Raw genomic sequence first — 144,179 nt, 5'->3', positions numbered from 1 at the left:
TAATAGCAATTTAGTAAAAGGTAATAAGTATTGGATGAATGAGAACAGTAAGCAAAGAACTGTAAAATATGTCTTCCTGTACACCATTATTGGGATAAGCATCAGCAAACAGTCCATTTATCACAAGAGGAAGCAGAGATCCAATATTGAAACAAAGGGACAGTTCTTTTGTAATGAGTGGTATTTGAAATGATCCAGGAATCAGAAACATGGAATTCAAGTTTCCTGTTTTATCACCCTCTTTGTGCCAATTTGGAGAATTCACTTTCCCTATCTCTAAAATAATATTTTCAATTCCTACTTATAAGATTATTGGATAGATGCCCTGGTATTACAGAAAAACAACTCAACTATTGATTCTATATGGACATAGAATATTATTTTTATTATAGGAATTTCTTCATAATTCCTCTCCCCTGACCTCCATGGATCAGGCAGAGGTAACATGATGCAGTGAGACTATTCTAGTGAAGAACCACGGGTAAGCCTTCCAGTCCTTGCTCCTCTCCTTCCTGACTAGATATTCTAAAATAGTGCCTCCACCTCTCTTTGCTTCATTTTCCTACTGGAAGAAAGAGCTATGTTCACATGGTCTAGAGATATTTAAAATAATCAAATTTAAAAAATAGTTGCACAAGACTTTGCAAAGCAAAACATTTCTGTCTATGACAGGCAAATTTGTGTCTTGAAAAATGTGTGATAGAAAGGCTGTATCTCATGCTAGGATGTTCAGCTTACTATAGGAAGAAATTAGACTACCAACTAGTCTACCCACCACCTATCTGAATAAACAGAAATGGGGCTGGGCATGTAGCTCAGTAGTAGAGTGCTTGCCTAGCAATCCCAAGGCCTTGGGTTTAATACCCAGCATAGGGAAAAAAGACGAAGTTATTTTGAATAAATAAAAATAAATAAATCTTATACCTTATTGTTCAGAAAAAATATTTATTGCACCCTACAAATAGAACCTCTATTTTCTAATATAAAGAAATAAAACAAAAACTTTTGCTATGCATAAATACATTCACTTGTTTTTATACATCAGACATTTCTGTTCAGTTATGTTTATTATAAAACAAATACATTTTCGCTATGTATCTGATAATGATATCACTGACTACCTCTTCATAGCAACTATTGGTTTCCAGGCTTCATCTCCTTTCTATTAAAACCAAAAACTCTTTATTTCTAAATGTTTCAATATAGTTGCTGTTTTTCCTGTTTATGCAATCAAGATTTTATTTAGAAATTAATACTACATTGTTGCCCAAAATGTTCTTCGGCCAATTAAGGAAACTAGTATAAGTTTCTTGCAAAGTTTCTAATGAATTTATACGTGAATTATTATTGTTTATTTTTTTATTGGCTTGGATGTTTTTAAATTATGTCTTACTATAGGATAAATTTCTTAATGTTTTGGAGATTTCTACTGGAGCTCAAAATAAAGGTTTTAAAACACTAATAAATGATGAGAATTGACTTTTTCATGTTAGCTAAACAGTGTTATATTGTGTCTCTTTTGTATTCATTTCTCTTCCCAGGAATAGTTTTATGCATTATTCAGATTTAATATTATGATATACAAAGTGGTTCCAAACAAGACAGCTGATTCTTATTTAAAAACAATGAGATTCAAAATACAACTTCACATTAACACAGTGTGTGAAACATCACTCTATTATGTGATTACTTCCCATGCTATGATTCTGGTTAACATCTGAAAGGAATAGTCAAATCATTACCAGATACTGTTTCAAAAGAGCTTGCCTTTGCCACATTTGGGACAAAACTAATGTTGGAAACTTCCTTTCTCCTTCCATTATGACACTCTCCACTATCACCCTGTACTATGGCTATTTGTTCACATTCTCCTCCAACACTGATCATCAACTCCTTAGGGCAGGGTACACACACAATCCATCTTTATAATCTTTTTAATTTTTTTTAAAAAAAATTGTTTTAATTAGTTATATTTCATAGTAGAATGTATTTTGACACATTGTACACAAATGGAGCACAATTTCTCATTCCTCTGGCTGTACATGGTGCAGAGTCACACTAGTAGTGTAATCATAATGTACAAAGGGTAGTAATGTCTGTCTCATTCTACTGTCCTTCCCATCCCACAGACCCCTCCCACTAGTCACTCCCCTCTGCACAATCCAAAGTTCCTTCACTCTTCCCTACCCACCCCCACTACTCTGGATCAGCATCCACTTATTAGAGAAAACATTCAACCTTTGTTTTGGGGGGATTGGCTTATTCTACTTAGGATGATATTCTCTAGTTCCATCCATTTACCTGCAAATGCCATAATTTCATTCTTTTTTAAGGCTGAGTAATATTCTAGTGTGTGTATGTGTGTGTGTGTGTGTGTGTATACACACATATATATATATCATATTTTCTTCATCCATTCATCTGTTGAAGGGCACCCAAGTTGGTTCCATAGCTAGGCTATTGTGAATCGAGCTTCTGTTAACATTGAGGTGGCTGCGTCACTATAGTATGCTGATTTTAAGTCCTTTTGGTATAAACCAAGGAGTGGGATAGCTAGGTCAAATGGTGGTTCTATTCCAAGTTTTCTGAGGAATCTCCATACTGTTTTCCATAGTCGTTGCACCAATTTGCAGTCTTCACAGCAAGATATAAGTGTACATTTTTCCCCACATCCTCACCAACAATTATTATTGCTTATGTTCTTGATAATTTCCATTTTGACTAGAGTGAGATGAAACCTTAGTTTTGACTTGCATTTCTCTAATTGCTAGACATGATGAACATTTTATCATATATTTGTTGATCCTTTGTATTTCTTTTTCTGAGAAGTATCTATTTAGTTCCTTAGCCCATTTATTGATTGGGTTATGTTTTTTGGTGTTAAGTTTTTTGAGTTCTTTATATATTGTGGAGATTGGTGTTCTATCTGAGGTGAAGGTGGCAAAGATTTCCTCCCATTCTGTAGGTTCTCTCCTCACATTCTTGGTTGTCCATCTCTATAAGCTTAAAAGCTTGTGGATTTGAGTTTACATGACAATGACATCTTCTATAATTTTATAACTTTTTCCTTTGTATTATTAGTCTCCAATGGGGACTGGAAAAATACCCCAAACAGAATTACCTTCACCAGTCATAAAGGTTTACATGGTCTTCCTCCTTCTGAAGACCCAGGACATACTTATTAGCCCTATCCCCATACTGGCACAACTACATAAACCCTTGCTAGAAAGAACCAACCAATCCCAAAGGTGAGTAGCTAGCCTAACCAGATATACTGATTTTCCAGGTGCAAGCCTTGTCAACATGCATTCTCCTAGAATCCTGTTTAGCTTAGTGAATCCCTTTTACCCTCAAAGGGGTCATTCTTTTGATAATAAACTACACAATCTGAATCAAGTGTTATGCTTTAGCAATGTCCTCTTATTTTCTACTTGGAGGAGACCTTGAGGGTTAGTTCTGAAAAAAAAAAAACAATCATTGGCAAAACCATCATTACATAGGGAGTTAAGACAGCATGACAAGAAGTAGAGTGGGACATTTCTTGTTGCTTCTGAATTTTTACATGGGACCTAGAATTGAATAAAGAGATAGAACACTTCATGTTTTAACCAGAAGTGCTATGTTGAGGGTCATAAAACTGTGTCAAACCTCCAAATGTGCTCCAATATCCCCATGTCATTAATCCAGGCCCTCCGAATTTCCCTAACCCTTGCCCCACTGCCCCATTTGCCCTATAAAACTTAGTGGACAGGAGACAAGCACTGTGGGAGTCCTGAGTTACTGCCTGGCAGGTGGTATAGAAACCTGAGTGGAATGTACATTCCCCCCCCCAAGAATGAGGAGAGAGCACTTCAGAGAATCATTCAGAGAGGTGAGAGTTAAGAAGACAACATGATTTCATTTCCAAAGGATGTCTGCTCATGCAGACAGCTTAGAGATCCTCCCCTATGCCTAAATAACCAGGGGAAGTACACTGGCAAGAGGGCAGGATAAATATGAGAAGGAAATGAAGGAGGCCTGAACCCCTTCCTCCTCAGTTGGCAAGAGTTAGTTTTCTTTCAGGGTCTGTGGACACAAGAGAGAGAAGTTGAGCTTGGACTATCCTGCCAGCACCAGACAAAAGAAGGCAGACGTCAGGGAAAGTAGCCTGGCCTAGAGTGGGCAAGGATTGACTTCTAGCATCATATGTTCATGCCATACATATCAAATGGCATCTCTGGGATTCACTAATTCATATCAATGGGCTAATTTAACAATGTCTGACCTATTGACTGAACCTGGCTGTTTTAATCAAAAAACAGGTAGAACTTTACCGTTTGCTTTCCTAACCAGTTTCTGAGGTCATGCTTTCTCTCCTCCAAATCCATCCCTTAGGCTTGAAATAATTCCCAGCAAGAGGAGGCACTCAACCAAGGGACTTCTCTGCCAGGTAAGCTGACTCCCACATAAGGATTTTTTCTACCTCCCTTCCATATCACTCTGTCTTTTTACCACCCCACATAGTCATACTCTCAAAGAAATTTTTTAGGGAGCCAAAATATCTTTAGAAAATTGCAGCATGCACTTGATGTGAAGGGTATCATGCTTTCCCAAAGACAGGTTGTTTTGATATCCTGGAATACATATGGGTTTTCAGAGAAAGCAGACCTGAATTCAGCTGTAAAAATTTAGTTTCATTACTTCTCTCCACCTCAGCTACCTTATCTATAAAATATGGTAATTTGATCCCACCTCTTAGAGTGTTACATTGACTCTAAGTGATATATGGGAGACAAGCTAGCATATAATAGTGTTTTTGATAAATGCTTTGTATATAAATTTGTAGTTCATTATTAAACTGAAACTGAGAAGCAGTTTCTAAACAGCATTTTAATCATATAATAATCATATAATGATACTTAATATCATTCAAATTTGAAGTGTCTTGTTTCAATAGGTCTTGTTTCAACAGCTTGGCCCTTTTCATGATAATTTTCAACTGTTTACCCTTTTGATTTTGACTAGCAATTGATAGATTCTTATTTGGTCTCTAAAATCACCTGAGGAAACAATGAAAATATTTGTTTGCACATATTTCAAAACATAATCAAGGTTCTGATAATCTTCTAGGCTGGCAACCCAGAGAGAACATAAGGAAAAAAGGTAATGGATAAGGCATTGTCTCCCTGATTGATCACATTTTCAACAAAACAGCAAAATTCAGCACTGTTTAGCAGCTTAAAATTTTTTAACAGTGTATATTATAATGGAAACAAGAAACTATTTCCAGAGACCTCTTTTTTTTCCTTTGTTGAAACAATCTGCATGTCTAAGAGCTACACAGAAATCACATTCAGGCAAGCAACAGTCAAGGATGCAGTAAGAAGTCAACCAAGATCCTTACTGCAGTGACAGATAAGAGTGAGGAAAAAAAGATCCCCCCACCCCTTGCACTCCCCATTCCAGAGAGTAGTCCAGTTATAAATTTGACAGATGGAATTGTTGATTTGAGAATCTGAGTGAACTCTGATGACCCCCTATTCTAGCCCCTCATTACATATGGAAATTTCTCCTGTAGCATACCCAAACCATGCCTCCCCATATGAAGGGACTATGTTGACTTCCTCCCAGGTAACTCATTCCATTCTGCCAAGGCTCTGAAATTCAGGACAAGCCCACTGGAAATTTTCCATCAATAGAGCAACTTCACAAAGTCTGAATAAGAAGCTACTTGAGGTCACACAGGGAAGAAGTAGGGTTCTAGAACTGCACTATGCCCTAATTAAGGTGCCTATTACTGTTGGTAGCGATTCTACCACATGCAGATGATGGGCCCTCCAAATAAGCCCATTTTCATCAGATAAGTATGTTAAGGATCAAGGACAGTTAGGACTTCCATCAGTTCTAAGGACTCTAAGAAATGGTTCAACCTGGTGGCTGAGCCTGATTTTCAAAGTAAAAGAGCATTCCCTACCCTCTTTCTTTTACCTTTCTTTGTCTAGTCAATACCTAATTGCTCAATCCTAGACCAACAGTGCATACGAAACCTGAGGCAAGGCAAACCTCCTCCCACATTTTTGCATCACCAGTGATGAAAGGAAGTTCCATCTGGGTGTCTACATGTACTCAACAAAGGACAAAGTGGAAAACTTGTGTATAGCACCGGTTTTGTTGCCTGTTGACTTAATGCTAAGAAGATTAGTGACTTTATTATTGTCAGTGTACATCAACATATATATGATGACATAGCTACATCATTTGGTGGTTGAGACTCAAGACTTATGAAAATGAAGAGTGGAATTCCTAACCATGTTTTCATTAAATTGGGTAAACATTGTCTGCAAGAAGCTCTCTATAATTTTCTAAGTATATTTGTGTTTTCTCATTGCTGGTATCATATGGACAGTTTCATATGAGTCAGTTTTACAATGCTGAATTCCAGATGCTTTGGGAAAAAAAGTCTGCCTTACAGACTTACCTAAACAGATCTAGTCACAATACTTGGCACATAAAATCTACTCAATAAATGTATTAAAGTTTAATTGAATGCAATCACATTTTTTTAAATCTACCATCAAACATACCCTGAGGTTGCTTTTTTAATTACTTCTCATTCATTCTAATAACTTTTCTACTATGTTTCACCACAATAACTTGAATCCACTTTAATGTTCTTTTGCATATCTGAAGGCTCTTGTCCCTCAGATCTTGTCATCTTAAATCATCATAAAGAGAATACACCTTAAAGACCCTGAATAGTTCCTTTTTTTTTAAAACCCATAGTTTGGAAAAGAGCCTTCTCTTAAAAGATGAAAAGTTTGCAGAGTATAAAATTATTAGCAAAATCTTCTTTCAGTCCAACTATACACTTCTAATAGGGTACCTCTGTTCTTATATGATTCTACCTGCCATGGTTGATAGTAATATTAAGCACTGAACTCTAACTGGGCTAATCAAAATAATTCCCCTAGAACTTTTGGTTCTAGTACAATTTTTTTTAATTCAAAACCTAGATGTGAACATATGTGTTCCATATGACCAAGTCTCCAGCCACAACAATGACTTGATCTGAAAGAATGAAAATATACAAAGCAACAGAATATGGAAATGCTAACAAAGAGAATCTTGAGGGTATTCAAATCTTTAGCTTCTATCCTATCTAAAAATCCAACTCAAACCCTGACATTTCTGTGGTTTATTTCATTCATTGAACAAATTTAGTAGGCACCTACTATATGCAAGTCACTTTGTTAGGCATTAGAAATGTGACTGTGATCAATTTGGTATGACCCTAACTTTCATAGTGCTTGTGAGCCATTAAATCCACTTCCCCTCCTACTATTATTACTTCTTTGCTGAAGTTAGTTTGAATTATTTCCAAGAGAATTCTAACTTTCATTACAAGTTAAACTTCTGTGTGCTCCTATATGAAATTAATTACCATTATAATTTTTATGATAAAATTTGCTTCCCAAACAACTAAATTACCAACAAATTTTGGATCTTGATTTATGTCTAAAATTACTTACAATTTTCCTGAAGAAAACTAGAACACTAATTTCTGACTTGCTCAACACCTAAGCAATCTCAAAACTTGCTTTTATTATTTTTTAATTCCATGTTTAGGGATACTATAATGCAACATAAAGTTTTGCTTCAAGTAATATTATTCTATTTCCCTACACTAACTATTCTGGAAACAAATTGTAGAGTTCTACCTCTTTTTCCCTACCTGGGTTCTTTTAAGACAAAACATGGAACTTTCTATGCCTGTATTAGATCACATCTTAAAAGCTCTCCCAGTGCTAATATTTGAAGATGGTAATAATGATGATGATATCTATTTTTAATGTACCATAGTACATTAAAAGTAAAATGGGTTCATCTCCTACAATCTGACATTTCCAGATATGAAGAGGTCATTCTCCTGTTTAATGGTTCACGGGAACCCAATTGCCTACAAGATAAAGTTTCAAACCTTCACCTTGGCATGAAGTTCTTTTGTCCATTCTCTACACACCACTCATTCTTGTAATACTAACCCTTCACAACCGGGAGAGTGATGGTCATTTCTTCCTTCCACTTGCAAGAGCATCCCTCCATTCTTGAAAACCTAGAGAACCTTCTAAAAACAAAAATGTTTCTCCTGTGAAAGCTTCTGTAATCCTTCACACTGATACACCAGGAAGAATTAGTCCATCCTATTCTACCATGATTGGATTTTGTTTGTGAAACTAATGGAGCTTATTTGCCATATTATGTTTCTTCCCTACTAGGCTGGGACTCCTCCAAGACCAGAACTGTGTTTCATTAATCTTCTCATTACCGGTTTCTAACTCAATGTCATATACATTGTTACCCACTTAAGAAAAGGGAAAAACCTGGGGAATTCTCTGTGTGACTTCAGATAAGATTGAATCTGGATAACTTATATGATCTGGATGAGAGCAGGAGGCAAACTAAAATTCAACGAATCAGATACAAAACTGTCTCTAAAGGCCCAGAGGGAAATAGCGCATCATCCTGTCTGACCTGGAACTACAACCTTGAGACCCGGAAAGACTCTCATGGTCCTCAAAGAGGTAGCATCTTACAGGGGTTGAAAACACACCTCTGCTTTAGATAATTCAAGTCAATCACAGCTTTTTGACAGAATAACCCTATGATCTTGGGTAAGATATTTATCGTCTCTATGACTTTGTTCCCTCATTTATATAATTTGATTGTAATATTAGTTCCCATTATAGGGTGTTAGGTGAAGACTAATGAAACAGAGTATACATAGCATTTAGGTATTACTAGACACTTGGGGAATATTTGATAGATGTGAACTATCATCATTGGCACCAGCCATCACCCTTATCATCAACATTATCATAATCTTCACCTAAGACAGCCTTTCCTTTACAAATGAATAAGTTTTAAAGCAGCTTTTCTCAGCATTGGTGCTAACATATTGCAGTCACTATCAACATACAGTAAGTTATTTTTAATGATACATATTTGCTAATATCTGACAACTTTTTATATACACAAAATATTTTCATATGGTTCAACTAGTTTTCAGATAATTCTTTTAAAAATACAAATTAGACTACATTAAATATTAAAACTATCCTAATATCACTGCCTCATTCTTAGATTTCTTTCTTATGCCAGTGATTCTTCACGCTGGGACCCACACATCAGTATTGGTAAAGTTTCCCAGGTAATTCCAGTGTGGAGATTTCTTATTCTTAACTATGTTTAAGAAAACCCCTGCTTTCTCACATGGGAGAGAAAGGAGGACAGTCAAATAGTGTCCAGGAGTCATTACTGGTTTAGGCCAGTGCTTTTCAACACTGAGAACCTTTTAAAATCACCTGGAGAGGATTTACACACATGAACTCCAGACACCAGCCCAGGATGTGTAAATCATACTAATGAGGAGATATTGTTTGTCAACCAGCTCATTTCTAAAACAAGCAAAATTCTTTTTCTCTTTTATCACTGATGTTAAGGTGAGATACTATTGTGTTGATTTTACTGTTTATATATTTCATGTTTTCTGTGCATTTAAAATGTTTTATCCTATGTCTTTGAATATATTGAAGACAATTGAACAGAAGTAATTCAAAAGAGTTGCAAAGATAACATTGCAGATACTAACAAGATTTTTTTCTTCTATATATAAATAAGAACTTATTATTAAGGAACAATATAATATCAAGACCTATCTCATAAATATTCAGTGTCAATGACCTCTAAGAGGAGGCAGAGGAGGAAATAGAACCCTGTCATATTCACAAGTATTTATATAATTTTTATATTCACAACTATTTATATAATTTTATATATATATATATAAATTAAAATTCTAATTTACCCATAACCCATTTCAGCATCTAATTAAACAAAATTATTGCTTCTAAGTCCTACATAAATCTCATATATTTTGCTGCTTCACATTAATTCCAAAATTTGGTGTTTATTTTGTGGTTCATTTGTTTAAATTGATTTTCATTAAGAAAAATGTGTAAATAATTTTAAAAGTTTTCCAGAAGTCAAAATTTATCTTAATCAATTCTTACACCTCATGAGGGCTAACCAAGCCTTCATGACCTCTTCAAATCCGAGCTGGTATCTGATATGACAACTGTGCAAACCACCATGAGGACTAGGATCTTAAAACAGATGGCTTTTTCTTTTCTTGTTATAAGACAATACTTTCCTGCATGTTTTTTATAGGACTAGATTGCCTCCTCATCTACAGAATGAAAAAAAATAGTTGCAAACTATTCATTCAACAAGGAATTAATATCCAGAATATATAAGAAATTCAAAAAACTTAACACCCCGAAAACAAATAATTCAATTTTAAAGTGAGCTAAAGGTCTAAATAGACATTTCTCAAAAGAAGACATACAAATGACCACCAGATATATAAAAAAAAATGTTCAACACCATTATTCATCAGGGAAATGCAAATCAAAACCAGAATGAGATATTATCTCATGCCAGTTAGAATGGCTGTTCCCAAAATGAAAAAAAAAATCAAATCAAACGCTTGCAAGAGGTAGAGAAAGGGGAACTATTGTACACTGTTCGTGGGAATTTAAATCAGTATAGCTGTTGTAGAAAACACTATGGAGATTTCTTTAAAAACTTAAAAGTAGGGGGCTGGAATTGTGGCTCAGTGGTAGAGCACTCACTTAACATGTGAGAGACACTAAGTTCAATCCTCAGCACCACACACAAAAAAATAAAATAATTAAAATAATGGTATTGTGTCCATCTACAAATTTTAAAATTCTTTTTTAAAACTTGTTTATTAATTTTTCTATATATGACAGAAGAATGCATAACAATTCATACTACTCATATAGAGCACAATATTTCATATCTGGTTATATGCAAAGTATATTCACACCAATTCGTGTCTTCATAAATGTACTTTGATGTCCATCATATTCCACAAAAAAACTCAAAGTAGAACTATCATAAGATCCAACAATCCTACTGCTAGGTAGGACTGAAGGAAATCAAATCATTATACCCAAGAGGCAGCTGCCCTCCCATTTTTATTTACAGCAAAATTCACAATAGCCAAGATATGGAATCAATTAAGAAGTCCATAAATAGATGAATGGACAAAGAAAATGTGGTGTGTACACACACACACACACACACACATTCATTCAGCATAAAAAAGAGTGATATTCTGTTGTTTGCAGCAACAAGGATGGAATGGAAGGTCATTATGTTAAGCAAAATAAGCCAGAAACAGAAAGACAAATACCACGTTTTCACTCATTTGTAGAAACCACAAAGTGAATCTCACAGAAGACTGTAATGGAACAGTGGTCACTAGAGACTGGGGAAGACAGGTTCAGGATGACAGAAAAAAATTAGAAAAATAAAAGAACCAAAACACAGAAAGGAAGAATTAGCACTGGTTTTTTTATAGCACAGTAGATTAATGATTGGTTCTGATCTATCATTTATTTCAAAATAACCAAAAGAGTAGAAATAATAACATTTGAAAAGAAGGAAATGCTTAATACCCTGATTTGATTATTATACATTGAGTACATGTATCAGCTTACAATTGTTTTCAAATAAATAACTTTAAATAAACTAAATAAAACATATATTAATTTAATATTTAATAATTTAAAATAAATGAAATAATAAAATTTTAATTAATTATCCCCTAATGGAAGATCAGAGAAAGGAAAGAGTTAAGGGTGAGGGAAGCAATAGATTCTGGCCAACAGTACTCCTAGATGGCAGCAAATTAATTTTCTTCATCACTCTCATCCCACATCAATAAGAGTACTGTTGGTAGCTTTATTATTGTTCCAATAGACATTTAATTTTAACTTTGTGATAAATAAAACACTTACTTGTAACTTATTATCTATTAAAGGATGCTTAGTAGTTATTTGAATGAGACATTTATTTTCAAGTGTTTTAAACTCTGATTTTAATAATTTTACCAAGGGGCTGGAGATGTGGCTCAAGCGGTAGCGCACTCGCCTGGCATGTGTGTGGCCCGGGTTCGATCCTCAGCACCACATACCAACAAAGATGTTGTGTCTGCCAAGAACTAAAAAATAAATATTAAAAATTCTCTCTCTCTCTCTCTCTCTCTCTCTCTCTCTCTCTCTCTCTCTCTCTTTTTAAAAAAAAATAATAATAATAATTTTACCAAAGGTGGTCTCTAGTTTGTTGTTGTTATTGGTGGTGGTGGTGGTGAGTGTTTTTGCAGAAAAAGGAACACACAGCCAGAGTAATTCTCCACACCTCTGGAGTTGGCTGAGTATATTCATTCTATTTATTTATCCATACTAAAAGGTGACCTGTCCTAATACTTTTCCCTGACTTGACAGTTAGGAATCATCAGGAACGTGATCAGAAAACTTCAGAGGTATAGGAGCTAGAATTGAAATGATGATGTTAAGAAATCCAAAAATAAAGTTAATGTTTTAGCTCTTTAATTTTAATGCAACTTGTACTCACTGCTTCATGATTAAAATGTTCCTTTGACCTAAAATTGACTTTCCCCCTCTTTCAGCAAAGAAATCAATGACCAGAGTTTTATTTGCTGTCTGCCCAAATTATCCATTTTCATCATTCCACTGATGACCTTCTAGAATAGTAACACATTCATTATATAGGAAGCTTAACTTCCTATTATGAACTATAGATGAAATATTATGGATATATAAGTCAATAAATAAAATAAATATTTTTACAACCAGAGAAATAAAAAGTTCTGCTCCATTTGTGTATAATGAATCAAAATTCATTCTGCTATCATGTGTAACTAATTAGGACAATTTTTTAAAAATAATAATAAATATAAAAATAACAATATTTTAAAAGATGAAGCAGAGGACAGAGCATTATTTTCTAACTACTATAAAATAAACACAACTCACTCTCACCAGACAATACTAAAAGTTATAAAAACCTTTTGACATTTGCCTTGTATTCTCTAAATTTGCCAAATTCGTTTACCTTTCCCTGTTTTACTACTTCTGATTGCATTTTCCTGGTCCCTCAATTGCTCCTTGGATCTCCACCCATATAGGCACTCACATCCACCTCTGGTTTTCAACTGCACTTTTTATATCTAGTTTTTTCAACCCAGCTCCTTTCATCAATTACCCTGTTGGGACTCACTGCTTAGACTCAGGGATATGACTTTTATCTGTTCTGGATCCCTGAGTATTCCCATAGGTAAAAGTGTGTTCCCTCAGCCCTGAGTATGCACAAGTTGAACTGTTCTACCTCACTCACTCAACAAAGTGGGGATGGGAGGACAGATGATTATCTAAGCTTGTAAGGAGCCATAATTGCAAAGATCAAGATGACATAAGAAAAAAAAAGAAATAAGAACTTAGGAAAGGAAAAAATGAATTAACACATGCTATTTAATACTGATCCATAATGACAGATCTAATTTTTACTCCAAATTAAAGGACATAAATAATTTGAATAAGTTGCATAGGCCCATGAATATTTTTAATCTTTTTAACATCCTCTGAACCTGTACATTTGAAAAAAACTATTATGTTAACACATCTAATTTCCTTATTTGCTAATTTCTCATATCTTGTCCAACCCAAATTGTTCTGCTTCCGAAAGTCCTACAACTCTTTGCTCAATCTTACTTGTTTTATTCACATCACAGTATTTGTGCTTTTAACTACAAAAAAAAATTCATCATGTAAGCAGAATGTAAAATGAGTACTCATGATACTGCAAGATCCTATCCTAAAAGGCAAAATATGACCATTGTGATGTTCTCATGTGCTCCCAGGTGTGCACCAGCTCTGTGTGTCTCCCAATATGTTCCCAATATTTTTGTAGTAAAATGCATTAAGCCAGCCAATGTCCACTAACTATTGATGTATTGCTTGAAACATTTTATAATTATAATCAATGCTGGACCAATCATCTTGTTTCACATGAAGACTAGGAATGGTACCTGGATCATGAGGTTAGCACAAGTTTTGAAAATGTCAAATAGTTTTCCAAAGAGTCTTTATTAACATATTCTGTCAATTATTAAGAGAAATTCTCTACATACTTTTCTTTCCTGTGCATGTCTGCATGTGGCTTTTTCTTTAAATTGGTAGAAATTTTGAGCCAGTACAATTTCCTAGTGACTTAAAACTTTATGAAGTAGCAATCTTTTATGTTTCAACCTTTTGCTTTCAACTTTTCATTCTTTTATGCTTCTGGCATGTCTCTTATAAACACACTGCAGCTGGATGCTTTTATGTGATCCGAAATATTTTCTTTGCAACTGGAAAATTTAATCAATGTACAAGTGCTATTATTTCCTCCGTTCCAATCTTTATTCTTCTAATTTATGAAAATATTTTAACAAGTTCTGTATTGGTGCCCTCCTTCATTTTTTTCTCCTAGATCACTTTTGCCAGATGTTTTGCTTATTTCTTAAACTTTTCAAAAGACCGACTTTATTCTTTGTAGATCATCTCTGTTGTGTCTGTTCTCTATTTCATTGATTTTTTGCTCTTGTTGCTGTTCTTTCCTTCATCCTTCTCTCTTTGGATTAAAGTTGCTGTTCTTTATTTAATATCCTATTATATACTAGTTTACTAATTTCAACTTTTCTTTTTATTTATGTAAACATTTAAAACTAAAAATTGTTCTCAAAACATTACTATGTTTGCATTCCATGAGTTTATCTGAACTATTATTATCTTTCATTCCTTAGTAACTATTAATATCAATTTTAACTTGTTTTTGCTATATGAATAATTATTAAATTCATCATTTTCATTTCCAAATATTAAGAGAATTTTTTAAACATCCTTTTGTTTTTAAGCTCTGCTCTGTGGCTAGAGGTTTTAGTTAAAACAATAACTTTGAAATGTGATAGAAATTTGCTTTTCTATCCAGTATGTAATTAATTTTTATAAATGTCCTATTTATAAAAGCTTGACAAGAATGTGTATTCTCTAATATTATAGAGTTATATTATATGTTTGTTAAATCAAATTTTTATATGTCTTTCCTAATCCTGTAAAACATTTATTTTTTCCTCTCCATAATGGGGAGAGTAGATTGAATCTCTCCTTATGATGAGTGGGTTTGGTTTATCAGTTCATATGTTTTGAAGCAATTTTCTTTGTTGCACACATATTTAAAATTGTTATATCTTCTTGATGAAACCAAACTTTTCTTATTTGGTTGTGACCTTCTGAATATATTAAATATTTGACTTGAAATCCTTTTTTTTCTAATTCTCGCCTAATTATACCAGGTTTCTTTCATCAGTCATTGCCTGATAAACCACGACTCTTTCAACTTCAACCTCTGTGTGTCCTAATTCTTTAAATGTGTCTCTCATAAACAGCATTTATCTGAATGGCTTATCTAATTTTCAGTGTCTATTGTTCAACCAATGAGTTATCTTTGTTTATCTTTATTACAATTATTGACATATGATTTTTATATTTTTTGTTTATCTCACTTGTCCCTTTTTACTTGCTTTTTTGAGTTTTTGTTTTACTTTTTTTTCTTTAAAGCACTTTTTTACAAATATCAATTTGGAATTTACATACCATATTTTTATTTTGCTAGGGATTAACCTTAACATTTTACCATGCTGGCTTAAGTTAACCAGTCTAATTTTAAACTACCCATGAATGATAAAAGGCTTTTAAAACACATTAGCATTGATCATCTCCTTCCTAGACTTATAGGCTACTGTTACCCAGTATTCCAGATTTCTCCTTCCAATTCTATTATCAGACACTGCTGTCATAATTTTATTCAGATAATGTTAGGTGGGGTTTTTTGTTGTTTGTTTGCCTTGGATTTTTTAATTTTTTTCTTTTATTTCTGTCATTTTTTCTGCTTTTTTTGAAACCATTCTAATGGTAAGTGAAATAAATCAGGTATAGAAAGACAAATATCTCATGTTTGCTTGTTTGTTTTGTTTTTGCTTTTTGCTGTTCTGAGGATGGAACTCAGGGCCTCATGCATGCTAAGCATTCATTCTACCACTGAGCTACCCCCACAACACCCACATGCTTTTTAACTTATATACGGAAGCTAAAAACTTGATCTCACAGAAGTAGAGAATAGAATATTGGTTGCCAGAGCATGAGAAGGATGTCAAAAAAGGAAAGATAGAGAATGGCTAATATGTACAGGGGTTTAGTTACATAGGAAAAATAACTTATAATATTTTATGGCTTAGTAGGATAACTATGCAGAAATAATTAATTGTATATTCAAAATAGCTACTAGGATTATTAATATTTCCAAACAAAAAAATAATAAATTACTGAGGTTATGGATATGTCAATTACCCTGATTTGATCATTAAACACTGTATACATGATTGAAATGTTACAATGTGCTTCATAAATATGTATAATTTTGTCAATAAAAAATAAAAATATATAAACAATTTTTTTAAGGATACATGAGAATGAGTTTCTTGGCAATAGGTTCCTTCTGTTTTTTGTAATCTGGAAATGTCTTTTGTTAGAATATATTTTACATCATTTACATCATTTTTAATAATAAAAATGTTTCCTCATTTTAATTGCTTTCACCAGGGTTTTTATTTAGGGTAATTTTTCCTTAATACTTGCCAGAGACAGAAAAACTATTCATGAAAACCCTTAAGTATTTGTTTGTTTGTTTGTTTAAGGACCTCAAGAAGTAAGATAGAAAATACAGACTTTTTACAATAACTATCATCTTCCACGTGACATAAAAAATGATCCACAATTTGTAGAGCTTGTGTTTTGAATTAGAAACATTTGTACAGCTCTAGCCCAATTAGATGCCCTGTTTCCCAGGTGGCCACTGGCACAGAAAACTGAGTTGGAAAAGGAAAATTATCCTCACAGCCTTGAATCAGAGCCCAGGTAACTGGCCCCAGATGAACACTGAAGCCAGAGCCTTGGCTTCCTCAGCAGCACATGCTGACCAGCTGTGCCAACTAGCAAAGCTGACTGCCACTAGCAGGTATTTCCTGAAGGAAATAGGCTGATCTGTATCCCAATTTTAACTATAATAAAGATGCAAATGCAGAAGAAAACTTGCTGACAAAGGCAGATCGAAGGACGAAAGCAGGAAAACACCATTTCCTTCACCAATGTAATAAATGACCCAGAAAATAATTGTCATTGGATGTCAAAACAAGTGGTCAAAGGTTCAGAGATAACAAGATACATCTCATATAACATCTCACAGATTATATATTAAATGCAAAGACAAAATTTCATTTCTTAATAGATAAATTAACAGAGTAATTTCACATTCAAAACCTTAATCAAATGTGGAAATTTGGCATTACCAATAGTGAGACAACCTGATTGTTCATTGTCTCAGTGTGATGCAATAAAAAAATACCAACATCATCTATGTGGTATCTTGCCAAAAATGCTCAGCTTGATTCTACTCAGGAGAAAACAATCTAAAAACTTCCAAATGTAGGACATTCTACAAGACAATATGTCTATGCTCTTTAAAAAAATAAAAAGTCAATGTCATTAAAAACCAAAGGGAAAAAAACAGCAAAATATTTCAGCTTGAAAGAAAGAGACTGGGATAATATAACCAAATGTAATGTAAAAACTTTGATATTACTTTTAAAAATAGTTGTAAAATCTATGTAGAAACATTACAATAGATGATGTTTTTGAATTAATATATCTTAAAGTGTGAGGAAAACATTCTAATTATATAGAAAAATATCTTCATCCTTAGGATTTAGGAGCTGAAGTAGTTAAAAGTGAAGTGCCTTAATGTTTGCAACTTTGAATAACAGAGAGAGGAAAAGAAAAAAGCAAAGAAGGAAGGAAGGAAAGAAATGTGATGAAATGCTAACAACTGAATGAAAGATATACAGTAATCCCCCCTTTATCCTAAACCTCAGGGATACATTCCAAGACTACCAGTGGATGCATAAAATCATGAATACTATAAATTCCATATAATCTGTCTTTCTTATACATTATATACCTATGGTAAAGTTTAATTTACTAATTAGTCACAGTAAGATACTAACAATAATGAAGTACAACAATAATAACAATATACTGCAATAAGATGGCCAACATCACTACTCTTTTGCTTCAGGGCCATTATTAAGAAAAGGAAGGATTACTTGAACATAAACATTGTAATATCATGACAGTCAATCTGACAACTAGTAAATCTGATAACCAAGACTACTATTAAGTGACTAATGGTGCATTACATATACAGTATGGATACACTGGACAAAGGAATGATACACATCCTTAGTAGGATGGAGCAGAATGATACAATTTCATCACACTAGTGATAACAACACACAGTTGACAACTTATGTATAGTTTACTTCTAGAATTTTCTATTTAGTATTTTCAGACTACAGTTAACCAAGGGTAACTTAAAAACCATAGGTAGCAAAAGCATGGATAAAAGACTACTGTATAAATGACCATTTTCTTTAGTCTCAAAATGTTTCCAAATAAGAAGTTGGGGGAAATAACATACAAGACAACATATTTTCTTTCCTTACTTCACTAAACAAAAAATTCTAATCCTGAAATGTACCCTAAGAGATTTAGATTGATTACATTTCATAGTAAAGGCTAATAAAAACTGAAACAAATTTCTAAACAAGTTGTGGCATCTCCTGTGGAGAGACTGTATAACCTAGACTAGGTATGCTTGTCTAGGATGATTTGATATCACAGTCACTCAAGGAAAATGTCTAGTTGATAGCGAACCTCTCAACGACCCTTCCTGCTTAGGAATCTCTGATCATTAGCAAACTTCCAGGATACTCATTATCTTGCAGTTAGTTAAGAATCATGCGGGAAAATAATATACTATTAATCATCTGTAAAATTATTTAGTTTCAAAATGTGGGGCAGCACAATGATACAGTAGGCCCCCAGTAACTAAGTAGTGCTTCTCAAAGAAATTTAAAATAGAAGCCAATTGTAAAAATAATGGGTCAGGGAAATAAAATTTTCCCAAAACCTAAAATCAATTTCTTGACATTCTGGATTATTGAGCTAATTTATGCTAAAGACATTCTCAGCTGAGATTGTGCATTTAGTGTGCACATTGTTCTCTCTTGGAAGAACTAGAGAATTATGAGGTTGATTACAGGATTAATTTTACCCTAAGTACTGGCAATATGTTAGGAATCATAGGAGCTATCAAGGCAAATACATGTTTTGAAGGCATACAATATTGCTGAAGAGTGAGGTGGTTACAAGGGAAATTATGAAACACAATGTGAATTTAAATGAATGTTGATTTTAATTTTATAAATTCTCATTTACACTGAATACAAACATTAAATAAGTCATTCCTAAAACTACCCAAAGTAGCTGCTGTGATTACAATAACTAGTGATTTAAACAAACTACAAAAAAAGTACCATTAAGTTTCACAGCTTGAAAATATGAAACTTTAAAAAAAAAACTTCTTGCCTAAATATTGAATCATTTATACAATGAAGAAAATGCAATTATTTTACTGAGTGATAAATTTATCTGTGATACTTCTTAAATGACCTATGGAGATATTTACTCATGGCTCAAAAGAAGAGCAAATACTTAAATCACCTAAAGAACTTTTGATTTTGTTTTTAAAAATCTCCAGGTTGCAGATTTGTCTTGTTAATTAGCACATTTATCACCAGGAGTTTCTTCCTTTTGTTTACACTAGTTATCCTATGATATGGTTTGTTTTTAAAAAATATTTTGTTAGTTATAGATGGACACAATATCTTTATTTTGGTTATTTAGTTTTTTTGTGTGGTGGCTGAGGATTGATCCCGGTAGTGCTCTACCACTGAGCCACAACCCCAGCCCTTCATGATATGTTTAATATTATTTTTATTGTTTAAACTGAGCAGGTCAAATGATGTACTGATAAAAAAAATGATCATACTAATCAACCCTAAGTTATTGAAATTTGCTTTAAAAGGATTTGTCTTAGATTCTGTTTTCTCGATTTCCTATCTTTCTTGCAATGGAAAGACTAGAAGACCTGGACAGATCTTTAAACCACATTATGGTTTAGATATTAAGTTCCCTCAAAAGCTCAGTGGGAAACAATGAAAGAACATTCAGAGGTAAAATGATTGTGTTATGAGATCCTTAGTAAATTAATACCCTGATGGGGTTAATTGAGTGGTACCTGAAGGTGGATAGGTTGTGACTGGAGGAGGAAAGCATCAGAGGCGTGGTTTGGGGATGTTATATTTTGTATCTGGAGAGGAGAGTCTCCCTCTGCTTCCTAATCATCATGTGAGTAGCTTTCCTCCACCACATTCTGCCACCATGATATTCTGTCTCACCTGGAGTCCTGAGGAATGGAACCGGTTGTCTTTGGACTGAGACCTCTGAAACCATGAGCCCCTATTAAAATTGTTCTTGTCAAGTCTTTTAATCACAACATTGAAAAAGCTAAAACAGACCAATATGGCCCTGAGAAGCCTTCACAGTTTTCACAAACACACTGTCTCAACTAGCAATCCAGAAAGCTTCCCCAAACACTGTCATTTGCAGGAAAAAAAAAAGAAAGAATTGAGAATTACATTTGAGGTTCATGTATTTGGTTGTTCCCTTTTATTTAATTCTTAATCTTTTCAATATTTTTTATTTTCCTCTGTGGACCATTATTGCAAAAGTTTCTGAAAAAGCCATCAAATTTATGGACTGTAAAATTGGACATATGGATATTCACAGGAAATTTATAGTTTTCAAGTGAATTGCTGACCAAAAAGTAATTACAGTAAAATTTATTTGTAATTTATGTCCCAGATGTTACAATTTGGTTATTTAGAAAGCCTTGGTATAAAAAACATGAATAAAGAGAATAAAAAGAAAATTACTACTTTATTGCTTATAAAAATGAGTTCACAAGAGTAATTACTCAGTTTTAATAAAAAAATGTTTGGTTTTGTTTGTTTTAATAATTTTTAAGTAAACAGTATAGTCACAAAGTTCAAAAATTAAAAAAATATATATGAACATCTCCCTCCCAATCAGGTCTTCATCCATCTGGCCCCCCACCCCTTCCACAACTTCAAATAGGGCAACTGACATTGTTATGTCTGTGTATCTTTCCAAAGAATATTTCTACATTTAAAAAATCAAGTACCAATAAGTATGTGTTTACCTTCTTCCATTCTGAACAAACGGAAATATTCTACACATGTAGTTTGGAATTTTTTTCACTTAATGCCTTGAAATACACATTGAACATCTTGTAAATCCCTGGCATCCTTTCAGAAAACTACAAGGAAATAACACATATATTCTACTTCTAATTTTCATTACAATAACCTCCTAGAAATTCTCATAAACTAATCTATCATTAAATTGACTGTATTGCTCCAAATAACAATGTTATAATTGGGAAATGGATCTCTAACCAAAAAAGCACCCAAAAAAGTTATAATTAAGACTCAAATATATTAAATCAAGGGAGAAAAATAACCTTTAAATTAATGTAAATAGGTATTAGTTCCTAAATATCATAGATTATAAATATAATGCAATTTTTCAAATGATTATATAAGCCCCAATGTATGCAAACAGCTACATATGTTTCTTGGGTAAGTTTATCTTCCTAAATACATATTCACCACAAACATATTTGATCATATTTTTCTTGTCTTCTTAAAATTTGTAAGCACTTTTTTTGGAGGCATGATTTTGATTCCCAGATTCTCCTTTGTACAAAGTCACATGTTTTTTTCTCTAGAAAAATATTTCTATAATATTCAGAAGAATTCAAAATCATTTTAGTGATATCATTCTTTCCAAAAATAGTCATTGAGGCATATTATTAAATCTTTTCAATGAAGAGTGGGAGGAGGAAATTTATGGTTCCTACTGGTAGAAGAAATCTTTCTCTCAATTATTAAAAACTACCTAAGTCACTGTGCAGCACCTTAACCTGGGTAGAAATCATCAAATAAATGGACAAATATGGATGAGCCCTAAAGAAATGTCTGGCAAAAGGACCTGAACAGACACTTCTCAGAAGAGGATATACAATCAATCAACAAATATATGAAAAAATGTTCATCATCTCTGGCAATTAGAGAAATGCAAATCAAATGCAAATGCTACTCTAAGATACTATCTTACTCTAGTCAGAATGGCAGCTATTATGAAGACAAAGAACAATAAGTGTTGGTGAGAATGTGGGGGGAAAGGCATATTCATACATTGCTGGTGGGACTGCAAACTGGTACAGCCAATATGGAAAGCAGTATGGAGATTCCTTGGAAAACTTGGAATGGAACCACCATTTGACCCAGCTATCACTCTCCTCAGTATATACACAAAGGACTTAAAAACAGCATACTACAGGGACACGGCCACATCAATATTTATAGCAGCACAATTCACAATAGCTAAACTGTGGAGCCAACTTTGATGTCTTTCAGTAGATGAATGGTTTTAAAAAATGTGGCATATATACACAATGGAATACTACTGAGCAATAAAAGAGAATAAAATCATGGCATTTGCAGGTAAATAGATGCAGCTGGAGAAGATAATGCTAAGTGAAGTTAGCCAATCCCAAAAAATCAAATGGTGAATGTTTTCTCTGATATAAGGTGACTGACTCAGTGTAGGGAGAGGGAGCATGGGATGAATAAACCAGCTGGAGATAGGGCAGAGGGGTGATAGGGGAAGGGAGGGGACAGCAGGTTAGCAATGATGGTGGAATGTGATGGACATCCTTATCCAAAGTACATGTATGAAGACATGAATTTTTATGAACATACTTTATATAGAGAGATATGAAAAAAATGTGTTCTATATGTTTAATAAAATTGTGATGCATTCCTCAGTCATGTATTTAAAAAATAAAAGCAATTAAAAATGTCTGACAAAATGGAACCAGTGAAGTTTTACTTACCAGGAGTTGCCTCTTAGATATCACTCATAGCTACAAATTACTTATAGTTCTAAATTATTTTTTGTCATTTCTGCTGAAAATAATCCTAAAATACAATCTCTAATCTAAAGACATGAAAATACTCAAAAATACTCATTTTTATTTGATGATGTTAATGTAACATGAATTGATTTTAAGGCTGTGGTCACTACAGCAAAGATCTTAGAATATTTTTTGTTTCCTTTTCTATAGCCAATCTTCCGTTCTGCTCCTCTTATCCATTAGTTCTTAGATTCTGCTCCCTGCCAGCCCCAGTACCATCACACTGCCTCTGGCCCTCCACAGATCTGTACCCAAGACCACCCTGTCTCTAAAAGTTAGGAGCCTCCAAAATGGCCAGCCCATTCCCCAACACCCAAACATAATACCCTTTATCCTGGGAAAGCTCATGATTTGGTGGTTGGAGAATTTAAAGTAGTCAGGAATACAGGATACAGAGCAAGTGGATGAGCTGAAGAGGACAATGACAGTAAGATGACATTTGTATTACTTCTACAATTATATGCTACCATTGACTTTAAACATACTGATGATTTGGTTGCAAAGTTGAATTCCTGACACAAAAGTTAAATGGGTGCTGATGGCCACAGTGGTGACAGTAAGCTTAAATCCATAATACTTCATCTTCATTTGGATAATGGCATAAAGGAATTCTCTTCACTGCCAGCTCCAAGGAGTGGCCTTGAGTGTGGTTCCCAGAGATTTAGACATGGGTCTGAATCAGCCCTCTCAAAGAATTTTTCTAATACCATTTATATGTCTGTGAATTTGGTAAACTATTCAAGGTGAATTTTATTGTTTGCAACTGAAACCTCTCACCAACAAACTCTACCTCATAGACTATAGTGAGGCTCAAATGAGATTCTGTCAGTCATCAACTAATGTAGTTCGATAATATGATAAACATTAAAGCCTGTACTCGTAAGAGAGGATAATATTTCATTGTAGTAAGCACAGCTGACTGTAAACTCATTCCACTTTCACTGAATGGCCTCTTTTAACATCGCTCTATACAATTTGTGGCCATTTGGGAATAGTGAACAGTAACTAGATATATATTACATTATTGATTTTGCTATGAAGATCCTGACCCCCTCCCTGAAAAAAAAACCCTAATCAAAGTAATTTTCATCATGGATTTATTAATACTCAGCAATTCTGGCAGTGTTTTCTGTCTTTGAATCTCAGAGATACATGACTATGAGGATCTTAAACACAGGCACCATGTGCCATTCATTATTGTAACAACATTAAGCTTGACATATAGTAGATATTCAATAAATGTTCACTCAAATAAACTAAATTATAATCAGAAGAGCAGTAACCTGAACATTGTATTGATTTCATCACTGTTAGTAGAGAAATCTTGTGTATGTGTGAAGAAGCTTACACTCATCCATAGGTGTTTCATTTCATTTCCCCAGGGAATAATGCATTTTTAAAGTTCCAAATTGATTAATAATCTAATTCTATATAAGAATCATGGATACAAAAAAACATCATACTGAAAAAAAAAAGTTTTGTATTAAGCTTTAAAAAGCACCAAAATTCATCCATTTTCCCCTATGTCTAATTATGCATGTATAATATGTGCAGCAGCTGAAGAAGAAACTTTTGATGTGTGGACCACTATCCTTTGCTTCTACCTGGACAGACTATTGTTATGGTTTGGGTGTGAGGTATCTGCCAAAAACTCATGTATGAGACAATGCAAGAAGACTCACTGGAGAAATGATTGGGTTATAAGAATCTTAACCAAATCAGTGAATTAATCCCCTGATAAGGATTAACTGAGTGGTAACTGAAGTGGCAGGGTATGGCTGAAGGAGTTGGGAATTAGAGAATGGCTTTGGGGTATGTATCTGGAAAGTGAAGTCTCTCCCTCTGCTTCTGGATCATGTGATGTGAGCTGCTTCTTTCTGCCACACACTCCACCATGTGCAGCCTCATCTTGAGCCCTGAAAAATGGAGCCAAATTTCTATGGACTGAGACCTCTGAAACTCTGAGTCCTCAAATAAACTTTTCCTCTTCTACTGTTGTTTTGGTCAGATCCTTCAGTCATAGCAGTGAAAAAGCTGACTAAAACAACCATAAAGACAGCAGAAATGCCCTGTCATCCTTACTAAGGAACCAAGTTTATTTCTCCTCAGTTGTTGCATTCTGACTCAAGAATTATGGCACAGTGGCAAGGCTAAGGAAGTGTGGGGCAAGGGAAGGATGCTGACTCATCTGTGAAAAGACCAGCCCTTACATAATAATTCTCATTCCAAGGGCCTTTCCCTGCAAATTCTACAGAACATTTGAATGAAATTCTAATGAGATGATCCTGTGTGATGTGAACCATGAAATCACCGAGTCATTGAGCGGAGATATATATATATATATATATATATATATATATATATATATATGAATGAATGACTGTCTCTTCCTTGATCCCCTTAATAGTCATGGGAAGTTATCCAAAAGCAATGAACTGTCCTACACAGATTCCTGTTAAAGGCTTTACTTTAAAGATTATTTGATCTGATTATGAAGCAGAAGAAAGCCTAACTTTATTTCAAACATTTACCTTTGCCATTTTTTACAAGTAGAATTCAATTCCTAGCATGCATCTAGTTAGTATGTGTGCACATTTGCTATCTCTAACATTTCAAATAACATGAGGCTTCTGGTATTTACTTCCATAAGGCAGCCAACAGGATTTAGACAGTTTTGAGTAAACTCAAAGAATAGACTACTTTACAAATAAGGCCAGATTAAAGATTATGATTTTCCCACTAAAATAATAAAAGCTAAAAGTAGGTTTAACTGAAAATGAAATAATGTAAGTGATAATGTAGAGATTTCCCAATGTGACAATATGAACCTAGTGTCTTTTCCTTTAAACTCAATATTCTTGGGTATATAGAAATATACATAATTTTAGCATAGCTGAGAAATGAAAAAAAAGTTTCTGGTGAGAAATCCCTTCTTAATAAGCTGTCCATTTCCTATTCTATTAAAAATGCAGATTATTTGGACTTCTCAAACTTCTTATTAAACCAGAACCAGTCCTGGTTGGCCAGTGGGGGGGGGCGGGGGGAGTCACAATCATTGAACATTTACGCTACAATGCAAACTCCTGCATTTCCTTTATTCCAGACTTTATTCCAGAATGATTTGGGTTTTGTCTAGTTGGTTGGTTAGTTGGTTGGTTTTTTGGTTTTGTATTGGCTTGGTTTTTGTATATCAAAATTAGAACATTTTATAATTTAATTTTACTTTTAGTAAGTCAATAACCAGATGCTTCAACTATCACCCTTACTAGCAAAATTGTACCAAGTTTCAAACTCTCTCTCCCCATCAATCATGACTAATCAATGGCTTCAATGGGCCCTTGACTGATGAAGCTCATCTGCACCATAGGAGCAAGGGGTTACTGGCAATCTGAGTTCTCACTCCTGTAACAGTAAGGCTACCTTCATTAATTTGGAGACTTTTCCAAATATAGAAAAAATGCAAAATATAATAGGTAAGCACAAATATAACAAATGTCCAATACATAGTGATAGGGTTGGACTCTCTGTCTCATTGTTCAGAGAGATTAATTGAGGTAACTAAGAGCACAACCAGGATATGGCAGGCTTTCCATGACATGTTTTTTTCTTGTTGAATGTCAAAGGATCCCAAATTAATACTGCTAAAGAAAATATCCACACATTAGATAACCAATGGACAAATTCTAATACCTAAAGGTTAAACCACTTACATATTCAATACCTATGTTCTATTTATTCACAGTGGCACATGCCTGTGATCCTAGTGGCTTAAGAGGCTAAGCCATGAGGATCACTAGTTCAAACCCAGCCTCAACAAATTAGCAAAGTCCTAAGCAATTTAGCAACAAGACCCTGTCTCAAAAATATAAAAAAGGGGGCTTGGAATCTGACTCAGTGGTTAAGTGTCATGTGTTCAAACCCTGTTACAAAAAACAAACAAACAAAAACTCTGCTCTAACCTGAAGACAAAAAATAAAGTATCAATTTCTTGAAGTCATCACATGACATCATTATGTATTACATATCACTACAGCTCAGCATCTACAAAAGATTCAAAACAAGGAATTGGATGGAAGAAAGGATCCATATATAGCCAAGAAACTATAGTCATTGAATAGTTCAGATATCCTGTAGCATACTTGATAATTATATACAACTAGGACTTCAGTATTCATGTGTGCAGGAATTTTATGTGCTTTATTTCAAACATAGATTGCAACTGGAAAGGAATTCTGTGTTAATGCTGTTCCTGTGGGCATTGGCTATGATTCTTCCTTGGCAGAGAAGAAAAAAGTCAAGTCTCTCTCCCAGTTGTCACTTTCCTATACTCGTCCCAGTTTGCAGGTCTGTTCTTGCAGAACCATTTTTTAAACTGACAACAGCGACAAAGCATATCAATGATGAATATGCCAGGAAGAAGATTTCCATACTACTGAGGCTTTGTAGATGCCCTGACATATGCAGGACAGGCATCTTTTATACTGAATCTTGGAGGTGGAACAGTCCTAAGAACAATGGGATTCAGCTACTTTCTATTAGGTAAATTAGGCTGAGAAATGTAATAGTAGATTTGGGGTCTCTTAAATACGGCTACTATTGTTCTCCAAATAACTTAAATGAAAACTCTTTTTACCTACCTAGAATACAAAATACAAATTAATTTAAATAAGTATTAATGTAACTAGTAAAAGATAATTTTGGTTATGTAGTAATTAGGGAGCACAATGATTTTAAAGGACTTTCATGCTGAGAATCTAAATGCAGACCATGGGTATCTGCCAATGTCTTGGCTTGGCACAGAATCACGAGCCACCACACAGCTTTGTAGATTCAAACAGCAATCTTTATTCCCGAACTCACACCGGCCTCTACACACGTTCTCGGGAAATCCCAGTTCTCCTCCGCCCAATTCACCTACTCCACGAGGCTTTTTTCCAATCTCCTTTGAATCTCACGAGAACTCAACGGGAACAAGCAGCAGGAACACCCTAATCCCGGCAGCAATAATCTTCAACCTCCAACTTCCCTAAAACCCCTATTGTCTTAAACCGGGAACACCTTAAAACCAAATTATCTTAAACCCGGATGCTTCCTAAAACCTGGATCCACCCTGGTCATTGAGCAGGGTCACCTTTCTCAAACACACATGCAAGGTCACAGCAAATTTCCAAGGCAAGTCCATTTAACATGGGGTACGCTGGCAAGGAAATATCGATGCGTCATTCCTACTTGGCAATGGCCCTCAGCATCTCCCCCCTTCTGATTAATTAAACAACAAGTAATGTGGCTTAAGGACCGTGCCTGGTAGGTTGTCCAATTCAACATATGGTTCTTACCCGTCATGGGAGAACTGACATTTAGGCGTCAGCTTCCTGTCTTAGGTTGAATCCACTGCAATCAGATCAACCCGTTACTGACTACCGGTCCAGCATTCAGCCATGCTTGTGGATAGGCCTATGCACCAGTGGGGGGGTGAGGTTCTTGCCTCACCTCTGTTGGCCCCCAAATTTAGCCTTGGTGCCAGTGGGGGGGTGAGGTTCTTTGCCTCACCTCTGTTGGCCCCAAAATTTTAGACCATCACTAGTAGAAGGGAGGAGGATACAGAAATGCCACAACACCAAGCCAATTGACGGCTCCTTTGGAAAAATTGCGTCACTGGTGACACCATCAGCAAAGATATGCCAGCAGTACCACAATTCGCTGCACCAGACGATATTTCACAATGCATGCAACTGATATAGTCCAGGCAAGTTCTGCAAGCAGTTCAAAGCGGAGGAGTCTATCAATATGTCCATTTCTTCCCAAAGTAAATCGAGTCCTTGATTGAGCATAACTTGTTGAGTTATATTCATTGATGCATCAGTTTATGCAGTTTACTGTGATAGCTATCATAGAAGCTGTAGTTTGGTTTTATCTCAGTCTTTACTGGCACTGGGATGGAGATGGGAATTCTGGCAAAGATGCTAAAGAGACATTATCCTGAACAGAATTATTAAATATAATGAAAAGGAGAGGTGAAAGTAAACAAACAGATCTGTTAACCACCTTTAAAAACAATCCTTAACAGCTGTTTACCTAATTAAAATTAAACCATTTAAATCACGTGAATAAAAAAAATTCAGATCCATTTTTTCATGAGCGCTCCTCATATAATAAATATGGACATACACACATACAGACATACAACACAAAACAGTGCACACATAACATACAACACATAAGACAATAAAGGCCTTGCAGTTTTACCTAGGTGAAATCTCCATTGCAATGTTTAAAAACTCTAGTCAAAAAATAAAACACAGTCAAAAAATAAAACTGATCAGAAAAATATTAACCTAGGTTTGTATGAGCTCAAAAAATAAAATAGAACTTTACGATGTGGGAAAAATGCAATAATAAAATAGATATTGAAAAAAAGCACCGTGGTTAATCACTGTCGCAGATGTAAGAATAGTCAAGCTGGAGCTCTGGATATCAGCTGTTATGGATTTGAGTTAAATCATCTTCTTTTTCTGTAGAAATTGCTTTAGTTAATCTCTCTGGAATCCAAATCGGCTGCTGTTCTCCCTGTGGAAACACACAAACGGAACCCCGACTCCAGACAATAACTGGATCAGGGCCTTTCCATTGTCCTGTTAGAATATCTTTCCAAAGTACCTTAGGCTTATGTACATTTTTTGGGTACATATGTCTTTCCGAAGCACTAAGTCCTGATGAATCCAAATTTAGAAAGTTTAGAGTAAAAAGGGTTATTTTAAGTTTATCTTTGGGGGATATATACCCCTTCCCAATTCCCTCTTTTTGCTTTAATAGGTATGTTTTAATAGTTTGATGAGCTCTTTCAACTATGCCTTGTCCCTGTGGATTGTATGGGATTCCTGTTATATGAGTAATACCAAATGATGAGCAAAATTGTTTAAAAGAGGCAGAAGTACAACCAGGACCGTTATCAGTTTTTAACTGTTTAGGAACACCCACAGTGGCAAAATTTTGTAAGCAATAAGCTATAACATCTTTAGTTTTTTCTCCAGCATGAAGGGAGCCCATCAAAAATCCAGAAGAAGTATCAACTGTAACATGTAAATATTTTAATTTTCCAAATTCTGGCAAGTGTGTGACGCCCATCTGCCAAATATGGTTAGGTATCAGTCCTCTAGGATTGACTCCAAGATTAACTTGTGGTAAAAAGGTCACACAATTTTGACATTGTTTTGTTATATGCCTGGCTTGTTCCTTAGTTATTTTAAAACGCTTTTGTAAAGTATTAGCATTAACATGAAACCTTTTATGAAAATTTGTAGCTTCTTCTAATGTAGAGAAAATATGTACGTCATGTGTAGTTTTATCTGCTAAATCATTGCCCAAACTAAGGGCTCCAGGCAATACTGTATGTGCCCTAATATGTCCTATAAAGAATGGATCTTATCTGTCCCAGATTAGACTTTGTATAGTGGAAAAAAAAAGAGAAAACAGTAGAGGAAGGGGAAATCCTACCAGCATCTTCAAGGGATATAATAGCATTAACTATATATTGACTATCAGAAAATAAATTAAATACAGAATCTTTGAACATCACAAAAGCTTGTAAAACTGCATTAAGCTCTACCTTTTGAGCTGATTGTTTGGGTACTAAAAATGTAAAAGTTTGATCAGGGGTAACTAAAGTTTGATCAGTGAATATATTTGGAGCATTCATGATAGGTGTTTTCCTTGTCATTTTAGGAAAAACTACAGGATGCTTAGACCAAAAGGACAACAAAGGATTCGATGGTAAATGATTATCAAATGAAACATTAGATTTACACATGATTATTACCCAAGTATTTAACTCATTAGCTAACTCATCAATTTGATCCACAGTATATGGAGTAATAATTTTATTGGGAGAAATTCCAAACACTCCCTTTGCTGCTCTTATTCCTTTGAGTATTAATTGTCCTACAGCCTCAGGATACCTAGTAAGAATAGTGTTAGGAGAATAAGATAAATGTATCCATAATAATGGACCTTCTTGCCAAAATACTCCTGTAGGAATATTTTTTGTTGGTAGTACAATAAATAATAAAGGCAAACTTATATCAATTCTATCTAGATGCATATTTTCCATATATGTTTCAATAATTTTTAATGCCTTTCTAGCTTTAGGAGTTAACATTCGGGGTGAATTTGGATCTGATGGACCTTTTAGAATATCAAATAAAGTTCCCAACTCTCCTGTTGGTATGCCTAGATAAGGCCTTATCCAATTTATGTCTCCCAATAACTTTTGAAAATCGTTGAGTGATTTGAGTTGATCTACTCGTATTTGAATTTTCGGTGGACGGACCATGGTTGAGGATAATAGAACTCCTAAATAATTAATTGGAAAATTTAATTGTACTTTATCTATTCCTATCTCTAGATTATAATTTTTTAATAAGTTCGTAAGTGTGGCATAACATTCCAGAAATATGTTTTTATCTTTATGTGCTAATAATACATCATCCATATAGTGAAATATTTTTAGTTCAGGATTTTGATTTCTAAGTGGCTGGATTGCTTTATTAACATATATTTGACACATAGTTGGACTGTTAGCCATTCCTTGAGGGAGTACTTTCCACTCATATCTCTCATCAGGACCTTCATGATTTAATGCAGGGATAGTAAATGCAAAACGTGGACTATCCTCAGGATGAATTGGAATCGAAAAAAACAATCTTTAATATCTATAGCTAAAACATGCCACGTTTTTGGTAAAGCAGACAATTGGGGAATCACTGATTGAGCAGGTCCCATAATAACCATCTCATTATTAATGGCTCTTAAATCTTGCAATGATCTCCATTTACCCGATTTCTTTTTGATGACAAAAATGGGAGTATTATGGGGAGATACGGAAGGTTGTAAATGTCCTTCCGCTAATTGTTGTTTGACCAGATCATGGGCTACTTGTATCTTTTCTTTAGTCAGGGGCCACTGAGGAACCCACACTGGTCTTTCTGATTTCCAAGTAATTTTGATTGTCTCAGTGGCCCTTTCTGAAAATCCGACCCACGTCTGTCTGTTCCTTGATCTAATTGAATTGGTGCTGCTATACCTTGTTCTTGTTTTCCTAATCTTTTTTCTTTCCTAACACCTTGTCTAGCCCTAGTAGTGGGCGCATTAGGATTGATGTTATTTCTTAACATCAAACCTAGTTGATCTAGGACATCTCGTCCCCATAAATTAATAGGAAGGTGATCCAAAACATATGGCTGTATAGTTCCTTCACATCCTTCAGGATCCTTCCAATCTAATACCATAGCACTTCTATGGGGATTAGTCGCCACTCCTAGGCCTCGAAGCGTTTGAGTGGCTTGTTGTAATGGCCAATGTTTTGGCCATTCTTGAAGAGATATGATGCTAAGGTCAGCACCTGTGTCCAGCAGCCCATTAAACTCATGACCCTGAATATTTAGTTTTAGCATCGGGCGAGAATCTAAATTTAAAGACAGCATAGCCCAATCTACACCTGTGGAGCCTAATCCCTTAGAACCTCTTTCTACAATACTACTAGAGAACTTATTATGTAGGCTGGGTATTATTAACAACTGTGCTATTCTATCTCCAGGTGAAATTACTGATATAACTCCTGGAGAACTAGCTATAATTTTTATTTCACCTACATAATCAGGATCAATTACCCCAGGACTTATCATAAGTCCTTTTAATGTAGATGTACTACGTCCCAATTATAAGCCTACTGTTCCTTGGGGAAGAGGTCCTTTTACTCCTGTAGGAATGATTTGAACTCCCATCTCTGGAGTTAATACTGCTCTGGCAGAGGCGCAGATGTCCAATCCTGCGCTCCCTCGGGTTTGTCTGATGAGGGATTTAATGGACAATGTGTCCTGGGCACCAACCTGATGGTGTTGCTGGGTTCCTCCACTGCCCCGTATATTTGTGGTTGTGGGCCCTGGAGCATTGGGCCCCCCAATCCGTTTTTTGGCAATGAAGCCTGATGCCTTTCTCCACGATATCGTGGGTAAATACCTGATCCTAGTCCGTTTTTTGATAACGGAGTACCTTCTATGGTGGTTTGAGAACGGCATTCATTAGCCCAATGTCTCCCTTTACGGCATCGTGGGCAAATACCCGGTATTCTATTCCTTTGATTTCTAGCTTTGTTAAAACCTCCTCTTATGGGGCAACTCCTTTTAAAATGTCCTGTTTGTTCACAATTATAGCATGTTTCTGGCCTGGCATCTAAAGCCTGTTGTACTGCAGCTGCCAAGACTTGCCCTTGTTCATTAATATCTCTACATAATTTAATATATGTATTTAAGTCTCCATGTCTCCATGGTCTAATAACCTCTCTGCAGCAACAATTTGCTTGGTCATAAGCCAGTTGTTTTATTAATGGCATTGCTTGATCTGTATCCCCAAAAATTTTGGCGGCTGTTTGAATAAGCCTATCTACAAAGTCAGCGTAAGGTTCATTAGGTCTCTGTATTACCTTAAATAGCTGACCTTGTAAATCTCCATGTCCTTGTAAAGTCTTCCATGCCCTAACTGCGTCTGCAGCAATTTGTGCATATATAGCAGGATCATATTCAATTTGTTGCCGTTGACCCTCATAAGGTCCTTTTCCTAAAAGCATATCTAGATTTCTTTGAGGGTAACCGGCTGCTGCATTTCGCCTAGCTGTCTCCGGGCAAAATTCCTCATTGCCAACTTTCCATAACAAATATTGTCCTCCATTTAGCACAGATTTACACATGCTAGCCCAATCTGCTGTCGTCATATCCAAGTTAGTAATGGATTCGATCATGCATACCGTGAAGGGAGCTTGGGGACCGTAGGTTGTTACAGCCTCCTTTAACTGCTTCACTGTTTTAAAAAATCTAAAGCACGGTGAATTCGCTGCCCTCCTACCTGCTCAAGTACGGGGCATGCTAATCTTTGAGGTCCTGTCTCAGGATCCCACTTATCAACTACGGGGTTTGAGGGCCACTCAGCTGTTTCCATCGGTGGGGCTGTTGGTTGAATTACGCCCTCTGGTAATAAAATGGAGTTAGTAACAGCCTCTTGTTGTGGCCTTTTTCCTAATAATCCCTTTTCCTTTAAATTTTCTTCCTCTCTCTGACTAGCTCGAGAGATCTTCTCTTTTGCTTGATCTAAAATGTCTTTCTCCATGGTCTGAATCTCTAACAATTTACTTAACACCTTTTCAGTTTCTTTTTTACTAATTTCTAATCTTCTATAAAGATAACGCAAAACAAAACCGCAACTGAATGAAACAAAAACTAAATAAAAAATCGTTGTATCAAATTTCTCTTCCTCAGGGCGGACAAACTTCAAACCTTGAGCCAACCATTTTTCCCAGTTTGTCTGAGAAATTTCTAGGGACAGGCAGCTTGAAACAAAAACGAAATAAATCAAAACAAGAACACATTGTTTTTTAAAATGGTCACCCATTCTCTCGCCTTCCCTCAGGGGCGAGCAATTTCACTTACCTCCAAGTTTCAGACGCTCCCCGTATGGACCACCAAATGCCAATGTCTTGGCTTGGCACAGAATCACGGGCCACCACACAGCTTTGTAGATTCAAACAGCAATCTTTATTCCCGAACTCACACTGGCCTCTACACACGTTCTCGGGAAATCCCAGTTCTCCTCCGCCCAATTCACCTACTCCACGAGGCTTTTTTCCAATCTCCTTTGAATCTCACGAGAACTCAATGGGAACAAGCAGCAGGAACACCCTAATCCCGGCAGCAATAATCTTCAACCTCCAACTTCCCTAAAACCCCTATTGTCTTAAACTGGGAACGCCTTAAAACCAAATTATCTTAAACCCGGATGCTTCCTAAAACCTGGATCCACCCTGGTCATTGAGCAGGGTCACCTTTCTCAAACACACATGCAAGGTCACAGCAAATTTCCAAGGCAAGTCCATTTAACATGGGGTATGCTGGCAAGGAAATATCAATGCGCCATTCCTACTTGGCAATGGCCCTCAGCAGGTATCTAAGTCAAATTCCCTCTTAATATCAGTATAAAGAAGATTGGTTCATATTATGCAGAGTAGCTGTTTTTGTTTGACTATACTGCTGTGCATTTTTGCTGTACAGTTATACTGAAATAAAACTGGATTCTAGAAATAATCATTCAGATGACTATCTATAACTATTCATTTCAAATCCCCTGAAAAAGTTATCAGCAAGTGCATCCAAATTTTTTTTTAAATGTAATCAAGCACTAAAATCCTTAAAAGGAAAACATTCCATTATCTGTGATTTAGCTGACTAGGGGTCACTTAGAAATTTTTAAATTAAAAAAAAAAACTAATAGAAAGTTTCATGTTAAATTTTAAAAAAATGAGCTGTTTGCATCAAGGCATTAAATTTGACCTCTTTATTCTGCTTACATGAAACCTAGTTGTAAATTAAGCTAGAATATTAAAATTACCAAGAATACCTGGACATTCTTCTATATTTTATTTTGAAAAATCTATTTCATTTGCAATTTTTCACTTGATCCTAGATTTTTATTTCATTATAGGCCATCCACTCAGAATAAAAATTGGAGATGATTTACTGAAAATATTATAGAAAGTGAGAGAGTAAAGTAAAATAGTAGATGAGAACAGAAAGTGCTCTCCATCCCACCAATAGTTAACTTGATCTAAATTTGATTTTTGTTATACTGAATGCCTAAACAAAGATCCAATTTTAAAAATCTTTAGAATCTGTGAGGAGAATTTATTTGCAATCCATACAGCCTTTCCCAGAGTCCTGAAATTTCTCGTCTTTTGCTCTTACGACCTTCTATTTATTCATTGGCAAAGAAATAAATCGTAAATGTCTTAAGGCTAAGGAAGTCCTTTTATTATCATTTATTTCCTTTGAATAAAAAATTAAAGCCTCACACATCACAAAAGAAGTCAAGAAAGCGACTTGGCTGGAGAAAGGGCATAGATTTTGTCCATTATCACTGAGTGATTAAAATGAAATAATATTGAGATCTAAGCCAAAAAAGCAAAGAATTCCCAACCACCAGTGATTTTCTACTTTCCTGCATGGCTTTTGATGTTCTTACATTTCACTTTTATGTTCTTATTTTTCTTTATGACCATTAAAAATATCAGTTAAACTCTAAAACTCTATTGGTTAACCACAGTCTAGGATCTGTGCCACTCAAAGATTTAATAAAAAGAAAATTTATTATTCAGAAAAGAAGATGCTGTTGGTTCTTATTTATTCTACAGAAATATGGTTGGCAAATTGCAAAGAGTTTATGATAAATGAAGAACAGATTATTGCACTACATGACATTGGAACATGTATAGCAGAACATACACCAAGGAGTTGATGGTAGTTCTCCCTGAGTGAAGAGACTTGTATTTTTACTCTTTTTATTAGTAAGAGTTTATAATTTTTCAACAAAAGCATATATTTTGTCAATAAAAGTGACACTTAATTTTTTAAACACAATTAAGATTTTGATCTACAATGGAATTGCAGAGGTTCCCACTTTTGTCATTCAGTCCTATGGTCTTGCAGGATGATCAGGATTTAGGAGAAAGTCTTCGCAAGAACAGAAAAATCAGGGGGATGTTAACACAGTGTCATGGTCAAACAGACTCATTTCAAATTGTAGCTCTCCATGTTTAGCCAACTCTGCTAAGCACTCTCAACTTTGGCCTCCCCTGCTATAAGATTGTACCAATGATACCTTCCTATAGAGTTCAAGGTTGTTATAAGAATAAAATGAAGAACTATGCCAAGGGGGCTGCACGATAATATGAGTTTTATACAAAACAAAAGAACCATTTAGTACTAATAACGATAATGAATACAATTACATGGCTAAAATTTATAGTCCTCACCGTGTCGGGGCCTAATCTTAGCATTTTCACAACTTACTCCTCAAATTTTAGCCACAAACCTAGGTGAGGAAGGTCATGCTGTTCTCCCTCTTTGTAGCTAAAGCAACTGCAGTACAGAGGGGCTTAAGTTCATGAGGTCCCCAAATTCATAACCACCACAATGAACAGTGTCTCACAAGATTTTCATGTTTGGGTAGTACATAATAATAATTGTATTTATTGATTTTGTTCATAGTAATCATTTTAGATATTGTGTATAGTGTTTTAGAAGCCTAGATAAATAGAAATCTCCTGGCTCTAAATTTTATGTTAATTGAAACATACTTCAAAGGCTATCCATGGAGGGCAATAAAAAGGAAGTTAATTGGAGAGTGTGACAGTGTAATTGATTCCCTAGGGTGAATGTTGGCTTTTCTTCCTGAAGCATTTGGGAGTGGGGTTTGTCCTCATTAAAGAAACAAGCATCTCAGGAGCTGTTCTACAGCCCCTCCCCTGGGCATAGCAAGAGACCAACACAGTTTTAGCCTTGGTCCCTTAAACTAATTTGTATTCTCGGTGTCCCAAAATGCTTCAACAACCTTAAAAGTAGTTCTTCTTTGAGCAGATGAAGTAGGAAAGTTGGAGAATAAAATTCTAGAAAAATCTGGTTTGCTTGAGGATAAATGATGGTATTCTGATTTCTTTAAAATTTTCACTTTCTTTTTTTTTAAGAATAAATGAACCATATAACATCCCAAATCATAACCTCTGGGTTTTGCCACTCAAATTCTTGTGAAATGTTAAAGGAAACAATTCTACCATGTTTAGGTGTGTATAACTGAGTACCTTTTCACTGTGAATTCAGGTAGATGGTTTATTTTTTCTTGGTCACATGAAGACTATGGATAGTCATCCTCCCTCTCCAAATGAGTGCACTCTGCTTTTCTCTGTAATGCAGAGCCTAATTTCAAGTATTCTAGAAGTAGATATAAGTTACTTTTTACAGCCTCAAGACATTCATATGCACCCAGGAAGCAGAATAATGATGATCACTTATGGAAAGAGATTCTTTTACAAATTGCAAAACTTTAATTCTTTAATTTACTCCTCTCTCTTGGAATCTGAATGATGATTGAATTCATAAGCTTACTTTCTCCTCTGGGCAAGTTTCTTACTGATTTATAAGGTGTAGAACTTTCATTCAGTTCTGTTCTTAGGATGTTATTAATCAAAATCTAGAAGGAGATGGTTTAGATTAAGCCTAGAACTCCTGGATCTCTTTATAGCTCTGCCATCCACAAGGTCACGAGCCTTGGAGGAGTTTACATTTCTGGGGATCAGTTTTATCAACTCTAAAATAAGAAGCTTGGAAGATGATTCCCATAAACCATTTCCAGTTCAAAAACTCCATGGTTTTTAAGAAATTGCTAGTTTCATGTATTTTAGTTCAAAAATGAGAAATCCTGACTGATCAAAGGCATGTAAACATCAAATTTTAACTTTTCAAAACACTAGTCAAATATTATCAGTAATGACTATTTTGTTTTTTCTTTTTCTTTTTTTTATTGGTTGTTCAAAACATTACAAAGCTCATGACATATCATCTTTCATACATTTGATTCAAGTGAGTTATGAACTCCATTTTTACCCCAAATACAAATTGCAGAATCACATCAGTTACATATTCACATTTTTACATAATGCCATATTAGTGACTGTTGTATTCTGCTGCCTTTCCTATCCTCTACAATCCCCCTTCCCCTCCCCTCCCATCTTCCCTCTCTACCTCATCTGTTGTTGTTCAGTTCTCTCCCTTGTTTCCCCCCCCCCTTTCCCCTCACAACCTCTTATATGTGATTGAGTATAACGTTGGGGGTTTCGTTCCACTTCCATGCAATTTCCCTTCTCTCTCTCTTTCCCTCCCACCACTCATCTCTATTTAATGTCAATCTTTTCCTCATGCTCTTCCTCCCTGCTCAGTTCTTAGTTGCTCTCCTTAAATGAAAGAAGACATTTGGCATTTGTTTTTTAAGGATTGGTTAGCTTCACTTAGCATAATCTGCTCTAATGCCATCCATTTCCCTGCAAATTCCATGATTTGTCATTTTTTAGTGCTGCGTAATACTCCATTGTGTATAAATGCCACATTTTTTTTTATCCATTCATCTATTTAAGGGCATCTAGGTTGGTTCCACAGTCTAGCTATTGTGAATTGTGCTGCTATGATCATTGATGTGGCAGTATCCCTATAGTACGCTCTTTTAAGGTCCTCAGGGAATAGTCCGAGAAGGGTGATAGCTGGGTCAAATGGTGGTTCCATTCCCAGCTTTCCCAGGAATCTCCATACTGCTTTCCATATTGGCCGCACCAATTTGCAGTCCCACCAGCAATGTACAAGTGTACCCTTTTCCCCACATCCTCGCCAGCACTTATTGTTGTTTGACTTCATAATGGCTACCAATCTTACTAGAGTAAGATGGTATCTTAGGGTGGTTTTGATTTGCATTTCTCTGACTGCTAGAGATGGTGAGCATTTTTTCATGTACTTATTGATTGTATGTCCTCCTCTGAGAAGTGTCTGTTCAGGTCCTTGGCCCATTTGTTGATTGGGTTACTTGTTATCTTATTGTTTAATATTTTGAGTTCTTTGTATATTCTGGAAATTAGGGATCTATCTGAAGTGTGAGGAGTAAAGATTTGTTCCCAGGATGTTTGCTCCCTATTTACTTCTCTTATTGTTTCTCTTGCTGAGAAAAAACTTTTTAGTTTAAGTAAGTCCCATTTGTTGATTCTTGTTATTAACTCTTGGGCTATGGGCGTCCTATTAAGAAATTTGGAGCCCGACCCCACAATCTGTAGATCAGAGCCAACTTTTTCTTCTATCAGGCGTAGAGTCTCTGATTTGATATCAAGCTCTTTGATCCACTTTGAGTTAACTTTTGTGCATGATGAGAGAAAGGGGTTCAGCTTCATTTTGTTGCATATGGATTTCCAGTTTTCCCAGAACCATTTGTTGAAGATGCTATCCTTCCTCCATTGCATGCTTTTAGCCCCTTTATCAAATATAAGAAAGTTGTAATTTTGTGGATTGGTCTCTGTGTCCTCTATTCTGTACCATTGGTCCACCCGCCTGTTTTGGTACCAGTACCATGCTGTTTTTGTTACTATTGCTCTGTAGTACAGTTTGAAATCTGGTATCGCTATACCTCCAGATTCACACTTCCTGCTTAGAATTGCTTTTGCTATTCTGGGTCTTTTGTTTTTCTATATGAATTTCATGATTGCTTTATCTATTTCTACAAGAAATGCCCTTGGGATTTTGATTGGCATCGCATTAAACCTGTAGAGAACTTTGGGTAATATCGCCATTTTGATGATGTTAGTTCTGCCTATCCATGAACAGGGTACATTTTTCCATCTTCTAAGATCTTCTTCTATCTCTCTCTTTAGGGTTCTGTAGATTTCATTGTATAAATCTTTCACCTCTTTTGTTAGGTTGATTCCCAAGTATTTTTTTGAGGATATTGTGAATGGAATGGTTTTCCTCATTTCCATTTCAGAAGTTTTGTTGCTGATATACAGGAATGCCTTTGATTTATGCGTGTTGATTTTATATCCTGCCACTTTGCTGAATTCATTTATTAACTCTAGCAGTTTCTTTGTAGACCCTTTTGGGTCTGTTAGATATATTGTCATATCATCTGCAAATAGTGATAATTTAAGTTCTTATTTACCTATTTTTATGCCTTTAATTTCTTTTGTCTTTCTAATTGCTCTGGCTAGTACTTTGAGAACTAAATTGAATAGAAGTGGTGAGAGAGGGCACCCCTGTCTTGTTCCAGATTTTAGAGGGAATGCCTTCAGTTTTTCTCCATTTAGAATGATGCTAGCCTGAGGCTTAGCATATATAGCTTTTACAATGTTGAGGTAAGTTCCTGTTATACCTAGTTTTTCTAGTGTTTTGTACATAAAGGGATGCTGTACTTTGTCGAATGCTTTTTCTGCATCTCTCGAGATGATCATATGGTTCTTATCTTTAAGTCTACTGATGTGGTGAATAACATTTATTGATTTCCGTACATTGAACCAGCCTTGCATCCCAGGGATGAATACTACTTGATCATGGTGCACAATTTTTTTGATATGCTTTTGTATTCAATTTGCCAGGATTTTATTGAGAATTTTTGCATCTAAGTTCATTAGAGATATTGGTCTGTAGTTTTCTTTCTTTGAAGTGTCTTTGTCTGGTTGCGGGATCAGGGTGATTTTGGCCTCATAGAATGAATTTGGAAGAGCTCCTTCTTTTTCTATTTCCTGAAATAGCTTGAATAGTATTGGTATTAATTCTTCTTTGAAGGTTTTGTAAAACTCCGCCGTATACCCATCCGGTCCTGAGCTTTTCTTGGTTGGTAGTCTTTTGATGGCTTCTTCTATTTCTTCCTTTGTTATTGGTCTGTTTAAATTGTGTGTATCTTCCTGACTCAATCTGGGCAGATCATATGACTTAAGAAATTTTTTGATATCTTCACTATCTTCTATTTTATTGGAATATAGGGTTTCAAAATACTTTCTAATTATCTTCTGTATTTCTGTAGTGTCTGTTGTGATATTGCCTTTTTCATCCCGTATGTTAGTAATTTGAGTTTTCTCTCTTCTTCTCTTCTTCTCTTCATTAGCATGGCTAAGGGTCTGTCAATCTTATTTATTTTTTCAAAGAACCAACTTTTAGTTTTATCAACTTTTTCAATGTTTTTTTTTTTGTTTCAATTTCATTGATTTCCGCTCTGATTTTAATTATTTCTTGTCTTCTAATACATTTGCTGTTGTTTTGCTCTTCCTTTTCTAGGGTTTTAAGAGGTAGTGTGAGTTCATTTATTTGTTGGTTTTTTTTTCTTTTTTTGAGGAATAAACTCCAGGAAATGAATTTCCCTCTTAAAACTGCTTTCATTGTGTCCCCTAGATTCCTGTATGTTCTGTCTGTATTGTCACTTATCTCTAAGAATTTTTTTATTTCCTCCTCTATGTCTTCTGTAACCCATTGATCATTCAGTAACATATTGTTCATTTTCCAGGTGATGCAGGATTTTTCCTTCCTACTTTTATCATTGATTTCCAGTTTCATTCCATTATGATCAGATATGATGCATGGTATTATCTCCACACCTTTATATTTACTGAGAGTTGCCCTATGGCATAATATATGGTCTATCTTTGAGTAGGATCCAAGTGCTGCTGAGAAAAATGTGTATCCACTTGATGATGGTTGATATATTCTATATATGTCGGTTAAGTCTAGGTTATTGATTGCATTATTGAGTTCTATAGTTTCTTTATTCTGCTTTTGTCTAGAGGATCTGTCTAATGGCGATAGCGGTGTGTTGAAGTCACCCATAATTATTGTGTTGTGGTCTATTTGACTCTTGAACTTGAGGAGAGTTTGTTTTATGAACGTTGCAGCACCATTGTTTGGAGCATACAAATTGATAATTGTTATGTCTTGTTGGTGGATGGTTCCTTTTAACAGTATATAGTGTCCTTCTTTATCCCTTTTGATTAGCTTAGGTTTGTAGTTGATTTTATTCGGTATGAGTATGGCCACTTCTGCTTGCTTCCGAGGGCCATGTGAATGGTATGATTTTTCCCAACCTTTCACCTTCAGCCTGTGTATGTCTTTTCCTATCATATGAGTCTCCTGAAGGTAGCATATTGTTGGATTTGTTTTTTTAATCGAGGTTACTAGCCTATGTCTCTTGATTGGTGAGTTTAAGCCATTAACATTTAAGGTTACAATTGAAATATGGTTTGTACTTCCAGTCATGTTTATTCATTTATTTATTTTAGTTTGGCTAGTTTTTCCTCTTTGGTTATTTTTCTCCCCCTTTACTGAGATACCTCCCACTGTTAGTTTTGGGTGCTGTTTTTCAATTCCTCTTCTTGTAGTATTTTGCTCAAAATGCTTTGCAGTGCTGGTTTTCTGGCTGTGAATTCTTTTAGCTTTTGTTTATCGTGAAATATTTTAATTTCATTGTCAAATCTGAAGCTTAATTTTGCTGGATACAGTATTCTTGGTTTGAATCCATTATTTTTCAGCGTTTGAAATACGTTGTTCCAGGATCTTCTCGCTTTCAAAGTCTGTGATGAAAAATCAGTTGTTAACATAATTGGTTTACCCCTGAATGTAATCTGCCTCCTTTCTATCGTAGCTTTTAATATTCTCTCCTTGTTCTGTATGTTGGCTATCTTCATAATTATATGTCTTGGAGTTGGTCTATTACGGTTTTGAATATTTGGGGTCCTGTAGGCTTCCAGGATTTGGCAATCCATTCCATCTTTCATCTCTGGGAAGTTTTCTAGGATTATTTCATTTAATAGGTTGTCTATTCCTTTGGTTTGAACCTCTATACCTTCTTCTATCCCAATGACTTTCAAGTTTGGTTTTTTTTATGAGATCCCATATCTCTTGGATAGATTGCTCGTGAGATTTAAGCATCCTTTCTGTGTTGACTATATTCTTTTCAAGTTGATAAACTTTGTCTTCATTATCTGATGTTCTGACTTCTACTTGATCTAGTCTATTTGTAATATTCTCGTTAGAGTTTTTAATTTGGTTTATGGTTTCCTGCATTTCTAGGATTACTGTTTGTTTGTTTTTTTAATCTCTATCTCCTGGTAAACTTGTTCTTTGCAGTTTGAATTTGTTTGTTTAATTCGTTTTCAAAATATACTCTCATTGGTTGGACTTGCTGTCTCATGTCTTCTCTAATATTCCATTCCATCTGAGTTAGGTATGCCTTGAGTTCTTTCCCTGTCCATGTTTCTGATGCTTCTAGGTCTTCCTGTAGATTTAAGTTGTCCTGCATTGTTTGTAATCCTTTTTTCCCTTGTTTTTTTCATGTTGTTCACGTTACTTTCCAGCTCTGTTTGATTGCTGTGTAACTGTTTTCTCCTATAAATTTGTTTTGGTTTTGTATATCTCTGTTGCCTCTCCTTTGTGGTGGGAGATTATGCCTAGAAATGTTGGGCTTTATTGTACTTTAAAGCTGATTCATTCAATTCATAAAAGGCTTCTGGGTTCTGTATGCATATAGTGATTTCTTGTTTGTTCTTAGGCCTTTATGTTTAGCTTAGGTGCTATGATGGTATGAGGGTTAGTATGTCTTGGCTACTTTAGAAGATTGCTCTACTGAAGGGGGATACTAACAGGTGATTGGATAAGGGTGTTGGTAATAGCTAGGTATTTAGGAGCCCTATAGACAGCCTGGAAACATTCACCTATTTGCATTTAGACAATTACACGTAATGGAAGACATAATGCTTGGGATGAAAGTTGGGGGGTAGGGGAGGTGCTCTTAAAAATAAAGAAGGAGACAGAGATAGATAGATTAGAGAATAATGAAAAGAACAATAAAATTTGAAATGGGAAAAAAAAGAAAGAAGGAAAGGGGGAGAAAAGTACAGAGAAAGAAGAAAAAAAAAAGAAAAACAAATTGAAGGCTTAGAGATCCATTTTCTTCTCTTCCAGTAGGCGGAGCTGTGCCCTCCGAGCCGAGCTTCTGCCCTCTATGTGCCAATAGCAAACCCTGTAAGTCGGCCCCTGGGAGTCTCTCAATCTTGTCAGTCCAGAGCCGTTTCACTTCTCTGGCCCCTCCCCCCTTCCTCCTGTCAGCCGGCCAGCCAGATCCTGTTCACCAGAAGCGGTTCCCCAAAGATCTAGTTACACTTGCAGCCCCACCGCACGTCCCATTTAAGCCCCAGTGCTGTGGTAAACTGGCGGCTAAGACCTTGGGAGTTGTCACTGGTGATATGGGGTTTGGGGGTCGGGAATCCCCTCTGCTTCCCTACAGACATGCCCCTGGAGAGATCTCTGAGGTTTCCTGGCTTCTTGTATCTGGATGGGGTGGGAGTCACACACCTGCTAAAGTGGATTCCGCTGGGAAGGAATTCCATCGGCTGAACTCCGGTGACATCACCTCTCTGCTATGGCAGGCCCCAGGCTCCTTGCTGGAGTGTCTGAAGGGAGGGGTGGGACTGAAGGCTTGGCTAAAGACCTCTTCCTGCCAAGTTATGTCTCGGAGGCTAGCCACCCAGTCATGGTGGCTACGGGCGGGTGGCCACGCCGCAGCGCGTGGACAGTGGCTGGCGGGTCTGCCACTATTTTGTTTTTTCATGCATACTGCCATTCCTCAAAAATAGTGTTTATCCCATGTTAAAAAAAAATAGTGTTTATTAATTGCATTAGGGCAAATATTATTCAGATGAACGAACACAACAAAAAATTTTCCTATAGGGAACATAAATTGTAAAAGGAAACCATGTTTTAGATTCTCTAAATTATTCTGACATTCATTCAGTAAACAGTCAATAGTGTTTCTTGGGTATTTAAGTATCACATGATGCAGCTGATCGTTTGCTGTTTATATTATGCATTTAATTCTCCTTAAAATCCCAAGAGGTACAAGACTGAATATTACAGAAGTTACTTCTAGTTCCAAAATAAAAAGCTGATAAATGCTGAGATAGAATTTGAATCCAGATTTGTTGGCTCTGTGTCAAATGTGTCTGGTCTTGCAGACCCATGGCCCATTCTTCACTACCTCCCCCTGAGCCAAGAGGCTGACCTGTTTGAATTACAAGAGTGAGCCAACAGCAGATTTCAGAAAGACATACCAGGGAAAAAAAGGAATTGAAGACAAATGAATTCCTATGTCCCACTCTCCCTCCTTTTAGGTTCACCTTGGTTTGCTGTGTCCCTAACGCATAGTTCAGTGTTCACGCACGTGGACCCTCCCTACACATTTTTTTCTTTCCCTGACCCTAGTCAGTCCAGCTATGATAACAGCTCTGAGATCCTGTACTTCACTCATGATCTCTTAGATTCTACCTTTGTTTTAAGAAATTGTCCCTTTTTCAATTCCTTCCCAGATTATTCTAATTTGAACAGTCCATTTCCTTCTTGTAGAGACGCTGACTGGGCAGTCATTAAGATAGTCAGTTTTCCATTGTGAAAAATGCCTAAGATAAACAGTTTCAAGGAGGAAATGTTTAGTTTGGTTTATGGTTTCAGAGGTTTCAGCCCATGACCACTTGGCCCTGTTGTTTTGGGCGATGGTGTCACAGAGGGAGTAGAAAGAGGAATTTCTGTTAATTCTATCAAATAGGCAGGAGTATAGGTATTCTTATATCCTGGCTAAGAAATATACTGGTACACCAACCTCCTTGGTTTTTGTTATTGTTGTTATTTGTTTGTTTTTGTACAGGGGATTAAACCCAGAGATGCTTAACCATGAGCCACATCCCCAGCCCTTTTTTATATTTTATTTAGAGAAAGGGTCTTGCTTAGTTCCTTAGGAATTCGCTAAGTTGCTGAGGCTAACTTAGAACTCATTATCCTCCTGCCTCAGCCTCCCAAGCCACTGTGATTAAAGGTGTGCATCACCATACCCAGCCTAACCTTTTTATTTGAGTCAACTAAAAATTGAGCCACAAAGTGCTAGAATTTCTTTGCCTGCAGAAAGAAATGACTACTTGACCTAAATATTGTGGCAAAAATTGAAATGACTTGCTTAAGCATTGAAAAAGAAGTGTCTAGATTATGCATCTATAACTTGGGGTCAATTGATTTGGGTTTCCAAATATGGGTTTCTGGGAGTCTTTGAAAGCACTAAAATATGTGAAAAGGCTTGTGTGCATATACTTTGGATCAAAGAGACACCATTGCATTAATCAGAGTCTCAAATACATTTAAAAACCAAAATTAATACAGGAAGCTGGGCAATATATCCACTTCATTGGCCATACCAGGGAAAACAGAATAATAGACAAGGACACTTAGATGTTGTTCTAATTCCATACACTCCCCAGACAACCTTCTGATTTTTGCTTTAATTTTCCACATAGGCTTTTGGAAAGATATATATCTTAACACAAACTTTTGCTTCTCCTAAAAATTAGTGTAATGGATTTGAAATAGATCCTTTGTGTTCTCTTTTTCTCAAAGCTTGAATTTCCCTGAATAAATTACTTATTAAATTTCCAGACCTATAGGACTAGAAGACTGGACCCAGGTAATGCAACAACAAGAGGACACATCTCATGCTGTCTTTAAGATCTTTTTACCACCAGTCATAACCCTCTGACCACATAACCTCTCACTACCACAAGTATAAGCTAGATATTTTAAAAGACCAGTACTAACATATTGAAAAGAACTCACATATTCTGATATTTTTCCCTTATATGTTTGTGAATTTTTTTCTCATCGGAGAACCAACAATGAGCAATTTAATGACTGTAAAATCATCTTTTTTGTGTTTGAAAAATAGAGATCCTGAGGATATAATAAAGAACAACGTTTGATTAGTGAGAACAAGGTAATAATTGCTCCTTTCTATCCAGATGAGTGGATTTCATTTTTGTGCTATGTGGTAGGATGTAATAATGTATTTGGTCAGCTTTGTCCCCAGAGTTATTGACATGATTGTTAAGTTGTATTTTTCCATTATTATGTTCACATAATGGAGTTCTCTCTTCAAAGGAAATATGCAGGAAAGAAATCCATTATGATGCTGTAGTGAATGTCCTTCACCAAAGGCAACATAGTCAAGGCTGCAACTCCAATTTTTTATTCTATGCTAGAAAACATTTTGTGTCTCTAGTTCTCAGCACAAGGTGCTCAAGAGCGCTTCCTTTAGGCACTATTTTATCCAAAAAAAAACTCCCCAAGTTTCTTTCCAACTCTGTCCCCAAACCATCACCCATGCCTTCCAACTGGCCATAGCCATTAGTCACTTATTAATCTTCACCATCTTTTTGCCGCTTATGTTTAACTGTAGTCACATCCTCCAAACATATTGTCTCTTTGGTCACTGTTTAGCAACTATCTGTTAGCTTCTTTTGGTCTCCTCACATGTCTCCATTCTTACTCACCCATCTCTATTACTAAATATTCTGCCTCTGTTCTATTAAACACCCAAGGATCTACCCGTGATAATTTTCTGAAGAATCTTATCCACCATCTTTATGTGGCAGCACCCAGATCAATAACTTCATATTAAGCTGCACTGTTGAGTATCTACATCCTGTGTAACTAACTATATTCCAAACAGGCATTCCTATACAGGTACCTCAGACTCACCTGTCCAAACCAGAGACCATTATCTCTACCAATTTCCCTATAGCAAAACTAGTTTCTTCCTTCTTAGCTTAAGACTATCACCATCCAGCCAAGTATTTAAGCTAGAGGCAACTGACTCTTCCTGAAATCTTCATATAAGTACAGTGTAATAACATTTGAGTTTGATCCTAATGAATAAACAGAAATGTACCAGTTTGGAAAGAGCATGAAATGGCATTCCAAGAATGAAAAGACTTCTAAAAAATCATTAATCTGAGCATGTTTCTTTATGTGTTCTTTAATTTAAAGTTCATAAAATAAATAAAGGGCAGTGATGGGATGAATCATTAAATCATGAAACAGCACATTGTGTTTTGAGACTGATAAACTATGTTGGTTGGATTATAGAGGGTACAGTAGATACTGGCATGAGATGAAATCGAAATCAGGTCATAAAGGACTTAATGGATCATGCTATGACTTTGTGCTTTATTAAGTAAGCAATAAGAGATCCCCATATCCTCAGAAAACTCTCCTTTTTAACAATGGCTTGTGATCTTCACATGCCTCCACTGGCTTCCAAACTTTTATCATATCTGTCCTGAGCTATTCTTGGGAAATTTCTAATTCTCAAAGAGCCATGCAGTATCTGTTGTTCAAGTTTCATAGGGGTTATAATAGCATAGTACTACCATTATACAAATTCTTAATAAGAACATTGTAATAAATATCTACCATGTTAGATAGCCATCATCCATTGACCCATCTTTTGGAAATAGGAATTCAAATTTCTTTTGAGAATCACCCTCTCCCGCTGAAGTCTGTATGCTTCAATTGGAGGTGGATCTTGTTTCAACTCCTTGATTCTTTTCTCTTCCAATTGGGCCATTTCATCCTTCTGGTCACAGCTATTCTTCAGGGATAGACATGGCTCAATTCAACCCGACAGCAAATGATTATCAGGTGTACATATCTTGCTTCAACTAGAGAGATGTTTCCTTCTTTATTGAAGTTGAACTTGAGGTATAGGAGTGGAGTAACTAGCAACCAATTTATTCCCACCAAGAGACTAAGGATGAAATCAGTCTGAAGTAAAACAATAGCAAGAGATGATCATAGCCCTGTTGAATGCTGCAGGGTATACCAGGCAGTAAATATAGGGCCCCCACCTTCAATAAGCTTAAAATATAGTGAGGATACATAATAAACTACAAAAGTAGAAGAAAATTAGGAAACTGCCTCCCCCTGTCCACACTGCAAGGAGACAAGAAAACAAGATAGAAGTGCTTGTCTCTTCTCTCCTGAAACACGCAGGAGAGCCTGCCAACCTGTCTGGACTTGAAACTGGGGAGTCTGAAAGAGTGTAATTTAAGTATTTAGGCTTTAACTTTTTTGTTTTTCTTCTTTCTATCAGCTCACATTCCTAAAAATCAATGTGTCAAAATATTCTTACCCCCTACCCTGCCCTGGCTTTATTATAAACTGTCATAGAACCACATCTTTCTGTAGAAAAGCAGAGGTGTTGGTGTACTAATTTTAGAACAATTTGACAGGCAATGGAGAGTGAGACTGAGAAATGCTCACGTGATCAGCATATAATCCAAGATGATGACTGAAGAAAGATGCTGAAGAAAAGTGGAAACCAGGAGACCAACTGGCAGAGACTGAAGAATTGAGGAAGAACGCAAGGAAATTTGGACATATCAGAGCAAAAAAACATCGGTAGGTAAAACCATCCAGGCATATAAAAAGCAACTAGAGGAGAATTATATTTATATTTTTTATCAAGCTGAGTGCACTTATTTAAGTGAGGGGGCAAAAATAGGAAATGAGACTCCAAAGGGAGTTGTTTTGAACTGAGCCTAAGGAGAAAACCTGAGACCAAGGTATAGAGCTGAATATCAGAGAGCCATAACTGTCACATTCTGTTTCTCTCTGGCTTGTGCTACAGCTAGTAATGAGGCCATCTGCTTGTAATGCTTGCTCCATGTGTGGCTGTTGCCCAGAAATCTCCACGCCTTCCAGCAAAGTCATTTTTACACTGTACCTGACAGACAGAGCATGTGTTTGTGCTAAAAACACTGCAGGAAAAGGGTACTGGAGGAATCAAAAGAAGCCCTGACCTTGAGGGAAGACAGTCATGAAATCCAAGGAGGTGGTTTTAAAAAGTTAAGGGCAGTGAAATGCTGAGGAACCCACTAGAGGCAATTTGTTAGACACATTTCACAACATGCTAGGAAAGAACATCTGTTTTGGGTTGCTTTGGGGCAAGACAAAGAATAGTGGCCTCATTCTGTTTTTTAAATTACTTTGTTTTCTTCAGTATATACCTAAAAGAAGTGAAGCCAACATTGACTTTGAAAACCTTAGTGGAGACGCCAGCTGCCGATGGCTAAAGCTCAAATTACTGATCCTGATGCTTGGCAACCTGATCTCAATGTTGCCACCAACCAACCATACCTCATGCCATTTAATTTGATGAGCACCCAAATCTCAATACCTACAAATGTATCATTCCTTTTAATACCTCCATACTGTTGAAAATGTAGTTTGTGCTGCCCATAATATGGTTTTTAAGCTTTTCCAAATGAATCAAGGAAAGGCCAAGTAATTTTCCCATGATCAGACAAACTTTAGTGTAGAAAGTATTATTAAATCTCTAGAAATGGAAGAATCTAAAGGAATAATATTTAATTGAATTGAGATGATTCTGCAAGATGTCACATGTCATGGGTTGTTCAAAGTATTTCCTACAGTAGAGTACTGAACTTTGGTATGATGGCATCAGCCTATGTGAAGGGAACTACACCAGATATTTTAAGAAGTATCCTAGTAAAATTTGTTCACCATGTTTCATCTGAGGGTCTTACAAGAGGCACTACATGTTACATTATTCAAGTTTCTTATGATAAGAATTCTCAGAAGAAATATTTTTCTGGTCTCCAGCATTAGAAATAATTGTCCTTCAGCTGGAAAGATGATTGCATTAGCAGCTAAAATGATTAAAAGAAAATTTATGGCCTACTCATTGTAAGTATATAGAATTCTACAGCAGGGGTAGCAAATTTTTGGAAAGGAACAGATAAAACTCAATGTCAAAAAAAGCAAATAGCCTAACCAATAAATAGGCAAAAGAACTGAACAGAAACTTATCAAAAGAAGAAACAAAAATAGCCAACAAATATATGAAAAACATGCTCAGCAACTCCAGAAATCATGGAAATGCAAATCAAAACTATAGCAAGATTTCATCTCACTCCAATCAGAATGGCAACTATGAAGAACATGAACATTAATAAATGCTGGTGAAGATGTGGGAGAAAAGATACACTCTTAAATTGTTGGTGGGGCTGCAAATTACTACAACCACTCTAGAAAGCAGTGTGTAAATTCCTCAAAAAACAAGGAATAGAATCACCATACAACCCAGCTATCCCACTCTTTGGTATTTCCCAAAAGATCTAAAATCAAGCATACTAAAGCAATAGAGACACTACAATGTTTATAGCAGCACAATTCACAATAGACAAATTATTGAATCAAGTTGGATGCCCGTCAGTAGATGAATGGACTAAGAAACTGTGGTGTACAAATACCCAATGGAATTCTACGCAGCCATACATAAGAATGGTATAATGGCATTCGCTGGTAAATGGATGAAAATGGAGAACATCATGTTAAGTGAGATAAGCCAGACTCAGAAACTCAAAGGCCAAATGTTTTCTCTAATATGTGGTTGCTAGAGAAAAATAAGGGAAAGAAGGCAGTAGGACAGGGGATCTGATGTCATAAAGATACAGGCAAGATCAGTGAAATAGAACAAGAGTGAGGGAAAGAAGGGAAAAGGGGAGAAAAATAGAATTTAACAAAATCATGTTATATTCATATGTAAAGTTACCAAAGGTAATTTCACCTTTATGCATTGTTTTAGTCAGCTTTTTCACTGCTATGACTAAAGGACCCAAAGAGAACAATTGTAGAGAAGGAGAAGTTTGAGGGCTCACAGTTTCATAGGTCTTAGTCCATAGATGGCCAGCTCCATTCCTCCGTGCATGAGGTGAAGCAGGACATCATGGCAGAAGAGTGTGGTGAAGGGAAGCAGCTCACATGTTAGTCAAAAAGCAGAGAGAGAGATTCCACTCTCCAGATTCAAAATACATACCCCTAGCCACACCCCCAGTGAACCACTTCCTCCAGCCACACCCCATCTGCCTCCAGTTACCACTCAGCTAATCCCAGCATCAGAGATTAATTCATTGATTAGGTTAAGGATATACCCCGATCATTTCTCCTCCAAACCTTCTTGCATTGTCTCATGTGTGAACTTTTGGGGGACACTTCATATCCAAACCATAACATGTATATATAGAAGAAAGGAAGTTTAGCAAAGTAGAGGAGGGAGTAAAAGGAGGGAGGAGGGGGAAGAAAAAGAGGTGGAATAGGGATTGAAATCAAATTCCTTGCATGTATGATTTTATCAAAATGAACCCAAATACTATGTGTGATTATAATGCTTTAATAACATTTTAATCTTTGCAGGCCAAACTAACTCTGTCACAACTACTCAATTCTGCCATTGTAGTGTGCAAGTAGTCATAGAAAGTGCACAGATGAATGGATGTGTTATTCTAATAAAACTTTATAAGAATACACAGTAGGCTAGATTTAGCCCCTGCTGCAATCTGCTGATCCTGCTATGGCATGTTTTTGTAATAAAGTCCCAATCAAGACTCTATTCATTCCTTTCACTTATTTTTCTCCTTCATTCTTACTTTCCTGTATTGATGTTACATCACTGTTTTGCATAACTTTGCTGCATTTCTGGTATTTTCTGAAACCAAGTAAAAAATTCTTAAATAAATGTTTTTTAAGTTAATTGCTCCTAAGCTTAATTTGTGGTTATAATGAAACATTTCAGATAGGATGGATCATATTAAGAAATCTACAAATCTGAAGATAAGATTTTATTTTTAAGTTTTTCCTTTGTGTATTCACATAAATAAAAATGTAGAGAAGGCATAGTGGAAGTAAGGATTAAAGAGAGAGAGAGAGAGAGAGAGAGAGAGAGAGAGAGAGAGAGAGAGAGAGAGGGGAGATTACCAGGTAAGAAGTCAGAAAAGCCTGGAAGCTGACAGTAGGCCACTCCTCCTTTTGATCTCTTATTTGTAACAGTGATATTTATAGCTTGCTGATTTTTATTAGTGTGTTTTTATCTTTCATGAAATCTATAACACTGCTGCACTCCACATTTAGTTCCACTGTAATTGTTCAAATATCTGAATCCTAAACTCCTTTTTGATTCATTCATTCAATAAATATTACCAAATATCAATAAACCCTAATATTACGTGCCAAGTGCTATTCCAGGCCACATGAATACAACAGTGAAGAAAAGAGATAATGTCACTACCTTCATGGCATTTATTTCCCAATGAAGATAGACAATGAATGAATGAGTAAATAATTATTTCTGGCAGGGTAATCTTGATATTGTATTTATCTTGTTGTTTATTTATTTGCCAAACATCTCCAGCACCTAAAGTTTCTGGCTAAGCACTGGATGGGGCAAGGGGAAAGAAAACAAAGAATTGTTGCCCCAAGAGTGACTTATCTCTAATAATAGTTTTAAAACTTCAGATAGTCCTAAATCATAATTGATTATATCAACTAAGTATCTTCAACATAAGCTGCTTTAATAAATTAGAGAGAGAGAAGGAAGTTCTGTACTATTATTTTGTAATGGTATGGTAGCAAAAAATAACTCAAAAGTAAAATTTGAAATATTTTTATTACTGCTATTCTCCCTAATTCTGTAATAATATTTGAATTTGTATCATGAAAATTTAAACATCAACTCTAATAAAAATTAATGATTTGGAGGGAAATAGAAATGGAATTCAGCCATTACATGATGATAGGCAGGTTCTCCCATAGCTAAATTAGCAATCTTGGATAAAGTGAAATTCTAGAAGTACACTATACCATGCCAAACTCAAACTATATTATTGCTTTTATTTTTATGTACCACAATTCCTGTAATATAAAAAAATTAACTCAATGTAGTCATTTACAAATTTTTAATATGAATTTTGGTTTTCTCCTCTTCTTGAATATGGTGTTTATTGTATGTGTGTGTGTGTGTGTGTGTGTGTGTGTGTGCATGTGTGTCTTATCACAATTGTACAGGAAAGGCTTACCTCAAATAGAGGGAGAATACATCTATTTTAATTCTAAAATAGTACTAGGGTATACAGAGGAAAAGCAGTATGTGAACTCTGCTTAATTTTTTGTCTGACGTTATACACACTTTCAGTTTCTTACAAAGACTGAAAATGTAAACGGTAATGCTAACATGAAATATTTTGAAGAGACAACATTATTCCAAAGTACAAAATTTTAAAACTACCTCACTCTCAGTCAGCCAATATCTATTCAGTAATTAGGAACTCAGGCTTTTTATGAGACTCCCAAGAGTGTGAGGAAGAGCCCTTACCTCCAAGGTGCTTACATTCTGATCCAAATAACAAGTTTTCCCTAAGCAGAGTGCTTCTTTCAAATAATACATACATAACATTGTTATTTGTAAATGTTATATATTCAATCTATAATGGATTATATAACATACAACATATAATGTGTATAACATTGTGATGGGATTATATTCAGTACAGCACTTTTCTGCTTTGTATCTCACAGTAACCATTTTCTATCACACCAAATTCAGATGTTTTCTTGTCTTTCAAAAGCTTCCTGTCAAGAAGTTCCCCTATTCTTACCACAGGACCCTAACTTAATTAAGTCTTTTTGTTTCTCTCCCTCCCCACCAACACACATAAGACTTGTCCCCTGTCTGTCTTAGGTAGAAGATGCCAGTCCATGGGAGTGGGAAGTTTCTGGCAAACCAGAGATAAGGATGAGTTCTAAGTACACAAACACACACCAATGTAGCTGACAGACAGCAAGAACTAGACCCTAACAACAAAACTTGGGGAAATTTGAATGAGGAAGCCAGGAAAGGATAAAGCCTTTTAAGGTTCCCAACCCCAGTCCATATTAAAGAGAGAGCCGTAATGGTTATCCTGTTTCTGAATGAGGAAAACTGGCTCCACCCCTGCTCTTCCTTAGGATCCTAATTCTCATTTTTCCTTGCGTTGCATCTGGTGTCCAGAACTCACCACCTTCAGGAAACTCTCAGCTCCACTTCAACTTCCCCTCTACACTTACCCATTATCAGCAATGTGAAGAGCAACTGGAGAACAATGTCGCATCATACATGAGATTTTTAGGTCTATTCTAACATAGGGGAAGCCTGTACTGTACAAAAGCCTGTTGTGTGTATAAGTAGAGGCATTAGACTCCAGCACCCATGTCATAATTATTATGTATGTGAATTGCCTGAATATTAGTCATTTTCTTTACTTCTTTTGCAGTTGAGATATATGATTTATCTTTCTTATACAATGACATATTTGGTATTGTTAATTTGAATGTAGTTTTTTTCTGCAGCATCTTGATGTAATTCATAGGGAAGCATCAGTACCCTCTTTGGCCTATAGTTTTAAATATTTAGGTTGTACAGTTCATGAGTATAACCCTTTCTTGGCTATTTTTCCAGTTTCATCTTGGTGATGATAATTTTGCAAGGTGAGGAAGTTCTTTATAAAGCACTTTTGAAATAGAAAACTTTTCAATTTTTCATATTTTATTATCTTTATTTACATGCATTATAATATATTAGTAGCATGTTCTAATATAGCTCTCAAGAAATTTCATCTTGATGAAAATTTAATTTTCTGAATTCCCAATCCACAATGATTGGGACAAAGGGTTGGCAAATTATGACTATGAGAGTTTCATTCTTCATGGTCAGATGTCTATCTTCAAACCCCCTACAATCTTCTATTCTACAATTGATATGGAAAATGCAGCATAGGAAATTCCTGTCATTTTGTTAAAACCAATTCCTGCTCTTTACTTCAAGAGAAAATATTTTTTAGTTTTGGATTAAGATACTTCATTCAGTAGTAAAACAATATTAACTTCAAAATATCTTACTGTGCTACTTTTTATTAGGTCAAGTTTATGGTTTAACTGTAAATTTTCCTAAAGTAATGAGTTTCTTTTTAATTAGAGCATTATAGTTATACACAGTAGTCGGGTTCATCCTAATAAAATTATACAGGCATAGAATTCGATTTCAGTTCATGATCCCCCCCTTTCCCTTCTTCTTTCCCTCCCCCTTTTCTCTCCTGTTCTTCCTCCCTCCCCTGTTATCCCTCCTCTACTCTGCCAGACTTCCTTTCACTCATCTATTTACTTACTTTTGATTTCTGGTCTAATTCCTAAGTCTTCTTTTATTTATACATAAAGGTGAAACTCCTGGTGTTATACATAATATATATGCACATAGCATGATTTTTAGAATTCATCCTGCATCGCCTCCCCTTATTCATCCCTCCACTCTGCCTCTCAATCTCCTTCTTCTAAACTACTAATCATCTTTTAATCTTTTTTTTTTAAAGAGAGAGTGAGAGAGGAGAGAGAGAGAATTTTTAATATTTATTTTTTAGTTCTCGGTGGACACAACATCTTTGTTGGTATGTGGTGCTGAGGATCGAACCCTGGCCGCACGCATGCCAGAAGAGCGCGCTACCGCTTGAGCCACATCCCCAGCCCCATCTTTTAATCTTTATAATGTCCTACGCTTCCCTCCTCCTTTCCTTTTCTCTAGCTTCGGAATATGAAAGAAAATGTTTGACCCTTGAGTTTCTGAGTCTGGCTTATCTCACTTAGAATGATGTTCTCCATTCCATCCATTTACCAGCAAATGCCATTATTTCATTCTTATTTATGGTGTGTGTGTGTGTGTGTGTGTGTGTGTGCGCGCAATGATTTCTTAATCCTTTCATCTATTGATGGATATATGGGTTAATTCCATAATTTAGCTATTCTGGATTGTGTTGCTATACACATTATATGTGGCTGTATCACTATAGTATGCTGATTTTAGTTATTTTGGAAAATAACAAAGAGTGGGATGGCTGAGTCACATGGTGGTTCCATTCCTAGTTTTCTGAGCAGTCTCCATTTTGTTTTCCATACGGTTACACTAACAATGTAAGAGTGTACCTTCTTCCCTACATCCTCACTAGCATTTATTATTGTTTGTATTCTTGATTATTGACTTTCTGACTGGAGTGAGATGAAATCTTAGTTTTGATTTGCATCTCCATGATTGCTGGAGATATGGAATATTTTCATATATTTGTTTGTATTTCTTTTTTTTTTTTGAGAGAGAGAGAGAATTTTAATATTTATTTTTTAGTTTTTGGAGGACACAACATCTTTGTTTGTATGTGGTGCTGAGGTCCAACCCAGGCCGCACGCATGCCAGGCGAGCGCACTACTGCTTGAGCCACGTCCCCAGCCCCTGTATTTCTTTTTTAGAGAAGTTTCTGTTTAGTTCTTTTGCCCATTTATTGATTGGGTTATTTTGAGGGTTTGATGTTAAGTTTTTGAGTTCTTTATAAAATCTGGACATTAATTCTCTGTCGGACAATAGCTGGCAAAGATTTTCTCCCATTATGAAGGCTATTTCTTTGCACTCTTAATCATTTCCTTTGTAGTGCAGAAACTTTTGAATTTGCTATCATCTCATTTATTCATTCTTGGTTTTATTTCTTGCTCTTTGGGAGTTTTATTAAGGAAGTTGGTATGGCATGTATATGGTGGAATGTCAACCCTATGTTTTCTTCTAGAAATTGCAAGGTTTCTGGTCTAATTCCTAAGTCTTTAATCCATTTCAATTTGAGTTTTGTGCAAGGTGAGAGGGATGTAGTTTGATTTTTCTATGTATAGCTTTCCAGTTTTCCTAGCACCATTTGTTTAAAGGCTGTATTTTCTCCAAAATATATTTTTTGCAACTTTTTTAAGTATCACATGACTGCAGGTATGTGGATTTGTCTCTGTCTCTTCTATTCTTTTACATTGACCTTCATGTCTGTTTTGATGATAATACCTTGCTGTTTTTGTTACTAAAGCTCTGTAATATAATTTATATAATTTCAGATCAGCTACTGTGATGCCTCCTACATTGCTTTTTTGATTGATTTGGTTTTGGTTTTGCAAATGCTTTGGCTTTTCTGGATCTCTTATGCTTCCAAATGAATTTAAGGATTAGTTTTTCTAAATTCTGTAAGGAATTTCATTGGTATTTCAATGAGGATTGCATTGAATATATATAGTGCTTTTGGTAGTATGTCCACTTTGACAATATTAATTCTGCCTATCCAAGAACATGAAAGGTCTTTCCATCTTCTAAGTTCTTCTTCAATGTTCTAAAATTTTTATTGTAGAGCTGTTCTACCTCCTTGATTAGTTTAATTCCCAAGGTTTTTGTTTATTTGGTTTGGTTTAGTGTTTAGTTTTTTGTTTTGTTTTGAGGTTATTGTAAATAAAATAGTTTCCATGATTTCTTCCTCTGCTGAATCACTGGTGGAGTACAGGAATTGTCACTGGATTTTATTGAAGGAATTTTATGCATTTATTGAGATGATCACGTGACTCTTGTCCTTAATTCTGTTTAATCAATGAATAACTTTTATTGATTTGCATATGTTGAACCAATCTTGCATCCTTGGAATAAAACCTACTTGATCATCATGTATACTTTTTATGTGGATTTTAATGTGATTTTCTAATATTTTGTTAAGGATTTTTGTATCTATGATCATCAGGGATATTGGTCTGCCATCTTCTTTCCTTAATGCACCTTTGTCTGGTTTGGGTATCATGGTTGTACTGGCATCACAGAATATATTTGGAAGTGTTCCTTCCCTTTCAATTCCATGGAACAATTTAAGAAAAACTGGTGTTGGTTCTTCTTTAAAGGTCTTGCAGAACTCAGCTAAGAATTCATCTGTCCTGGACTTGTTCTTTTTTGGAAGACTTTTAATTACTGTTTCAGTTTCAATATCAATACTTGATATTGGTCTGTTTAGGTTTTCTATATCTTCCTGGTTCAATTTGAGTAGGTCAAATTTTTCAATGTCTTCTATTTTCCAGTTTGCTGAAGTATAAATATTCAAAATAGTTTCAGAACATTCTCTGGATTTCAGGATGGTCTGTGGAAATATCTTCTTTTCATTTCAAATTTTATTTATTTGGGTCTTCCCTCTCTTTTGGTTAGTTTGGCTAAGGGTTTACCAATCTTATTTTCCAAAGAATCAACTCTTCTAACCCCATGAATCAGCCTCCTTATGTCAGAGAAAACATTCTGCATTTGTTTTGGGGGGATTGGCTAACTTCACTTAGTATTATCTTCTCTAACTTCATCCATTTACCTTCAAATGCCATGATTTTATTCTCTTTTATTGCTCAGTAGTATTCCATTGTGAATATTTGTCACATTTTTTAATCCTTTCATCTATTGAAGGGAATCTAGGTTGGTTCCACAGCTTAGCTATTGTGAATTGCGCTGCTATAAACATTGATGTGGCTGTGTCCGTGTAGTATGCTGTTTTTAAGTCCTTTGGGTATAGACTGAGGAGAGGCATACCTGGGTCAAATGGTGGTTCCATTCCAAATTTTCCAAGAAATCTCAAAACTGCTTTCCATACTGGTTGCACCAGTTTGCAGTCCCACCAGCACTGTATGAGTGTACCTTTTTCCCCACATCTTCACCAACACTTATTGTTATTTGTCCTCATAATAGCTGCCATTCTGTCTGTAGTGAGATAAAATCTTAAGAGTGGTTTTGATTTTCATTTCTCTAATGGCTAGCAATGATGAGCATGGGATTAGAAATGATGGTGGAATGTGATGATCATTATTATCCAAAGTACATGTATGAAGACACGAATTGGTGTGACTATATTTTGTATACAACCAGAGATATGTAAAATTGTGCTCTATATGTGTAATAAGAATTGTAGTGCATTCCACTGTCATATATAAATTTTTTTAAAAAAAGAATCAACTCTGTTTCATTGATCCTCTATATTTTTTTAATTCTCACTTTCAATAATTTGGGCTCTCATCTTAATTATATCCTATCTTCCGATGATTTGGGAATAAGTTTGTACTTTTTCTTCTGAAGCCTTAAGGTGGAGAATAGACCTATTTATTTGGTATCTCTCTAATCTTTGATGTATGCACTAAGTGCTATAAATTTTCCTCTTAGCACTGCTTTTATACTGTCCCATAATTTTTATATACTGGATCTCTGTTCTCATTCATTTCAAAGAATTTCTTGATTTCTATTCTCATTTCTTCTTTGATCAATTCTTCATTTAAAAGATTGTCCAATCTCCATGTGTTTATATGGTTTCCGTTATTTCTCTTGTTGTTGATTTCAAGTTTCATTGTATTTCTTTAGTGCAATTATATAGATTATACCGATTTCTTTGTATTTGCTAAGACTTACTTTGTGATCTAGGATATGGTCTATTTTGAACAAAGTTCCAGGCACTGCTGAGCAAAAGGAGGATTCAGCTGTTTGGGGGTGAAATATTCTGTAAATGACTATTAGGTCCATTTGATTTATTGTTTTACTTAGGTTGGAAATATCATTATTGATTTTATGTTTTGATGACCTATTGCTGATAAGGGTATGATGAAATAATCCAGAATTATTGTGTTGGGATCATTCTGAGATTGATTGTTGTGGAGTTTTTGTTTGTTTTGTTTTATATAATTGGGTGTGCTAACATTTGAGGTATAAATACTTAGTATCATTATATCTTCTTGTTGGATTATTCCCTTTATCAGAAATGCAGTAGATTCTTCTGATGAATTTTTGCTTGAAATCTATATTGACTATATTGTCAGATATGAGAAAAGCTACTCCTGCTTGTTCTGAGGATCTGTTTACAAGGAATATTTTTTCCCGTCTTTTATCTTCAGCATTCAGGTGTCTTTGCCTATAAAATGAGTCTCTTATTATAAACTGCATATAGTTGGATCTTGGTTTTTTGTTTTGTCTTGTTTCATTTTGTTTTTATCCATTCTGTTAATGTATGTCTTTTGATGAGAAAGTTGTGACCATTAACATCCAGTATGAGTTACGGATATGTTTGTGGCTTGGGGTTTTTTGTTTCATCCTCTCTTGATTCTTATTTAGTGGATTATTATTCTGTTTATCTTCATCTATTTAGGACATTTAGAATTTGTTTTTGAGTCCTTCTGTGTACAGTACATCTTTGAGTATTCTTTGTAGTACTGGCTTGGTGTTCATAAATTCTATTAGTCTATTCTTGTCTTGGAATTTTTTATTTCCCCCTCAAATTTGAAACTGAGCTTTGTTGGGTATGATTATCTTGGCTGGCAGTTGTTCTTTTAAATCTATGTCATTCTAGGTCCTCCTTGATTTTAGAGTATGAATTGAGAAATCAGACACAAGCCTTATTAGTTTGCTTCTAAATGTGACCTGATTTTTCTCTCTTGCAACTTTTAATATTCTTTCCTTATTTTCTATGTTAGGCATTTTGATTATGATGTGTCTTGGAGAATTTCTCTTTGATTAGGTCTAGTTAGGGCCCCATATGCCACCTGTATGTGGATGTCTATCTTATTTTTAATATGTGAAAAAATTTTCTAGAACTATCACATTGAAAATATTCTTAATGTTTTTAGCTTGTATCTCCTTGTTCTCTTCTATCCCAATGATTCTCAGGTTTTGTCTCTTGATGTTATCCCAGAGTTCTTGTCTATTCTGATCATGTTTTATCTTTTTTCCCCCTTTTTTTCAGTTTTGTTGTTGTTGTTGTTTTTTAATTTTTTTTTATTGGTTGTTCAAAACATTACAAAGCTCTTGACATATCATATTTCATACATTAGATTCAAGTGGGCTATGAACTCCCATTTTTACCCCAAATACAGATTGCAGAATCACATCGGTTACACATCCACATTTTTACATAATGCCCTATTAGTAACTGTTGTATTCTGCTACCTTTCCTATCCCCTACTATCCCCCCTCCCCTTCCCTCCCATCTTCTCTCTCTACCCCATCTACTGTAATTCATTTCTCTCCTTGTTTATTTTCCCATTCCCCTCACAACCTCTTATATGTAATTTTGTATAGCAATGAGGGTCTCCCTCCATTTCCATGCAATTTCCCTTTTCTCTCCCTTTCCCTCCCACCTCATGTCTCTGTTTAATGTTAATCTTTTCTTCCTGCTCTTCCTCCCTGCTCTGTTCTTAGTTGCTCTCATTATATCAAAGAAGACATTTGGTATTTGTTTTTTAAGGATTGGCTAGCTTCACTAAGCATAATCTGCTCTAGTGCCATCCATTTCCCTGCAAATTCCATGATTTTGTCATTTTTTAGTGCTGTGTAATACTCCATGGTGTATAAATGCCACTTTTTTATCCATTCATCTATTAAAGGGCATCTGGGTTGGTTCCACAGTCTAGCTATTGTGAATTGTGCTGCTATGAACATCGATGTGGCAGTATCCCTGTAGCATGCTCTTTTAAGGTCTTCAGGGAATAGTCCGAGAAGGGCAATAGCTGGGTCGAATGGTGGTTCCATTCCCAGCTTTCCCAGGAATCTCCATACTGCTTTCCAAATTGGCCGCACCAATTTGCAGTCCAACCAGCAATGTACAAGAGTACCCTTTTCCCCACATCCTCGCCAGCACTTGTTGTTGTTTGACTTCATAGTGGCTGACAATCTTACTGGAGTGAGATGGTATCTTAGGGTGGTTTTGATTTGCATTTCTCTGACTTCTAGAGATGGTGAGCATTTTTTCATGTACTTGTTGATTGATTGTATGTCCTCCTCTGAGAAGTGTCTGTTCAGGTCCTTGGCCCATTTTCTGTGTACTTAAGGTCCTGTCTCTATTTTCTATTTTATTTTCTATTTTCTGCACCAGCTAATCTGTTTGTAATACTTTCAATACAGTTTTTAATTTGATTGTTTCCTTCCTTTCTAGGAGTTCTGATTGGTTTTGTTTTTTTCCAATGTTTCTATTCCTGTATTAAAGTGGTCTTTTATCTCCTGTCTTTGCTCTCTGAATTCATTCCTTAGATATTCTTTTAGCTCATTGAACATTTTAATAGTGCATTTTTATAACCTTTTATGAGATTTTGTCCACTTTAATATCAGTGGGATCCTCAGTTGGGAGATTGTGAATTTGAGGAGAAGATTTGTTTGCCTCTTTCCTCATGTTTACAGAGGTCTTGGTTCCTGTTCCATTGCTCTTTTTTACACTTGTCTTTTTGTGTGTAATTACCCTATTTGTTCAGAGACTTCTGTTTTTGGTGTATGGGTAAATGTCAAGGAGTGAGACTAGAGGTCCCTCTCTGATTGTTCTTCGTTAGGTTCTGGCTGTTGCTTTAAGAGGCTTGTCTCTTTATGTTTTAAGATGGAATGATGTTAAGGTTCAGGTGGGCTAGATTGTGTTTGGGATGAGATTCACTATTGCTTGGTGGAGATGTATTTCTCAGCAGCAGGATCTCCACTCTGTGATCTTGAAGTGTCCTAATCTCTTTCTAGCACCTCTTAGTGGAAGGAGAAAGCCAGAATGACACTAACACCAGCAACTAGTAGATGTCTAATGTCTATTTTGACATCTATAACACTTACTACAACCTATATAGGAATGGTGGGATAAACATTTAAACAACAATACCAAAAATTTAAAAATTGTGAACTAGATCAGTATTTGACAGAAGGTATTTACTATGCAGTCCATTGTATTAATAATCACAACAACTTGAATGGGGTAGTAATTACATGATCTGTGAAATTTCTATTATCTAATGGGATACGTTTCTTAAATAAGAGACAATAGGGTAGGAAGACAAGAGAAAGATTGAAGTGTTTGAAAAGGTGATCAGAGGAGAGGTGGGAGATAGGGAGCAGGGTCGTCTGTAATGAAGAAGGAATACTAGACTAACACAAAGTAATGCAAAAAAGAAATAGAAGAGGTGGGAAAGGGAACGTTTGGCTGTTGCTGAGGGAAGAAAGGGAAGAAGGGAAGAAAAGAGAGCCCAGAACCTAAGTAAGAACAAAGCAGCAAATATGAGATGCAAACAACTCAAACCCTCATATAATTGTACCCCACCTATGTCTAATCTAGGCTAGATAACACACACATGTAGGTGAGAGCTATTAATGTATAAGTCATATGAATTTATGTACATATATATTCAAACCTATCCATGCAGTGAGAGAATACACATCCACACACTCACATACAAAATCATGAACAAAAGTGAGGGATACTACAATGATAAAATGATGCTTAAAATTGAAAAAAAAAAGGTTTAAAATTTTTAAAGTTAAAAAATAGACAATAGCAGACAAAAGAAATAAGAAAAATAAAAATCTTAATGATAGAGGGTTTGTTTCCACTGTGGTGATCAAATCTGTTGGCAGGTATGTATTCTCAGTCTTTATTTTTGGCTTTGTATTTTTGGCCACTGTCCTTGCATTCCTCAGCTAGCTGCCAGTTAGGTGTAGTAGCTCTGGGCTTTCAATCTCCCAGTTTGGGGCAAGACAGACTACAGAGTGCTGATGAACTGTGTCATCCTGAGTGGTGTTGATGCAGAGTTCTGATGCAGAGTTCTAGAGAGAAGTTTCCATTTGTGGGGATTTGGATTTTGGTGGGTTTGGGAACTGTGTTGGTGAGCTTCCTATCTCTGTTGGACTTCTGGACTTCTGGGGCTTCCAGATAAATCCACCTGTAGGATACAGGAACTAAGCCCCAACAGGTTTCACCTTCACTGCTCTGAATGTGAATTACCGTTTATCCACTCTGGATCGCAGATGGCTTGATGGCCAGCAGCTCTTATAGGGTGCCAACTGTTATGTTTTTTTTCTCCCTTGAGATCCAGAGGCTGAAGTGTCCGGGTAAAGTCTCCTTTGTCTTTTTGGTTCAGGCACCCTCTGGATTTTTCCCTCAGCTGTTAGCAACCTCCTTTATGAGTTCCCAGTCCCTTCCCCCCATCCCCACAACCCTACATCCTCTCATCCCCTCTCTGTTCACACTTGTGCAAGGTGCACAGGGGCAGCAGCGTCTGTCCCCGGAACCGTCTCCTCACCTGCCAGCGCTCTGCCCTCCAGAGGGCTCAGGCCCGCCGCCCCCAAGGCTTTCACCCCACAGATGGCTTACCCTACTAACTCTGCGTTCATTAAAATCAGCCTTCTTCTAGAAACCACAGGTTTCCCTGTGTCGGATTTTGTCTATTTTTCAAAGTCTTCACCCACGGCCCCACGTCTCTCTGGTCCGCGCTCCTGCTCCCGCTCCCGCCGCGGCGGCCAACCCGGCGCCACTCTGAGGTGTTATTTCTGATGCTCAAGTTACGGACTCTGTCGCTCTAGGAATTCTGTTTGTGTTTCAATGCAGTGTTCTAATGTGTCTGTGAGGTTCCCTGGACACTCACCTCGCGGAGGAGCCGTCTTCCGCCTCGGAAGCCCAGTACCAAGGAGCTGCTGGGCCTGGCCTTCCGGCCTGCTCCGCCATCTTGTCTGTCCCCGGAGCCAAGCTTCCTTCCCGCGCCGCCCAAGGTCACTGCAGTGTCAGTTTCAGAAACTGCTGTTGTCGAGGTCGTTGTTTTACTTTTCTTTCAGAAGGCATATTATTTCTACTGCCCTCTTTCAATAATCCAGTTTTCTGGTATCAGAATTTGCCCTTCTTATTTTTCCTTAAGAAACCTGGTGATTTTTTGCTTTCCAATGCATTATAGACTTTTGTTTCTCTCCAGTCTTCATGTTGTGCAACTAGGTTTCATGAAACTTGAATGTTAGAAAACAGAAATGATTATGACGATGGCCATTTTCTTTTGCTTTCTTATTTTCCATTTGAAACTCTGTAAAAAATGAGTTTTGATTTTATGTTGTATTCAATCTGGAGAAATAAAAAAAAATCATCATTTTTCTTTTCATTGTTTTTATTACATGGTACTGCCATCTATGGGTCCTATTCATAGAATAATTCTGATGTGAGACCTAAAGAATTTTAGTACTTGAAACTTAAAAACGATCTAGTCCTCACCTCTTGTTTATACATAAGAAATGCAAGACTTTTAAGTAGCTAGATAAATATAAGTACATACCTGGTCCATACTAAGCTAATTAGCATTCATAGTTAATATTTATGCTTGTAAAAGTGGTTATAAGTTTGCATTTTGTGCCTCTTTTACAACTTGAACACGTAAAATATCTGGTTCCTAATACCTGAAGGTGCAAGCCTTTAAAAGTGAGGTAAAGATGACCTGTTCTAAATATATACACTTAACCACTTAAACATCCTTGTTTTGGCTAATTAATTTACATATTTGAGAATTTCTAAAGAATAAGACAAGCTGTCTTTTTTTATAAAGTTTTAAATCCCATTACTCTGAGAAGATATTTACATAGAAAACTTCACTAAAGTGTTATTCAAAGGTCTGAGAGAGAAGAATTCAATGTAACCTTTCCTTTCTTTGTGGTGATCTCTAAACACAGGGGGATCAAGGAAGACAACAAAAGTGCGACTGTTATTTCTAACAGTTATTGCAAAACATTTTCAAAGTTCACTTACAAGAAATTCCAATGGGAAACTCAAAAATGTGTTTCTTCCTCCCCCCCCCCCACCCCGCAAAAAAAAAAAAAAAAGTTCAAATTTAATGAAACACATTTGAGTCTAATGATTTTGAATCTTAAAAAAACATATTTCTACTTCTTTTTTCTGACACCAATCCTCTTAGTATTCGCCAGTGTGATGACTCTGATACATTTGCATTTTCAAAAAATCATGACATTTAATCATTTTAAAGTAAACATGAGAATTAAAAGTCTGTATTTGAAAAACTGAAATTAGTGGTGGATCACCCCACACTCTCCCACCTACCTACTGATTTGTGACCTATTTTTAAATAATTCTCCAAGTTCATAGTGTGAAATAAGGCAATTATGTGGTAGGTAACTATTTATTCAGAGAGAATAATAACTGAGGTAACTTGAGCTGCTGAGCAAGTCATAATAAAAAGTGCTTCTTTCTATATTTATCTTCTAAGGAGACTTAATGGTTATTTTAATGATCTTTTGGCAGGTTGCAGAGAATTCATTTATTTCAGGAAATTCCTTTACTATGAAAGCTAAGCTAAACACTCTATATAGAAATTAACATTGTGCAAAGAATGGGTCTCAACACTCCCAAAGAAAGCTCATAATGAATGTTTATTGTAAATGGAAATATAAATCATGGCTCAATGGTCTCTATGTAGAATTTGTTTGTTCTCATTTACTAATCACTTTATTAAAAGGTGGGAAATGATGTGAAACTGTTTCAAGTAAATGTAACCAAATTCTACTAGCAGTTGTTAAAAACTTAATAATAACAAAAAACACTTATAATTAACATTTATGGTGTGCTTATTATGTGCCAGAGAGTTTGGCTCCTGAGTTAAATTCTAAAGGTAACATTGTAAATTTGTTTTAGTGGCTGGGGATGTAGCTCAGAAGTAGAGAACTTGCCTAGCATGCGCAAGACCTTAGGTTCAATACCTTATTATTACTAGTAAATTAATTTATTTATACAAAGTGTTGGGTTAGATGCTGCAAGGAATTATAAGTAGAGTAATATTCAGTCTTGATTCCCTGAAAGGTTATAGTCTCTTATTGAAGAAATAATTTTATAAAGTCATTTTAAAATAAACATGGGAATGAAACACAAAGCAAATCTATTCTCAGAACAGACAGAAGCCAATAGCTATCAAAGTTTTTGGAAGAGATGTCTTTATGGATTGAATTTAAAGTCACAGGTTGCATCAGAACAAAAGTTGGGGCTAAGAGTATATTACAGAAAGAAAAAAGTAAATCAAATAAAGTAAGTCAGAAATGTTGAATGTGTTCAAGTGATATGAAGTTCCCTAAAAGTGAACATTAACTTTTAGAAAATAACCTCAAAAAATTGACTTACAAACACTGTGAAAGCCTTGTATATTAGGTTACATTTGTAACCAATTTTGTCTTGAAGACATTCTAGATAGGAGAGAACATTGGGGAAGAATGTGCATTAGTTTGAGTGGTTGGGATGGACTGAAGAGGGAAGCCAGAATGATGATAGTAGAAAGAAATGAATGGCCAGTACCAGGAAATCGTGATAACAGGATGTGCTATGACTTAGCATTCACTGAGTGGGTGTTGGCAGGAGGGAGGAGTCAAATACAACACAAAGTTCTGAGTCAGAAGGACCCAGAAAACAATTCTGACATGAGTAATATGGTAAAGAGGAGGGACACGTCTAGATAGAAAGAAGATAAGTTTCTAACAACAAACGATATTTAACTTGGGGTACCAAAAACCACTCTAATGGATGTCCCAGAATGCAGGCGAGACTACAGTTCTTGAGGTCAGTACTAGAGAAGTTGTATCCACACTGAATTGGAACTGGAATTGCTTAGCTATAATACGGGCCAATGAAAGAACCATTGGGAATCCTTGTTTAAAGGACTCCAGGAAGAAAGGTCATTAAAGGAGGCATACAGAGGAAAGGAGAGAATGAAGAAAAATGCTACAGAGAAAAAAAAAAGAGAGAGAGAGAAAAAGTTTCAGGGAGGAAATTGTCCACATTTGTCAAATGCTTTGACAACAAATGAGGGCTTCGAATAAACTATAGATCATCTCAATGATCTTTCACAGAGGATTTTATTAAAGACGCCTTCCAAAATATTAATTAAAGACATGTCTTTTACCAACAGTGTCAGATTGTGTTCTTTGTTCACAATTTTTCATTTCCTCCCCGCTTTTGCAATTTTTTCTCAGTAGGAGGAATGTAATTCCAACTCCTCTGACTTTGGGCTTAGCTTTATGACTTGTTTTGACTAAAAAATGTGAGCAGACATCTCTCAGGCCACCTTCTAGCAGGAGCATAAATATGCTTCTGTGCTAGGCTTTGCCTGTCTTGTGTGTGCTTACTGCCATGAGACCAGCAGGACCCAATAGACACCTCCTTCAGCCTTGGCCCTGGGGAGGAAGAACCCATGAAGCTAAACCCAGAAAGACCAGCCAAAGCAGTGCAGCTGACCTGAAGCTAGCTTGCAGAATGAATTAGAAATAAATGTTCTTGTAAGCCGTTGAGATATTGGGCATGTCCATTACCCAAGCAAAAGCTAACACCCCCTTTCAAAAACAAACTGTTCAAATTTTTTAAAATTTAAATGATATTTTGTGATGTTCCTTATAGTATGCAAATTAAAAATAATTTACATTACTCATGGGCATCAACCTGAGTCAACATTTGAAAAAAAAAAAGAAAGAAAGAAAAACATGCCTACTAACCCTTGTTCGTTTATGTATTTGTAAACAGGTGAATCTTTGTAAACTATCTCCATTCATGTGATATACAAGGTATAAACAATGTTTTCTTTTAATCTGTCTCTATGGGCTCTTTAATAGTGATATAGCCACACTCTCTGTACTTGGATTTACTGAGGAAACTATTTTCCCTCTCAGTTATTGTTGGCAGAAGCTGCATCTTTCTGGTCTGTTCAGAACTCAACATTCTGTGCTGCCAAGTATACTATTACAATGTCTCTTAGGATTTCGGCTCCTTTGTTCTTTGTGCCTCCTTTGTGATTTATGAGTTGGTTTATGGAAATGTAATGCGCTCTTGACATATAGGTACAACACATTTAAATTATCCTCATTTAAATAAATAATTATCATGTGAATATGCTTAGGCATTTTTAAATGTAGTATTTTTCCCTTTGAGTTGACCTGAAAAAAATAATGGCATAAAAATTAAAACATAGCACATTAGTATATAACACGTGCAATTTTTCCTCTACTACTCCAACTTGTGATATTACTAGAAACTAAAATTGTGTCTTTAAAGATAGTGTATAGCTTTACAATAGGAGGGTTTCTGTTGTTAATCATGTATCATCTAAATGTTATCTGAAACATATGGATGCTTGGTTACCTTTTTAAAAATATTGATAATTTGATTCTTCAGTTATAGACCATACAATATAATTAAATTCATGCAAATGTATTCAAAGTAAAATAATCAACAGCTGTACATTATTTTCCTGTAAGATATTATTCGGGCAATGCTCTCTGGTCAGAAGCATGTGGCTAATAGTAATCTGTTACATCTAAAAAAGAACAAAAATACTTTCCCCTGAATGCGCTGTTACTGGGAATGCAGAGTCTCCTCCATTACCAGGGCTGACTCACGTAGGAGGCAGCAGATGGCACAAGGAGAAGAGCTGTTATGTCCGGGAAGATACAAAGAGGCTGGCATAGAAACATTAGTGAAAAAAGGAGAGGAATAAAAGGAAATAAAATTCAACAGCTTAAAAGACAAGGCAAATTGAAGAGGGAAATCTTTCCACTGGAAAAAACATGGGGATATTTGTTTTGAAAAATGTTTATCATAAAAGGAAATTTGGATTCCAGAACACAGTACATACCCAAAAATCTCCTTTCCCTGGTTTTATTATGTAAATCTTTAATTCTTATTACACAAGAGTAGTACATGATCATGTCCTCAAGAGTATATTCAATTACAGTTTCTATGTTCAGTGGTCATTAAATCAATATACTATGACATTATGGTAATACTATTAGAACACACTCAAAAAGCATAACCAGCTCAATCCTCAAATTTTCCTTTTTCCTTCCCTTGTATCATTCCTTTTGCACTAGTATAGAGAAATATGGCATTTCAATTCCACTGCAATTTCTTCCTTCAGCCATGCAGCCCTGTAAGTTTGCCTTTAACTAGAAACCTACTCACTCTCCTAGGGCCTCCACAAAGGCAGCCCTGATCTCTGGGACTCTTGATTAAGCAAGAATCATGCTTCTTGAGCATTTATCCCCATTCAGCCTCCAATTTCCACTCTTAATTTCACTGTGAAAGATAAAGAAGACATTTTTCATGGAAAACCAAACAGCTTGCATGATACACCTGCTTACACCCTTGCATTCTTACTTCCTTTTCAATTAATTCCTGAGCTCTATAATTTTCCTTCTTGATGATGCAGCTTCACTATTAAGATTTTATATAAAATACTGCCTCTGATTAAAAATACTATAGTTTAGGCACCCAAGATGCTGATAAGTTCTGACTTCTTTAACATCCATGTTTTGATAAAATTCATCAGCAGAGGTCATATAACTTAACAATCAATGAGGTATTGTATGGGTTAGACATTGTCATTATCATTTTACAAATGGGAAAATCTTACCTTAAGTTAAAATTAGTGGGTGGAAACACCATCCAGGTTTGACTGTGTCTCAAGATTGTGTTTCCTCTCTGGTCCTGTTCTGTCTAGCGATCCAAATTATTCCCTGACCTTCCTTCTCACTTCCTGCTTCACCTCTACTTTCCCAACACATGACCATCCCAAACTGCTATGCACCTCTTAGTCTTTTCGCTCACTAATTCCTGCCTGAAAATTCTTAATAATTTTGAGGGGAAAGTACACAACTCAAAAAGTTACCATCCATGTTAGTCAGCTTTTTGTGACTGGCTAAAGTACCTGACAAGAACACTCAGCAACATCTCATTATGTTGCCATCAAGTCTGAGGGTATCTCATACTCAACTGCAAGTACAGGACTGATTTCCAGACTTGTTCACAGGGTTGTTGGCAGGTCTCAGTTCTTTGCTGGTTCATTTTGGTATATTTCTTTCTAGTCATGCTTTATGGATCTGTACCCTTTTTCAGCTTTATTCAACAAATATATTTGAGTGCTATGTGCTAGTTGTTGTGTTACATACTAGATGTGTAACATTAAAATAAAGCAGAAGCCTTCAGACAGTTCTCAATCCAGCAAATTATATCAATGTTTAAATAAGTAATGCAATATAATGTGATAAGTGTGGGGATCTATAGGCCTCAATAAGCAGGTATCCTTCAGGTTGGACTTAAAGGATGAAGAGAGTTCTGTTGGTAAGCACTAAGAGAAAGGCATCACACTGCCACAGTGTAATGGTGTGAGTGAAGCAGACAAGGGAGAAGGCAGGCAGGGACTAGCCCTGTGGAAGGTATCACATGCCATGAGAAGGAAGTTGGACATTCATTCCAGATACAATATAAAATCAGAAAGATTTTTAAGTGGAAAAGTAATCTGATCAGATTTGCATTTCATAAATCATGCAGTGAGCAACAGAAAAAAAATTATTAGTAATGGGGACAGTCCTTGAGACAGTTAAGCAAGTTGAAAGGCCATAGCAAAGATCTAGGCAGTAAGGAAGAAGAAACCACCAATAAAGTCTTTGGTCAAAGTATATCTGTACCACCCTTAAAGGATCAAGTCACAGATATTCCTTCCAAGAAGACTGTCCAGCATTTCTCAAAGTGTGGGTTCTCATACCCACATTACACACAGATTCCTGAGTCCCACCTTCTTGAATCTCTATCAGCAAAGCAATCTGATGTGTTAATCAAGCATCCCAGATTTCCAATCCAAAAATGTTTGTGAATAACATTACAATGTTAGCCCCAGGAAGTCTCAAGTTGTTACAATGTAGCTTTCTTTTCAACAGTCTGGAAAAGCAAAGTTAAGAGTCTCTGACCACTGAATAAAAAAGGAGTTCAAGCTACACCTGGGTAGGACTCAACACTCCATGTCCTCCCAGGAGGTCCCAGCTGACAGAGAAGGATTCAGACCATTCAGACTTTACCAAATTGCACCCTAGACAAGGGTAATCCGCTGGTAGTTGAGAGAAAGCATAAAAAAATAAAAATTAAAAAACCTAGGAATTTGTTGCTCTGTCTCCTATAATGAAGTCTTCAAGATGTTGTTGATTTAGAAGACATGTTCTCTTAACAAGGTTCATGAGAGGTATTTATTCCTTGCATTCTAAGTAGTTGTCCATGTTATGAACAACCAGATGGCTTTCAATTATCTTCGGAGTAACTGAACTGCTTAACTAATCAGATTTCCTGCTGCACAGAGACCAGTAGAACTTCTAAGTTCCCACCAAATGCCTGAGATTTAAGGGTGTGCTCTTCTGAGCTAGTTTTAGTCCTGTTTTGTCTGATGCTACTTTTTTTTTAATCCTTGCCTTTTTCACCTACTTCCAATTTATGTTCTTTATTTTATGTATTCTTGCAAACTACTTTATAGTGATTTCTGGAACAAAGCATGTTCTAGGCAGACAGATGGTTAGGTAAAAAGATAAATCCTTATGGACGTCATTTTCCTTGACTATAAAATGAAGAATTCAGACTAGGTGCTCACTAAACCTAAAATTCTATCATAGGTTTTGGTACAACAATGAAATCTCCTCTTAAACATATCATTTTTCTGATGTGTTATTGCAACATTTTTCTAACCAAGAGTCATAAAAGTGAAGAAATACCTACTTGAAAAGCATTTTATATCTAAAAAATATAATTGGTTTTCATTCTATCTGGTTTTAGGATAGTGTTTTATGACTTTATAAAAACAGTAAAAAAATAGAAAAATCAGTGTCAGTTAAACAAAAACAAAAACTCTACTTGAATTTTAATCAACTTAGTTTATTCTTCAGTCTTCTACCAAGTTTTTGTTTTGTTTTATTTTTTTTAATTTTGTTGTTCCCTCTGTTCCTTTCACTACCAGTAAATGAGGACATGAAATTTTGACTTAGATGCAATTGAGTTTTGATCGTTCAACATTTATCAATATCAAAACATTAACAAATGCTCAAAATTTAAATATTATATATATCTTACCACAATTTTTAAAGTTAAGAAAAATAACTATGTCAACCTGAAAAAGTGCTACCTTTACTCCTACCCTGAACATTAATACCTTCAAACTATTCTTTTACAACTATTGTTGAGCATATTCAGGAAACTATAAAATTATAGAGTGGATTTATAGATTCTAATCTCCTTTTAATTATGCTGCTATTTAAAGAAATACAAATAGCAGTTCATAAGAATACATCTGTCACAGAATTATCAGGGAGAAATGGTTGTCACCTAAAGAATGTATAACATTTCTGTTATTTATTATCCTTAACAGATTAGAAATATTATACAGTGTGTTTTTCCTAGGGTGTACCTTCACTTGAAAATATTTCAGTCAAGCATTACCCTTGCCTAAATAACATATTAGGTGTTTTTCAGACTTCTATCCAAACAAAATGTAATCACATTTCCTAAGAATATGTGGCCTTTGTTTTAGCTCAAAAAAGAAATTCATATGTAGAAATATAGATGTAATTGGAGACAGAGATGGACTAGATATACAGTCACATATGCACAGAGAGAACTGTTACTGCCAAATTGAAAAGCTGATTTGATAGGAACCAAAAGCATCAAAAAGACAACTTGAAGGGCTGGGGATATAGCTCAGTTGGTAAAGTGCTTGCCTCATATGCACAAGACCCTGGGTTCAATCCCCAGTGCCACCAAGAAAAAAAAAATGCCAACTTGATTAGGAGAAAGGAAGTAGGAGAAATTTAACCCAATCTTTATGAAAACCTCTTACGTTTTCCTAAGGAGTTTGAAATAAAGTCTCACTGAATTCTCTTCTTCCAACCTCAAAGCAACACCAGCAGTTCAGACAAAGACTTGATTGTCCCTCCCTTCCACCATTTTCCTGTTATTTTAACTTCCATATCATTTCCCTGGCTGTAATTCTTAGTTCCCTGTGTTTCTTTCAGGCCCCACATTTGACCTCTACTGATGTACCATTTGAACCTTCTCTATAACATAGTTAGAGAAAAACTGGCACAACTCATCCTTATCACCTGCTTCCTGCTGATGCCCAAAGGTAAAGACACCCCAACTCCACCTGCCATGCCAGTCTCCCACGCAGGCTTCCTCTTCATGTGCATTTGCTGACAGGAAGTACCACCCAGGGCCCAGACCACATCCATGACAAAGGGAGAACCAGCTCTTTTCTGCCCCTGCAAAAAAAAAAAAAAAAAAAAAAAAAAAGACTAATAGAATATTTTGGGAAACCATAAAACTAGGAATAGCAGCACTGGTGTCCCAGTCCACATCACAGTAAATTCAAGGATAAAGAAAAGCTTTTCAGACTTGACCTTGGTCCATCCCAGATGGACTGAACATAGGCACAGAGTGGGCAGAGGCTCTTTCTAGGGGACCACCACACAGGAGACCCTCTTACACACTGCCTGTTCTCATGGCCTCCTACCTCTCAGAGTTGGAAGCCCAGGCACAAGCCCTGGTAAAACAGCCCCCAGCCCTCACTTCATTCCTGGCCTCTCCTGCTGGCCCAGGTTTGAGATGGAAAGAATGTAGGCACTTTTAAGAATTCACAACTTTGAATAAATATGACTAGTTGTCCCATTTTATTCTATCAAATATCACAGTTAGAAACTTCATTGCATATACCTTGTGGTTAATTAACAAGTCCATATATTAAAGCTAATACCCAAAACAGAAAAAAAGAGAGTCATAAGAGACAGGTCTTAAATATATTCAAAAGAGTCTACAAGAACAGCCTCTTCCAGAGTACATTTAAAGTCTTATCAAAACAGTCACAGTCTTTAATCAATGCAATTTAATTCACTAGCATAATGGCAATTAAATGTTGTTACAAATAGGAAAGATGGGTCATCACATTGTTACAAATAGTTGTTGTTCCTCCTTTTATGTATTTGTAAAATACAAGGTTGAACATGCTAATTTAATGCCTTTTAAACTGTCACCTAAATATCATGCTTCTTTTAAAATTACAGCCTCTCTTAGTCTTAATGAGTCATATGTCCATTACTGTTAAACTCAGGGCTCTGACTCCAGGTTAAAGAGCACCACATAGCTGATTCACATTTTCCATTTAATTGCTTTTGCTGGGTTCTTTCAGACTTTTAAGTGTGTCATTCATTTAATATATAGTGATTTTACATAGTTAGAAAAGTGAGACAAGTTTTTTAAATGAAAGGTTAAGTTTTATTTGAGAATGTGCAGAATTCATCTTGGTCATCTTTATAAGGTTAGTGCCTAGTACAGAGCACAACACAATACAGCAACTAAACAGTGCTGCTGTGAACTGAAAAAAATTGGGGGCATAATAGAGTCCTCCATATCTCTAAGCTAACATTGTGTCATGACCATGGCATTGTTGCTTAGTCCTCCCCAGAAAGGACTTGAAACCTCTAGGAGGATTGTTCAGTTATTGTTTGTTTGCTTCTGATTTGTTTGCTTCTTTGTAGTTTTCAAATTTTATTCATAATTGACATATAGTAATAATACATATTTATGGAGTACTCTGTGACAATTCAATATGTGCATACAATGTGTAATGATCAAATCAGAGTAATTAGCATTTCCTTGTGTTGAAAAGCTTTGAGCTCCTCTGTGATAGAGAGATATATAATAAATTTTTATAAGCTATAGGCACCATGTTGTACTAAAGAACACAACAGTATCTTCCTCCTACCTAACTGTTCTGGTAACATTGCCTTACCTCTCAATACCTTTCCTCCCCCGACCTTTCCTAGTCTCTACTTTCTGTTTCTATGAAAATAACCTATTTAACTTCCACATATGATTGAGAAAATGCAGTATTTACCTTTCACTTTGTCCTCCGATTTCATCCATGTTGCCAGAAATGGCACAAGATTTCATATTTCTTTGTGGTTGAATAATATTCCATCATATGCATGTACCACATTTTACTTATCCACTCATGAATGCTTTGCTTCATTCAATATGTTGGCTTATGAATAGTGTTCTCAATAAATGGAGTGCAGATACCTCTCCTATTGTTTTCATTTCCTTTGAATGAGATTGCTGGAGGTTATATTTTAATGTGATGCATTCTTCAATTCTAATATTCTGTGGATTATAAAGGAAATATCAGTTTAATTATAGCTTTTAGTGTAAAAAAAAGGAAAAATTAGCTGCCAAAGTAAATTCACACATTCATATTATATTTCCTAATCTTATAAATGTTAAAATGTAAAAAAGAAAATTACTATCTCAAAACCAAGTGGCTAAAGTATAATGGTAATGACTTCTCTTGTTGTTATGATTTGTTTTTGTTCTATTTTCCAGCCCATGAAATATAGTTAGAATAGGATGTGTGCTTTGACATAGTGCATTAGGTTTTCATATCCATACCCTCTCCTTTCCTCTCTTCTCCTCTTTTCTCCTCTCCTCTCCTAAGAAACAGTATTAAATTAGGAGGTGTGTTTTCCAATGGCCTTTCATTCAAAGTCTATCATACTGTGGATTTCTAAAAATAGGAAAGAGCAAGAATCTCATGTCAGAACGTAAAGGATAATACTTGTCAAGCATAGATATAAAGGTACCTTAAAAGAATGAACCTTTGAATGTGTACACTGAAATTTATATAATGGAAATGTTTCTATCTGAATATGTATGAACAAAATTAAATTTTAAATTGTTCAATTTTTTTCTTCCCTATATCCTGGTCTGAATGACTCTATTTTGAAAACTTAAAACATTCACATAATTATCAAAGGCAGGTAAAATAGCCTGGGAGAATAATAAGGAATGGAGGGGAGAAGAAATGAGAAACAAAGATAAACTATAGGCAAAAAGATACTTGATAACTCTACAACATCCCAATCCACATCACCAATTGCTTTTTGTCCAATGCCAAATGCCTGCCCTGAATTTATTTTCTGAAATTTTAAATGCCCTGAAATTAACATCTTAACAAGGGACACAAAGCACAAAAACTTATCACTGAGTTTCCTAAATAAGATGCTTCATTATACCTAGATGATCTTTAATTCAACTTTTAATTCTTCCCTGTCATTTAATATGCTTCTGAGTTGTTTCTCCCAAACAAATAAGAGTTTTCATATATCCAGGAAATGAAAGCTAATTTTGGTTCTCATCTAAGCAAATCAAAGAGAAAGATAAACATGATCCTGTAAATAAAATAATGCAACATATTCCAAATTCTAATCTCAATGTTATAAGGCTGCCACTATTTTTATTTGTAAATGTGAATAAGTAAAAGTTGATTATACAGCAATTGGAAAAACAGTTTTTTTAACTCCCAATATACATTTTAATGCCATTATTTATTTATATTTCAACATAATCAGTTAGAATGGCTATGTTTGCAGTAAAAAAAAAATGATTCTCAATCCTTACCCTCCATAAGTAAAGCAACAATATTTTAATAATGATGATAGTCTCATTAGGACAATTCCCAATTTTTCATTCCCATTTATGATTCTTACAATACTGACTTCATACCAAAGGAAAAGTTACATATTTGTTACTAGCTGAAGATCACTTAGTCTGTCCCCCTGTTTCTATGTTTTAGGTGCAAAACAAATTATAGTTGGTTCTGTTCTTAAAAATATTTAGTGGAGATTCTACTGTCATGAACAAAAATTACTTCTAGTTATCAATTTCTGAAAAAAATTTAAAGTCAAGTAATTTCTACTCTTGGCTAATCTAAACCCCCTTTGAAATGTTAAGAGCCCAGATCCCAACTTGTAAAATTCCTTGAAAGTTTATTTCTCTTCTTAGATATGCTAAAAAATTAAAAATTTAAAAAAAAAACTGGGACATGGGTGAGGTAGCTAGTGTTCCCTGTGTGTTAGCTTCAAAGGAAGGATCTTGTATGTGACCACATCCCCTCTAAATGACTGCAGAGTCCTGCAGTTATGCAGAGCTTCCTATCTGTGCAAAATGCTTGCTCACATTCTGGCTTTTTCATGGATTCTTCACTTTAGAAATAACTTCCCAAGTGCTTTGCACGTACTTATTGGGTAAACTGGAAAAGAGCTACGAAGCACTTAACTTGGTTATCATCCTGCCAATAAGTCAAACAAGACTTGGGAAGACTTGGAGGGAATAATTCTCAGAATTTCTGCTTCACCACAATTATTCTCATTTTTTTAAAGAAATGAATATCTATAATTAGAAAAAGTTAGATCATGGAGGCTCTTCTCAACAGTCAGAAATTAAGAGACTACATTAAAACTTCTTTGGAAACAGTAAAACTTTTATTCACTAAGGTAAAAGAGACCAATATCCAGAAGTGACCACTAGGCAAAATTGCCTGAGACTTGAGAACAAATTAAATAACTAGATTATTCAGGAGAAAAGAAAATGTTTGATATGTAGTAAAAAGGAAGGAGGAGAAAAAGGAGTGCCAAATATTACCTGAAGAAGTATACCTGTATAAGAAACTGTGTTCCGACCCAACCAGTTCTCTAAAAATTGAAATTACTTAGTTTTTACTTCTGTTTTGTCAATTTTAAGAAAGCTGGCATAACATTTTTTTATTAAAGCAGTTTGTGGTTAATTCTCACCTCAAATTTTCTCTAGTGAGGATTAGCAACTGTAATATCCTGCTACCACTATGACACCACTAAGACATAGAAGCCACAAGCTAACTCCTAACTGGGAGATGGCACTATTAGAGCTGTAGGAAAGCCATTCACAGCAACCTAACCATGTAAGGAGATGTGCATATATAGTCCATTTATAAGTATGTACATACACATACATACATGGAAATTATGTATGTGTATATCACATATATGCGATGTATATACATGTATATGAATATGCATATGTGCATATATAAATACATATACCACAAATCAGATCATTTACTAAATCACAGCTAAATAAAAACATTGTAAATTGCTCCCATCCTTCATGTCCTATCTTACTAATGGGACATTTTTTAAAAATATTCACAAAAGCATAACCAAAAATGGTATAAAAACTTCTCTTTTATGACACAATTGAAATGACATCTTTAGTCATAAATTTTTGTTGACATTGAATTTTACAGTGTTTGCATCTAAGCTCACAACTATTATGTTTTGATAATTTCTTTACTTAATACTCCTATAAAACTATGTTTTCTCTTGGTATGGGACAGTACTAGTTTTTTAATATTTATATTCTTAGTTTGTTCTATTCAAAATTTTATTTCTTTTGAAAATATTTTGCCTTATTTTCTTAAAATCCCAAGAATATTTTGGAGGGAAAAGTAGGTCTGACCATTTCCAAAATAAGAAAGCAAACAAATTATTTTTCCTGAGAGTGAAATATAAGTAGAAACTCATGAGGAGGCTGCTGATAAGTTGCTAAATTTTTCATTAGCCTGCAAGATTCGTTTAGGAAGTATCATTAAACATGGTATAAATGCAAAGTCCTAGGTTAAAACTATGAATTTTGATAAGAATGCTGGTAAGATTAGCCACCCTCAGGTTTTGGGGGGTAAAACACTTTGAGGTTTTTCCTGTGTTCTGAAAGCAAGACACTGCACTATAAATAATTGTTAAATGTTTAACTTGTACATTTCCTGAATGCCATAATACACTTAGAAAGTCTATTGGCTTAAAACATCTACTTATAGAATTTAGAAAATCTACTTAGAAACCATATGAACACGCTACTTTTAAAATGTTCTTATTTGGGCTGGGGATGTAGCTCAGTGGTAGAGCATTTACTAACATGCATGAGGCCCTGGGTTCAATCCCCAATATTGTAAAATAAATAATAAAATGAAATGTTGTTGTTTAATCCTTACTTAACCATGTCCTAAAAACTGGCTGTTAAAGCATTACACATAGTAAAATAATTGGTTAAGTAGTATTATTCCCCAGTAATTGTGCCCTTTCTGGGGTCCTGAGCTAAAGTACAGGACAACGGTTGGTTTGTTTGTACTATAAGGTATTAGGCTGTATATAAATAAAGCACTTTTTATGCTTCACAATTCTCCTCTGTCACCAAAACTCCACAGACCTGTATGGTCAGAAAGAATGTTCCCAGAAGAGAAAGAAGTCAGGGAGGTAAGGGAGGGGATAGGGATAAGATTTAAATCACAAATCTTGTCCCACTGCAGAAACGTGTTGCCTTTGGGACTTCATTTAAATCAGATCTGAATGTCTTCTTGTAAGTTTTGGAAATCCTGTGATGAACTACATGCTCCAATTAGTACTAAAAAAGTTCCCCTATGGGCTTTGTAATCACCAACATCTTGGTGTGAAGATTATTGCTTAGATTCTAACATTGCTCCCCAATGTCCAGCTAACACAAAGAGTATGTAGATTCTAAAATGTCCAGCTGGATCTGTATAAATGTGCTCCAGTCACAAAAGGTGGCTATAAAATATTCTAAAATAAAGAAGAATAGAATATTACACAAAGCATCACAAAAGCAGAGTCTCCCAAGGAGAAAAACAGAAGGAAAGGAAAGGTCTGCCTTCAAATATCTGTACATTATAATCATCATGTTTCCATTTTTAGTCCATTGGCTCCATTCTTCAGCCAGCCCCTCAATGATTCATCCACATGTTATAAGGCCATTTCATGCAAACATACACGTCTCCACCTAGGTACTCAAGATTTATTCCAGTAACATTCTCTTCTCCCTTCTCCAATTATACCATAGCATCTTTCAAAACCATGTAGGAGAAGCCCACCAAGAAATTTTCAGAACATTTCAGTTCATTGTAATAAACCAATAGAACAATTATTCCATCAGACATCAGAAGTGTAAGAATTCTGATCTTGGCTTTCCCTCTCATTTAAACAAAATACTTAATATTCTGACTCTTCATTTTTTTATGTGGCATGGACCTTATGCTCTTGGTTTCCTTATTACTTCCCTAGTTACTCAGGGCAACAATGTACCTGCTAAACAACCTTGTTTCTAGTCCTTCTCACTTGGTATCATGAAAGGATTAAATGTTGAACCCTAATACATAAGAAGATGTGCTATTGGGCTGAGGATGTGAGGCATCTTAAAAGACTATGATAGAGCTTGAAATTGCTCCTCTTTTGTATTTCTCTTGTTGCTGAGAGAACAAACATGATAACTAGTATACCTACAGCCATCTTAAACCATGAGATAAGGAAGGAAATCAAACTCCAAGGTGGTGCAGCAGAAACATATAGACTCCTGGCTCCCTCATGGTGGGGGAGTGGCCACCCCATCCCTGAACATAATGCCTCCAAACAACTTCCACTGGAGAAAGAAACTTCTTCTTGGGTAAGCCTCTGTTGCTTTGGTTTTTTTGTTATATATACCTCAGGTCAACTCTATGTGAAACTGGGTTATAATTTTTTTTCAAACTTGAAATTTTATGAAGCCTCCTCCATATTTACTGTTTTTCTTAGATTTTTTTTAGTTGTAGTTGACACAATACCTTTATTTTATTTATTTATTTATTTTCATGTGGTGCTGAGGATCAAACCCAGGGCCTTACACGTGCTAGGCGAGTGCTCTACCACTGAGCCACAACCTCAGCCACCATATTGACTTTTTGATATAACTATTGTCCAGAAAAAAATATACATTTATTATAGAAAAAGAATAAGTAGTGCTTCTAAAAGCAAAATCTTACCAGACATATTTTTGGTAGTTCTTTGTAAATATTTCTAAGAGATGGTATAACAGAACAGGCATTCGGAACTGTAGATCTTTGTATAACATTGCTTAAATGAAGCCCTAAGCAGAGTTATGAGGTAGATTCATTTATTAATGTATTACCAGGACCTCATTATGTCAACACCTACACTTTTTATTTGTTTTAATAGTAATTTGTCCATTCTGATCTCTCTTCCCTTTATACATTCTTTTTAGATGCCACTTCTATTCAAATTCTGCAACCACTTATGAGTCACAGACCTGACCCCGTTAACTCAGCTATGCCAAGGAGCAGGAACACACTGCTCAAAGACCAATTGGTTTGCCTGAGTTTAAGTTCAGAGCCCTTTTCAATAACATTCTTCTCCTAGGCAAAGAGGCACGTTAAGATGTCCCCCTATGGAATGATGTGATAAAGGGCTGGGATTTGGACAGAAAGCAGGAGAGAAGAGGTGGTTTGTTAAGAAGTGCTTTGACAATCGGGAACAGGGGGTTATTCTTTCCCTCAAAATCTCTTCCTGCCTTCTAAATGAAGTCTCTAGGATAAGCACAATGAAGGTCACTAGCCTCCAGAGACAGAGCTAAGGTCTCTCAAGTGTGCAATCACTTGACATTTTGTCCTTGACATCCAAAACAAGAAAATGAGCTTGGTTTGACTTGAGAAACCTCAGTTATTACAGTCTGAGAATTATAAAATTGGTATCATTTTGTATACTTGGAACTTAGGTCATACTTATCAACCCTATGAAACCTTCACTCTTATTCTAGTCAATGTGAGCTACTTCATCTTAGATAGAAACTTTTCACTGATGTTATGAAAGTACCTGATCTAATATTGGCATCCTTGATGTCCATACCTTGATTCTTTCTCAGATATAGCACGTCTGAGATACCAGTGCTACACACAGCTCCAGATGCCATATTAGTCAGGATCTAGCCACTAGGAGATATAGATATATATCAAGATACTTACTGCAAGGAATGGGGTTATCCAATTGTGGGTGTGTCAAGGTAAGTCCAAAATCCACAGATCTGACCATCCAGAAAGGCATGCTGGAACTCTCAGGCAAAGACTGAAGTCCACCAGCAAAATATGTTCTTTTTTTAGAGAAGCCTCATATCTGTTCTTAAGGCCTTTGAATGATTGGATTGGACTCATAAAATTATCTAGCATACATTAAAACGCCTTCACAAGCCACTCCTAGATAGTGTTAGAACAACCTGAAACTGAAGCCTACCCACAGTGACACATTTTTAAAAATAAAAATGAAAACACCCTTCCTTCACAAGCTCTTTGTCTCAAACTCTTAGGAGCAATCTACAAACTCACCCTCAGCCCTGGATTTCTATCCCAAACAATAAATAATGATTTAACACAGGCCACACCCATTAGAAATTTTGGCCTTCTGTTGGAGATTTGCAAGGACTTTTCGTTGCAGTTCTCTCTCACTTTCTTAGCTTTTCATGCCTTAAATCTCCACAATTAAAACAGAAAATTAGAAATTGCCTACCTGGTACAGCACCATCTTTACTGAGGTGATAGCAAAGGAAAGAAAACTCCCCAGGTCCTGTGCCATAATTTTCTCAACTATGACATAAGGGGAAATAGGAGAATGAAAAGGAGACATGGATTTTCAGTTCAGCTAATCAACCTCACTTTCCCCAAGGCAAATGTCACCCAGAGTCAAGCTGAGGCAGTGCAGATCCTTTTTCCCTCTCCTAGTCCTTCTAGTTTGTGATTCATCACAGCAAAAATACACCCATTCTGTCTTGTACCAGCTGTCTCTGGGACTGTTGCTTTTCCCTCTCCATAGTATCCTAGCAGAATTAGCCAGATATTTTGCATCTTAGGGAAAGGATTAGAGTCCCAAATGAGGATGACTTTTCTATAAATGAAAATTATTTAGGTGTTCAGTTAACCTTCAAGGACTGTGGATGGAGCAGGGGAGGAGGAAAAACATATATATTTATGTTTTTTTATTTTATATATACTTTTTATTTTATATATATGTTATATATATATATATATATATATAATAAAGGAGGTCAAAGCAGTGATGTTTATCTTCAAAGACATAGGATTGAGTTAAAAATTTCTTTCATATATTGATTGTATGACCTTTGACAAGTATTTAAACCCTCTTGTGCTCAGCTCTCTTGCCTGTCAATAGGGTTACAGACTTAATAATCACTGCATTCTCTTACAGTGATTATCTTTGATGATCAAAGCTCTCTTTGATCTTATGGACATGGATATAGCACAGCATGGAGAAGAGCTGGCCAAAGAAAGAATAGGAGCGCTCTAGTTTCCATATACATGTTGAAGGCTTAGTCCCCAGCCTCTGGAGCTATTCAGAGGTGGTAAAACATTTAGGAGCTGAGCCTAGGGAAAGTGAGGCCATTGGGAACATGCCCTGAAAGGAGATATTGGGGCACCAATTTCTCTCTCTCTCTCTCTCTCTCTCTCTCTCTCTCTCTCTCTCTCTCTCTCTCACCTCCTCCCTCCCTCCCTTCTTCTCTCCCTCCCTCCCTTCCTCCCTCCCTGTACCCTACCACCATGAGGTGAGCAGCCTCTTCTTCCATACAGTCCTGCCATAATTTACTGCCTCACCACAAGCCCAAAAGCAAGGAGCCAACTGACTGTGGACTGAAACCACCAAAGCTATGATCCAAATCTCACACATTTTGTCACAATAAGAGAAAGCTGACCAACATAAATTGTAACTTAAAGAATTAAATGAAAAGGAAAGAAGGAAAAGGAAATGAATAATGAATGAGAGAAGAAAAAGATAGGGTACTTAGGCAAAGTACAGAAACGTAAATATGTATAAAAAATGGAAATATGTGAAGTCTGGCAAATGGGAGAGTTCTTGACCCAACTAAAGAAGGTAGCTACTATTCATCCCAATCCAACAGCTGTCATGGAGAATATAGATCTGATGTCACCAGATTTCAGACTTTTCAAGGGAATCCTGAAAGCTGGATTCTTTATATCTTCCAGTTTTAAAATGTGGGAGAATTTGTTCAAATTTATGAAAATAGGATGCAGAACAAATAAAATGTGGTCGCAGGAAGATCATCATTTTAGGATGAGAAAATGGAAGCCCTCACCTCATGCATAATATTTGAGGAGGCACTGAAAACCTCAGTCATCAAGATAATTGATATTGTATAACATATTTTTAAAATAAAAACACAAAATGCATTAAGAGCAATATATCAAAATGTAAAGTCAATATCCGACCCTGCACTTGCACATCTCACATCTTTTAATTCACCCTAAATCCAGCTCTGCATCCTTTAAAGCTTCTGGCCTAAAGGCTCATTGAGAGGGAGCAGGATGGTATCATAAACACAGAAAAAAAGAAAGAAAAGCAGACTAGAGGGTGAGGACAATGAATTCAGTAGCAGCCATTTGATCTGAGATATCCCATGTGGGCGTGCTGGTGAATGAGCCTTCAAGCATATGAAAATGGGAGAGTGATATCAGCAAATGGAAGAAACATTGATTCTCATTCAGTATCTATTATATGTCAGACAGTCTACATATATCACCTCTGCTACCAACAATTCTCAGTGTGACTCTTTAATTATGAAGTGTAATCTCTAGAGCTTTTTAAGTGGATATTAGATTTGCTGCATCAAGGTCAGATGTATGGTCAATGGTGCAACTGACTTTGTATGACTTCCAGGTCTGTCTGAGTCCAAAATCCATTCTTTCCAGTAAACTGTACTGCCTAAAGCAGGGCACATACATTTGTATGTCATCCATTAGAGGAAATGTTGGAAACCCAAGGGTTGGATGAGATTCCCAAAGAGCTTAAGTGATCCTTGCTATTAATCAAGCCTGCTTCATTATCCTAATTATACCCTCCAGGATAAGAGCCCTGCCAATCCCCTTCTGAGAACTGGAGTCCTTCTTTGGGATAGAGCCTCTCCAATTATCAACAAACTTCCCCTGCAGTCAACTAGTCTTCAAGTATTAGTAACCTCTGAATTCTGTGCTCTACTCCCATGTAAAGTTACCAGCTTCCCTCCATACTTACTTACTATAGCATTTTTGTTAAAAACCAGTTTCTATACTCTCTGGAACTTGTTCCCTGACCACCCATTTCTATTAGGATTCTGTCCACCACAGCCACCTGTTGCATGAAGAGTGAGTTCCAGATCATAACTTTTCCCAGTATGCCCCATTCAGAAGCCCATTAACCAGGGCAAACACAGCCAAGACTGTCTTATTTCTTTAACTTCTCTTAAATATATAACCTATTTTTAATGGGCTATATTATTTTTTGAAATAAATGTTTTGTACTCCCCTCCATACATTTCCTACAGTCATGTCCTTCCTTTGGGCCATCATTTCCCCTCCACTCCACCAGTATGAATTCTATCCATTTTTCTAAGACTAGCTGACAGTCCACCACCTGCTGGATGGTGAAACATTCCTTCACCAGCCAAGACAACCAATCACCCTGCCTATGAATTATAAAAGCTTTGTTTCTTTAAATGCTCATTTGCCATCTTTAATGAAAACATATCAGTCTTAGTTCCCAGACAGGATAGTAAGTTCCTTAAGGACAGAGTTCTCAAAGCTTTGAGAATATCCCCAAGGCTTCAAGTATATAAAGGGGCTTCAATAGATACTCACTGACTGATGTGTTTACCCATCGGGGAATCCTCAGCACACAGGCCTTTTTTCCTAATTTCTCTCACTAAAGTAGGTATAGCATTCTATGAACATTCATGGAATATTTTAAAGATAGTGCAGAGAATTTTGAAATATCAAATGATTTATTTTCTCTTTAGGTTTCCTTTCCATCATCCTTAAGCATTTTCTGCCCACAGTAAAGGAAAATCAGATCCACCTAAGGAAGAAGAGTATAAATAAAGGAAATCCTTAGCAGACAAGATAAAAAAAATAATTGTAAGGTCCTTGCTTAGCATCTAGATGGCCATCATAAGTGACAGCCACCATTGTAAGAAAAATTTTGCTTTCCTGCCCAAGGGCTTTTCTGAGAAAGGCTCACCACTCTCTCATACCAACCCAACCCTTCACCACCTGCATTAGGACTCACTCAGCTCTAATTCCTGAGCCTTCCCCATAAAAGTCCTGAACCCCAAGACTGTTTTGCCTCTCTCCATCTATGGAGATATATGCCTTTATTTGTCATCTCTGACAAACAAACTCTACCTGATCTCCATCTTTCATATCTCACTTGCCCATCTCCTGCTTCTTTGCTTTCCTTTCAATGATAATAATAATAATGCCCTTCAAACCAAGACAAAAGGAACTAAGTAGAAATAAATAGGTAGAAGGTTATTTAGTCCTCCTGTCTCCTGCTTTGTTCCCAAGTTACCCTCAAAATCAGGATCAAATTCAAGGGGGAATTATAAGAAGAGCTCAGAGAAGCCAGAGGCCCCAAAGCAGAGGAATTGTGTCATTTTTTGGAATTATAGTCATAAAACCACCTTAAGGAAGGCCCTGAATGAACATAGAGCAAGAAAAGAGTCAGGATGATGTGATTTGGCCAACTCAGGTAAGCAGAGGATGCAGAACTCCTAGCAGGTCCCAGTGAGATGTCAAAAGTGGCAGAGTTCCAGTTTGTGAGCTCAATAATGAAGTCACTGCAGATAGAGGACAACTGATCCTGTGGTAGAATGCTTGTAGGAGAGATCATTCAAGGAAATGATCAAAGGAAAGTCTCATCTAGAATCTGGGAAACCATGATCAATGAGAGCTGACATGTTCATCAAAGAGGATGATTAACCAAGAAAAAGGCTATCATTGCATCCTGGCATGCCAAAAAACAAACCAAGAATCACACCAGCTATCTCCCATCAGCAGCAGAAAATAGATAGCAATAAGGACAGACTGTCACCCAGGAGCCATCAAAATAAATCCCTAAATGGGAAATCAATAAATGTTCATGGTGCTCTCCTTCAACTCTCCATGGACATGGGTTCTTTCTCCAATATAAGAACTATCTTAGGCAGGGTGAGAAAGGACTTAGACTATTTGCAATCCCCTTTTAAAAAATTGTTTTAAATTGGAAAAAAATTAAATTACTTTCTATTAAAAAATTAAGTTTTTCTTTCCTCCTAGGAGTCCAAGAGCTTGGGGACAAACTATGTGCTTCATAAAATAAAGACAAGTAGACAATTTTCCTTACATATCTGAGTTATAGTGTGCTAATATTGGCACATATGTACCCTCACAATAAATTTACAATGAATATCTTGTAGAGAACTTTAAGGAGTAACTTACATTACAAAACTAAGAACAGTGAGTCACTATATGTATTTTAATCACTTTGTTTTCCGGACTGACTTAAAGTAGGTTAAGAAAAAAAATTCTTAACCAAGAAAAGGATAAAGATTATTATGACATGAGACTTCAGTGAAATTCTGCCCTATTAGGTTTTGCTAAGAAGAGGAAAGTGCCAGATGAGGGGATTTCAGAGATGAGTTATTAGATTTTCAAATTAGTGTAATGAAAATTACCAAGGCAGTACTATGAATTTAAATGAGCTGTGTGGCTTTTTTCTTAAGTTTTAATATAAAATAACTGTTCATTTCTTCAAAAAATAGTTAAGGTTGCTGATTCTTTTGCATAAATCAATATGCTATGAACAATAAAGCTAATAGCCCAGTAAAGTCTATAAAATGTAGCAGCATAGCTATCTGCTTCCAGGGCTTTATTCCAGGAGCTAAATAGTAGTTTCTATTTCTAGTCGACTACTGTCTTTATCAAATTACTTCCTTGACTCAGTGACAGCTTTCAAAGACAAATCTTATAAAGGAAAGATTTAATTTTTCATTTTTGTTCTTTATAATTTTTAAAGTAATAGCATTGACCATTATTATATTTTAAGGGTATATTTCATAATATTGAAAATAATCATTTACTTATGAAACTAGTTACATAAAACACTACTCTTATGATTATTCATCACAGAAATATACACAGGTCTTCCTAACTTCACTAAGGTTATGCTACCATTCTTCCTAGTCATCTACAATATTAAGTTCTAATATATGCAAAAAAGCAGTTTTGTCCAATGATGAATAATCTGTATTTTTACCATTGTGCTCTTACTCATGTGGCCTTTCCAAAAAGAGATCCAAAGAAACAAATAGAGCAAAGTATCATTAAAGAAAAACTTCTACCAGGGATGGAGGATAACCATCCTGCAATTTTAGATTATTATGTTAAATGTACTTTATTAAACATAAGATGGTAATACTAATGGATGTTCACCCCTCAGCTTCTTCTGTGGAGCAAAAGCACAAAATGTGTTTTTAATGAGTCTCACACACTGGTTATGTTTATCTGACATCTATTTGAAATTGAAATGGTTTAAAATATTATGTAGAAAGTTTTAACTCTAATAACCCAAAACCACTTTAATCAGAGAACTGCTTTGTATCTAATTACAGTGAAATGTTGCTTATTTTTATTCTAACTCTTTTAAAAGTTAGCAGAACAAATTGTTCATTATGCATTCTGATGCCATGATCATTTAAAGTCCCATAAAATTTAAACCAGATTTTTTTTTTTTACTGTTGTGCAAATAAGGAAATTGAACCAGATGATTCTTAGGATTTCCAGGATTCTTAAATTAGCTACTCTATTTTAACTAATTTTTAATGCTACAATTCAATCAGAAGGACATCGTCTTTAAAATGACTTAAAATACGGAATAGTCACGACAGACACGCAGACTGTAGGAGCTCAGAGTGAGCTGAGACTTGGACTGTCCCTCTGCCATCACATTTCCTACCATCCTAAATATGGAGAAGTCTGATAAGCCCTTCAGTTTTTAAGCTAACAGAGGCTGATCTGGGAATGGCATGATTTAACCCTTACTCTCAGGGATAACCGGGAGTAGTCTTTGTCACAGAGAGTGAGTCAAAGGGACCATCAGTCTTATTTGGACCCCAGCACAGTCTGATTCATCCCCAGATCTGCCTGGGCATCCCAGCATGCTGAGAGGGAACTCACCAAAGTGACTTCTGGAGGGAATACTGAAATTATTAATAATTAAGATATTTGTGTTGGTGTGTGCAAAACACATATACACATCCAGAGAACTTAGATCAACTTGTCCACTTTGAGAGTTCCATTTTTAACCTAAGATGGTTTTTAAAGCCTCTGCTAGTTCAAAAATACTATGATTTCTAGTCAAAGCCCTTTCTTCCTCTCTTCAAAATACTGATGGAAAAGACACAACATATTTCAATTAAAAAAGAGTATAATTTTAGAATCTCAATGTATAATAAGATTTATTATACCACGCCTAAAGTTTAAAGGCTTTAGTATTATTAGTTGTCCAAAAGGAGAAATCAATATGAACTCAAGGGCTTAAGTAGAAATATTTTGGGGGATAGTAGAGGATAGGAAAGGCAGCAAAATACAACAGACACTAGTATGACCATATGTAAAAACGTGGATGTATAACCAATGTGATTCTGCAATCTGTATATGGGGTAAAAATGGGTGTTCATAACCCACTTGAATCAAATGTATGAAATATGATATGTCAAGAGCTATGTAATGTTTTGAACAACTAATAATAAAATAAATAAATAAATAACATACAAAAAAAGTAGAAATATTTTGTTTTATTTCTGTCATTGGAAGTAATTCAGCTCAAAATGTTTGCTCCTCATCAAAATTCATACACACTCCTTTGTGTCAAAAGGAACAATGAAATTTGAAAGTAATTCTTCCTATGCAAATTATCATGAAAGGAATACAACATCTCACTGTGGTCAGAAAGGACACTCTCAAAATGTGTGTGATGTTGGGGACAGTTTACAGGATTCATTGGCCACCTTCCAAAGAATCAAAAAAAGAATAACTGCAGCCAATTGATATAAAATGAGCAATTAAATGTTCATTATAGTGTGTTTTTATAAAAAAGAGGAGTAATTAACATAAAACTATAAAATAAGTAATCCTACTAAGATAGAATCCCTTTGAGTTAATTTTAATATTGGGAGGAAGTTAATATATATGATTATTCTGCTCTATTAAATATATAAAACATGTAAAACTACTGTCCTTCTCCTACATGAATAGAATATACACAAAGAATTTAAGTCAACAGTCCAAGTAATGACAGAAATTGTTCCAAGAACAGGTGAGGCTGGTCATTGCTAGTGGGCATACAATAATCAAATGGAAAGATGCCCCAAAGCTAATCAGCACTGCTGGCCATACACAGAACAACTGGGTTCCAAGAGAATGGATTAGTCTAATATTCTCAAAGGGAAATGTTTTTAGGCAGGCTTCTTCCCTTGTTTCCTAGGAGATGGAACTTCAACGACTTTGCTAATTAAAATAAAGCACTGATATATTATAGGTGTAATTTTTCAGTAATGCTTGCAAAGCAGGTCGAAATAAAATCATTTCAGGACAATATATATAATATTCTCTAAGGGGAACTTAACCTACCATTTAGAGGTAAATACCAAGTTCTAAATAATCAAAGCATATGCAAAAAGGACATAGTGAACTTAGAAAGTGCATTACATAGCAGGTTTGTTTCTTTCAAATGGAACTCAGACTAAAGCATGACATCTCAGCTTGAGTAATTGCCACCAGATTTCAATAGATGATAATTCAATATCCCAATAAAAAGTAGTTACTTGATAATTCAAAACACGTAACCTTGGAAAGTTCAAGATATAAATCTAACCCTAGGAAGGAAGGCAATTATAACAACAGTATATTCTAAGGCAATAAGCAGTAGACCTAAATCCACAGTCATTATCTCTATAATTCATTTAATAATGAGTATTCTAAGTCTTATAATAACTTTGGTAATATATATCTCCCTTTATCCTGATTTTAAAATGTTTAAATATTATAACAAAAATCTGATACACAGCTTTTGATTTTAATTAAATACTTAGGAGAACCTGATGAAATACTTTTGTAATCAATATTTTCATCTCTAAAATTTTAGCAAGATAAATTTGTGTTTTTGCTTTAAGCTTTAGATACAAAGTAAATGCTTTATTTCTACTATGCACATAGGACCTTAAAGAGATGTTGCTAAAACATCTTTTTAAATAAAAGATGATTTGCTATTGAGCTTCAAGTTTAAGATTTTTAAATTGTCAAGGAACATGATATTACAGAATAAAGTTTATATTTTTACCATACATTTGTGCAAAGCCATTTCTTAAAAGTCACATATTTCATACCTTAAATATTTAAATTTGAATTTGAATATTTAAATTAATTATCCAATTAATTGTTCATTTAATTTAAATATTGGAAATTAGAAAGAGGACAATAAAAATCATAGTATCACAATGATGCTTGTGCGTCACAATTATTAGCAATAATCTCTATTGATATGCTTTTGTTCATATGAAAATGCATGAAGAATTTTATTACAATTAGCCTTTTCAAAATAAGAATAAATTTGAGCCATTAATTTAAAATATTTCAAAAGTCAAAACTGATGATTTCAAATTAATTTTAAAAAGTTTTTCAGGTGAATAAGTCTTCTGTGGTCCTAAATTATGTATTTAGGGTCCTATTGTAAGTCACATTCATATGTTAGTAAATGGTGTCTGCAAAACATGTACATTTCATCATTTGTTAGGTAGACTTTAAATAAAATGTTAAATGAATATATAATGAAACTATATGAATCAGACATAACTTTCCTATGTACATATATAAATATACCACAGTGAATCTCATCATCATGTACATCCACAAGAAAGTAATTTATACAAAGAATAACTGGGTAAATAGCAGAAAGATCAATAGAGAGAAGGGAACAGGGGCTGGAGAGAGGGAAAGGGGGAGAGGTACTGAGGAATGAATTAGAACAAAATATATTCCATGCTTTTATAATTATGTCAAAATGGATTCTACAGTCATGCATAACTAAAAAGAACCAATAAAAAATGTTTAAAAAAAGAAAATGAGCTCTATTCTAATCTTTCAGCCAGTGAATTTATGCAGGCAGTTTGTGAAATCACTTTTAAACACAAATACTTTCCCCTTGTAGTTCCTTTTATCAACATCTAAAAGGACAGTGTTCTCTGGCTTCCCTCACTGTCTATTATTATTTGTCAAGTATTTTCCCCTCTTGCCTGGATGGAAGTTTCCAACTTGCTAGTATTGACCCCAACAATTTCTATCCCATTCAAAAAATCCATGAAGCAAGAAAAATCAGCTTCCTATGATTGCCTTGAATCTACTCTATACTGTACTTAAAAAAATAAAAGGTTTAACTTTTTTTTCCACAATATGGTGCACATCATATCATAAATAACCCTCAGAATACAGAATGCTTTAAAATGTTCAATTCAGTAGGAGGAAAAAAACAGAAAGAGGAAATATAAGAAGAAAAGAGGGATCCAACATGGCCGCTGGCGAGGAAGCAGCGATTCCAATGTCTCCACATTAACGGGATCAGAAAGACCCATTGGAATAGCGGCAGTCTACCTACTGAGGAACTTCTAGCAAAATTCCGTTAAGAGGGGACCTGCCAGGAATTGGTAGGTTTATTAGAAGTGTCAGTTTGTCCCAGACAAGTGGATCTTGGCCGGCCACGCGAGCGCGGAGATCCAGTCCCGCAGCCACCAGCCGCTTCTGCAAGCGGCCAGCGGCCCAGAGCGGCACCGCCCGCCCGAACCTGCAGACGGCACCCGCCATTCCGCCGTCCTGGGGAGGCCCTGCTCTCGCTCTGCGAACGGCCACCACGCCTGCCAGGCTCGTAGCCACACGGCTGCAGCTGCCCGGCTCTACAGGCGGCCCCCCGGCGGGTGCAGAGGTACAATCCCGTGGCCACCAGCCGCTTCAGAAAGCAGCCAGCGGCCCGAGCGGCACGGCCCGCCCGAACCCGCAGACGGCACCCGCCATCTCGCCGTCCCGGGAGGCCCCGCTCTCGCTCAGCGAACGGCCACCCCACCCGCCCGGATCTTAGCCACGCGGCCGCAGCTGCCCGGCTCTACAGGCAGCCCCCGGCGGCCCGGCGCAGCGAGAAGTGTCCCTGCCTGGCCCAGCAGACAACCCGTGCCCTCCCGGCTCTACCAACAGCCCCACCCACCCGGCGAACGGCTCCCCCCCGAGACAGCATGAAGGGAATCTAACCAACCCTTTATGAAATAGCGAACTGGGAACTAAAACCAGAGATTGTGTCAGACCAGAGACAAGCCACTTCCACCCCTCCCTTCGGACACTCCGGCAAGGAGCCAGGGGCCCGCCATAGCAGAGAGGGGAAGTCACCAAAGTTCGGCCAAAGAGATTCCTTCCCAGCGGAATCTACTTTAGCAGGTGTGTGACTCCCAACCACACCAGATACAAACAACCGGGAAACTTCAAAATCTCTCCGTGGGCGTGACCGTAAGGGCCAAAGGGCTCTCGACCCCCAACTCCCCCTACTGCCAGTGACGAGGGCGTGACTGTAGGGGCAGAGGGAAGCAGAGAAGACTCCCCACCCCCAAATCCCCCAACCGCGAACTGAGAGGGTGTGACGGTAGGGGCGGAGGGAAACAGAGGACACTCCAGACCCCCAACTTCTCCTACCGCCAGCAGAGTGGTTGTGACTGTAGGGGCTGAGGGAAGTAGAGGGGATCCTCGACCTCCAACTCCTATTACCACCAGCAGCGACACCAATGGTCTTAGCTGCCAGATTCCGAAGGTGTGCCCACCAAAGGGGTCCGGAAAAATTAAACAATTGACTCCCAGACCACAGCTCCACAGCACTGGGGCTTAGATGAATGACAGGGAGAGTGCTCAGTAGTTAGGGAAATAGAGCACTCGGTGGGGCTGAAAGTGTAACCAAATCCTTGGGGAACTGCCTCCGGTGAGCAGGACCTGGCTGGCTGGCAGGAGGAAGGGGAGGAGGGGCCGTAGAAGTGAAACAGCTCTGGACCAACAGGATTGAGAGACTCCCAGGAACCGCCTTACAGGGATTGCTGTTGACACATTGAGGGCAAAACTCAGCCCGGAGGGCACAGCTTTGCCTACGGGAAGAGAAGAAAATGGATCTCTAAGACCTAATTTTATTTCCTATTTCATTTTAATTTTTTCTCTCCCTTTTCCCTCTCTCTCTCCCCTTCCAAATTTTACTGCTCTTTCCATTCTCCTCTATGCTATCTATCTCCCTCTCCTTCTTTCTTTTCAAGAGCACCTACCTTCCCCTTCCCCCCAACTTTCATCCCAAGCATTACGTCCTCCATTCCGCATAACTGTCTAAATACAAATAGGTGTGCGCCTTCCCCCCGTGCCTGCAAGGTAGCCAGACCTGCAACCCACCAGTAGGTCAGGCCCAGCAACCTGGGAGTGGCAGAGCCGCCCCACGCGCCTGCAAGGTAGGCGCACTTGCTACCAACCAGCAGAACAGGCCCAGCGGCCTGCCGATGTGGTAGGCACAGTGCCCCAATTGGAGGAGGAGCAGAGCCCCTGCCCGCGCCTGCGCGGGAGACTTTGCAACTATACAAGAGTAATACAAATATATAGGGGGTAAATTCAATAACACAACAGTCTCAGTAAGCAGAAATAAACACGAACAGTATGAAGAGACAAGGAAAGAAAGGACCACAAGCAATGCAGGTCAACTCAAAGTTAGAAGAGGTAATATCTGCAGCAGATGGAATGTCAGATAAAGAATTCAGGAGATACATGCTTCAGATGATCTGGAGTCTCAAGGAAGACATTAGACAGCAAAATCAGACAATGAAAGATCTCTTCAACAATGAAATACATAAACAAATCCAGGAAGCAAAAGATCAACTATACAGGGAGATAGAGGTTATAAAAAACAAACAAACAGAAATCCTAGAAAGGCAGGAAGCAATAAACCAACTTAAAAACTCAATTGAGAATACTACCAGCAGAGTAGAACACTTAAAGATAGAACATCAGACAATGAAGACAAAGTATTTCAACTTGAAAAGAACATAGACAGCTCAGCAAGACTGTTAAGAAACCAGGAGCAGAACATCCAAGAAATATGGGATAACATTAAAAGACCAAACTTAAGAGTCATTGGGATACAGGAAGGCACAGAGCTCCAAACCAAAGGAATGAGCAATCGATTCAATGAAATAATTTGAGAAAACTTCCCAGACTTGAAGAACGAGACAGAATCCCAAATCCTAGAAGCCTACAGGACGCCGAATGTGCATAATCATAAGAGATCCACACCTAGACACATTATAATGAAGATGCCCAACATACAGAATAAGGAGAGAATTTTAAAAGCTACAAGAGAAAGGAAGCAGATTACATTTAGGGGTAAACCAATCAGGATAACAGCTGATCTCTCAACACAGACTTTGAAAGCTAGAAGATCCTGGAATAACATATTTCAAACACTGAAGGAAAATGGGTTCCAACCGAGAATTGTGTATCCAGCAAAATTAAGCTTCAAGATGGAAGATGAAATTAAAACCTTCCACGATAAACAAAAGTTAAAAGAATTTGCAGCTAGAAAACCATCTCTCCAAAAAATCCTCAGAAAAACATTACAGGAAGAGGAAATGGAAAATAACAATGAAAACCAACAGTGGGAGGTAGGACAGTAAAGGGGGGAAAATAATCAAAGAGGAAAACAAACCATATTCAGTAACATAAATAAACAAATATGGCTGGAAGGATAACCCATATCTCAATAATAACCCTAAATGTTAATGGCTTAAACTCACCAATTAAGAGACACAGGCTAGTTGAATGGATCACAAAACATGACCCAACAATATGCTGCCTACAGGAGACGCATTTGATAGGAAAAGACATACATAGACTGAAGGTGAAAGGTTGGGAAAAATCATATCACTCATATGGACTTCGGAAACAAGCAGGACTGTCCATACTCATATCAAATAAAATAGATTTCAAGCCAAAGTTAATCAAAAGGGATAAAGAGGGACACTACATACTGCTCAAGAGAACCATACACCAACAAGACATAACAATCATAAATATATATGCCCCAAACAATGGTGCAGCTATGTTCATCAAACAAACTCTTCTCAAGTTCAAGAGTCTAATAGACCACCATACAATAATCATGGGAGACTTCAACACACCTCTCTCACCACTGGACAGATCTTCCAAACAAAATTGAATAAGGAAACTATAGAACTCAATAACACAATTAACAACCTAGACTTAATTGACATATATAGAATATACCACCCAACATCAAGCAGTTACACTTTTTTCTCAGCAGCACATGGATCCTTCTCAAACATAGATCATATATTATGTCACAGGGCAACTCTTAGACAATATAAAGGAGTAGAGATAATACCATGCATCTTATCTGACCATAATGGAATGAAACTGAAAATCAACGATAAAAGAAGGAAGGAAAAATCATGCATCACTTGGAGAATGAACAATAGGTTACTGAATGATCAATGGGTTATAGAAGACATTAAGGAGGGAATTAAAAAATTCTTAGAGATAAATGAAAACACAGACACAACATATCGGAATCTATGGGACACATTGAAAGCAGTTCTAAGAGGAAAATTCATTGCATGGAGTTCATTCCTTAAAAAAAGAAAAAACCAACAAATAAATGATCTCATACTTCATCTCAAAATCCTAGAAAAAGAAGAGCAAAATAACAGCAAAAGAAGAAGAAGGCAAGAAATAATTAAAATCAGAGCTGAAATTAATGAAATCGAAACAAAAGAAACAATTGAAGAAAATGATAAAACTAAAAGTTGGTTCTTTGAAAAAATAAATAAGATCGACAGACCCTTAGCCATGCTAACGAAGAGAAGAAGAGAGAGAACTCAAATTACTAGTATACGGGATGAAAAAATGCAATATCACAACAGACACTTCAGAAATACAGAAGATAATCAGAAATTATTTTGAATCCTTATACTCCAATAAAATAGAAGATAGTGAAGGCATTGATAAATTTCTTAAGTCATATGATCTGCCCAGATTGAGACAGGAGGATATAGACAACCTAAACAGACCAATATCAATTGAGGAAATAGAAGAAACCATCAAAAGATTACCAACTAAGAAAAGCCCAGGACCGTATGGGTATACAGCAGAGTTTTACAAAACCTTTAAAGAGGAACTAATACCAATACTTTTCAAGCTATTTCAGGAAATAGAAAAAGAGGGAGAACTTCCAAATTCATTCTACGAGGCCAACATCACCCTGATTCCTAAACCAGACAAAGACACTTCAAAGAAAGAAAACTACAGACCTATATCTCTAATGAACCTAGACACAAAAATCCTCAATAAAATTATGGCGAATCGGATACAAAATCATATCAAAAAAATTGTACACCATGATCAAGTAGGATTCATCCCTGGGATGCAAGGCTGGTTCAATATACGGAAATCAATAAATGTTATCCACCACATCAATAGACTTAAAAATAAGAACCATATGATCATCTCGATAGATGCGGAAAAAGCATTCGACAAAGTACAGCATCCCTTTTTGTTCAAAACTCTCGAAAAAATAAAGATAACAGGAACATACCTCAACATTGTAAAAGCAATCTACGTTAAGCCCCAGGCTAGCATCATTCTGAATGGAGAAAAATTGAAGGCATTCCCTCTAAAATCTGGAACAAGACAGGGATGCCCTCTCTCACCACTTCTGTTCAACATAGTTCTCGAAACACTGGCCAGAGCAATTAGACAGATGAAAGAAATTAAAGGCATAAAAATAGGAAAAGAAGAACTTAAATTATCACTATTTGCAGATGACATGATTCTATACCTAGCAGACCCAAAAGGGTCTACAAAGAAACTATTAGAGCTAATAAATGAATTCAGCAAAGTGGCAGGATATAAAATCAACACGCATAAATCAAAGGCATTCCTGTATATCAGCGACAAACCCTCTGAAATGGAAATGAGGACAACCACTCCATTCACAATATCCTCAAAAATAATAAAATACTTGGGAATCAACCTAACAAAAGAGGTGAAAGACTTATACAATGAAAACTACAGAACCCTAAAGAGAGAAACTGAAGAAGATCTTAGAAGATGGAAAAATATACCCTGTTCATGGATAGGCAGAACTAACATCATCAAAATGGCGATATTACCAAAAGTTCTCTATAGGTTTAATGCAATGCCAATCAAAATCCCAATGGCATTTCTTGTAGAAATAGAGAAAGCAATCATGAAATTCATATGGAAAAATAAAAGACCCAGAATAGCAAAAACAATGCTAAGCAGGAAGTGTGAATCAGGTGGTATAGCGATACCAGACTTCAAACTATACTACAGAGCAATAGTAACAAAAACAGCATGGTATTGGTACCAAAACAGGCGGGTGGACCAATGGTACAGAATAGAGGACACAGAAACCAACCCACAAAACTACAACTTTCTTATATTTGATAAAGGGGCTAAAAGCATGCAATGGAGGAAGGATAGCATCTTCAACAAATGGTGCTGGGAAAACTGGAAATCCATATGCAACAAAATGAAACTGAATCCCTTTCTCTCGCCATGCATAAAAGTTAACTCAAAATGGATCAAGGAGCTTGATATCAAACCAGAGACAAGGCATCTGATAGAAGAAAAAGTTGGCTACGACCTACATACTATGGGGTCGGGCTCCAAATTCCTCAATAGGACACCCATAGCACAAGAATTAATATCTAGAATCAACAAATGGGACTTGCTCAAACTAAAAAGTTTTTTCTCAGCAAAAGAAACAATAAGAGAGGTAAATAGGGAGCCTACATCATGGGAACAAATCTTTACTCCTCACACTTCAGATAGAGCCCTAATATCCAGAGTTTATAAAGAACTCAAAAAATTAGACAATAAGATAACAAATAACCCAATCCACAAATGGGCCAAGTACCTGAACAGACACTTCTCAGAGGAGGATATACAATCAATCAACAAGTACATGAAAAAATGCTCACCATCGCTAGCAGTCAGAGAAATGCAAATCAAAACCACCCTAAGATATCATCTCACTCCAGTAAGATTGGCAGCCATTATGAAGTCAAACAACAACAAGTGCTGGCAAGGATGTGGGGAAAAGGGTACACTTGTTCATTGTTGGTGGGACTGCAAATTGGTGCAACCAATTTGGAAAGCAGTATGGAGATTTCTTGGAAAGCTGGGAATGGAACCACCATTTGATCCAGCTATTCCCCTTCTGGGTCTATTCCCTAACGACCTAAAAACAGCATGCTACAGGGACACTGCTACATCGATGTTCATAGCAGTACAATTCACAATAGCAAGACTGTGGAAGCAACCTAGATGCCCTTCAATAGACGAATGGATAAAAAAAATGTGGCATTTATACACAATGGAGTATTACTCTGCATTAAAAAATGACAAAATTATAGAATTTGGAGGGAAATGGATGGCATTAGAGCAGATTATGCTAAGTGAAGCTAGCCAATCCCTAAAAAACAAAAGCCAAATGTCTTCTTTGATATAAGGAGAGTAACTAAGAACAGAGTAGGGAAGAAGAGCATGAGAAGATGACTAACATTAAACAGGGATGAGAGGTGGGAGGGACAGGGAGAGAGAAGGGAAATTGCTTGGAAATGGAAGGAGACCCTTAGGGTTATACAAAATTACATACAAGAGGAAGTGAGGGGAAAGGGTAAACTAATACAAGGGGGAGAAATGAATTACAGTAGAGGGGGTAGAGAGAGAAGAGGGGAGGGGAGGGGAGGGGGAATAGTAGAGGATAGGAAAGGCAGCAGAATACAACAGACATGTGTATGTCAATATGTAAATCAGTGGAAGTGTAACTGATGTGACTCTGCAATCTGTATACGGGGTAAAAATGGGAGTTCATAACCCACTTGAATCAAAGTGTGAAATATGATATATCAAGAACTATGTAATATTTTGAACAACCAATAAAAAAAACATTTATACCAAAAAAAAAAGAAGAAAAGAAGAAAAATTAAACAGTAGCATCAGATCTACAGACGGTAAACATTAGAACTAATCAGATATATCATATTTCAATAAACATGTCACTCTACATAAAAACTTAAAAATCTGACACAACATATATCTAAAGGGATTTAGAACTGTTTTTAAAAAATTGCTAGAAATCAGTTTTTTAAAATACAAACTTTCAAGATTTTTTCCAATTTGATGATAGCATCATGATAGACACTTCCTAAAAACATTTTTTATTTAGTTGTAGTTGGACACAATACCTTTAATTTTATTTATTCATATGAAAATGCATCGAACCCAGGGCTCACACATGCTAGGCAAGCGCTCTACCACTGAGCCACAACCCCAGGCCCTAAAAACATTTTAAGAGGAAAGAAACATGAATGGCTAATGAACATATCAAAGATACTCAACCTTCTTAGTATTCATAAAAATAAAAAGTAAAATCAGAATAAGACAGTGTTACACATCAAAATACATTTTCAAATTTTCAAAAGTCTGATAATATCAAATTCAATAAACATGTGGATCAAAGGGAATCTCCCACATAAATGATGGCAAACTCTGGATTCATCCTTGACCCCTTTTCTCCTCTCACATCCCATATTTAATCATCTGGAAATACCTTTGGCTCTACCTTTAAAATATTTGCATAAGTGACCACTTCCCACTCTCTTCACTATTCCCACCCTCTCTCAGGTGCATCGCTTTAACCAAACATCTCCCCCCCAACCTCTGTCCCATCAGAAGCCATATCCAGTGTTCCCAGTGACTTCCCCAATCATAATAAAAACCAAAATCATAATGGCCTAAAAGGCCTAATGTCAACTGGTTCCACTACCTTTTTAAGCTCTTTCCTACAATCCTACATTGCACATCCAGCCACATTGAGGTCTTTGCTGTTCCTCAAACACACCAAGTACATACCATACATTCACATACACAGGCCTGTATACTGACAGGTACCTCTGACTGGAATTCTTCTCCCCCCAGAAATCACATGGGTAAATTTGTCACCTCCTTATCTTCACTCAAATGCTATTTTATCAATAATGCCTACCTGTACCAACCTATATAAAATTGCTCACCTATCATTCCAATGCTCTTTACCTTGATCTGTTTTTCCATAGCATGTATCATCTTGTCAAATATTTTATGATTACACTCTCCTACTAGAATGTCACTTTCATGAGTTGACCTGAACTAAAAATGTGTGTGCAAGTAGTTCATTTAAAAGGTGATACTAAGCATCACAGTGAATGATCCTCAGTGAGAAAGGAATCGGGGGAAAGTCACAATGTGACTTACCACTGGAAAAACTGAAGTCCCACCCCACTGGGAAATCCTAGAGGAGAGAAGGAGAGTGTGCTTCAGAATCACCCCATACTGCACTGATGGACACTCACATCCGGGGCACTGATGCTGTACTGCCTGCATGGGCAGCTTACTTTTGTGGCTACAGAATGTTCCTCGGAAGAAAGATGCAGGAAAATGTTTGCATCTTTGGGAAAGTCTGTAAGGACTTCAAAGTCGAGCCAAAGGGATGTGGACAGGTAACAACGGGCTTCACAACCGTAGAGGCCCTTTGCATTGCTGTATCCTGAAGGTCTAGAAAAGACCCTAACACATAGTAGGCATATAAAATTCCTGTGTTGATTGTCTAAAATGAATTAAAGATCAAAAAAATCACAAAGAAGCTATAAAATACAACTAAAGAGGAAAATTCCCATAGAACATAAATTGTGGATACATCTAAAATAGTACTTTGAGATAAATTAATAGCCAAAGATGCTTATAATACTGAATATGACAGTCTAAAATTTAATAGTCTAAGCTTTCAACTTAAAGACTTGGGGAAAAGCAAAGTAAGCACAAAGAAAGCCAAATAATGAAGTAAAAATTAAGTAGCCAATAAAACTATCATGGAGAAAATAATTCAAAAGTTGGTTTTCAAAAAGAATATTAAACTGATAATCATCCTTTTTAAAATATTAATTTTAAAAAGAGAGAAGGGTAAAGTACCAATAAACAAAATGTGATTAAAATAAGAACACAACTACAGGTACAACAGAGAATAGTACAACAAAAGAACATTATGGGTGATGTTCTACCCACCTGAAAATTCCTTTTGTGAAATGAATTAATTGGTAATTAAGCATCTTCATATAAAGAAATGCCACACCCAGATGACTGTGCAGGCAAGTTTCTGCCAAGTGCTCAAAGAATAAATGATTGCAATTTTGTGCAAACTTTTACAAAGAGTACAAAAGGAGGCAATTTTTAAGGAAGCTATTTAGTTATTGCTGAGAGAATTGCTCAGAATTTTACAAGCACAAGTGATTATATGGTGTTGGCACAGAAAGAGGAAAGAGATTAAGAGAAGTGAGACAGAATCCATTAACAGAATTATGTGACTATGCAAGCATTTTCTATGATGGAGATTAGGCAGAAGGGTAGAAAAGACCAAGAGGGAGACCATGCAGGATCAAATGGGAAAAAAACAAAATTGAATTGAAGGGCATAAATAAAAAGAGCAAAACTTGAAAATATTTTAGAAGAAAATGTCAGTGAATTTCTTTATGAACTCCAGATTAGGAAGAATTTTTTAGCAAGACAAAGAAATGTAGGCCTTAAAGATTAAATAAATTCAAGTACTTCAGAATTAGGGATAAGGAGAAGTCAATGGAAAGATATATAATCTACAAAAGAGGTAAAAAACAAAAATTACAATTTTTTAAAAAAGAAAATCCTACTAGAAAAAGGGGCAAAAATCAAGCTTCACAGAAGCAGAAACACAAATGGCAAAATATAAAAAGGAGCTGCACTCATTAGTAATCAGAGAAATCTGTATCAGACCACAAGATTTCCTTTCAAATCTACCAAAATGACAAAATTAAATACCCAAACAATACAAAGTGCTAACACAAAGGGGATTTTCATTCACTGCTGTGGAGAGTATAGGAAGCTACTTTGCAAAATAACTTAGCACTACCTAGCTAATTAGAATCCACATATCCTAAAAATCCATCAATTTCTAATCCAAATATTAGCCTAGAGAAAGTTTTGCATACATTTACCAGGAAACACAAACGTATTTAGAACAGCATTGTTTTTAATAATGAAGTAAAGAAAAACTAGAAACAACTGAAAAATCCTTTACCCAAAATAGAAATGAATAAACTACCAAATGTTCAAAGAATAAATGAACAAACTGTGGCTATATGCATCAACATGAAAAAATCTAATATAAAAAGTGAACAGAGTGAGTCTTAAAATACTTACAATATGTTTCCTTTCATACAAATGTCAAAAAATGCAAATTTAAGCAATGTATTATTTGAGAACATCAAGAAATGTAAGGAACTGCTAAACACAAAAGAAACACTGGCCTTCTGGACTCACCATGGATCTATCACTCTCCACAAAGCCCTGGGAACTTTTAAATCTAGAAATCTCCCCCTGCTGGATCCCTTCTGATATTTATCGTCAAGATAAAGAGACCTAGAACAGCTTCCTACAGATGACATCTTAATCTGACATTTTCTCTGGGATGTGCAACATATTCCATAGCACTTCAAAAATATTTATGGTATTTTACCCTTTATTTGAATTAAAATTTAAGACTCTTATGTAAAGCACTTCAATGACATTGAACCTATTTTTAGACTAACTCAAATAACTTGAAATCAAATTGGAAGCTATTAATTGAGGAAAGGAAAATTGCTACCACAAAGACAGGCTTTAGGATTCAGCTGGGAAGTCCTCACATTATTAGAGTAATAAAGAGGTGTTAGGTTTGACAATTTCTTAAAAAGTCAAGTTTGGCAGTTACACAGTGAGGCACTATTGCTTATTTGAGAAATATGTAACAGTTTTGTAGACATTAAAGTTTATAGTAAATAATAGATTCTATAGTGTTCCTTGTTGGCATAAATCATTGGAAATGATCTATTATCATCAATGTTCTTAGCTAATCATGAAACTGAAATGCACAAACTTCATTCTATAAAACAGGGTATTTAACTTAGCAGTGAAAGTTAAAGCAAAGGAATAAAATAAGCATAGAAGAGGAAAAACTAAGAAAGCCTAAATCCTCTAGTTTTATAATATAATTGAAAAAAAATTGGTTTCCAACATAGAAATAATTAGTAAAGTATAATAAAATCAATATAGTGGATAAAATTTATTATAAACGTTCTCTTTAAGAGTTAAACTCCTCCCAGCTATCCCTCTCCTTGGTCTATACCCAAAGGACTTAAAAACAGCATACTACAGGGACACAGCCACATCAATGGTTATAGCAGCACAATTCACAATAGCTAAACTGTGGAGCCAACCTAGATGCCCTTCAATAGATGAATGGATAAAAAATGTGGCATATATACCCAATGGAATATTACTCAGTAATAAAAGAGAATAAAATCGTGGCATTTGCAGGTAAATAGATGGCGTTGGAGAAGATAATGCTAAGTAAAGTTAGCCAATCCCAAAAAACAAATGCCCAATGTTTTCTCTGATATAAGGAGGCTGACTCATAGTGGGGTAGGGAGGGGGAGCATGGGAGGAATAGATGAATTCTAGATAGGGCAGAGAGGTGGGAAGGAAAGGGAGAGGGCAGGAGATTAGCAAGGATGGTGGAATATGATAGACATCATTAGCCAAAGTATATGTTATGAAGACACGAGCTGGGTATCAACCTACTTTATATTCAAACAGAGATACGAAAAATTATGCTGTTTATGTGTAATAAGAATTGTAATGCATTCCACTGTCATTTATTTTTTAAAAAAATCAATAAAAAAAGAGTTAAACTCCTGGTGGCATAAAGTAAGGTCAAAATCTAAAGGCAAAACACAAAACATCAGGTATCTCAACAAGTAATCTTGTATTATATGAAAAACACCCCTTTAAAATTGGGTCTGACTTGTTCCAATCCCCTCTTCCACCTCTAGTTGTACACACACAAAGAGAAAGAGAAAGAGTTTAGTAAGCCTTTTCAGGTCCAGAAAGCTTGGTAACTGCTTACTGAGAAATTAAGTTACTTAATAAAAGCCTCAGCGTTGTTAACAGGAGACACAGGATTAAGTCCATAGTGCACTTTGAAACTGATCTCATGCTGGAATCAAAAAAGACTGACAATTATTTGTTAGTGGTGACTATCATGTTTGTATGCACTAGGCTGATGTTAATTTTTTTTTCTTTTTCTTTTTTTGAGTGGAAGACTACTGGGATTGAACCACCCATGGACACTGTACTCCTCAGCTACATCCCTTGCCCTTTGTTCATCTGGAGACAAGGTCTCAATGAACAATGAAGCTAGTCTTAAACTCGAAATCAGTCCTCCTGCCTCAGATTCCAAAGGAACTGGGATTACAGGTATGTATCAAACCTGGTTTGGGATTACAGGTATGTATCAAACCAAACCTGGTTTGATACCATATTCTTAAAATTCATCACCCTGTGCCACTCTGGTCATGACAACAGATTTGGAAAGAGTTAGAGGTCCCAAAGAGACAACTAGAGTTAATGGATAGATGTTAAAGTCTGCCAATATCAGTGCAAAATGAGGAATTCTAACCCTCAAAGAGAGAAAGGGCTGCCCTAGGTCATTGTGAATCCATGAGTCAAAGCTAACCAAGATGACAACTTGCAGTGTTATTGTCAAGGCAAAAAGTTAAGAGCATGTTCTTTTGTGTGACAGGGACTTTCATTCAGAGACCAGCTTCAACAGTTCATGGAACTTACCACTCCAAGCTTTAGTTCTCTCTTAAGATTTTGGTAGGGACTAAATGGGATTGTATATGTGAAGAACTTACCAGAATTGGTGATACTCAGTAACTATTCATGTTGTGATCACAGGGACTACATTATTTACCGGAAGAACTATCCACCTTAGGAGGAGATGAGGCTACCCAAGTGGAAAAAATCAAATCCAATCCCAATAGCCCATGTGTCTGCATAACAATGCCTTGCAGATGAAATATGTATTTTGAAGGGTGGTAAAAAACTGGGGTTATTTATTTTATGGTTTACTAATGGCATTTTCAACACTGAAAAAAATAAAAACATAGTTATTTTATTTAGGAAGAGAATTATGTGATCAATCATAAGAGGTATTTAATGTTGCTATTTTATCTCAGGCTACCAATTCACAAATCACCTTTCATAGAGCATTATATGACAATCAGTAAATAGTTCATGTCCAGGAGAAGGAAGTGACTCTTGGAAACAAATTGTCTAAGGTCATATCAGTCAGAGGTAAAAATAACCAAAGAATTCTAAATATGCAAATTCTGCTTGAACAAACCTACTCATCCAGTGACAGAGACCAAAGTCCTGTGGGATGTATAAGACCAGAGGCCTCAGAGGCTTGGGCTAAAGAAAACAAAGAAGCTGGAGGAAGCAGAAAGTTTCATGAGAGCCTGGCCTCTGCCTCTGAAGAGCTTGACCTCAGCCTCAGAGAACGCAGTGCAGCCTCTCTTGGACCACCAGGACAAGGACTTACCTGTTCTATGCTTTGGATTCTCTACAAGAGATTTAACATGATCACTTCAGTTACTTCAGGACATGTTTCATATAATCCAGGCTAGCATTGTTAGATTTTCCTCTCTTCTCCATGATAAAATCTATTTTTGGAAGCAAACATTTTACTATTTTTCTATATCTTACAGCAAAACTAGCATTATCATTTTTGCAAAATGATTGTGTCTCGTTCTGCCAGGGAGAGAGAATCGGCAAGATGAGATTGCTTTTATGTTCTCATTTATAATTTTCTTCCATAGCAACAGAAATTTTTAAGGAGATTTTTTGCAGATAAACATGCAGACCCCAGGCAAACCCTAAGTCTGCAAGCTCACATCCAGCTGTCCTTTCTACTTCTTTGAGAGAGGTTGTTGGACTGTTTCAAATCAACATTGCTCACTCTAATATGTTCATTCACTCAAACTATTGTCATTTGAAATATTTTATTTCTCATTATGGAGCAAGAACTTTAGTTTTGGTAAGGTAATATGACACATTGGGTAAGATGCTGCTGTGTATTTTGAAGGTGGTTGTACCATAAACAGGGAACAGTGGCATTCCATCCCTTTACTTTCCTTATAAAAAAAAATATTTTTTTTTTTGGTACTGGGAACTGAACTCAGGGGTCCTGAACCACTGAGCCACATCCCCATCCCTATTTTGTATTTTGTTTAGAGACAGGGTCTCACTGAGTTGCTTAACGCCTCACAGTTGCTGAAGCTGGCTTTGAACTCAAGACTCTCCTGTCTCAGTCTCCTAAGCCGCTGGGATTACAGGCATGTGTCAACGTGCCAGGTCATAAAAAATATTTTTTAATTAAAAAAATTAAAAAGCCACACCCACATTCCCAGGCTGACTGTGAGAGTTCAGTTGTCTTGGTCATTTTAGAGAAGTTATGGGACCAAATCAGAAGGAAAAAGTTGGACTCTTCTTAATCCTATAGCTCTCCCTTGTCTCATAGAACGACATTCCCTTTTCCTCTGAATTTATAAGTAAGTCCTTGTTGGCTTCATGATCTTGGAATTTTTAAAAATGTTTTAGAAGCAGAGTATTTTTTTAAAAAGTACCTTAACTGATCCCACTTCTTCCTCTGCTTAATTGATTCCATTGCCCTCATTCCCTAAGATCTTCAAGAGACTGGGCAAGTACTGCCAATTCTCTGTCCCTTTTACCAGCCTTGATCTGAGTCTCCTCCTGCACTCTGCAGTCCTAATGTCACTTGAAAACAAAGTATCAACTCCCAAGAAAAAGACCTTCGAGAAGAAGGCATCCATTCTAATCATCTCTTTTTCTTTTATGCATATTAAGAGATTCTACTCTGTGCCATGGACTAGTAAAGTTAATAGTGTCTCTTTTCCAAGACTTTTGAACCATCTATACCAACCAAGTCTGTGAAAATTCTGTTTAACCTTATTAATAAAGCTTTTTTAAAAAGTATTAATTAATCATGGGGTTGGAGTTGTAGCTCAGTGGTAGAACACTTGCCTTTTACACATGAGTTTCTGCATTCGATTATCAGCACCATATATAAATAAATAAAATAAAGGACCATAAGCAACTAAAATAAAATAAAATAAAAAGTATTAATAAATGAGGAATGGATATGTAACTCAATGGTAGAACACTTGCCTACCAGGGGTGAAGCCCTGAGTTCAATTCTCTACACTGCAATAATTAATTAATTATTAACAAATGATTAACAAAATCAACTCACAGAAAACTGTTAGCTTATGGACCCTGTTAAATAATAGATTTGTGTTTACTATATTGTAAATCATTAAGTAAAATCATACACCTTCTAACTTCCTAGTTTCTTGGGGAATAGTTCTCTCACCTGGATTAAGTGGCTGGAAAGAGAAGCAAAATTGAATTTTCCTCATGTCAGGGGAATTCAGAGAAGGTTCCAAATTATGGTGGTATTTGTGTAGCAACACAGCAGCACATTAGATAGATCATTAGCATCTCCTAAGAAGATAAAATCATCAGTGACATTTAGGAAAGAGACTACTTATTTAGAGCACTCTGAAATATTTAATTTGATGGAATTCAAAGAAAATTTTATCCATCTCATCAGTGGGCTGCTTTCATTTAAACAGTGCCATGCACTAGCAAGTTCAATCCAGCCACATTTTCAAATTCTCTCTTCAATGTTCAGGCCCACAAAAGTCAAATGTGCCCTACTAAAAGCTAGGCTCATTCCAAATAGATTGAAATAATGGCAGCCTGAAGAGTCAAGAAGTTTCATAAGTGTCTTACATAGGAGATTGCCCATCTGAAGGGAATACATTCTAGGGCTTCCCACAGAAAGGAAAGGCTGTAGGTTTATGTGACACTGACATAGAGTTCTTTGAACAATTATACCTCTCTTCGAACACCCCATGTTTCAATGCCCTGTCAGTATTTTGATTGTTGAGGATCAAATATTATTAGTACCATCTAAACTTACTTTCACCAAAGAAGGCATAATCTTACTAAATTAAAATCAGGAATATAAAGTGATAACTAGGAATAGAAGCAATAGAATGAATTGAAGGCACCCAGGAAAACCTGTGCCTTCAAATTCAAGGTATTTTTCTATATTGAGATCAGGATAGATATACTATGATAGATAGATAGATAGATAGATAGATAGATAGATAGATAGATAGAAAGATAGATGATAGATACTAAGCATATGGAATCAGATCATTTATTTAGGCAATAAAGATTTATTTCTTCTCAACACTATTAAAGCCAGTACTATTCTAAGCATTTAGAATATATTAGTGAAATAAAGACTCCTCCTCTTACGTAGCTTCTAGCTGGAGGCAAGCATATAGTAATTAATAAACATGATAGATAAGTAAACCACATAGAATGTAATAAGGTACTCAGTGCTAATGGGGGGCAGGTAGAGCCAGGGTAGGAGTAGGGATAAGAGTGCTGACTAAGGTATAGCTCATTTAGAAAAGGACTGTTGTGCAGAGAGTGGATCAATTTCCAGTCCTTAATAGTAGATCATTCATTGGATAGCCAAAAAGAAATGAAAATTTTAAGATAGGTGTTTGTCATAAAAATCATACATATAAATATGTATCTATGTACCTATTTCCTCTCAATGGCAATATAGCTTCAGATGTAAGCATTTTGGCCTAAACACTCTTTATGGGGTATAGTTTCAATCTGGTGTTTTCAACCTGACCTTTTATTAACACACTTTTTACTAGAAATATAAAACTCGAATGTCAGTTATTAAGGTTTGATTTTTAGAAAATGCTCTGTGGAGAAGTAAGTGAGGTACAGATTCAACCTTCTCACTGAACTTTTACTGGTCCCAGGTACTTGGCTAAATAGTGTCTATATGGCAAATTCAAAAATATAGGCAATGATCTCAAAGAGTCTGCAGTTTAGTACTATTAACTGTGATACTTATTAGTATACCACAGTTATTATCACTATGTCAGGTCCTGATACAAATGCTTCACTTGTTAGCTCCACTAGCCTCCACAACAAGGTGATGAGGCTGGTACTGTCATTATCCCTGTGTATAGATGAGGAAACTGAAGCCCAGAGCAGCTCAGTGATTTGCTCAAGGCAACAACACTAGTTAGCTGACGGGCCAGGATTGGAATCCAGGCAATGTATTCCTAGAGCTTCTGCACACTCTCCTAAGAGGATATTAATCAGCTCAATGTGATGGTATAAAAGCCTTTGCACATGAAGCTTAGGTCTGCCTAAATGGGGCAAGTGTCAGCATCCTCTTTGGCATTCTTGTGCCACTTCTCAAGGGAAGCCTGCAGCTCAGCATGCTATTCTGCACTGCCTCTACAGCAGAGGTGGTAAATAAAGGTGGGAAGAATTTCAAGCAATCCAAGAAGGAGAAGGGACTCTGGCTCATATGGCCTCGAGAGCTTCAGAGTCTGCTCTGCCATCCCTCCCAGGAGACATGTTCCCACAGGCTGGGACCAGGTCAACTCTGAAGCCATTACCCTTGGAATTGCTCTTGACCCTGATCATGACCTTTGACCTTTGCACTTTTACATGGTTTTTATTTTTCTTTTAAAATGTTTTCTTTTAAAATTCTTCTGGGCATTGTGACTGCCTTAGGTATTTAGTGAACCATCTCATAGAAACAAATTTCCCCCAATATTATTGTTTCAGCATTCTTAATGAGAATCGGTAAAGTGGCTTAAAGTTCCAACAGCTTTAGAGGGGAAAAAAACAGCTATTGGAATTTGCATTCTAAGATTAATATGTGAACACTATTTATTTACCAACTAAAAATTAGTAATTATTTATAATGACAGAGCAGAGCATGATTGAAGATTAGTAAGACTTGGACAAGGCAGTTACAGAAATAATAAATTATACAATCTATTAAATTGACATTATCCTGTTCTTTTTTGCAATCTGCTACTTAAACTCTGTTACTTAATTACTGCTTCATAGAAGAAAATATCTAATTAGGACCAATTCCAAGGGGCCACATTTGTAATCTAATATGTATATGTATATATATATATATATATATATATATATATATATATATATGTGTGTGTGTGTGTGTGTGTGTGTGTGTGTGTGTGTGTGTGTACATATGCATATTCATACATGCACATACTTGTTCCATATTTGTTTTCAGATTCATATAAGATTTTAAACAATATTTTTTTAAAAATAGTCTTCATAGACTGTCTTTAAGAGTGCATTATTTATATTTTCATAGTAATAGCCAATGCATTTAACAGTTAGACTTTCAGGAATATGAGTCATTCAGGATACATAGGATTCAATAAGGGAGACTGTCATAAAGTCCATGCAGATTGTTCCATAATGAGATATGTTCTCCTAGCAACTTCTTGGTTGAGGAAAAAAAGGAGTATCAGAAGCCAGGGTCCTAAAGAGGATAAAACAGAAGAGAACAGACAATAAAACAAACTTTACAAGACCAGCTATGTAGAAACACATTGGAAAGGTGCCAACAACCCAATTATTTCTTTAAGGACTTTGCAATATAATAAGTAGTGTTCATAATAAAATACACCCTAATCATCAAGAAATGGTTAAATTTTATTCATTCTTCACTGGTTACCAAGAAGAAGGGCATCTCTCTTTGAATGGTTGGAAATGTTTCAGAACATGAACCTTCAAAGTACCAATACTACTAAGCTCCTGTGAATCATTTTCCCCAAGACACAACACAAACAAGATGAACTTTTATGATACCAGGGGAACTGGTCAAAATGCTAATTAGAAATCAAACAACTTGGGTTCTAGGTTCTGTCACTTACACTGAGTGGGCCCAAAGGATCTTGGAAACCCTTGCTTGTCATCTGCAGAAGAGTTAACTAATACCTGTCCTCCCTACCAAAGAAGATTTTTATCAGCATGAAAGGAGTTTTACACATGAGAACACTGTCGAAATTATGAAGTTTCCCCATCCCAAAATGTCATAAGTGAGTAAATTACCATAAGTAATTAATATTTTTCATTAGACCAATCAAATAATTTCCTTTCATAAATAAAAATGATAATACCTCATTCCTACCTGAAGACCATCTGGCCCATAGGTACTTGAGAAATACTGATCCAGTCAACAGTGACAAAACACAGAGAAGTTGGCTCTAGTATTGACTGAATACTTATAGTACTCATTAAATGTTATTTGCTCTACCCCGTATTTGAAGGTGAAATATCAAACCATTGTCCTTTGTTATGATAAACCTGGAGTGAATTAATCGCCAACTTTTCATCATTTAATGGCAGCAGCTTATGAGATAATCCACCTGCTTTGGAATTTCAATGAAAATGAACAAGTTCCTTTAATGAAAAGAGTAATTGCAATCCTCCGCCATGCTTGGTCCTTTCCCTCAAATTTCCTCATTTTAATCTATATCCCTTTTGGACAAAAAAAAAAAAAGGTTTCAGGTTGAATGTACCAATACTCCCAGTCATCCCTACTGTGACTAATCAGAGAGAACGTCTGGAAATTCAGAATAAAAACTGACATGAAGTACAAAGCCAGAAGGAGTGGAAGATTCTGTGAGGAAGTCAGGGGGAAGTGAGGACTGCTAAGGCAACTTATGTCACCATACTATAGAGATCTATGAGGAGAAAGGAGGCAAGACAGGATTAGAAGGCAACATGTTTGTATAGCTCTTCAATTGCTGCTATAACAAAACATTACATGAGGCTTAATACACCACACATTTATAATATTGCAGTTCTGTAGGTTGGATGTCTGGTGTAGATTATAAGGTAAAACCAAAGTGTCAGGGGAGCCATTTTTCTTTCTGTTAGCTCTCAAATCTACTTCCTTGCCCTCTTCAGTTACTAGAGGCCACTCACATGCTCATGGCCCTTCCTCCAGCTTCAAAGCTAGCAATAGCAAGTAAGTGCTTCTCAATTCACATCACTCTGACCACCTCTTTTGCCTCCCTTCTCCATGCATAAGGACTTGTGATTGGATAGGGTCTACCTGAATAATCAGGAGAACCTACTCATGTCAACTTTAATCACATCTGCAAACTCCCCTTTGCCATGAAACATGCATAGTCATAGGTTCCACAGATGAGGACATGGAAGTCATAAAGGGAGGGGACACCACTGTTCTGTAAACCACAGTGCTATAGGTAAGGTAAAATTCAGCAAGAGATTATCACTGTTTTCTTTTACTCTAGCTCACTTCAGTCAGCCTCCCACACAGTAATCAAAGGGCTTGACAACAATGACCATGTTATACAACTGTTCAAGCTCCTTCACTGGCTTCCTGACCTTCAGAATGAAGCACAACCTGAAAGATTCTACATAATTTCACCAGTATATGGGAAATGTTTTTTGTACTGGTACCAAGAGTAAGAAATTTATTTTAAAATCATAATTATAGGCGTTATGGTTTGGATATGAGGTGTCCCCCAAAAGCTCATGTGTAAGACAATGCAAGAAAGTTCAGAGGATAAATCACTGGGTTGTAAGAGTCTTAACCCAAACAGTGAATTAATCCCCTGGTAGGGATTAACTAGGAGGGTATGGCTAGAGGAGGTGGGTATTGAGGCGTGGCTTTGGGGTATATATTTGTATCTGACAAGTTGAGACCCCTCTCTCTGCTTCCCTATCATCATGTCAGCTGGTTCCTCTGCAGCACTCTTCTGCCCTGATGTTCTGCCTCATCTCAGGCCCGACGAATGAAACCAGTCTTCTATGGACTAACACCTCTGAAACCGTGAGGTCCTAAAGAAACCTTTACTCCTCTACAATTGTGCTGGTAGGGTCATTTAGTCACAGCAGTAAAAATGCTGACTGAAACACGAGGAGATATAGACAAGTGTGTCTGTGTCCAGCTCTCAGACAAATACTACTCTTAACAAAATCCTCTGCACTCTTTTCTTTCTTTCTTTTTTCCTGAATCCTGTTTGCAACCAACTACTGAACTATGACTTTCAGTCTGGAAGTATGGATCTGGCCCTGCCTTTCCATCTCCTAACACTGTACTGACCTCCCTCAGAACTGAGTACATTGACCTCCTAATCTCAGAATCCCTGCAGTTCCCCAGAACTTCTCAAGACCCAGTTCCTCACTGTGTTGGGTACCTACAAAACTGCTCCTTACTCAGAAAGGCCTCCCAGGCAGCCCCACCTCTGATAACCTCTTTTCCCTCCACAGGATTGTTTTCCATTCCTTATCTTGCTTTAGTTTTCTTTAAAACACTTTAACACTTATTACTGTTTTGCCTGTTGTTCCCTTGTTTCTTCCTCCCACTAGAATAAAAGCTCTGCTGGGATATTTTTTTTTAACTTATTGTCTGATTTACTGGAGTATGAGCCAGGCTACCTAACACATAGGCAAAACTTTACAAAACTCAGGTAATAAGTAAATTAAGAAAATGTGAGTGAGAATGAATGAACAAGTAAATTGGCAGAGCTGAGACTATATAGGTTCTTTTTAAAAATTATTATGCCAGGCACAGTGGTGCATGCCTGTAATCCCAGTGGCTTGGGAGGCTGAGGCAGGAGGATAGAAGGTTCAAAGCCAGCCTCAGCAAGAGCAAGGTGTTAAGCAACTCAGTGAGACCCTGTCTCTAAATAAAATACAAAATAAGGCTAGGATGTGGCTCAGTGATTGAGTGCCCTCATTTCAATCCCCAGTACCAAAAAAAGAGAAATTATTAGTATTATTACATTATAATTTATATAATTATGATCATTGATAATCATCATTTATTGGTTATCTCTACCACGCCAGACTAGTGTGCACATTTGACATAAGTTATTTCTAGTTATTGCAACAGCTCTGGGAGGTAGTTATTTTTGCAGAGGGAGAAATTTAAAGTCAGAAAGGTTAGATTTCTAGTCCAGGGTTTACAACTGTAAAATGGCCAATTTTGATCATAGTTAACGTCTGTTGTCAGGCACAGCTCTTTGAATGTTATGTGGGGATACTGTTATTGTTTCTCATTCATAGGTTGTGAAATTCAGGTATAGAATGGGTTTAAAGTCACAAAGCCATTCAGTGGAGGTACCAGAAATCTAACTCAAGCAATCAGGGACTAGAATGACCTCATGGCTGACACACTGGAGCTGCTCATAGTGAGGCCAACAGCAGCATCACCTTTTTACAAAGGCAGAGTCTCATGCCCCACCCCAGACCTCATTCCAACGTGGTCCCCAAAGGATTTCTGTACACAAAAAAAATCTAGAAAACTCTTCTCTAAACTCTCATACAGGAGTTTAGGTGCTCTAAAATCTCAGCTGTCCTGTCAGGCAGGAAAGCAGAGATGCACAGAAATAAGTTTATGATATTAGGACTACACCATGAATAATATTTTAACTAGAAGTGTTAAATTTAATTTTACATGAATTTAACAGAAATAAAATAAGCTGAAGTAAAATAAAGGAATTGCAAAACTTCAGATAAATGACTCATTACTCTAAAATATTACATTCCTCTTAAGCAAGAAAAAAGATTATGAAGTACATCAAGATGTTGGAACCATTATGTTCTCCTTATTCATAACCTTGTGTTTCAGCCTTAGATTGTATCAACTGCCTCCCTGCTGTGAACAATGAGAATATTAAAATTGTTTCTTTCTTCTTCTTCCTCCTTCTCTTACCCCCACATTTATCTTAGTATTGTACTATTTTTCTTCACTAAGACATGTAATGTTTCCATTCTGTCTCAACACCACAATCCCCCAATTATTTAGTCCTATTCAATGTCTTTGGATTCAATGATCCTTTATCACCTCTTTGTTTCTGAGCTCAATATTTGAATTCATTCTTTGATTGACTTTGCTATTGTAAGGAAGCACTTTAGGGGAACCATAGTTGCCATAATGCTTACCTGTTGCCTTTCGATTAATGAAAACTTGGCTATTATTTCGGGGTTGCACATTCCTTCAGACCTCTGAGATATTGTTCCCTTGTCTCCCAGGGTTAGATGATGGGAAGATGTCTGGTGGCATTCCTAAAGCTCTCCTCTTCTAGATCCTTTCCTTCTGCCCAGAGGCACATTTTTCTCTCTTTCTTCCTTTTTTTTAAATCTTCACTGTTTCAATATATTATACCTCAAGCAGAATATTTCTTGATCTATTTATATATATATATATATATATATATATATATATATATATATATATATATATATTACTTCATACCAGTGAATTGACTTTATCATTTGTCTATTCTGCCACTTGCCGTTTGAGGTATTTTTTTTTTATCTGCAATGGAATTGTGTTGTCTCTACAATCATCTCTTGCCCGTAATTCTATTGCTTTATCATAATACCTTGGGGCTCTTATTTCATCAAATTCATAATCTTATTGGATTTTTCCAGAGCATAAAGCACATTTATAACATATTCTGTTTTTCTTTGTACAAGGTTTAATTTCAGATTCTCCTCAGCATGCAATGTTCTTGTTTGTTTCCTTTCAGCTATTTTATAATGACATAGTTGTCCTGCCATTTCTCTGCTTCTGCCTTAATCTCCAAAAAGTCAGCATAAAAATCTCTTGGCACCCATTCCATCATATCTTGAAACTGGCATTCTCACCCCCTCCAAGCTACAGTTTGAAGGCTAGGTGTTTGCAATATTTGTTTTTCTGCTGAATGAACACGTTGAGGAATGGGAGAGTGAGCTCAAGTTGAATGTAGTCTTTGACAAGAGAAAAGCACTCAGTTCTTGAGAATGTCTTTACAAGAATGGCTAAAACATAGGTTCATGAAAGTTTAATGTCTTTCCACACATGTATCCACCTTCTAATAAAAGTGGGTTCAAGTCCTCACATGATCTCTTTTCTGGTAGCTTCTATACCAGACTTTGTGGTAAATAATTTTACTTCCATAGCTGTATCAGATTGAATTGGAGACTAAGGGATAAGCAGCCCATTCTGTTTTGGAGTATCTTCGGAGAAAACTGGCATAACAATATAACCCAACCAATCTCATCACCTCTCTGAGGAAGTATAAAAAGTGGTTACTTGAACACAGATAATGACTATTGGTAATGTCCTCAATTTTTTCTCTTTCTTTAGGAACTCCATGGTGTATGTGGTGTTAATTTTGCATGCTATGGCATGTTTTCTTGTATCCTTACATTCATCCACTGTTTAAAAATAGGACTTTCCTGAATTCCGATCTCAGGTCAACTGTTTACTCTCATTGGTACCCTTAAGCAAAATAAATCCTATCCAAGACTCAGTTCTCTTGTCTACAATCTGAGGTTGATGACACCTACTTGACAGTTACTACAGAGATTATATGAAATAACACATAAGGCATTTGGCATATACCTGGTATACAATAAGCACTGGATGTATTGTTACAACTAGTATTCCAGTTCAGAATGTTATAACAAAATACCATAGACTGGGTAGCTTAAATAACATTGATTTCTCACAGTTCTAGAGGTAAGAAGGTCTAAGATCAAGATGTCAATAGATTTAGTGTCTAGTCAGGGTCCAATTCTGGTTTTGTCTTACTGTATCCTCACATGGTAAAGAGAGAGAGAGGGCTAGTCTCTTCCTTTTTTGTTAGGGCGCTGATCTATCTCAACCTCATCCAAGTCTAATTACCTCCTAAAAACCCCCTCCTACCATTACCATCCCTCTGGGGATTCATACATCAACATATAAATTTTGGGGAGATACAAATATTCACCTCAGCAATTCTTACCTCATATGTTAAGGTATCATGGAGGTACTGAGGAGAGACACCTTATGCAGATTCTGTTAGGGGCTTTGTAATTAGAAACACTTTCATAAGAAGTGATATCTAAGCTTACTTACTACTACTGCTGATAGAGCAAGGTGAACCAGGAAAGAGAAAGGGACTTCAGATAGAGGGGAAAGTTTATATTCATTGGTTTATTCATTCATTTAATAATTCTTTATTGAATGTGTACTCTATGCCAGGTCCTCTTCTAGGCCCTGGGAGAACATAGCAGTGAATAAGGTAGACAAAACATTTATTCCATTAGTGGAGACAAACAATAAATGAATGAAAGTGCACTATAATGGCATACCCTTGAAAGCATTAAGAAGAAAATGCAAGGCAAAATAAAGTGATAGACTAATGGGAGGAAGGACCTTTTTTGACAGTATTGCTGCATTTTGAGAAACAAAACTGTGGGAGGGGCAGATGTCATCTATGCAAAGCTGTGTGAGCTTTAGCCTGCACCGACCAAGAACTATTGAACAGTTTAAAGCAAAGGAATAACACAGTCCTCACTTGTATTTAAGTAGGTTACTCTAGAAACAATGTTCAGAGTGGACCTAAAACCATCAGACCTGGTGGAGGTGAGGGAAATCTATTGGGATACTGGAGACACTCAAAAGTTTTTTCAAGGTAAAACAAGGATAAGTAGATGGATTAAATCAGAGTGCCAGGATCAGAACTCTAAGAGTCAATGATTAGAAGCTTTGAGAGCTGGCCGTTCCCAAGGAAAAAAAATGGAGGGAACATGTAGGTCCCAGGAGTTCATTCTAGAAAAGAATAATAGGAGGAAAACAACAACACAAGGGCCAAGAAATAATAACTGGACCATAATATTTCAAGCAAAGGAAAATTTAATTCCAAACCCTTTCAGAAGGCAATTCACAATTATTAATATACAGTCATCCTTCCAGTGCTGTCCAGAACCAGAATTAGTCTGAGTTTGTCTCTAAATATGGTTGTTTGATTTTTTTTCTGTCCACACTATAGGAGAGGAAGAGGTGAGGAGAAGCTGGGAGTGGGCAGGGTGGGTGGGGAGCAAACAGAAACTCACACAGACATACAAACACCAAAAAAGACTTTCTTCAGGACCCTTTATAAGTGCATCCCTTTATTGGCATCTAATTTATCCAATTTTTATATGAAAATCACATCATTTTTTCATTTACCTTGGTGACTCCATGATAGATATAATTCTTTCCCAAGAAATTCTGCAGTTTTTTTTTTTCCTGGTAACACATCAGCAGAAAAAGCATAGACTTTAGTCTCAGAAGATCTGGCTTCCAATCCTGTCTCTGCCATAGATGAGTTGCATGACCATGAGGCCAAGCCACTTCTCCCCTCTATATCTCTATTAACTCACCAGGAATACACAGCAGGGTTTCATTGTGTGTTACTGTGCCTAGTGCAGAGCCTGACACATAGTAAGTGTTCCATGACTGTTCAATAAGTTTAACTAGAGCTTGGGATGTGTGTGGAGTAGAGAAGAAGAAGGGAGTGAGGAAGGGTCACCAAAAGATATAGATGTCAAACTGAGGCATTGATGAGGAGTTATTTAAGGATTTTAAGAAGGAAAAAAAAACATAAATTTTCTGGCAGGTGCCAAGTTAGAGCAAGGAAATCATTTAGAAAATATATGTGATCATCCATGCAAGAAATAATGAACTCAGGCTGTGCAGTAGAAGTAAGAATGCTTTCCTTAGATATTTAGGAAGATAATTAGCAATAGAAATGAAAGAGAAAGAGGAACCAGGATATCTCCCAAATTCTAACCAGATCCATGATCCTATTTAAAAGATAAAGTACACAGAAGAAGTGAAGAAAAAAAGAAGGAGCTCACTCCTCAGGCAGTCACTCTTTTTTATTTTCTATTTTTAGTTGTCATTGGACCTTTATGTTATTTACATTGGGTGCTGAGAATCAAACCCAGTGCCTCACATATGCTAGGCAAGTGCTCTACCACTGATCTACAACCCCAGCCCAGGCATTCACTCTTGAATGATTCCAGTCATTCCACAAGTATCAGTGGAGTACTGCTGTAGCTAGAGCATGGAGCAGTCAGCACTGAACACACAAGGATGATCCCTGCCCTCATAGAGCTTACATTCTAGCAGAGAAGCTGACTCAAGAAAAGTGGTCCAGGGAAAAAAAGTCTTGACCCTGAAAGAAATATCTCCTTCAAGGAAGTAAATGAGGCTCCAACTGAGTTAAGACAAGCAAGGCACAAAATGAGATGGAGAAGCTTCCAGATCATGTAAGGACTGGGGGATCATTTTAAGGATTCAGGTTTATTTTTACAGTAGCTAAAACCACTGATAACATACAGGTAGTAAACTAAAGTACAATCAGACTCAGATTTGGAGATTTCAATCTAGCTTCAGTGTAGAGAATGATTAGAGGACATGGATATCCATTTGGCAAGCTAGAAGTTCTGAGAAGCCCACCTGCCACAGAACATGGAGATGGTGGATAAAATGGTGCAAGCATACATTTAAATGCATTGCCAAGCTAACAAGAAAGAAAGAGAAAATTTCTTTGCAAAGAATAATAAGCTTAAACAAGAATGGCAGGCAAACTATGAAGCCAGTGTTGCCCTGGAAGTCAATAGTTTGCTAATACTACAAACCTAGAACTGTGGGGGTTAATGGCTGTGTGGAGGACAGGATCTTAAATCTTTGGGTCATTCAAAGGAGGGCACTAAGCTATCTCTTCAAAGTTAGGGTGGAGAAGTCATCCCAGGGTCTTCTTCAGTGCATCAGGGTAACAAATAGGAAAAACAATCCATGATATATTTCAAAATGACAAGAAGAGTATGGAATTCCTAACACAAAAAAATGATTCATTGTTGAAGAGATGGAAATGCTTATTACCCTGATTCATCTAATGCACATTATACACATGTATTGAATTACCATAATGTACCCTATTATGGTTTGGATGTGAGGTGTCCCCCAAAAGCTCACATGTTCAGAGGAGAAATGATTGGGTTATGAGAGTCTTAATCCTATCAGTGAATTAATCCCCCGATAACTGAGTGGTAACTGAAGTGGTAGAGTATGGCTGGAGGAGGTAAAAAAAAAAAGGGTGTGGCTTTGGCATATATATTTGTATCTGCTTCTTGATCACCATGATGTGAGCTGCTTCCCTCTACCACACTCTCCACCATGATGTTCAGCCTCATCTGGAGCCCTGAGGAATGGAGCCAACCTTCCATGGACTAAGACCTCTGAAATCATGAGCCCTAATAAACTTTTCTTCCTTTATAGTTGTTCTGGTCAGATCCTTTTATCATAGCAGTGAAAAACTAACTAAAAGGTACCCTATAAAGATGTCCAGATTTTTTTGAAAGGATGTCTCTTCAAGATCCTGATTTTAATTGTTTTGTATATATACTAGAAGTAGGATTGCTGAATCATATAGTAGTTCTATTTTTAATTGTTTTAAGAAACCTCCATCCTCTTTTCCATACCTGCTATACTATTTCCCATTTCTACCAACAGTGTGCATGCAAGGGTTCCAATGTATCAACATTCTCACAAACACTTATCTTTTGTCTTTTTGATTTTTTTGTGGTTTTGATTTGCATTCCTTTAGCATTCATAATGTTGACATTTCATACAAATCTCTTGTTCTTTCATATAACTTCTGCTTTGGAGAAATATATATCCAAATCTTTTGCCCATTTTTGAAACTGGTTATTTGGGCATGTTGCTACTGAATTTGTTATATAGTTTGGATATTGACCCCTTATGTTTTGCAGGTATTTTCTCCCATTCTGTGGATTGTTTCTCATGTCACTGACTGTTTCCTCTCTTGTGCAGAGGCTTTTTAATTTGCTATAGTCTCACTTGCCTATTTTTGCCTTTGTGGACAGTGCTTTTGGTGTAACATCCAAGAAATCATTGGCAGGACCAATATCAAGAAGGTTTCCCCATGCATTTCCTTCTAGGAATGTTATAGTTCCAAGTATTTAATTAATACGTATTGAGTTGATTTTTGTGCATGGGGTAAGGAGTCCAATTTCATCCAAATTTTGGATAATTTTTCTTTACAACGGAAATATTAATGATGCTAATTTTAGACTACTTTAGAATTTGTAATCTTTATGCTTATTTCTGTTTTCTCCCAAGTTTCAAGCTCAATTTCACATTGCCCTCACTGTAGGTGATATTGCAAACCAAGAAATTATAGTGACTGCAGGTTGGTTGACAGAGTAGGCCTGGCAGAAATCACATAAATTCTTGAAGTTTGGTGTGTGTAAACTTATTTTATTCTCTAGTCCATAGACATGTTGAAATTCTACTAGGAAAGTTCATATGCTACCCTTTTGACATAAACTATGTTATCTGAAAATTTATTATTAAAATAATCTGAATTTTTTTATAAAGGTTCTGGGAAGCACAAGGACATTCAGGCAATATATAACAGTAGTGATAATACCTGACAATTCCTACATGATTTATGGTTTATAAAATGCTTTCAGAAACAAAGGATGGAGTCATTCTCTCTCCTGGGAAGGTCTGCTCAGCTAACATCAACTCCGTAATCAGATACCACGTGGCCTCTCCTCCATGCTGCGCCCAAAACAGTTGCTCAGCAAATGACAAGTCAGCTGTACCTTCTGCCCTTGGATTTTTCATGTGGATTAGAGAAATTTCCCTTCTTTTAGAGGTAATTTCCTATTACATGTGTTTCACGTGTTCTAGTATGAAAGAAAATAGGAGCAAATTCTGTTTTCATAACATGTAAGTTGTGTGACCTCGGCATATTATTTACCTATTTAACCCTTAGCTTTTCATCTATAAAACAGAGAATAGAAACATCTACCTCAGAAGTGTGCTGAGGACCAAATAACACAAAGATCTTTTGATTCTTACATGGATTTCATTATACTTTTTGCAAGTTTTAGTGTTTGGGGCCTATTCATTATTCAAAAACAAAAGAGATATTCATGGTATGACCATTCTAGATGCAAGCACATTTTTTTCAGGTTCCACATAAATAGGATTGTTACTTTTAAATATTTCTAAATTACCGTTTTGAACTTTTTGTTACTATTAGCTAACATTATTTTATTATAGTCAGAGGACGTGATCCATATAGCAGCCAGTCTTTGGAATACATTAGGACTTCTTTAACTTAGTATAAGGTCAGCATTCCTAACCAGTTCTTCTGTGCTTGGAAAGAATAAGTATTCTCTATATTTTTAAGTAATGGGGACATACCTTTATCTCTGTGCCTTTGCTTCTGTTGATGTATCAGATCAAGCCTGTTAAATGCATCATTATCCAACTCTTCCACACTCTAATTTTTTTTAGTTATTTGTTTCAGAGAGAACCCTATTAAATATCCTACTATGATGGTGGATTTTATCAATTTGTCCTTGTAATTCTGTCAGTTTTTAGTTTATGTAACGTGAAATTATGTTATTAAATGTAACTAATAATATCGTGTTGTTATAGCCTCCCAGAAAACTGTTTGTTTTATCCATAATTATTGTTTCTTATGGTTTAGATATTAGATGTTCCCTAAAACTTCATGTGTAAGACAATGCAATAAAGTTTAGATTGAATTATGAGAGTTTTAATCAATGATTAATCCCCTGAAATGGATTAATTGGGTAATAGCTGTAGGCAGGTAGGGTGTAGTGGAGGAGGTGGGTCTTTGGGGTGTGCCTTTGGGGTATATTATATATTTTGTTGGTGGTGATAGGAGAAGTCTTTGCTTCCTGGTAGTCATGTCCTGAACCACTTTCCTCTATCAAATACTTCCACCATGATGTTCTGTCACATCTTGGGCCCAGAACAATGAAGCCAGCCATCTATAGACTGAGACTTTTGAAACCATGAGCCCCAAATACACTTTTCCTCCTCTAATATTGTTCTTGTCAGGTCTTTTGGTCACAGTGGCAAAAAAGCTGACTAAAACACTATTTATCCCTACCATTGGTCTATCACTTCAAATCTTTTTAGTTTGATATTAATATTTTTATATGGTTTCTTTTGGTTAGTGTTTCTCTGATATGCATTTTTTCTCTCTTTAGCTTTGGCCTTTCAGGTTTCCCTATGTCTTTTCTAATTAGGAATACAAAAAGTTTTCCTTTCAATCTGGGATTTTATATCTTGTAACAGATAAATTTAATCTAATTACATTTATTATGGTTATTAATAGATTTGAATTTAAGTCTTTCATCTTATTTTGTGTTTCCCACAATTTGAATTGGATCTCAAGTTCAAAGAGGTGAGCTAATCACCCATTTTCAACTGATAGCAATTTATCTTTAGTTTTGCACTCTTTAATTTTCCATTTTCCTTCTTCATATCACTCACTTCACCCACTCTAAGGTGATTGGAATACATTTTTAATGTCTAATGTGATTATAACAATTAGTAATTGTGTTTTAATGTGCATTTTGCTAACTTAAATAAACACTATATTTAAATAAATCTCATTCTGGTTTTGTATTTTTCACCCAACACTGTTGTCAAGCTCAATCCACGTTGCTACAGGTACATACATATATGCATCATTTCAGAGAACACAGTATGTTTTACTTAGTCATTCCCCAAGACCGGAAACCATGGTTTTCTTCTACTTTCTGTTTCTATAAACAACACTATGAAAAGCATCCCAGGTGGGTCCTCTTGTAAGCTACAGTAAGAGTTTCTCAAGGACTGACATTGCTGAATAATAGACTATCCATGTGCTTAATTTCACTGAGTGAGAATTATTTTCCAGAATGGCATGAAACTTTGAACTTTCATTATTAGTGTGTAAGTCTCTGTTTCCTTGCATCCCTGATAGCCCTATATGTTAGCTGTAGTTTTTGCAATTTGATTGATATAAAATGATATCTAAATATTGACTTCATTTATAATTTTCTGATTATTAATGATTTGGGACATTTTTTCTATTATTTGGGATTCTCCTCCTCTGAATTACTTATCTGTGTGTCTTGCCCAATTTTCTATGGGATTTCCCATTTTCTTGAGGGCTTGGGTTTTGTTTTGTTTAAATTTTTTTTAGTTATATGTGGATACAATGCCTTTATTTATCTTTTTTGGTACTAGAATCAAACCCAGTCCCTCATCCAAGATAGGCAAGCACTCAACCGCTGAGCTCCAGCCCCAGCCCCTCTTTTGTTTTTAGCTAGGAAATGAACCCAGGAATTCATTTAGCACTGAGCTACATCCCCAATCCTTTTTATGTTTTATTTATTTATTTATTCATTTAGTTTTGAGACAGTACTAAGTTGCTTAAGGCCTCACTAAGTTGCTGAGGCTGACTTTGAACTTGCAATCCTTCTGACTCAGCCTCCCTGGCTGATAGGATTACAGACCTCTGCCAGTACACAGGATTGTTTTGTTTTGTTTTGTTTTGTTTTAAATACATTCTAGGTACTGACCTCATGACATCCACAGACATTGCAAATAAAATTTTCCAGTCTTTTATGTGACTGTTAATTTTGTAAGTCTTTGCTGGAACAATTTATCAATATTTACCTTACAGTTTTTGCTTTCAGGAACTTGTATAAGAGGTCTTTTTTATACCAGAACACAAAAAGATTCCCCTACATTTTCATCCATTAGTTTCATGCTCATATCTTTCTATCAAGTTCTTTAAACTATCTAGAATGCAGGGATTCCACTTCCTTTTTCTTCAGTTGAACTAGAATGGCTTTCTACAAACAAATCAGAATCTGACTGTAATTCTGACTGAGATTATATTGAATGTACAAAATAACTTTAGGAAAACTGACTACTACGTTAGGTAGACCTCTCCGGAAACGTAATCTCTCTACATTTAGATATTTTTTCTGCTTTTTAACTTGGATGTTTTTTCTATGTAATATTGTGCATACTCTTTAATTTTTAGATACTTTATCAATTTACTTGCTATTATGAAGAGTAGCATATCTTCTTTTATGTTTTATATTTATTGCTGCTATAGTTCAGGACTAATATTGATATTGTAAGATGACACTTTATATGGCAACCTTTCCAAACTTTATTGTTTTCAAGATTTTATTTTTTTAGAACAGATTTAGTTTCACAGCAACATTGAGAGGAAGGTTCAGAGATTTCCTATACATCCTCTGAGCCCATGCATGGAAAACTGTGTCCTTATCAACAACCTCCACCAGAGGGCCATTTTTTTACATTTCAGGAATGTATGTTGACACATCATTAACAACAAAAGTCCACAGTTCACATGTGGGTTCCCTATTGGTGGTGAACACTCTTTGTATTTGAACCAGTGTATGTGATGTGTATCCACCATTGTGGTCACACAGAGTCTTTTCCCTGCCCTAAAAATCCTCACAACATCTGTCCAACCCTCTCTCCTCTCTAAGCTCTGGCAACCACTGGTCTTTCAACTGTATTCATAGTTTTTCATTTTCCAAGTTGGTTATAGGGTTTTTGTTCTTTCTAGAAGTTTTACTTGCTTTTGTAAACCTATATGTTATTTTTTATACCATCAGTACATTTATTATGGTTTCTATTTCTTTATTAAGCTCTATAAGCCCTTTAAACACATTTACTATATAAAACCTTTCAGATTGCTTTATCTGCTCCACTTAATGGGTACTAACTCTTCACCATTAATATCTTAAATTAGGTAATTTTTCTCATAATGCACAATTTTCTTACATAATCTTCACTATGAGCTCATTTTCAGTGAGGGTCATATTTTCTAAGATTTATTAAGGTCTCTGTTATAGAAACATCAATATAGAGTACTTGTCTCTGAGGACTTCAGAAATGTCTAAATCAGTTTCATCCATAATATCTCAACTCATGACTTCAGTACTATAACAGTAACATAATTTAAAGTTGGGGTTTTCTCTTTTGCAACTGACTTTCTTAACCTAATTTAGAGCCCCTGGTACCCACTAAAGCCTCATTAGTGCTCCCTCACTTTACCCAAGTGTCCTTTCTATGGCTGGGGAAGCTGTCCAAACCTCTAAGCTTTCTGCAAGAGCTCCCCTCAAAATCCCTGCAGTCTGAGTCCATATTTCCTGTTCTACTATGGATTGGTTTGAGGTTCCCTCTTTATTTCACACATAAGTATTTTATTTTTCTATATCAGCTTTTATTATTTTTAATATTTTGGTTTTATTGGTTTTTTTCCAGCAGATACCTGTGTTTGCATCCTGAAAGAGTACAGTGTACATCAGTTTGGTCCACTTTGGCACCAATAAGGTTCAGTTTGAGTGCCTTTTTATTTATTTATATGTGGTGCTGAAGATCGAACCCAGGGCATTAAGTAAGCATTAAGACATTTTAAAACATTATTCTCTGATCATGACCCCCCAATCTTGACATGAAATATTCCACTCAGTCATTCTCAGTATCTACTCATCTAATTTAAAGATACACTTAGAGAAAAGTTGAGCCGAGCAGTTCATGTGACTCTGCTGAAATGTTCCTTGAATTCTTTGGGTCTGAATTTCTATGCACCTTTCAATTCCTAAGGTTTTTTATTTCCTTAAGAAACAAAAGTTATACAAAGAAAGTTACTGTCCTTTTTAGTCAAAAATATATCTTCCTTGATTCATTCAGTAATACTTTCATTAGGTTTTATGCATAATGGCTAGATCTTTCCATTTCCCTTTGTGAGATTAACTGCCTACACAGGTAATGTGTTTTACAGAGGCCAAATGAAATAACCATTGGGGTGTTTCATTACAAACACCATCAGAAATAAAAATGAAGATTGAATCTCATATGCAAAAGGAAGTTTTGCTGTTTTCAACATTCCTCTAAAATATCATGCCCTTTGGTCAATAGAAGGTGCCATTTTGTGCAAAGTAATGTATTTAGAGTAATTACAACTCAACATAGGCCCCTATAGCAAGGTAATTTTTAATTAAATATTATGAATTATATGGGCTCATCTTCTCCAAATAATTACTAGTATTATAATAAGATCAAATATATTTAGATGTCCTTTTAGCATTTTTCAGCATTCATCACATGCTGCCCTCACCAACCAGTGTGGGAAGAGCAGGTCGCATGGGTTTTCTCACGCTTCCTTACTTCCCTAAGCAGATGCTAAATCATACGTGGATTATTCACACTTACACATCTTTCCACCTGCCCACCTACATGCCCCTTAATAAGAGCATCAGTGCTTCCTCAGATTAATTCCCTCTTATCACTGCCATCAGTGATTTCTAACCTCACCCTTTGGCCCATGCTTTGCCCTGGCCAAAGCAGAAAAGGGATTAACTTTAAAGGCATGATTGGATAGATGTTCCAAAATGGGATGAGTAAAAGCAAAACTCAGTCATACAGCACATTATTAATCTCAATAGTCACCCTACGTGCAACAGCACACTAGGACTTCTTGCCCCTGACTAACCCTAACTTAGCGCCCACTGATCAAAATAATGTTTTCACCATAAAGAAGTGATGTTTGAAGAGATCAATATGATTACCCTGATTTAAACATTAAGCAATGTATACATGAAATGTACCTAAACATCATATAAATATGATTTATAGTGCCCCATAAATATGTACAATGTTGGGGGTGGGGTTGTGGTTCAGTGGTAGAGTATTCACAGACCACATTCGAGGCCCTGAGTTGGATCCTCAGCACCACATATAAATAAATAAATAAAGGTATTGTGTCCAACTACAACTAAAAAATAAATATTAAAAAATATACATACAATGTTTTTGTTTTGTCTATAAAACAAAATATAAATATATTTTAAGTAAAATGACTTTTGGCTTTCTAGGTGTACCTCACTTACAAACTCCCAATGTCTACAAAGAAAAAACAGATTCTTAACCTAAACAAAGAGCAAAAATTCTATTGCTCTGATATAGCCCTGATGTTCTATTATTCAACCTTTACGATCTTTCTGAAAGAGTAACTCTTCATATATATTTTCTGAAGGCAAAGAAATTCTCATTGCTGATTTGACAGGTGAAAAACATGATAGCTATTATAAATAATACAGTGTTCTTATAGACTCAATAAATATACAAGGTAATAAAACTCTAGTTCAAGTAACAAGCCAGAATTCAGCAATCAAATGATATTTCACCCCCTTCAAGCAGCTTGGCACTCATATTGCTGTCTTTGCTTAGAACATCTTTGGAGTTTCTCTTTTAGAATCGCTTTCGGGCCTGGTACACCTATTTTTAAATAGCTTCTGGGAGCAAATCACTACCGTGGAAAAGTTTACTTTTTACCTTTTCATTTGCTTTTCTCTCTCTCTCTCTCCCATTTCTTAAGGGACAGGTCTATTAACTTTATGGTTATATTTTTTAGTTTAAATTAATTTTTTTCTAACAACACATAAAAGCTACACACATGAGTAAGGTATTATGCGATATACATTGTCTAATGTTTTCATCAGGGTAACATCTCAAACATTTTTGTTTCTTTATGGTGAAACATTAAAAAATCCCTTCTTCCTACTTTTTGAAAGCACATTATATAATGGTTGTTTATTTGCCTTCTGTGAATGGCACAGCAAAGCTTCCAATTCCCATTCAACTGTAACTTCCTGAAAGTCACAGTTCAAGTTGGGCAACATGTTAAGTTTTTGCTCAAATACCAGGTAGTGTAATTATGAGGTGATGGGAGTATTTTCCTAGTGTATGTTATAAACTTATCACAAAACTGTGATGAATTCCATAATTTGTGGAAGTGACCTCAGTTTCCCGGCAACAAAAATAGGTAACTTTTATAGTGACTTCTTTGAAGGGCAACGCTCCTCTCATTTAACAGCTTAGGTACTGTTGTATTTCTTGTGTGAAATTACATTTTGCTCATGGTTGATTTCTCCAGTCTCCTGTAGAATGTTTTAAAAATCTGCTGAAAATCTTTTATTTGAATGGGATATTTTTTTAAAGATTTGTTTTGAAATGGGATTGGACACTATTTAAGGAAGGTCAATATTTTCTGGGGGAAATACTGGAATATAATCATTTGAATATTTTTTTCACTTTAGAGCAGATTTCCTTGGTTTCATAAAGTATGCAAACTTTTTAAAAATTTTAAGCCTTTTATTAAACTTCTCCAAAACTTATTATCATGTAATAATGGTATCATAGAAACTTTAAAAGTATTCCTCTTAAGAATAATGAATGCGTTTGCTAAGTGTTCCCATTTAGGATTCATAATTCCATATAAGCCTATTTTGACCAAATTCAGTATTTCTCATTTACATTTTGGGAGCAATATCCACTTTTTTCAGCTTTATTAAGGTATAGTTGACACCTTAAATTTTATATATTCAATGTTTGCAACTCAATGCTCTGATAGCATAAATATTGTGAAATAATTTCTAATCAAGCTATTAGCACAGCTATCACCTCACATAGTTACCTTTTGTAGTGGAACATACACTATTAGCAAATTTCAAGTATTTTAATACATTATTTTTAACCATAGTCACTATACCCATACATTAGGTCTCCACAACTTATTCATCTTATAACTGTGAATTTGTCCCCTTTGACCATGCGAGTATTTGTACAATGCTCCCTTTCCTGAGTCGGCAGGTGGAATGAAGTATAGGAGGAACCATGGCCTTGGAGCTAAGTGTCGATTCTCGTCATAATTGATCTTTCAGTTAAGTGACTTAAACAGTCTCAGTCCATTGTTCCATCTGTGTGCTTATTGGCCTCTAATGATGGGAATTAAGTGAGGAGACTTTTGAAAGCCCTCTACAATCAGGTTGTAGCAGGAGACATATTCCCATAGTTGTGGGAAGAGAGATCTTAAAATACTATTATGAACCAATAATTAGGATCTAGTTCCCTCTTAGGCTCTGACCCATCCCCTGAATTCACAGCCTCTTTGAAAAATGCTGAAAAGCTGGATGGGCAGGAGGGGGATTGCTGGAGTATGCAGTTTAAATGGTCACAGCAAGTAACCTAGAAATACCAAGGGTTTCAGAAATTGTAACTATAACCACTGATCATAGTAAACATTACCACCATAAAATTCAGCTACCATATAGACCATGTTGTATAGCTTAATTTATCTATATATGCATTTTTTTAAATCTGAAAATATATGTATTTTCAGGAGAGAGAGGCAATCTGTGAGTTTCTTTTTTCTTTTTGTTTGTCTGTATTTTCTAATATATCTAAAATGAACACATAGGACCATAACTTTGATTCTCATAAAAATAAAATGCTTGGTGTAAATTAGATCACTGTTAAAAAGCAACACTAGAACATAGGTCTACTGTCACTATCTACTTGTCCCTTAATGGGCTGCACAAACCAGTCTGGCACCTATGGTTCTGGGCAGCTCACTCTGCTTAGCAAAATCTTCAAATCAGTCGATTGTCCATATAAAAGTTGATTAAAAGACTCATCCATTATGCTGAAATCAAGGTCATTTATCCCTGTGCAAATGGGAAAACAATGCAAATAAAATACACAGCCTGCATTCCTCTCATCATTCATATCTGTCTAGGCTAATTAAAAATAGATTTTTTTTCCATTGTTTTGTACTCAGAAAAATTAAGGCTTTTGTTTGTTCTCTTTGTACTATCAAGAAGTAGCATGCATATAAAGCTTTCCAGCCTTGAAAAATGGTGTACTTAAATCTTAGAAACTATAGAACTGAATTTAGTTTCTCATTTTTCCAGCCTTATTGTCATTGTTCAATGCTAAAATGTTCTTTGGAAAGTACACAGAAAGACCACATCCATTTCCAATAACCTATAGGAGAGTGGGAATCTCAATGAGCTTTTGCAAAGGGCACAGTGGAAGGAAGTACTTTTGAGTGAATTACTGTGAAAAAATTGCAGTATGTGAGAACTTCTGTTTGACAGTTTTTGACTGGAAAATTATAAGGTATCCATGTTATTTCTTAAGGTATTCATTTTCTTCAAATTAGACATTGGTTCAAATACTCTTTTTAAATGTCATTGCTTGGAGGTATGCATTTTCAGGGGGAAAAACATACTTAAGTGTGGTCTGGCATTATCACCAGCCTAATGGTGCCCATTAGCCTTACACTCCAGAATTTAATGAAAAAGATTTTAGAAAACTTTCAAAGCAACATGGTGAGAGAGGAGGTGGAATGGTAGGTGGAGGATACGGAAGAATAAATGGGACATGCTGCTTCTGGATACTATTTTAGCAGATTTTCCAAAAGAAATTACTTTTGCTCATTCTTAGCTTTCAAGTCATCATTTGGAAAATATATGCTGCCCTTCAGAGTGCTGAATTTCAGACTAATATATCACTCCTTATGTTAGAGCAAAATAAAAATAGCTTGGAGTCTGTAAATATCATATATCTATAAAAGTGGTGTTTTTGAGGCCACTAAGCCCAAGAGATCTCACCCAAGGTCACTGCAGTAGGCAAAATTTGGGACCTCATGACTTTGCCCCCTTGTGTTATTCCTGTTCTTACGTTTTGTGCCTCAAAATTACATGGTGAAAGCACTCGCACCTATTCATCACCTGACCTTAACAGACATTCTCCAGTATTACAATCTAATCACATGAGCCCTTAAAAACAGAGATCTTTCTCTGCTCCTCAGAAGAGGAAGGTGGAGTTTCAAAGATGAGAAGGATTTTATATGCCATTTTTGGTTTGGGATTTAAGAGAGCCACATGTTAGGTAAACAAGGAGCTCAGTCCTACAAGGGTAAAGAACTGAATTAGCCACCCCTCAAATGGGCTTGGAAGTGAAATCGTCCCAGAGTCTCTACATACATACCCCACCTTGCCAGCACCTTGGTTTCAGTCTCTTGAAGTCCTGAGTAAAGGACACTGCTGATCTGTGCTTTACCTGAACACCTGACCCACAGAACCAGGAAATAATAAAAGGGTGTCAATTTATATAATCTACCTCAGCATCTATAGAAAACAAACCTTCAGTGACCATCATGTGGGTCCATCCCAGGCTGTGTGAACCTCTACCTCAGTCAACAGTGCAATGCCAAACCACCCTCCCACCAGTGGATGGACAAACCCCACCCTCCATGTCCCTGCCCACAGGTGCCTCTCTCTACCAGTGCTACTGTATCTTCTATGTATCTAATGATATCAGTGCTGCTGACTCCTGGGGGAGCCCAGAGTGTCCCACAGCTGAGGACATGAATACCATGTCTCTGCCTCTGCCCCCGGGGGAGCCCTGTGCCCTGAGTGTTGAACCACACAGGCAATGGCTTTGTTGTGTGGTGGGGAGTAGTCTGCACTTCCATCCAGTCCCAGTGTTGGACATGGCAGTTTCTCCAGAGTTAGGCAATGTCTCACTCTGTGTGCCGTGGGGGAAAGAATCAGGGCTCTCCTATCCTGCTGCCAGCATTCTGGTCTGGACTCCTTGTGAATTGGGCAAGTTGCCTAACATACCTGAGATGGTGTTCCCATGTATAAAAGGGAGAGGGAAATGGCTCTGCCTCAAAGATGTCTGGGGAGCACTAAATGAAATGTACATAAGTTGCTTCCTGCAGTTTCTGGCATATGATAAATTCACAGTTCTGTTATTTTCAAATTTTCTTCCCACCACCCATCATTAGGGATGTTATGCCCCTCCATCTTTTCCTATCACTTGATTAGTTAACACAATGAAAAACTTATTACCTTAAAATGGGTTTCACCTCTCCTTTGATTCAGTGCTTCCCAATCTTACTTAATTTTAAGAAACACCCAAGATATTTGTTATAAGTACAAAATTGCAGACCGTATCCCTAAAGCTTCTGTCTCAAGAGGTCTGGGGTAGGCTCTAGAAATCTATTTTCATCAAGGGCCTCTGGTGATTATTATAAGCTGCCCCAGTTACAGAGTAGGGTCCGTGTAATTCTGGGTGTTCAGTGAATTGATGCTGGATATGGGGAAGACGCATGTGCCAAGCTGTCTGAGAAAGCTAACAACCTTATGATACCATGGTCACTATCACAGGATTGCAAATTTTTATAAGGAAAAGACAATTTCCCCACTTGTAGGTAGAGTTTGCTGCAGCAAATTCACATTCCCTTCTTAAGAAAATGCTCCCTCCAAGCCATTCCCTGTCATTCAAAGTAGCTTGTTAAGGTTAACATTCTGTTGGAAAGGCATAAAGCAACAAAGCAGTAGCAAGGCAAATAGTGCCTGGCATAAAGTAAACAGCAAGCAATTATTGGTTTGCATAAATCCTGATCCAATGTGTACAACCACATGACAGGATAGACATGCTGCTCTGTCTGCCATGTGATCTGTTGACTGCATTTGGTTAACAAAAATTTTCACACATCATGTAAATATGTAGATACCTACTGTCATAGCCAAAGGTAGATTGTTATGAAACTAATTAAACTTAAGCCTCAGAAAGTTATTCATATGGTCATTTATTTTTATAAAATTTCCAAAAAGATGTCTGAACTCCTTTCCCAAAATTCTATAAGCTTCAGATTTTGTAAAACCTGGATTTGCCATCTCAGTTCTTCAAAGGGGAGCTTTGGACTGCTAAGAGCTCAGGAAAGTAGGATGCCTCTAACCGCCACCCCACCTTACAATGATAGAGGCTTTCAACACCAACAGGTTGTACTTGGAGCGGACAACACAGTGTGATCCTCTGCCTTGGGCACAGCCAATGCCCTCTCCCCACCCTGTAGGGACAACAGAACAGAATATCCCTCCCTTGCCAGATCCCTGAAGCTAGAGGGAGTCAAGCACAATCCTCCACCAGCCCTACAAACTATGCAGACCCCCTTTTTTTAATCACTTCGGGGCTCAGGATTTCTCACTTCCATCTCCTGTCCCATGTGCCAAATCCATTTTGTCCCCAGTCTGGGCTCAATTACTCCATTCCAACTCAGTGGCCACACTTCATAACCATAAGCAGCAAGGTGGCAATAAAAAATGCTGATGCCTTTTGCACAACCCCCGCTCTACAAACAGTCTGTGATTTAGTTTGAAATATTTGTTTTATGTAATTTGTAGATTTTAGCTATTGAACTAAGATCACTCATAGAAATAGACTGCAATTTACTGCTGTTTCTCCATTTTTTTATTACTGCATAATTAAAACCTACTGTTGGCACTGTGGGAAAATGTTGGTGTTACGCAGTATGCATTTTAATTGGCTGCACAACCAGCATCCTTTCTCCCAGCAACCCTGCTTCTCTGTAGTGATGTGTGTGCATGATTCTCAGACTCCATTAGGCAGCTGAAATTCATAGCCTTTCAAAGAACCTACACTCTGATTCTCCAGTAATCAACCCTGCAGATGCTTCAGGGTAAAGGACCATGAACTGAGGGTATGGGGCTTGAGGAAGTTGTATGTAAGGGTAAGCAGGAAATATAAAGAAGCTCTGAGGGGTGGTGTGGTCTTTCTCCTCTGTACTTCTTGCAGCCATGGGGACTAACAACTTTTACAAAGATGGAGATACAAGACGGTAGCTCCCACTTATGCTGTTTCTCATTGAAAAAGAATACTCAGAGGGTAATGGAATAAAAAAGGACTTCAGACTCTTAATAGGAAAACTGCCATTTCATTCTATAGGTTCTTATAGTCAAAAAACTTAAGACTGCAGAACTTAACACTGGAAAGGCATAGAAATGGATAATTCATAATCACTGTCCTCGTTCTAGTTAAGATAAATATTCAGATTAATAACCATGTCACCACCACAGGTTTTACTAGTAATATAAGGAGCTATTTGATATGATGTAAAGAACATGAATTTTGCAATCAGAGAGAACACGTTTTGAATTCTACTTTTCAATATATCCAGCTCTATCACCTTTGGAAAACTTACTTCATCAAAGGAATGTCACCTCCTTATCTAAAAAATAGCAACAAAACACTCCATTTTATGCATCATGCAAAAGGGCTCATGGATACAAAGAGGAGTGGCTGTTGGAAGTATCCAGCTCCCTCTGGGGTCCTATCAATTCCATTTCCCGCTTTGGGGAGCTGTAGCAGGGAATCCAGTGAGGAAGATTATAAATGAAAGACATAAGTATGATGGCAGTATATGATAGGCATTTCATAAATAGTAATTGTCACTGTTGACAACTATTTCAGAGGTGTCACTGTTGACACTATTTCTTGATGTCCCTAGACTATTTCAATAACCATGGAACTCCGACTCTCCTCCCCCTGAGTTTCCTAAGAAAACTCTTTCTACAATGTGGAGCTGATCTGCAAGGCTCTTCTTTAACCTCTTAGTAGCTCCATGTCCTCAAGAGAAATCCTATCTCTTGAACTGTGGGTGCTGGGATGTACCCCTGCCCACGTGTCCAGCACACTGCCCAGCACTGCCTCCCTGTTCCCCTGCTGCACTGTGCTTCCTCCTGCCTCCTGGGTGTGGACATTGTGTTCCTTTGTCCTGACCTTTCCAATCTAACCATGTCTGTTTGTTCAAATACCTCCGAGGAGCCACATTCAAGGCCACCTTCACTTCCCACCTAACATCGTAGTATTACTCTCTCTGCCTTCCTATTTTCTCCTCTCCAATCCATTCTTCAAACAGTAGACAGTCTAGTTTTACCTAAATCCCATCATGGCACTCTTTTATTTTCCCCTCAAAGCCTCCAGTGGCTCTTCTCCAAGATGAAGTCCAACACTGACCATGGCCTCCAAGGCCCTCCCTGACTTGATCCTTCACACTCTACCCCTTGATCAATATGTTCCAGCCACACTGGACAGTTTATGGTTCTTTGAATCCCCAACTCTTTCCCTCTTTGCCAGCCCCTACTGTCCAGAATGCTCCCACACCTATCCTTAGCAGGATCCACCCACCTGCTCAGTCTCCCTGGCTCAGCTCAAGGGCCACTTCCCTAGAAGCCCTCTCCTAATCTCCCACACAAAATCACAGATGGCCCTGTTATTCTCCCTCAAATATTAATTAGTATTAGAATATTATATAATTACTAATACACAATATTCTCCCTTTAATATTAATTATAATATATAACTATTTCTTTCTATATTATATAATTGTATATTTTTACCTAATGACCCTCTTTCTTTTGCAGGGCCAGAAAAATGTGATCCCTCTCCCCCTGAAACAAAAGATAGGTTGACAAGAGAAAAGCATAGCAAGTTTTTTTAATCAAAGGCTTGTGTGACACAAATCTCTTTGGAAATGAAGACCCAAAGACCCATAGGAAACTTTCCATTTTTAAGCTTAGGTTCACTGAAGCTAATTGTGTAGAAATGTCACTGGACAAAAAAGGAAATGACTGAGGGGGAAGCCCAGCAGGTCTGTCTGCTCAGATTCTTCCTTGCTTCTCTGTGTTGTATCCCCTCTCCTCCAGTATGGGACAAGATCCCTTCTGGAATGAAAGTCTTGTGACCTACTTAAGATAAGGTAGGTCAGAGAATTTCTTATTGCCAGCTCTTATACAGAAAGGCAGGGAAGATTAGAGTAATACTTCTAGGAGTTATGGCTGGGTTCAAAGGAATGAGGTTCCAGTTTCTTGGACCTACCTTGGAGAAGAGGAATTCTCATTTCTGTCAACTGCCTTGAGGGAGAAAAAGAAGCAGGAAGAAGGACAAGAGAAGTCAGAAAGAGACCTGTTCCTGAGGCCCTCCAGCACCCTTCCACTCAAAGTCCTCAACATGCCGACCACCCATATTTGGGATATTGTTTTCTGAGTCCCTACACTCTCTAGATTGGATATTCCACAAACACAGGGCCATTTCCCCAAGCAGAAATCCCAGAGCCCTGCACAAGCATCTTTCAAGCAGATGCCTCCATGAAGGCTCCTTGAAGCCCTGCCTCTTCCCCCTGCACCCACACTTCAGCTGGGGCCTGCAGACTCCTCCCACACACATCAGTATGAGACAAGGCTTTGCAGTATTTTGTTTCTACATCAATCTCTGCCTACAAGAATGTGAGCTTCCTGACACCAGGGTTATTCCTCTGTGTGTTCCTGGCATAGCAGAACATATTCCCTCTGCTCCCCTGTCCAGTATGAAAGATAACTCTTAAAGGTAAAGTGCTCCTAATTCTGTATATTAAAATATTAACAGCCCTGCCTTCAGGTAACCTGGTGACCAAATGCAATCAAAGCTTCACTCACTTCTATGTAGAAAAGGTAGTAAAGGTTTACAGTGGATGTAGGTATAACAAAAGGAAGGTCCATGGAGACTTCAAGAAGAAAAGAAAATAAGAGGGAAAAAAGGGGTGGTGGTACAAGTGATGAAATATGAGAGATCTGAGAAATATTTGGGGGATAAATCTTTCAGGTTTTGGTGACAAGCAAGAAGCAGAGAGAAATAAGATGTCAAGCATGGCTCCTAATGATCTGGTTTTGCAAACTGGTGGATGTGGGAGCCATGCACTGAGATGGAGCACCGTGATTCAGATCCTCACAGGGCAAAATGAAATGAATCAATGGTCAGAGTGTCCTCAAAATAACAATGTGCATGAGTGGCCCTATGTTCTTCTCTTGGAAGAGCCATTTGGCCTGTATATCTGTGGGTAGGGAGAACAGCTCATCGTCTGAAGGTCATATTTGTCTGTAAAAGACAGTAAAGTAAGAACAATATCTACTTAACCTGCTCTTTCTAACCCAAGGGCCCTCTAGCTCTGACTCCCTTGGCAGCCTGAGACCAACAAGGGGAGGAAAGCTAATATTCTAACTATATGGCCCACTGAAGTAAATTCTGTTTTCAAGGAGTATAAGGACAAACCCCATATTCTCTTTGGCAAAGAATCCAAGTAAATTGTCATAGAGACAATCCATGGATATTAACACCATTATTATTTCTAGCTACCTCCACATGCATTGTTTATAACCTTCATACCTACAGGGTCTGGAAGAAAAATTCAGATGACGAAAGATTCAGAGAGACTTACTTACCTGAGGTTGCCCAGCCACTGAGTAATAGCGCAGGAATTTGGACCCAAGTCTACATGAATCTGAGGTCACTATTCTTTTTAATAATGAATCTCTTTGACTGAGAAATCCTTCAACATTGATGCTCCCCACCTCCATGCAAAAGAGGCATTTCCAGGTGTTAAACACATTGAAGGTAAGGCCTTTGGCCACACAAAAAGAACAAAGTAATCGACCTCTGCAGAGATCAAAACCACATTCTGTTCTTATTTGATCATTCTGTCACTTGAGTGCTTAAGACAGACAAACACTAGCAATCAAACGGTTATAAGGTTTTATTTCCCTGCATATTGTATAGGTTGCTCATTTATTAAAACAGACCAGCCTTCCAAAATAAGCCACTGGACAGCAGAGAGGCAAGGGAAGTTTCTATAAATTATCAATGGAAAGTATTTTGTCAAAAATGCCCAAGGCTTGAGAAGTGGGAGCTAGATGATGGAAATCTACCTTGGAAATGTGCAGAACCTACTCCCCCATCCAGGTCCTCAGGAATGAGTGGCCTCCTTAGATCTTGCCACATGCTCACACTGCCACCTGCTGGACAGAGTGCACATCTCCGCTTCCCCTGACTCCTGTCCATCTGGAGACCCCTCCCTGATATCTCATAAGGTCACCTCCTTTTCATATTTTAAGGTTTGGTACTCAAGAGGAATTTTTGCTTCTAACCAAAAACTCTTCTCAGCCTGATACCAAAGAAAGGCAGCTAGAACCCCCTGCATCCACTGATGGTGGCTGAGGAGGCTGTGTGAGGGAACCAACTAGGGGAGGAGGAGGCTGTACAGGTGAGCTGGTGGCTGAGCGAAGCTCTCCCACCAAAATTCCAATTGTGTCATTTTCAAAACTCTCAAGCCTTTTCGACCATAATTCTCAAGACAAAACCTCCTCAAATCCCTTTTAAATACAGTGAGGTACATTCCCCCCTGTATAGTTCTTTTCTTATAAGCACAGCTTGTGCACCTAATGGTAGGGCAGGTTTCCAGCTTGAGAACATTGTGCCATTATTTTACGAACCCACAGGCAGCAGTCTTTCTTTTTAAAAGAATTTCAATCTTCCCCTTTCATTCACTCACAGCATGAAAATAAATCACTGTGCTTGAGCATTTTAAAAATTAAAGGCTTAGATGGCACATGCTGATCAAAAGCTGATCTTCAAATACCTATTTCCACCAGCTATTACATTTAACTTTTCCTTTTCATTTTTCCTTTTATTCACCTCTGTGTGGCACGACATAGATGCAGCAGAGTGAATAGTGCATCTCTCTCTCCAAACTAGATAGAATGCTAGACCCTATTTCTTTTGGATAAGTTTAGAAGAGAAAGATGGGCTAGGGAGTATGGGAAGTAAAAGTCATCTACCTAGTGACGTGCCTCTCGTGTATGTAAAGTTCAACCACTCAGCAATAAATAAAACCATCCTCTGATTCCACTTTCCAAAGGAAAACCCTGAATGTCTCTCTGAAGGAATCTCACTTGCTCAGATTTAAAGAACTTCTTGGTAACTAGAGAGGACCTGGGATTTCTCAACTGCTGGCAAGTTTTCAGGTTTTCTACATCATTCACCAAATATCCTGCTTTCACATGTAGATGTGAAATATCTACAGCCTGTCTCTCCCCCCGATGCTCTTGTTACTCCCATGGCTTCAAGCACACAGAGTGTCAGTGACTCCTGGGTCTCTGTCTTCACTTCTAAACACTCACCTGAGGTCTAGACCCCATCTCTATGCCCATTCTTTACACCCTGAAAGTCCCACAGGATCCTTCAGCTCATTGTGTCTACCCTCAACAAGGATCTATCTCAAAAACCTGCCCTTAGCCTTCCTGTAATGACCTGGTAAATGGCAAAACAATGCATTCAATTATGCAAACCTAAACTTCAAATGCCACTTATGCTACCACCCTCTCCATGTAATTGATCACAAAGTTCTATTAGGTCTACTGCCTGGTGGTAGTATCCCCTTGCTCCAGGTATCCTCATACTTCAGCCTTTCCACTTGGACTGTCAAAAAACCACACAACACTTCACCTCTCCCTGTGCTTGCTGCATGCCCCCCACACCCATCTTTCACATTCCAAATATAAAACTGATCATGTCCTTGACACCAAAATTGCAATACATAAAGGTTTGGTAAATTGGGCTTTATCACAATTTAAAACTTGCTTAAAGACCCTGCTAAGAAAAAGAAGATGAATTATAGAATGTGAAAAGGTATTTACAAAGAACTTGTACCTAGAATATACAGAGAACTCTCAACACTTAACATTACAAAAACAAAAAAAACAGTTAAACAACCAACCCAACTTAAAGAACCTTCAAAAGATATGCACAGACATTGCACAAAAAATATAAAGATGGCAAAGAATCAGATGAAAAGGTGTTCAACATCATTAGCCATTAGCAAAATGCAAATTAAAACTCTAACAAGATACAAATCCACCTATCAGTGTGGCCAAAATAAAAACAGTGATAATATCAAGTTCAGGGAAGGATTAGAGAAACTGAATCACTTTTTGTGCAACCAAAAGTGGCAAAATGTGTAGAAAGTGGTTTGGCAATTCCTTTTTAAACTAAAAATAGACTTACCACACAACCACAAAGTTGCAGTTGGGAGAAACTATCCCAAAGTAGTAAAAACGTATGTTCATACAGAAATCAGTACACAGATATTATAGTAGCTTTACTTGTAGTAGTCAAAATCCACCCAAATGCCCTTCAATGTGTAAATGGTTGAACTGTAGAACATACAACTCATAGAAAAATACTTAGCAATGAAAATGGATGAATTATTGATTATACACAAATTGTATGAACCTCAAGGATATTAGGCTGAGTTTTTTTAAAGGCCTGTCAAAAGGATACAAATTGCATTATTCTGTTTATGTAACACTTCTGAGATGACATAATTATAGAGATGACCAAATTCATAGTTGACAAGGGTCAGTGATGGAGGGAAGGAAGTGCCGGTAGCTATTAAAGGGTAGCATGAGGGAGTCTTATGGTGATGGTACAGTTAAGTAGCTGGATACTACACATGTAATAAAAGTATATAAAACTATATACACACAAGAGAAACAGTACATATACTAAAAATCAGTGTGTGTATATTTAGAAAAATCTAAATAAATCTTATGGGATACACCCATGTCCATTTCCTCCTTGATTATTAGATACAATTTACGCATGACGTTCACAATGACATAGGTTGGGTAAAGGGTACAGCAGACCTCCCCTGCATTTCTTTACATCTTCCTGAAAATTGGTGATTATTTCAAAATAAAGTAAAATACCAAGACTGCTCCCTTGTTGCAGTTATCTGCAGTTTTCATTATTCTAAGAAAAAATATACACGTCTCTGCGCACCCCTTATAGGGTCCTCCATTTCAACCTTTGGATCCTCTTAAGTATTCTTGTTAATTATAATTTTGCTGTTTTCCATCTCTTTATTCAATAAGCTAAAATGTCTATCATTTTAAAACAATGTTTGCCTTTTCTTTTCATGTTATAGAAAATGTATGCATGCAGCCTGAAATTTCTCAGATTTGCTGGATTTAGACATTCTAAGCATATCCCACAGTGTTAGCAAATCTTGCATGCCCCAGCCAGATAATTCTGTCAAACAGCTCTCCATTTTGGATGCCACACGCTTTCTATAATTTCTCCAAAGGGAAAGAAAAGATAAGGTGTTATGATAAGGGCCCGAGATGAGTCAGAATATGAGAATACATAAAACACTGGAAGTGTTGAGAGGAGTCCACAGATCTGGAACATCCCCCATTGCTGATAAGTTTGCTCGTTTTGCAAGCCCAGAGCATCAGTTCCTAGGGCTGCAGTAATAAGGTGCCATGAACTAGGTAGTTTCAACAACAGAAACTTATCACAGTTCTGGAGACTGGATATACCAAACTAAGGTGCCCGCCAGAGTGGATCCTTCTGAGGCTGTGAGAGAGAATCTGTTCTGTACCCCAGCCCCTCACTTCTGGAAGCTCACTGGCAGTCTTCACAGTCTTTGGCATTTCCTGGCTCGTAGGATCATCACCCTGATCTCTGCCTTCTTCTTCACCTGCCATTCTCCCTGCATGTGTCTCTCCATCCAAATTCCCCCTTTTTGTAAGGACACTAGTCATAATAGATTGGGAGCCCACCCTGCTCTGAGATTACATTGCCATAACTGACCACATCTGCCACAGCTTTATTTCCATAAAGGTCACAATCTGAGGTACTAAGGGTTGGGGTGGCAACATGTGAATTTGGGGGGCGGTGGGATAAAATTCAACCCATAACACCCAGGGAGCATGAGTAACCAAGAAAATTCTGCTGCTTCATTTGAAGGAATACAGAGTCTACACTTCAATAAAATCCTAGTCTAAGAGGGCACATGGGATTGTTGTGGACATGGCTGGGGCTCACTGTTTAGATTATTATGCTCACCACCTAAGAAGATAACAAGCATGTGAGTGTGCCTGACACTCTATTAGCAGATATCTGAAGGCCTGCCAGAGAGGCAGGTTGATCACTTCTACAATCAAGCT

The sequence above is a fragment of the Spermophilus citellus genome (genome assembly GCF_964194105.1).
Source record: "Spermophilus citellus genome assembly, chromosome: 13".
NCBI lineage: Eukaryota > Metazoa > Chordata > Mammalia > Rodentia > Sciuridae > Spermophilus > Spermophilus citellus.
The sequence above is the reverse complement of the archived record's forward strand: the minus strand, read 5'-3'. Positions refer to the sequence as shown.